The 104,883-nt window shown below is 43.0% G+C and overlaps 2 protein-coding genes across 5 annotated transcripts; one reads left to right on the forward strand and one right to left on the reverse strand.

The window, feature by feature from the left end:
• Positions 1-21,420: 21,420 nt before the first annotated feature.
• On the reverse strand, positions 21,421-62,060 carry FAM149B1 (family with sequence similarity 149 member B1). 4 transcript variants are annotated; one of them, XM_088475737.1, is made up of 16 exons: positions 61,982-62,060; positions 58,745-58,829; positions 57,993-58,100; positions 55,724-55,847; positions 53,529-53,671; positions 49,635-49,754; positions 44,428-44,592; positions 41,787-41,974; positions 39,916-40,049; positions 36,207-36,260; positions 35,712-35,824; positions 33,248-33,463; positions 32,729-32,849; positions 28,216-28,288; positions 27,209-27,328; positions 21,421-22,311 (listed from the first exon to the last, which is right to left on the reverse strand). In XM_088475737.1, exons 2-16 carry the CDS (start codon positions 58,789-58,791, stop codon positions 22,238-22,240), a joined length of 1,800 nt encoding a protein of 599 aa, XP_088331863.1. In that variant the 5' UTR covers positions 58,792-58,829; positions 61,982-62,060; the 3' UTR covers positions 21,421-22,237. The 4 variants fall into 4 exon arrangements, 2 of the variants coding, with proteins under 2 accessions (XP_088331863.1, XP_088331864.1); XR_015878873.1 differs by lacking the exon at positions 21,421-22,311 and adding an exon at positions 28,448-28,559 and having other exon boundaries at positions 27,319-27,328; XM_088475738.1 differs by lacking the exon at positions 36,207-36,260.
• Positions 62,061-62,080: 20 nt separating this feature from the next.
• On the forward strand, positions 62,081-81,708 carry ECD (ecdysoneless cell cycle regulator). The gene is made up of 14 exons (XM_088475736.1): positions 62,081-62,225; positions 62,949-63,167; positions 65,585-65,702; positions 67,217-67,304; positions 69,808-69,983; positions 73,189-73,381; positions 73,538-73,666; positions 74,094-74,219; positions 75,618-75,703; positions 75,903-76,009; positions 77,178-77,364; positions 78,545-78,612; positions 80,559-80,755; positions 80,958-81,708. The coding sequence occupies exons 2-14, from the start codon at positions 62,963-62,965 to the stop codon at positions 81,198-81,200; spliced, it is 1,923 nt and encodes a 640-aa protein (XP_088331862.1). The 5' UTR covers positions 62,081-62,225; positions 62,949-62,962; the 3' UTR covers positions 81,201-81,708.
• The last annotated feature ends 23,175 nt before the right edge of the window (positions 81,709-104,883 follow it).

Here is a 104,883-nt window from a genome sequence, read left to right on the forward strand (position 1 = left end):
ACAGATAGGCATCTTACAATACTACATTTGACATCATTAAAGTTGGAATAAGCCATTTTGGCATGAAGTAGTGCACGAAGAGAGTATGGATAAAACATTGCCTGTTCAATATATATATTAGTATAAATAAATCTACCCAAAAGGCAGACAATAATATACTGCCCATGTAAATGCCAAAATATTTGTAACTGCCAACCCCCCCTTTTGATGCTGTAATTGATAATCAGGGTTTCTTTCCCATCCACATACATTTTTATATATTAAAAAAAAAAAAAAAAAAAAAAAAAACTACATATAGCTATAGAATAATTTGGTTGCATATAACATGGGTCTATGAGCTTTGGAGGGTTGCTAGACTAATCACAATTAATTGTTTAAGGAGACAGGCGGGTCTTGCACTGCCAGTCTAGTGAGGTACCAGGTAGTATTTTTAAAACTATGGTGGATCTGTTGTCTAGTTGTGAGTGGGAGTCTGTTAATGTAAGACTCCCATAATGTAAAGAAGTGTTCCATCTATTTCTCTTTGTGTAAAAGTGTTTCCACCCAATCCATCCTGAACAGAAAGGGGAATTTATTCAGAAACGGGCATTTGGTGTGGGGTGCTGTCCAACCAACCTTGTAGTATTGTTTTCTTGCCTGCGGCACTTAAAGCCAATAAAAGCTTTTTACTTTTCAAAGTCATACGCAAGCTTGGATCAGAGATTCCCAAGATTGCCCATTCTGGATTAAAAGGAATAAAATTTACAAGTTTGGCCTCTGCATACCTGCAGATAAGATGCCAAAAATATTGAACAATGGGACAAGCCCGGAGGCAGTGATATGTATACATCTTGATGACATCTAGGGCAGCGATTGTTATCTAAAGTTCCCATTTGGAATCGTCTAAGTGGTGATAAATATGTGTTATAACAGAGGTTCAGGAAACGTTCCATATATATGCTAGCCGGTACGGTATTCCTGGAAAACAGAAGAGCCTTTTCCAAGACAGGTATAGTTAGAGAAGAAAAATGAGTGAGCAACTTAGACATACCTCCATTAATCTTGGAATGATCCAAGATGTTCCTTAAAAAAGTATAGTGCAGGGGGCGTGGCTTGGAGGTCCTTCGGTATAGTCGCACTCACTGTGAGCTCCAGGTGTTTAGGGGTTGCATACCTGCCCTGTCCCTACACTGGACAATTGTACTCACCCCTGGGGCTCCTAATAACCCCCAGACTCCCGTCGAGGCTCCGGCAGCTTGCTGTGCTTACCAGCTGGCCTCTCCCTCACGAGGCCTACTCGCAGCACCCGATCCCCAGCCTCGATTTAAGGTCTGAGATCTGGCCCGGCTACCAGCGGCCCCCGGTAGTCGCGACTCACCCGATGGAGGCTCCCGCGACTGCATACATCTCCGTGTGGCTCCCCAGACTCCTGGCTGTATCAGCGCCCGGAGCACCTGGTACTGAGCTCCGGCTCTTGCGGCGCATCTGGCGGAGCTCCCGGGCTTTGCCGCGATCACCCACGCCCTGCCACCTCACGTGGTGCCCCGGCAGCTCCTGACATCTGTACTCGGGTGAGCCTTGGGACACCAGTCTCGTAGCGGGCTCCAATAACACTACTGACAGAGCTCCGGAGCCCAATCTTAATAACCTGCTGCCTGCTCCTCCATGTGGCCTGCTCGTGACACCTGACCCCTGGGCTGCAATCAGCAATTGTGCCCTGTCACCCTGCCAGTGCCCCAGCTCACATGCCTATCACTTTACTCTAAACTGCGCAGTGGTCTGCATCCATCCCCGTGGAACTGGGAGATTTGGGGTGCCTGAGAAGGTTGGCTGCTTCACATTACTGCCCTGTGATTGCAGTTTCTCCTATTGCATTCATCCCTAACAGTCGATGTGGAATTTCTACAATCCTGTGCAGAGTGACGATTCACCCTCCAGTTAAATTCAAAAGTTCCTACTGAGGTGTTTTTTGTTACTGATGGGGCATTGACTCCCCCCGTTCCTGATTTTCAAGTTACATATTGGACTTCCTGTTTTAATTATACTAACTGTAATGCGACACACCACCTGCCACAATTCCTATCCCAGAGCTACTAGCATGACCAATTGGGTTTTTTTCTTTATTTTTTGTCGTCTTCCTCTATACTAGTACCTTTTTTTATAGGATATTATGAGCAGAGCGAATACCAGAGCCAACAAAGGTGGCACGCAAGATATTACGCAACACTTCTCTCGACGTGACAGACAACCCTCTTTCACTTCGCCCATTTCTAGTATACCACCTTCAGTGATGGATCCCGGATCAGCTCCTTCCACCAAAGAAGATATTCAGTCTCTCCAAGCTATGATTCTAGACCTTAAATCTTCATTTACCTCTGCCCTTCAATCGGCCATTGGAGAACTCAAATCTGATCTAGCGGCCCTGGACACTCGTACCTCTTCTTTGGAAACTCGTGTGGATAAGCATCAGGAATTTCAAGAGATAGTTGGTCGGGATATGGACTATTTGCATAATGAACTGAACTTCCTTCGTGATAAAACGGAAGATTTAGAGAATCAAGAGAGGCGGAATAATCTGCGCATTCGAAATGCCCCGAATCTATTAATGCATCTGATCTGGACTCATATCTTAAGAGATTGTTTATCTCGCTGGTACCATCGTTGACAGTGGAATCCATCCAGCTAGAAAGGGCCCATCGAGCGCTGCGTCCTAAACCTAAGGACTCTGATCCTCCCTGTGATGTGGTTCTTAAATTTCTGTTTTTTAAGATCAAAAACTGAATTACGATGGCAACCAGAACGACTACCTCGACTCTGTTTGAAGGCTCTCAGTTACAGATCTTTCAGGACCTGGCACCTTCCACCATTGCAAAAAGACGTGACCTTCGTGCGGTTACTACTGCACTTCGGGACAATGGTTATAAGTACAGATGGGGATTCCCCTTCCGCCTATCAGTGGATATTGAAGGTCGTTGTCATACAATCCGTTCTGTGGAAGGGATGCAATTACTTCGGTATCTGATACCTCCTCTCACACCTGATGCATTCCTGACCCAGGTCTGATAAGTAGTCCATGCTTTATATGTTCCTGTTATATTGGTATTATTGTTGTTGCCCTTATGCCATAGGTAAATTTTTTACCGAATTATTATTGTTTTACCATGACTGATGTTTATGGTCATTTCCAGTATTTTCTTATTTAACTGTTTGCATATTATTTTAAACAATGTACCTTAAAGATTACTGATTTTGATTTTTCTTTGTTTTCTGATATTCTTTTATCTCTGTCTCTCTTTATTACTTATTGTTATTTTCCCTTTTGGTCTTTACATTGTTTATTATTTTATATTGTTTGATTTTATTTTGGTATCAGCTCCGGGTGTGTTTAGGTGGGTTTTCCTCCGGCCACCTCACCCCCCAAACGTAGGGATTATTGTAATTTAGCTCTGTAGAGGTCTCATAGTGAGCCCATAGTCAGTTATTTTAGATCCCACCAGTGAGCTTCTCCTCTTGTGGAGCTCTACCTTAGTGGCAGATCTCCCGGTATATTGGGTGATCCTCGCCACTTATTAGTACTCTAAATTCAGTTTATTTTTATATATATATATATGTATATATATATTTTTTTTTTTTCCTTTTTAGGCGACAGGGTTTGTAGTGCTGCTTCACTGTGTAGGAGCCCCAAATTATTTGTTACAATGCCCATCACTTGCCTTTCTATTAATGCCAAGGGCCTGAACACCCCTCAGAAACGTTCACATCTCCACTTGACACTTAAGAAATTGTGTGGAGATGTGATATTTTTGCAAGAAACTCACCTAAAAAAAGATTACCATCCCTCACTATCCTCCAAAATTTTTCCTAATGTTTGGTACTCTAATCATGTCTCTAAACGAAATGGGGTAGCAATTCTCATCCATGGCTCCCTCCCATTCCAGCTGCTAGACACAAAATTTGATACTGACGGTAGATACATTATGATTCGTAGTAAGATTGGACATGAGGAGATCACGCTGGATAACCTGTATGCCCCTAATACCGGCCAATCCCAATTTTTTCGGAATTTTTTCCACTAACTATCTTTAGAGACGAGGAAAGACACTAGTAGGTGGCGATTTTAATTCAGTCATCGCCCCTCAATTGGATAGATCAGGCCTACCCTCATATAATGGTGCGGCATTGAACTCTTTTGCACTTTATAGATGTATGGCAGAGGCTGGTCTGTTTGATGTTTGGCGCTCCCTTAATCCCACCACCCGAGACTATACTTTTTATTCTCACCCTCATGACGTTTACTCTCGAATAGTGTTGTGCCTCCCTATCACAAACAGCTCACTGCACCTCTATTGTCCCGAACACATGGTCAGACCATTCTATTTTAATAGCGTCCTTTAACCTTTTGGAAGTGACAGGGGGTAGACCTTCCTGGAGACTGAATGAAACATTGTTGAAAATTCCTCAGTTCCAGGAAAGTATTAAAACCAATATTCAGGACTACTTCACTCTGATCCCCCCCCTGGCGACTGTAGCATGTCCACGATCTGGGAGGCCCATAAAGCCGGTGTAAGAGGATCTATAATTCAATACGCTTTTCGTTGAAAAAGAGAGCAGGAATACCGTATTAACTCTATGACTACAACTATAGCGAATTTGGATAGGGAACACAAACGCACCCTTTCTAAAAAAGTTCTATCTCGACTCTCTCAGGCCCGTGCCGAGCTACAATCTATTCAGGCTGAGAAAATTGAACGTTCTTTACGTTGGGCCAACCAGAAATTCTTTGATAAAGGTAATAAAGCCCACACCTTATTGGCTAATAAACTCCTTGCTAAACTGGCTTCTCAAGCTATTTCCTCAATCAGAGATCTCTCCGGTAAAACGACTTACGATCTCACACATATTAATGATGCTTTTTTCAAATACTATGAAGCTTTATACAATTTGCCCCCCCCCCTTCTGACCCACTTGCTAATTTAAAGGAGTGTCAGGAGTATTTAGACCCTTGTAACCTGCCAAAAATTGATTTTGCGACTTGCCAAATGCTTAATGAAGATATCTCGCTAGAAGAGTTAGAAATTGCTATTAAATCTCAAAAATCATCTAAAGCCCCGGGCCCGGATGGATTCCCAATGGCATATTATAAATCATTTGCTCCCCAGCTTATGCCCTATATGATTCAATTATTTAACAAAATTATGTGCGGAGCTTCATTTCACTCTGACTCGACGGCCTCCCGCATTATAGTCATCCCAAAACCAGGTAAGGATCCTTCCCTCTGCGCTAATTATAGACCTATTTCCTTACTAAACACCGACCTCAACTATTTGCCAAAATCTTGGCTAACAGTCCTAATGGCATCTTGGCCTCTCTCGTGGATCCTGATCAGGTGGGCTTTGTTCCGTGTCGACAGGCTTCGCACAACACGAGGACGACTATTGACATAATTCACCATATCAACTCTACTAAACTTTCTTCGGTTGTCCTGGCCCTCAATACGGAAAAGGCATTTGATTGCATCTCCTGGCCTTTTTTATTTTCAACGCTGTCCTCTTTCGGTTTTCAGGGTCATTTTTTGTATGCAATTAAGGCTCTATATTCTAACCCCTTGTCAGCGGTTATGACCAATGGCCTTTGCTCCCCACAGTTTACTCTGTCTAATGGCACAAGACAGGGTTGCCCACTCTCACCATTAATCTTTGCCTTATGTATTGAACCACTGGCGGCTCACATTAGGAACAGTTTGAATATTGGAGGGATCATTATAGGACAAAATCAATACAAACTATCATTATTCGCGTATGATGTTCTTTTAACATTGTCTAATCCTTTAGTATCTCTCCCCAATCTCCAGACGGAACTGCTGTTGTACGGATCCCTCTCGGGTTACAAAGTAAATCATTCAAAGTCGGAAGCTCTTGCTTTAAATGTTTCCCCTCGAATTCAGGCAATGCTGACCTCCAAATTTCAATTCCTTTGGAGACCTTTAGCCATTAAATACTTAGGGGTGTCTATCACTAAATCTTACTCCTCCCTTTATAAAGCAAATTATGGCCACATGATTAAGTTACTTACACAAGACCTAGACAGGTGGACTAATCTGTATATTTCGTGGATAGGCAGGATTAATACAATTAAAATTAATTTCCTCCCCCGTTTATTGTACTTATTTCAAACCCTTCCGGTTGCTGTTCCGTGTTCGGCACTCGCTTCCCTGCAGAAACTATGTAACAAGTTCATATGGGCTGGTCATAAGCCCCGCATTCGTAGGGCCATCCTAGCTAAGAGTACAGTGTCGGGTGGCCTGGGTCTCCCTATTTTGCAAAACTACTACTCGGCCTGTCAACTTAACCACATTGTATCATGGCACTCTGCAAATGGGATTAAGAAATGGGTAGATATTGAAAACTCCTTAATTCAGGGTGGATCTGTTAACTCTCTAATATGGCTCCCTGGATCGTGCAGACCAGCTTTGGCCTTTTCCGTTCCAACTGTATATTTTACTATCTGGTTATGGGATAGGCTTTGTAATTCCTGTGATTTAGCTTCTTACCCATCGCCCCTGACCCCGATTTGGAAGCATCCTTTGTTCACCCCGGGATGTGACAGTAAATTTGCTGCTCTGTGGCGTAATTGTGGCATCGAATGTTTCACCCATATTAAAGGTGCATTTGCTCCTTCCACATTTTCAGACCCCCAGGACCACTATGGCCTGCCCTCCTCGTGTCACTTTCAGTATGTTCAAATTCTTAGTTTTATCCGCTCTCAAACCAAGTCCTCTACATTACGCTCGCCTACCCCTTTTGAAAGGTAATGTTTATACTCAACACAGAAAAAAAGAGATTTGCCCCCCAGCACACTGCAGCAAAAACAATACTTAAATCCTACATGATAATAGAGATTTAGAGGTATTAGTTACACACATTTGCAAATATATGAATAAGCGCCAGGCCAATCGTCAAGGCTCCTCTATACTGGCGTCCCTAACATTAAGGGGCTCACGTCCGAGAAGCAAGGCACCCCAAAAAAATTCCAGCAAAGGGCCAACCCCAGGGCATCACACGAAAAAGGGAAAAAGGTGATAGTGAAGTATAAAGAAAAGATGTGTAAATATAAATCAACAAGTGTTAATGAAATGATAAAGAATTAAAATGACATAAATAATGTACAAATAAATAGAGAAGTGATAAAATTATTCTATGTAAATTAAGTGGTGATGCCATGAGAAAGGCCCAGTCAGAACCCCCCCGGGGGCCCCACTCCCAAACGCTGACCCCAGAATAATTATTGCTACATAATAGTAGCACCCACTCTGGGTCATATAATTACAATTGATGTACTGCATAATAACAGTACATATATAAGCTGAGAGCTAACTTACCTTGGAGGTACCCCAAAAAACCTCCACATGGCACTATAAGCATCAGCACCTCCTCCTAATGCTGACTGCCTTCATGCCTCTCCAAACTTGCAAAAAAAAATGGTAGTTGCTCAGATCAGCTTAATTGCATAACACAGGTGCTTGTAAAGGGCGGGGTTTACACTGAACACAGTGCTTCTCGGACGTGAGCCCCTTAATGTTGGGGACGCCAGTATAGAGGAGCCTTGATGATTGGCCTGGCGCTTATTCATATATTTGCAAATGTGTGTAACTAATACCTCTAAATCTCTATTATCCTGTAGGATTTAAGTATTGTTTTTGCTGCAGTGTGCTGGGGGGCAAATCTCTTTTTTTCTGTGTTCAGTGTAAACCCTGCCCTTTACAAGCACCTGTGTTATGCAATTAAGCTGATCTGAGCAACTACCATTTTTTTTGCAATGTTTATACTCAATTGGCTGGAAAGGTAACATTTAATTAATCTATCATTCAATTTTGGCCCCTGATCCCCCAAACCGTGAACCCCACGAATTGGCTTGGGAATCTGACTTGTCCTTAGCTCTGGAGGATGATCAGTGGGATGAGATTAAATTACGTACAGCTAAGGCCTCCATCAGTGTATCAATTAGAGAGACTTGCTACAAAGTTTATTCCCGATGGTATCTAGTACCCACCAAACTCCATGCCATTTTTCCGGCTACCTCCAATTTATGCTGGAGGCTATGTGGAAAACACACCCTACACACCTGGTGGTCCTGTCCATCTATACTTCCTTTTTGGGGCCAGGTTCGTTCATTGATTTGCCATGCTCTTGGGTTTAGGGTAACTTTAGATCCTGTAGCGGCCTTACTGAATGCTCCTGTACCTGGAATTTCAAAGTCTCAAGACAAATTACTTGTACACATATGCAACGCAGCCAAATCCCTAATTGCCAAACATTGGAAAGACCAAAACCCGCCTCCATTGCCTGCTCTTGTAGCAAAGATTAATTTCATAGCTTCCATGGAGTATATTACCAGCTTACAAATTAATGGGGTTGCTAAATTCCAGGTGATTTGGTCTCCTTGGTTCCAATCTCAGTCTCTCATTACTCCAGGTCTCTGCTGACTTTTCTACCTCTCCCCCCCTTGTATATTTTTTATTTGTTAATAGTACTTATTTATTTTTTACTTGTTTATATTTTATTTTTTATTACCCATTACAATACAAATTTTTTGGATATAGGCTACAATGTGTGTTCTAGTATTTGATTTTTTTATTTTTTTTATATTTTATTTATAGATTTTTTTTATTTAATATTATATTATTGTGTTAAGATTTTTGAATGTTTATGTAATTTATTTTTGATATGTATTTTGAATGTTTTTCAGTTATTTTGTGAGCAACACTGTATTTGATATTTGTTTGTTGTATGATTTATTTCAATAAAATTTTGATCTAAAAAAAAAAAAAGTATAGTGCACTGATATGGCCTTGTAATTCGGTGCTTGTTGCATCAAAAGCTCAGCCAATGAATTTTCCCAATCCCCTTCTGAAAAATGCCCAACACATGAGTACCATAGAAATGTACCTGTAGGAACGCCAAGGGATATGGACTTATTACAGCATATTGTGAAGATAGTTTTGTATAAGTTAAAAGACGTTTGTTGTCAGTGCACACTAGTTACTTAATACCATTTATCCGAGCCAATCTCCATATTGTGAATGTTCGAGCAGTCATGCCGTCCAAAAAGTTGGAATTCTGAATAAGTGGAAGGTGTAGGGTGTGGTATGGATTAAGGCAAGCCTTATTACATAGAAAAATTTGGCATATTTTAACTGTCCATAAAAGTGGATTTGTTTTTAAAGAATTTATTATCTCCTGGTCATGTTGGTGGAGGAAGCAAATTAAGTCAACATCACCCAAAAAGACCTGTTCCAAGGAAGTGTTAGTATACGTGCAGCTTCTATGGAGCCAGTCACGAAGATGTCTTAGAAGAGCAGCATGATTATGAGTGACAACATCTGGAAACTTTATGCCCCCAATAGATTTGGGTTTACACAATATCCTTATAGCTATATGAGCACAACCCCCCTTCCAAATCTACGGAATAGGGTATTCATTTGTTGTACATCAGTTTTAGTCAAGATCACCGGAAGTGATGGAAGTGGATATAATAGATGAGGAATTGCTACCATCTTAAGCAGATTAGCCCTGCCTAGATATGATAATAGGAGACTGTCCCATTCCTTAATATTACTAAAGAGAATACGAATAACTCGACAATTTAAAGTCTACATTTAGTAATAGGGTTATATGAAGAAAGTAGACTGGGGTATTTGTCTGGCTTAGTTATAAGGGTCATATACTCTTCATTAAAAGAGGGATAAGGAGATTTAGTCTCATATATCGCTTTGTATAACTTCAACAAGGATGGAGCTATATGAGGCTGCAGCATACGATGATAATCAGCAGAGAGGCCATCAGGCCCTGGAGACTTACCATGGGGAAGACGTGATATCGCCATATCTTCTAGTGTGACTGTGCCTGCTATTGCCTTCCTCTGCTCAATAGTAAGTGATGGTAAAGCGGCCTCATTAAAGAAAGTTTTTTGAACTATTGGGTCAATTTGAGAGGAACAAAATAAGGTTTCAAAGTACGTCTGAAATTGAGCAGCAATATCTCGAGATTTAGTTAAACTCGCCCCAGTGGATGGATGTTTTAAGTTGACAATTACATGGCACTTCCTGGGTGGTTTGGACATAACAGACAGAAGTTTACCAGCCTTATTCCCAGAAACGATAATATTTATTTTTGGTATGCTCGAGATAATGCTTCGCTTGAGTCGCTAGAAAGGTTTCCAGCAGCTGTCTTGCCTGTTTATAGGCAGTCAGCGTGTCCTCTGTCGGATTTGCTGTGTACATTTGAAATGAGTCTAAGGGGTAAATTTACTAAGATTCGAGTTTTGTCGAGATGACAATCTCGGGTGAGTTTGGGCATGTTTTTCATCTTCCAAAGTACAATAGTTTAATACTATTTTACACTTTATTACCCCCCGTACGCATAACCCAAGGCTGCGTGGAAGAGCCCCGGGCTTCAGACCAAGCCTGGGGTTTTGGGAGAGGGGGGACCCCTTCTTGGGGGTCCCCACGTCCCCTGAGATCCCCAGCTTGGCCTGACCGGCTTGGGGTGAGAATGCTTTGGCCATGGAGACCCAGTAATAGGGTCTCCTGGCTGTGGCATTACACCCCGGTCGGTTTGGGTCTGGTGCTGGTTTTAAATATAGGGGGACCCCTACGCAATTTTTCCCTCCCTATATTTAAAACCAGAACTGGCTCTGGTTCCTAAATTACAGGGGGAACCCTACTCGATATTTCTCAGGCTGTTTCACCATCGGAAAACTCACTTTCAGCTATACTCACTTCTTAGTAAATTTTCGAGATGAAAAATGGGAAAATCACCCGAGATTCGGCGATGCAAATCGAGTTTAAAAAAGACTCGACCAAACTTGAATCTTTACCCCTAATAGTGCAGATCTAAGTGCCGTATATTTCACTTTGGCCTCTTTCTTTTGCGGGACACATAACTAATAATGTGGCCTCTCATGAACACTTTAGATGCATCCCAAAAGAGAACCAGGCGATCCCAGTACAGGTTGAGTCTCCCATATCCAAATATTCCGAAATACAGAATAATTTTGGCATGACTGAGATAATGAAACCTTTGATTTTTGTTGGTTCAATGTACACAAACTTTGTCTAAGACACAAATTATTAAAAATATTGTATAACATTACCTTCATTCTGTGTGTATAAGGTGTATATGAAACAAATGAATTTCATTTCTGCACACAAACTTTGCTTGAGCCACAAAATTATTGAAAATATTGTATAAAATTACCTGCAGGCTGGGTGTATAAGGTGTATATAACACATAAATGCATTCTGTGTTTATATTGGGGTCCCATTCCCAAGAGATTTCATTATGATGTGCAAATATTTCAAAATACGGAATATTCCGTTATCCAAAATACCCCTGGTCCCAAGCATTTTGAATATGGGAGACTCAACCTGTATTCCAGATTATCATCGGTATAATTTGTCCAATGATAGCGAAAGTCCTCAGACTGAGCCAGGTAATGAGGAAAACACCAAATGCGATCTGTCTGGCTCATGTGTGTATAAGACAGGACTAAGCTGATAGGAGCATTATCAGATATTATAATATCATGAATATCTGTACGGCGGATATGTGTCACCAAATCATCTGATATCAATAGTTTGTCTATACGTAAGAGAGATCCATGTACCATGGAAAGGTAAGTATACAGGTTCTATGCGTTGGATTTAATAATCTCCAAGTATCCAATAAACTTAAATTTAGTCTGAAAAGAACGACAATGGGAAAGTAAAGAGTGTGCCACCGGCGGCGATTTATCAATCACAGGGTCTTCTACCATGTTGAAATTTCCCCCTATAATTAACGAGTAATTGATCCTACTTTGAAGGATATGTCCTAAATCCTGAACAAATAAGTAAGTGTTTGTATTGGGGGCATAGATGTTTACCAAAGTATATTTGACATGATATAGCTCAGTGGTCTCCAACGTTAACTGATATGTGAGCTACTTTAGAAAAATGAAATCCTGAAGAGCTACTAAGATTGTCCCCCCCCAAAAAAATCTGGCTAATGGGTTGTAGTCAGCAGCCCGGCGTGTGGTATGCCGATGGTCAAAATACCAGCGTCTAGATCCTGGCACCAGAATCCCAACTGCCAGCAACCTGAAGGTAATTGTTGGGCGTTAGGGGGAGGGTTAGGGACTAAGGGGGGAGAGTTAGGTTTAGGGTGCGAGGAGGTTAGGTTTAGGTACTAGGAGGGAAGGTTAGGTTTAGGCATCAGGGAGGGAGGATTAGGGTAAGGATTAGGGTTAGTCTTGCCTTCTTTCCTTCAGGGTGTCGGGATTCTGACCAGCGGCATCCCGACCACCGGGATTTCATACCCAACCCCTGGCTAATAACTGAACAATTAAAGGTAATTTAATGAAAAAAAAAAATGTTTCATAGAAAATAAAAATGCATTTAGTTATTACAGTGATATTGTTGTAGATTGTAAATAACATTTAAGCAGAGACACATTTCACTGTTAATTACCGGCTCCACGGAGGTACGTACAGTAGAGGAGCAAAAGATATAGGCAAGGCTGCTGTGTGATTTGACCGTAGCTTAGACGACGTGGAACCACGGGGAAGCACGTCAGGTGATTGCTGTAGAGGCTGCTGCAATCATACGATATGCTTCCCTGTGCTCCACCCATGGCGTCGATCCCACAGGGGAGCACACATCAGAGGTCACTTCCTCGTAGTTGACTAGTACTGCAGCTAGGTGAGCTACCAAAATTAAGACCGTGAGCTACAGGTTGGAGACCACTGATATAGCTCAATATCCATTATAATATATCTACGTTCAGGACCAATTGTTTGTGTTAAAAAAAGATACTGGAAGATCTTTATGGAAAAGTATAGGCACCCCTCTTGCTTTCCTGAGAGCAGAGGCAGATACACATAAACCTAACCATGTGGCTTTGCAATGAATATTCCTCTGTAGAGATCCAATGGGTCTCCTGAAGGAATATCATATCTAGAGTAAATGTAGTACAGAAGACTAAAATTGTGTTTCCCCCAACCACCAGCTACTGTGATCTGCAATATGCTACTAGTATTTTCTCTTTAGTTCTATAATCTAAGTAGCGTGCAATCACCAGATGGAAATGTTGGTGAAGACCTTCACGTTCAGCCTCAATTCTATCTGCCCTTTCAATAGGGGGCACCTCAATGTCATCTGTAATCCCCAACACTGTAGGCAACTCTGCAGTAAGAAAAGAAACAAGTGTAGCACCAATTAATGATTCAGCTATCCCCACAAACCAAAGGTTGTTTCGTCGGGATCTATTCTCTAATTATCGATCTTCTCTTGAAGTTGTTGTGTTAACCCGTCATGAGCATCCACCATAGTTTGACATGAATGAATTTGATCCTCTGCATCACTTACTCTGGATTCTAGTTCTGTAATGTGTGATGCACGAGACTTTATTCGGGCGAGACCTGCATCTAGAAGCATCTGAAGGTCATTGAACCATTTGTCCATAAGAGGCATTATGAAATCGGAGAATTCTTTAGCAGTTAAGGGGGACATTGATTCGCTCGGAAAATCAGAGGTGCCCAGATCAAAGCATGTTGGGGAGGAAGGAGCAGATTTCTGGGATGAGGCTCTCATCCGTTCTGTTTTCTTTGAAGGGTTTGCATGTTTAGGAGGCATGGTTTTGTCATACCCTAAGACGTTCTAAAGTTTAAATATGATTCACTAATATGATCCAATATACACAAAGTAGTACCTGGGCGGGGAATGTAAATATTATTTTGATCATACATATGAATGATCCCCAGACAGAGTCCCCGTAGGCTGAAAAATTATAGGTTACATCTTTGCAGATGATACCTGACCACGGGTTAAAAAAAAAAAAAAAAAAAAAGAGAAAAAGTGAATTTTGGGACACTGGATAAGTGAGTGTCACAATTTGAGACAATTAGTACCAACCGTAAAACAGTCAGATGAAAAAATGCCAATAATACACCTTAAATGACTATAAACAAGTAGGGATATCAGATATCTCAATATATATTGTGTACTGTAAAACAAAGTATCAGTAGGTGTGAAAAATGTACACAGACTGTGTGGCAGAAAAGTAGTAAAATAGTTGGATAATCAATATAACTGATCAGGTGTGGTTTTAGCCCTTCATGCACATAAAACTGTTAGACTACACATCTTTGCAAAATATTACATTGTTCAAACACGTCTGCAAAATCTTTTAGATATCGCACTGTAAAAATATTTCCCAGACAGAATAATGTCTAAGTTACACATAATTTTTTCAGTTGCAGTATTTTTAGTAAGTCCCCACTAGGTGGTAGCAAGGAGTCATAGACGGAAAAACAGTAGCATGTTGTATATAGTAGTAGATCTCAATATATCAAATTGTTTGTGCGACAGGTTGAACAGAGACATGTTCTATAAGAGAACTATGACTAAAATGAGGCAATACAGTAAATAAGGCACACCTTTATCCAGATTTTGCAATATTATATAGCTGTATTTCGCTCTCTGAGACTTATCAAGTATTTCCAAATATCAGTGGAACAGAAAATATTTTCTAAGATGGAAAAATGACTTGTACACAGCAATCAGATAAACACTAGATGGCAATGAAGCACAACTTATTCAAGCAGACAAACTTTTAAACTGAACAACGTAGTGATATAGGGCACACAATATGATGAGTCCTGATTCCAGACTATGGTCCGTATTCAATTAGTCGTGAAAAATGCCGTCTGGCGAAAAGCGGAATGAATTCGCCTCATTCGTCTGTTTTGCCGCAATGTTTTCTCCGTGCACGTCCCCACTTTTCGCCCTATTCAATTGTAAAACAGACAAAAATGCGGATAGGCGAATGTTCTCTAAAGTGAAACTAGCGAAAAGGACCTCCTTTTTTTTCAGGAAATCAGTCTGTACCCCATAAAAAGCCTCAGTGACCCTGGAAATCAATATAGAATAGTACTAGTAGCCCTAATAAAGGTATTTTGTTTTATCTTTGGGGTGCAAAGGGCTGTTATATGCATTTTTGCATATGTGTGGAAAAACTATAGAAAGCAATGTTTTTTTCTGAAAAATAAGTACCGAGGTTCATGCCATCACAAAAACACCTGCCCAAAAGTACCAGGCCCCCCACCCCTTAATGGCTAATAAGGCAAAAAATTCACCCCAAATAAGACATGTCATTTTAGGGGCGAAAATTAAAATAGTATTGGAAAAAAAAAAGGTGGGGGTCCAAAGGGTTCTGAGACAAGTCCTCACTGAGGTTCTACTATACCAGCGGATGAGATCCATCGTACTGCTGTTATGATTTTATAAATATTGCTTACTGAATGCTCAACACAAATAAATCCTGTCTGGTCTGCATCAATAATAGCTAGGAGTAATAACTTAGGGCCTGATTCAGACCCACTCGCGAGCGGCTGTCCGCTCGCAAGTGGGTCGATGTTATGGACTGAGCATGCGCACGACGGAGGGAGCTCCGTCGTGCGCATGCGCCAGACGCGACGAGCGAAGGAAAGTCCTTCGCTCGTTGTATCCAATCAAAGGGGGCGTGTTGTCAATGTTGATTGACAGCACGCCCCCTTTGGTGGGCGTGCCGGGGGCATGCCTCCCTGACGGGGGCGTTCCCACGGGAACGCCTCCCGTCAGAAGCCGGCCCACTGACATCACTAGTGATGTCAGTGGGAGTGATTTTGGCTCTGATAGAGCCAAAATCACTCCGGAGCTTGCGGTTGAAAACCTCAACCGCAGGCTCCGGCTCGCAAATTCGATGGTCGCGATGGTCTCGACCATCGCGACCATCACAATGCACGCTCGTATAGCCTGTGGGTGGTGACCCACAGCTATACGAGCGTCCAGGAGGACGCTCCATGAAAATGGAGCCCGGCCCTCATTCAGAGCGTACGGCTCTGAATGAGGGCCTTAATTCTATCTGCTAATTTAATAAGAAGTTTGTAATCCATAGTGATATAGGTCTATATGATCCTGGTAACTCTGGATCTTTACCAGCTTTTGGAAGAAGTTTAATAATTGCATAATTAAAATAGTTTGGAAGTGTATGGTTTGCAAAAATATTATTCAAATCTTCCGTTAAGGTATCACAAATTTGTGACAAAAGAAGTTTATAATATTCCCCCGTGAGGCCATGTGAGCTTGGAGCCTTCAGGTTTCAGTCTCTGAATAGCCTTACGAACTTCCTCCAATGTGACTGGTGCGCCCAGCTGTACAAGTTTATCAGGATGTAGCCTCAGCAAGCATATAGTTGCCCAAAGAGATTTAGCATGAGTATCTATAGGAGGCTGTGCATAGATATCCGTATAAATGTTTTGGAATACTTCCACTACTTCTTTACTATTAATTGTATAAAGTATGTGGCTTATAAAGATGTTTAATAATAGAAGCAGTACGTGTTCCATGAAGTAAATTTGAAAGTAACCTATCAACTTTATTTCCATTTTAATAGAACCTACAGGAACCCCGGAAGAAGAACCACTCCCCCAATTTTAATAATAATTAATCAAAATGAAAGTTAGCCTCTAGATATGCTGCTTTTTTATACTTGATGAAGAAGTTTTAAAAGCTTTGATAGGTCATTGTTAGATAAATTTGAGATTGTTTATATAGTGCACAAAGTTCTCATCTTTGACAGACAGTTAATTATACGACCTTGAATTATTATTATTGTTTATTTATATGGCGCCACAAGTGTGCCACAGCACCTTGCAAAGTACATAAACAAAAAAGTGACTTACAGTACAATACAATGCAGGACAAGGACATGTATAACACACATTGCTACATTGGTGACCATAACACCCAAATAAGCAACAGAGCATAAGCAACCAAGTGTTAGGTAGTGGGGAGTAAGAAGTAGATGAAAACAAAGTAAAAAGAAGAACAAGAGGGTAGAGGGCCCTGCTCGCAAGAGCTTACATTCTAAAGGGGAGGGTCAGACAAACAGACATGACACAGATGGGGTAAGACAGGGAGGAAGGAGCATGTAGCAGCAAGTTAGGATGAGAGCTGGAAGGCTTTGATGAAGTAGTGAGTCTTAAGAGCACGTTTGAAGGATTGTAGAAAGGTGGAGAGTCTGATGGGGAGAGGGAGAGAGTTCCAAAGGTGGGGAGCAGCAGGTGCAAAATCTTGGAGTCAGGAGCGGGAGGAAGTAATCAATTGGCATGAGAGGCGGCGTGCAAGAGGACGGGCAGGAGAGTGAAGGGAGATGAGGTCAGAGATTTAAATGGGAGAGGAATGGAGGAGGGCTTTGTAAGCAAATGTAGAGCGTTTGGAGAGAAAGATGAGTCAAACGGCAGCATTGAGGACAGACTGCAGAGGAGAGAGATGGGAGATGGGGAGGCCAGAAAGAAGGAGGTTACAGTAGTCCAATCTGGAGATGACCAGTGAGTGTATTAGGGTCTTAGTAGCATCCTCGGTGAGAAAGGATCTGATCCTGGAAATATTTTTGAGATGGAAACGACAGTACTGTGAGAGGTTCTGGATATGTGGTTTGAAAGGGAGGGAGGAGTCCAGGATAACTCCAAGACAGCACACTTTGGGGCTAGAGGAGATAGTTGTGCCATCAATTGATAAAAAATAGTGGGAAGTGAGTTTATGTGGGGAGGGTGGGAAGATGATCAGCTCAGTCAGAAATTGCTGGGACATCGCAGAGATACAGTTGGAGATACGAGTGAGGAGAGAGGGGGAGAGGTCAGGGGAGAAAAGGTAGATCTGAGTATCATCAGCATAGAGATGATAATGGAGGTCAAAAGAGCTGATGATGTAACCTAGAGACGACGTATAGAGGGAGAATAGTTGTAGTCCAAGAATAAAACCTTGGGGGACACCTACTGTAAGAGGATGTGGTGGGGGAAGAGGAGTCATGAGAGGAGACAGAGAAGGATCGGTCAGAGAGGTAGGAGGACAGCCAGGAGAGGGCAGTGTTACATAGACCAAGGGAGTGAAGGATTTGAAGCAGGAGAGGGTAGTCCACGGTGTTGAAAGCAGCAGAGAGATCAAGGAGAATGAGCAGAGACTAGTGGCCCTTGGATTTGACAGCAAGGAGATCGTTGCTGACTTTCATGAGAGCAGTTTCAGTGGAGTGGAGAGAACGGAAGCCAGACTGAAAAGGGTCAAGGATGGAGTGGGAGGAAAGAAAGGTGGTAAGGTGGTTGTAAACAATACGCTCAAGGAGTTTGGAGGCAAAAGGGAGGAGATTGGTTGGTAGTTGGCGAGAGTGTTAGGATCAAGGGTTGATTTTTAAGAATGGGGGAGACAAGGTATGTTTTAATGCAGAAGGGACAGTGCCAGGTAAGAGGGAGAGATTGAGGAGGTGGGCAAGATGTTGAGCAGGCACAAGGAGGTAGCGGATAAGATGTGCAGGGATAGGGTCAAGGAGGGAGGACCGGATGAGGGCCATGACTTTCTCTCCAGATACAGGGGAGAAGGATGTCAGAGAAGGTAAAATGGAAAGGGAGGGGTGCAGTGCTGGGGGACTGGTGGGATATGATGTCCTGACATATGAAGTCAATTTTAGATGTAAAGTAGGTAGCAAAGTCAAGGGCAGAGAGAAAGGAGTGAAGGCGAGGAGGGAGTGGGCAGAGGAGAGAGTTGAAGGTGGTGAAGAGATGCTGGGGATTTGAGGACTGGGAAGAGATGAGGTGCTTGAAATATGACTGTTTAGAGAGGGAAAGGGCAAGCACTGTAGGATGAGAGCATAAATTTGAAATTGAGAAAATCTGCCTTATTATTGGTGGTTATTGAATAACCACCAATGAAGCTTGCCAGAATGTTAATGGAACTGATTGTGCGTGCTGTGCATTATCTATCCAGGACTTCTCCCAAAATGACTCATTTTTACCCTTAAATTTCACAGATGATAATAAATTTGTTGGAAATCTCCATTTCCTGTAAGATTCCCTATCTGTCGTTGTGATTCTCATCCAGATCAGTCATTGATCAGACAAGCACATAGGTTCTATCCCAGTATCTTAAACATTGGGAAATAAGGAATCAGCCACAAATATGTAATCTATTCTTGATAGAGAGCCATGTGCTGCTGACAAACACGAATATTCCTTATCCAAAGGATGATGAGCTCTCCATACATCTGTCAATAACATTTGTTGTGAAAAATAAGTAAGACCTAGCTTTGGAAGACGCTGCTTAACATCATTAACTTTAGAATTAGTGTCCATATGTTAGGATGTTAAAACATAAAGTCGCCCCCTATGATTAGGGGACAAGACATATGGATATAACTTTTAAAAAAGAGCTTGAATTATTTATTATGATTAATATGCACATCTGCAATCAAATATCAGCCCTTCAGAATCCAATACCTTATGTAGTACATCAAGCTTCAATTGTTTTCTAACCAATACAAGAACACCCTGGGCTTTCAATGTATAAGGAGCAGATGCTAATACAGACATCCCATTATGTTAAGTTTAAGAATCTCTGGGAGGTGATGTGTCTCCTGCATAAATACAATATCTATTTCAACTTGTTCAAATATATAAACAGTTTCCAGTTTCTTTTAACAATTTAACTGGCTAATATTGTCGATTTTGTTTATTAGTAAATTATGTAAATAAGAGCTATTTAAACCTGATTCAATATATTTTTTTGAACAAAAATGTAAAATCACGTTTAAATAGCTAATGCTTAAATAATGTGATAATAAAAAAAATGACCAATTTGGGGATGTTTTTGAAAAAAAATTAGTTGATAGAGGGGCAGGTATGTGTATTTGTATGTATATATACACTTATCTATATAATAAGCAAGATAGCATGTCTGTATTTTATGCACGTCTAGAGTTTTTATTTAAAAAAACATTCAATTCAAAAACTACTCAACACCTAGTGCAGTAATCACTATATGTAAATGTTGTGCTTCCAACCAGGGATCTACCTCTGTGGTCCTAACCAGACCGCAATTACTTGCAGCAGGTTTTGAGTATTAATATTACAGTCACCAACAGCGCCAGGAATTGCAGAAGATTAGTGCTTAGTTTTTTGTAACTAGTGCAGACGCAGCTGTACAGAAGCTGGAAGGAGATAGAGGTGCTGCCGGCTGGACACGGCAGCAGCTGAGGCCAGCTTCCAGGAGGTGCAGTTACTGCTTTCATGGATGTGACAGCTGCACCGGGCGGGGGATGATGCCAGCTTCCCGATTACTGCTGGCCATAGTGTACGGGACACAGCAGCAGTGGTAACCGCAGCTGCTGCAGCTTTTGAATTCACACCGGGAGCGGGGTGTCGCCGGGTACCTGATCACTGTGGCCAGCATTGACAGAGCCACTCTGTATCAATTGCTGTATCTGTTCTTTAATATCTGTTACTGCAAAACCATAGCCTGTTCTTGTGCCTGTAAGTAAGTAGAGAACTTACTGTTTCTTGTATAGCTGGCACCACATCTGCATATGTAAAAGGTAATGTATAGCTGACCAGGTTGCCATGGGTGCCACATGTGGTGCCCCTACAGGACGCAGCTCTGGAGACCCAGCATTTGATACAGCTGCAGCGGCCATCTTAGCATGCGGTTCTGGCATGTCTTCTGTGATTTAGGCATTGGGGGGGGTAAAAACCTCTCCATACACCCCCACGCAGTCACCGCTCTTGGGGGGGATTGTTGCTACACAGTGTGGAGTCGAACATGGCAGCAGCTCAGCAGTATGGCAGGGCTGGCATCAGAGTACAAGGTGGTAGCTGCTCACTATGTTCCAGAAGGAACATAAAGTCAAGTCTGATTCAATTGAATTTAACAATTTAGTAACTGCCAAATTAGTTGCAATAATGTGTGATCTGACCTCAATGTGTTTTTATAGTGTTATTACATATCCAATAAAAGTTCCAATTTTAATCTTGTAAACCTGTAAGTTGATATATAGAGAGTGGTCTTAGAGTACGGTTCTGTTTGTCCCTTGTTTGCACCTCTATTTAATACCAGTGACATTCCCAGAGTGGATGAGTATAATTACTATCATTGATACCTTATTTTAGTACTGTGCATTTTTACATTTCATTGTGAGATTGGCTCCTGTGCCACAACACCCCCCTCCCCCTTACACTACTTTTTGATTAATCAGATCCTCAGAACCTTAGAATACCACATGGCCCATACTTGTGTATTGAAGATTGTGGGGGCTGTGATCCTACAATGTAATTGTTACTCTCCCTTCTCCACCCCTCTTGTTCTCTGTAACCCTACTTTCAATAAATTGATGTTAAAAAACAAACATATAGGGATTGTTGTTCAGTGTGAGTAACAATTAGTGATATTGGGTTTGTATTTGTAGAATCCTCGGAATACCTCCCCTTGGCCTACACTTGCTATCTAGTGTATAGAGGCTCAATTGTTTCATATATCCCCTAAAAAAATAGAATAATTTTTTTTTGTAAACAGTTTCAAATAATATGTACAAAGAATGCTGAAGAATTTTATTTCATCTTAAGGTACAAAAATACATATTTACAGAGATGAGGTTACAAAACAATGTTTTTAAATGGACAATAGGAAGAGGGCTCCCAAAATCATACTGAACAGCTTTTGTGTTGGGTCACTATTGGCATGTTTTGTTAATTTTGCAACATTATTAGGATTTAACCAGAAATCCCATTTGCCTTTGATTTCAGTGCAGTCTGTGACTACAGCTATTTTACTAAAGGACTGAAATGGATGTTAGGAAAAGATGTTAACAATACATTTAATTCTATGCGAACGAGCTCTGTAGAATCTTACATTTACCACATACAGAAAACACAATAAGCAAAATAAATGTATCATATCTTTTTGGTAGTTACCTCTGCTAGTAAATAATTTATCTCAATGCATTTACTTGAGTAAAGAAGTAATTGGGTTTAATATTGAAATTTCATAACGTTACTGTTAAGGTAAATATACAGCTGAATATGATGTTTAATTAAATATAATAAGCTAATTCTAGGTGGGCAGTATTGTTAATGTTTTCTAACTTAGAAAATATACATTCACTTTACCTCATGAACATACAGGCATATCTGAGTATGTGTGTTCTATAAAGCAGCTAGAGGTAGAGGTTTGTGATCAGAAAGGTTTTCTAAAATTGCACTGTTTGAACATATCAGTCACTAATAGACCACATAAAACAGTAACAGACAATGCTGTAGGCCACATAATGGCTGGCACAGGTTTAGAAATTTGAGATCTTGTTTTACAACCTGTACACATTATCCTGTGAATGACTTTCAACACAAAACATACAGAATCATTTTAAAGTCCGTGTCTGCTTCTTGTGAAGGATCCACCTCGACTATGGGATTTTAGTGCTAGATGTAGTGGGATACCTAAACACAAATGCATACAAAAATATGTTACACCACCACCGTATAAAACATTGTGGAACATAGATATTGTCATGGCAAATGGCTTTGAAGGGAAAACTTAAAAAAAACAGTTGGAAGTGGAATATCATGTTGCCATACTACAGAAAAATGGAGGCGTGAAATCTGTATAATGCTAGTAAAGATGGTTGTAGAAAGTACCTTTGAGAGAAACTCAAGAGTTTGTGGAAACTTTGTAACCTGTGGAATTTATTATCCAAAATGGCTGCACCAACCCTGCATTAAGTTCATTGTCCCCGCTATGTTCATTGTTTTTTGGATTGTTTTATTCTCGCTTAATACTATACTATACCTCTGTGTTATGCTTTTGATGCTTGTAAAGCGACGTTGATTTCCGCTAGAGAAAAGCGCTATATAAATAAAATTTATTATTATTCATAACTTAAAATAGTTCTTTATATCTAAAACTGGCTATAACTTTTTAGATTCCATTCACCACTCCACCAAAATGTAAATGGTTTTATTCACAAAAACAAAAAACAACAAAAACAATACTGTTATCAGAGCCGGCCCTAGGCATTATAGGCAAATAGCTAGGGGCATCCCAAGCCTAGGGCCTGTGGTAGATTTTCTTTTCTTTCAGCTGGCCCGAAGCCGATCTCTATCTCAGTGATCTGAGCCAGCCAGGAGAAGATGCGCGGAGGCTGCAGCAGCAGGACACCGAGGCGGTGCTCAGTCTCAGACAGGCAGGAAGTGTGTATACTTTCACTTTCTGCTAGGGATGGGACATTGAAAGAAAACAATGGAAGTACCAATGTTTTTAACACAATTTTTCTGGAACATCTATGTTATCCAATGTTTCTATTTTTTATCAAGTAAACTACCTACTTAAACATATAATACACTAATAAACTTCTGAAATCATACGTATGTTTATTTGATGGAGGCTTACAGTATATACAGCGGTTCAAAAACAAAAAAAACAGCGGCAAAACTCCTTTATAAGATCTGTAAAGACCTGGTACTACTTAGGCAGCATACTACAAGCAGTCCCCCCTGAATCATTGGCATTAAATGGGGTATTTGTGCTGCCAGGACGCAGGCAACTAGCACCACGGCCGTGTCAGTGGTTGCCAGGCAACAGCGCGCTTACCACAGCTGGTGATACTGGGAGACCGTGTGAGCGCCTCACTGTCTGCGCCTTGTGGTCCCAGCGGTCACTCACTGGGTTGGCATCTTCTCTATTTAGAGCGGGGTAAGTAGCATCTATTTGTGGCTGCAGGTTTTTTATTTTGCTACATTATTGTCCTGAGGATGTTCTTTAGATATACCAAAACATTGACTGACACTACTGCCTGAATGTATCAATGGTGGTTTAAATACACTAATTTATTGGAGTGTTGTACCTTTGTGCCTGGATAATATATATATATATATATATATACACACACACACATATATACATACACACACACGTACATACATATATTGCACATGCAGTGAGTGACTGACATTCACTGCTCAATTTCCAATAGCTGCTGATTGGCTGGCCAGAGTGTCTTTCGCTTTCAGCCACTCCCCCCCGCAAGCACGCATGCAGACAGCCCAGCCCTGCAGCCAGTGACTCACCAGTGGCAGTCAGCCAGGGATGTGGCTGTTCTATGTGCTGTTACAGATTGGCTGTCCAGAGGTGTCTTCCACTCTAGTAACCACAGCCCCCAGCAGCATGCACAAACACAGCAGTGTGTGTAAACTGAAATGAAATGTCAGCATCACACACACAGGAGTCTATTCATGAAGCAGTGAAAAGCCATTTATCAATGATAACAGGGCTTTTCACGGCTTTGTCCTATTGACAGAAGGGGTTAACGTGGAGAAATCTCAGATTTCTCCAGCTGTGCCCAAGCTGTGTGTCAGGATCACTTCCCCATATACTAGTATGGGGAGAGCGATTCATAGAAGCACAGAAAGCTCACTTTTCATTTCACTTCTACATTTTTTATTCCTCCATCTCAGGATGGCAGTGACAGCCTCCTGAGAGGGGAAGAGCAGGGAAGACAGCTGCCTCCTTGCCTTCTCCCCACCCCCTTCCCTGACACTGGCCAATTAGCGGTGTTCAGGGAGAAAGTGGAGTGAGAAATACTCTCCTGCTCTGTATGTTACCAGCCGGGAGCCCGGAACACAGAGGTTCCCAGAAACTCTTGAAAGCAGTTTCCAGCGGAGAGTGTATAATAGTGGTCGGATCACCGCACTCTGCTTACAGACCGCTGCCGGCTCGCTCTGCCCCCGCCCCTGCTATATAGTGCAGTGACCCGACCTATGTATAGGTCGGGTCACTGCTGAATGTCCGCTTCCCCCACGGCCGACTGGCTCAGCGCTGCCCCTCCCCCAATCCCCCGTTGTGACCTGCAAAGTAAACTGGCACATGCACAGAAAGGACCGGCCTTCCACTCGGCGGTTACACAGAGAGGACCGCAGAGAACACAGGATCGTCGGAGCCCTCGTTTTCGGATTACTTCACCAAACAGATGCGATATATAGTGAAAAGTAACAATTCTCTTTACACCTTCTTTATGAATAGACCCCACAGTAACTGCAGCTGCCAGCAGCCACACAGGGTTAAAAAAAAAAATCAAATGATTCCTACCCTACTTTCTGCCAGAGGCTGAGCAGCTGCAGAGGAAGCCGGGCACTGTGCACGGAGCTGTAGGACCCTGCCCCAGCCACACAGGATAAAGGTAAGAGCTGGATGTGAGGGTGAAGCAGATACAAATGGGGAGTTGGGTGCTCAGGGGACTGATGATACTGCTATGGGGGGAGGGGGAGGCAGATTCATATGGGGAGTGGGGGCTCAGAGGACTTATGACAAAGTTATGTGGGAGGGGGAGACAGACACATGGAGGTGTGGTAGCTCTGGGCTGATGACACTGCTATTGGGGGGCAGGAGGCAGAGACACATGGGGAGTGTGGGCCCAGAGTGCGAATGACACTGCTTTGGGACGGGAGGGGGAGACATATTGGGAGCAGGGGCCCGGGGGGATATGACACTGCTATGGGCATAGGTGGAGTAAATAATCCACATTGGTAAGAAGGGATCCAGCATGTGGACTAGTGATAAGGATGATGGTCACCAGGATGGTAGGGGGATAGGAAGCAACAACAAGCTGTAACCATTGGCTACTATTCTACTGAGATGTGCTACAACAGCCTACACATGGGTGCCCTGAAACTTATATGCAGCGGGTAGGGTGTGGGGGGCCAACCGTTATTGTGAGTGATGGGTGAGGGGAGCTGTGATCTGTGCTGTGCTGGGTGAAGAGAGCTGTGCTGGGATATGGGGTGCTGTTCTGGTTCAGGTTCTGTAATTTGTGCTTGGAGAGGGGTGCTGTGCTGGGACAGGGGTGTTGTGCTGTGGTCTGTGCTGGGACAGGGGTGCTGGGAGAGGAGAAATCGATGCTGTGATCTGTGCTGTGCTGGGAGAGGGGTGATGGGTGCTGTGCTGTAATCTGTGCTGTGAGGGATGCTGTGCTGGGAGAGGGGTGCTGTGCTAGGTTAGGGGTGCTGCAATCTGTGCTGGATGAAGGGTGCTGTGCAGGGAGAAGGATATTATGTTGAGAGAGGGGTGTTGGGTACTGTGATCTGTGCTGTACTGGGAGAGGGGTGCTGTAATCTGTGCTGTGAGGGATGCTGTGCTGGGAGAGTGATGCTGTGCTAGGTGAGGGGTTCTGGGTGCTGCAATCTGTGCTGGATGAAGGGTGCTGTGCTGGGAGGATACTATGTTGAGAGAGGGTGTTGGGTGAGGGGTGATCTGTGCTGTGATCTGTGCTGTACTGGGTGAGGGATGTTGCTGGGTTAGGGGTGATGGGTGCTGTTCTGTAATTTGTGCTGGGAGAGGGGTGCTGTGCGGGGAGAGCCTAGGGTACTGTGCTGTGAGTGGAGAATGTACCCTATAGAATGCCTTCTGGGGTGGGGGTATAAGGGACTTTCCCATAAAACCTGTCCCTTTTTTCTTTAGTTACAGCAGTGTGCTGTGAGAGTAGAGGGATGCTGTGAGGGGAAAGCCTGGGATTATCTGCTGGGGGCACCAGCTAATATCTTGGCTAGGGCACCAAATTGGTTAGGGCCGGCTCTGACCGTTATGAGATCCATGATGCCATGTATTCTTTGTTGTATTATCACACTTTTTTTTTTTTTTTTTCTTTGAATCATGGTCTTACATTACTTACAGTATGTAATATTTTACTGGCTACTGCTGTATCGCATGCGGTTTCAATAAAAAATGTATTTAAAACAAGTGAAAAGGTTTCCACTATCACACACTTATCAATTCTATAGCTGGCGAAGTCTGCGATCTAGTGCCTGCATTCGCCTCAATTATGGTAGACCCAAGATCACATATTTTAATAAGCAACCTTCTAGATATGCTATCCCTCCAGTCCGGGGCCAGTCACCCTCTCTACCCTCCTCACCGTGATATTCCTATGGCTGGGGACTTGCATTGTTATTTGTAAAGATGCCTATGTAGATGTTGTTTTATTGATTTATACACTGCTGTATTCCCGGGACTCCATCCCTTCATGTTTCTTACTTATTCTGTTTTAGACATTATAAATGTGGGTTATAAATGTCCTTGTCTTCATTTTACCTGAAGCCCAATTTGATTATTTTCATGCATAAAGTGCTTGTGTTGTAATCACACCCTGTCGTACGTATGTCCTGTACATGATGTGCGTTACAGCTTATGTATATCATTTAGGCTTTCTAATATGTCATGTATTCTTTCTTGCTTTCTTTGTTGTTGTCATTATTTGAACATAAATAAAAACTACACATTTTAAACAAAAAATAAAAATATATGTTTTTGGTTTGCTTACAAACCTATGGGGATGTTATTGCTTACCTGAGTGCTGATCTTCCCGGTCTTCTTTCCTTTCAATCAAAGAGTGGCCCAACTGAACCGAACTGGCTGATGAGCTGGCAATACTTAAACCGATGCCAGTCACGCCAATACTAATGGAGTCTGCATGCAGAAGAAGATTCAAAACAACATTTGTATTATTACATGCTATCGTACAATTTGTATGTTACTTGCGTTTACTATTTTGAGATCTCTATGGAAATAATAATTTTCTGCTGTCATGACCAAATTTAAAGTGTAGGCCATGATATTTAAGCAAATTTTAAATAAATCATTATCCACCTAATACCCCCTCATATTGGAGAAATAAGAAGTTGGTACAGTCCCATAACCTAGACACATGGTCAGATTTTGTCAGATCTGAACGATGACGATTTAAAAAATCGTTCATACTTAAAAGAAAATTTGACATGTGAGCCTGCAACGATGAACGATGCGCGTTCCCACTTGTCAGATAATGATATCTGACATCTGATGTGTTTGCAGTCAGATTTGGACTATTCCATTCATTTTAATACAGTCTAAAATCGTTCAAATCGTTGGTAAAATCGTTCATCTGACATATCTGACCATGTGTATGCACCATAAGGCATGTGTTCCCGAACAGTGTTCGGATAATAACATTATGTCTAAGCCAGTGTTTCTCAAACTTGGTCCTCATGGAACCCTAACAGTGCGTGTTTTCAAGGTATCCTCAAGAATAATTAGTAGCCCTAGATTTATTGGGTCAGCCAATTAACACACCTTTGCTCCAGCTAGATGATCTGGAAAACATGCAACGCTAGGGTTCCAGGAGGAACGAGTTTAGGAAACTTTGGTCTAGACCCTGTATTGTGCTGGTACTTTGTGAATAAGGCAGCCCAGACATGTGGGACATTATACTGATGTCCAATGCAATAGATCTGGGTGAGAGATCTGCAATCATTTAGGCATCCTGGGATTCCCTTACTCCAAGGAGTGTTAGTCCTATGTTGTACGATTTACATTACCTATTCCTTCAGACCCTCTTCTATATCGAAGCTGTTCAGAAATTACAAAGGATCTTCCATGGGGGTTATCTGGCTGAAAAATATATAGTGTGTTACTATTTATGGACTGTATAGTGGTTTAAATGCTTGAAATCACAAGAGTGACAGGACATGTAAATCAGATCAAGTACATGCACACGTAAAGAGCACATTCCAAATGATAGTGGGAAAGAAAAGACACACATGCACACACCTTCCTATTGAGGGACTTCCAAACGCAAATATGTTGTGGCCACCAGCTGTGCATGGGGAGGAATCTTCCTCCCAGCCTGTGAAAGCTTCAATAAATCTGCCTATGGATATCCCTGTGTGAACACGTGAGTCAAAGGTTAATTACTTGCAAATGAAGAAGTATCTGCAAAACTTCATGAAATGCCATGAATTTAGGTAGGCCAAAAATAAATCTGTCAATTTAACAGAGTCAATTATGTTCAAGCAGGTATACTCATAACTATACCCGTGTTAGAGCCACCTGAAATAGGCACTATACAGAGCTACAGAAGTGTTCTTTACTGTGTGAATGGCACAAGTTACAATTGTAGACATTAGCTGTTGTGGCATGCCTGGAAAATTTATATCTATACACTATGTAGCAGTGCTCCTCACACTGACTTTAAGAGGAGGGATGCTGTGTGCATGGCACAAGTTACAATTGTAGACATTAGCTGTTGTGGCATGCCTGGATAATTTATATCTATACACTATGTAGCAGTGCTCCTCACACTGACTGTAAGAGGAGGGATGCTGTGTGTATGGCACAAGTTACAATTGTAGACATTAGCTGTTGTGGCGTGCCTGGATAATTTATATCTATACACTATGTAGCAGTGCTCCTCACACTGACTGTAAGAGGAGGGATGCTGTGTGTATGGCACAAGTTACAATTGTAGACATTAGTGTGGCGTGCCTGGATAATTTATATCTATACACTATGTAGCAGTGCTCCTCACACTGACTGTAAGAGGAGGGATGCTGTGTGTATGGCACAAGTTACAATTGTAGACATTAGTGTTGCATGCCTGGATAATTTATATCTATACACTATGTAGCAGTGCTCCTCACACTGACTGTAAGAGGAGGGATGCTGTGTGTATGGTACAAGTTACAATTGTAGACATTAGTGTGGCATGCCTGGATAATTTATATCTATACCCTATGTAGCAGTGCTCCTCACACTGACTGTAAGAGGAGGGATGCTGTGTGTATGGCACAAGTTACAATTGTAGACATTAGTGTGGCATGCCTGGATAATTTATATCTATACACTATGTAGCAGTGCTCCTCACACTGACTGTAAGAGGAGGGATGCTGTGTGCATGGCACAAGTTACAATTGTAGACATTAGCTGTTGTGGCATGCCTGGATAATTTATATCTATACACTATGTAGCAGTGCTCCTCACACTGACTGTAAGAGGAGGGATGCTGTGTGCATGGCACAAGTTACAATTGTAGACATTAGTGTGGCATGCCTGGATAATTTATATCTATACACTATGTAGCAGTGCTCCTCACACTGACTGTAAGAGGAGGGATGCTGTGTGTATGGCACAAGTTACAATTGTAGACATTAGTGTGGCATGCCTGGATAATTTATATCTATACACTATGTAGCAGTGCTCCTCACACTGACTGTAAGAGGAGGGATGCTGTGTGTATGGCACAAGTTACAATTGTAGACATTAGCTGTTGTGGCGTGCCTGGATAATTTATATCTATACACTATGTAGCAGTGCTCCTCACACTGACTGTAAGAGGAGGGATGCTGTGTGTATGGCACAAGTTACAATTGTAGACATTAGTGTGGCGTGCCTGGATAATTTATATCTATACACTATGTAGCAGTGCTCCTCACACTGACTGTAAGAGGAGGGATGCTGTGTGTATGGCACAAGTTACAATTGTAGACATTAGTGTTGCATGCCTGGATAATTTATATCTATACACTATGTAGCAGTGCTCCTCACACTGACTGTAAGAGGAGGGATGCTGTGTGTATGGCACAAGTTACAATTGTAGACATTAGTGTGGCGTGCCTGGATAATTTATATCTATACACTATGTAGCAGTGCTCCTCACACTGACTGTAAGAGGAGGGATGCTGTGTGTATGGCACAAGTTACAATTGTAGACATTAGTGTGGCATGCCTGGATAATTTATATCTATACACTATGTAGCAGTGCTCCTCACACTGACTGTAAGAGGAGGGATGCTGTGTGTATGGCACAAGTTACAATTGTAGACATTAGTGTTGCATGCCTGGATAATTTATATCTATACACTATGTAGCAGTGCTCCTCACACTGACTGTAAGAGGAGGGATGCTGTGTGTATGGCACAAGTTACAATTGTAGACATTAGTGTGGCATGCCAGGATAATTTATATCTATACACTATTTAGCAGTGCTCCTCACACTGACTGTAAGAGGAGGGATGCTGTGTGTATGGCATTATCACATAGCAATTTCTTTGATTCTTTTAAATACTAGATCCTAAAAGTAGAACCAACATCTGTACTCCAATAGGGATGGTCTTCCTAACAGTGAATGTGTTTCTGTATGGAAATGCTCACCCTCAAAATTACATACCAAGGGTCTGATTCAGAATTAGGAGCAAATAAAAAAGGTGCAAATTATGAGCAATTTGCTCCTGGAACAAACCATGCTGCAATGCACGGGCTGCAAAGCAATGGATTATTTTTGCATGTATTGAACAAATACCGGGCAGCTTTGTTTTTACACCGACATTTAGAATTGAGCTAGGACACCATTCCCAACTATAAATCTTTCTGCACATTTTAAATCTATTCCACTTACAGTGCTACACAGCTGTGCCAAGATACCAATTTCTCATTTTCATGTTCCTAATGCCGGGTACACATTAAACGACCTGGCAATCTTGCCGATGGTTGGAGCAATTACCCTTCGCCCCAGACCATGCAAGATTGCCGGTACACACTAGACGATTCAATGAAAAACGGAACGATCACTCGTTCTGTCCTTCTGTCCTTCATTAATATGCACTGTACCCCATGCGATATCGTGTGATTGGCCATGCAGTACGGCCAATCACACGATGTAGCGGATGACACGCGGGAGCGTGCAATAGTGCGTACACACTAGACGATGTGGATGATTTGTCTTTCCAATTCATCTAAAATCAGCAAATCGGCCACTTTATCATCTAGTGTGTACCCAGCTTAACTCTGATCAGTCCCAATGCATGCAAAGCAGAGTATTCGCTTCTCAGTCCTCCTATGAGTTGTTTTTTTTACCCATTGTATTTGTCTTTATATCAATGGAAGTTCTTCTCCTTGGTTATAATAAAGGGCCCAGGAATCCTTTGCATATAAAACAGCTAATTATTGAACTATTGTAATGCAAAAATGAATTTTATTAATCTAAACTTCACAGAACATATTGAAAGATTATATTTGTGGGAATGTGAACTGCAACAGTATTTAGACACCAGAAATCCAAACAATGAATCACAGTTAGGTCCATACAAAATCAGATGTGTAGCTGTGTATATAAACTAACTAAAACGCTAAAGCTTTGGTTATTTGTTAATTACATGGATGCCACAAATGATCAACAGGTGAGACACTGTGTTACAAACACGCAAGGGACACATGACAGCAGCATGTATGCTTGTCCTTCCTGGACTAATACCAAGATTTCACCAACACACTACACAGCGCTGGTGACTTACAGTGCAACCCGTATAAATAACAAGTACCAAGCTTTCATGTGCAACCCGTATAAATAACAAGTACCAAGCTTTCATGTGCAACCCGTATAAATAACACGTACCAAGCTTTCATGTGCATACCGTATAAATAACACGTACCAAGCTTTCATGTGCATACCGTATAAATAACACGTACCAAGCTTTCATGTGCATACCGTATAAATAACAAGTACCAAGCTTTCATGTGCATACCGTATAAATAACAAGTACCAAGCTTTCATGTGCATACCGTATAACTAACAAGTACCAAGCTTTCATGTGCATACCGTCTAAATAACAAGTACCAAGCTTTCATGTGCATACCGTATAAATAACACGTACCAAGCTTTCATGTGCATACCGTATAAATAACACGTACCAAGCTTTCATGTGCATACCGTATAAATAACACGTACCAAGCTTTGACGTGGATGTTTTGGAGTAAATAAGGACGCAAAGGAAGCCATATTGTAGACACACATCAGTATTGCAGGTACCGTCTACACCATGGTCTTTTTAAGAGCTTAACGTCTAAACATTTCTCTTCTATATCCCCAATAATGGGGCATGTAAGAACTAAAACCTGGTGTTTTCTATTTTAAACATTTATATCTATATAAAAGTGCAAATGGAATTATTAGAGATGGCTTTTCCCTGTGAGATAAAGATAGACAACTTTTGACTGAGCCATTTCCAGCGACTTTAGCCAAACAGTGAAAAGTTAAATGACATCTCCATTATTTACCGTTTGTCTCTGTGATGCAGGCAGGTTGTGGTATTCTATGTCTGAGGTAGCAATAGGTGGGAGGAGATTATTGCGGTTGAATGGAACAGGAGAGCAGGACAGCTGGTCATTTGCAGTCTGCCTGTCCTCACCAAAACAGAAAAAAAATCCCCTTTTAGTAACATTAACTACACAACAAATGGACGCACTCACCCAATCAAGTTATAACTGCTAGTTGTTCATTAGTATTGTTGGCACAACAAAACAACCTTCTACCTATAATAAAATGTCTCTGAGAAATTTGTATTTTAAAAGGTACGATTTTGGTAAGTTTTCTAAAGTGGTTGGTAGATCTCATTTACAGAGCGATAGTAACAGAGCCATCATGAGATGAAAGTAAGAAGCCTATTATTGATACTGGATAAAGAAGTTTAATTGAATTCCAAACGGAGGAGCCAAATACTGGTAATTCCTAATAAAAACAACTCATCAGTAACCAAAGCACAATATCAGAATAAAACTGGCAAGGTTCATACGTACAGTCGTGTTCCCCTGATGACTTCTTCCATCTTTGGTGTCCCAGACCGAGAAGGATTGTTATTGATAGGGTGCAGCGTACGCGGGGGGTTACGTCTTCTTGCAGAAGGAACATTATGAGACAATGAAGAGGAACTGTGCTCCAGTGATCGTCCTGGCCATGGTTTCCCAGAGAGTAGAGCAGAAGTAGGTCTCATGGGTGACTTATCGCCAGAATCTCTTCAAGACAGTAAACAGAAAATAACATGTTATATCCAGTGATGTCAAGGAAAACACATAGCAGACAGTGACTTAACCAACTAAGACACCCTTTGCTCTCATTACATTTGTTCTCAATACAAATGTTTACATGCACCTAGCATCGGGAAGTGCCTCGGTGCAAAAATTCCTCCCAAAATCCCCCGCTCACTACTCACAACCTTCATCTTCTACTGAGAGCAGCTATATGGACAGTGTCACTAGCATATAATTGTAAATGTTAGATTATAGATTTTGCTTTAGGCAAGAAGATGCTACAATGAAGCTGCAGTTGATGCAACACAGTTGTTAGCTTATGGTGCATACACACGGTCAGATTTGTTGTCAGATATGAACGATAACGATTTTAAAAATCGGTCAATCGTTCATATCTGAAAGAAAATCTGACATGTGAGCCTGCAACGATTAACGATGCGCGTTCCCGCATGTCAGATAACGATATCTGACATCGTCTGTGTTTGAAGTCAGATTTTGACGATATCATTCATTTTATTACTGTCTGAAATTGCTCAAATCGTTGGTAAAATCGTTCATCTGACAGATTTGACCGTGTGTATGTACCATTAGCTTTCTCAGCACTGGAGTCATGTGACGTAGTTATGTTTCTCATTGAAGCCTTATGGTGCATACACACGGTCAGATGTGTCAGTTGAACGATTTGAACGGTTTTACCAACGATTTGAACTACGAACGATTTCTCACTGCGTTAAAATGAATGGAATCGTCCAAATCTGACTGCAAACACATCAGATGTCAGATATCATTATCTCACAAGCAGGAACGCGCATCGTTCATCATTCATCTGACAAACATGTAAGATATGTCAGATTTTCCTTCAGATATGAACGATTTTTAAAATTGTTATTGTACAGATCTGAAGGAAAATCTGACCGTGTGTATGCACCATTACTAGAACTTAACCACAAAGACTCAACTGACCTATTTCACATGTATGCCTTCTCTTCTTACTACATTCTGTCTCTATTATTTTATCTTTCTAAATCTCTCAACACACTTTTGGTCTTTCCAACAGCCCCCAAACACTTTTGGTCTTTCCAACAGCCCCCAAACACTTTTGGTCTTTCCAACAGCCCCCAAACACTTTTGGTCTTTCCAACAGCACACACACACACAACACACACAACACACACACACACAACACACAACACACACACAACACTTAACTATTTCTTATCCTGTGGAAGGGCTAAATATCCTTGAGAGTCAGTCAGCTGTATAGGCATAAACACAAAAGGTAATCTTCCTACAGAAAACACATTTAAAATGGACCTTCTCCTTGATTTACTAACCATGTCTTTAAATAGGCTTTGGTTTTGAACGCAAACTATGTTAATGCTAAAGAGCTGGCCATGCTCCTTGCAATGTCTATATCCTCTATACTGAAAATGAGTGTCATGAAGAGGATACTTATGTTTAAAAGGTAAGAATAACTTGAGACCCTATAGCCTAGAGAACACATTTACTTAAAACAAGTCAAACTATATTTCTCAATTCCTTTCTTGGAGTGGGTTTGTATCTTTTGAATGGTATTCTTAGTTTAGCTAGCACTGAACCCCCTGAATAAATCATCTTCAGGAACTTCCTTCCTCTTCATACCTTGTACGACAGATAAAGAAAGAGTCCAAGTTTTTTTATTTGACAATACAGAGTACTTTATGTTGATGGGTAGCAATAATTCCTGAATAAATCCATTTAAAGTAATGGGGATGAAGGATGAAGGATCAGTTGGCAGGTAGAACCAATCAGAGGTTGAAGGATCAGTTGGCAGGTAGAACCAATCAGAGGTTGTAGCGTGTGACCGGTCTTCCTGCTCACAGCCAATCTCTGCAGTGTAACACAGAGCCCAGGGAAGAATGACTGCACTGAGCAGCCCCAAGGCTCTGGGCAGGGGAAGGAGCAGGTTGGTAAAATGTAAATACTAGGAGGTAGAGCAGCTCTAAGTGACATTAGATTTGGGACAGTTAAACTATGACTTGGTACTGAAGTCCCCAAGCCATGACATGTTTCTTTCTTTCATATGGAGAAACAATATTATGCATGCATATAAACAGGAATGCAATTAAAAAGAAGTTATTAATTAAAAATGGAGACATGATTTGCTAGACTGAATTATATATGAGTCCCGGCAAAGAAAAGGTTAAAAAAAATACTGCTGTGGAAGAAACCAAACATAACAATTCACACTCACAGAACTTTCTCCATCAGATGCAAATTCCTCTGCTGTAAGGGTATTCCGTGAATCATCATTAAGTCATTCAGATTCCGCTGATTCGCAAGGATTCCCCCTTGAGAACGATTTGCCTGCAAAACCATTCATTTTTACTTTTTTTTTTTTTTTTTAATTATACTCTATCAAGATACCAAGGAGTATTCTATTTGGGCAGGTGGATACAATCTGAAGGGTGAATATTATAGAATATCAGTGTAGGAAAACTGAGTGTATAGGAAATACCAGAAGGTACAGTTATTGTGTAACCAAGTAATAGTTTGTGTCTGGAGACAAGGTATTTTCATATAGGAACCCCAGAGTGACTTCTAACTTCTCCTTTACTTACAATCTACTATAAAGGATATGTTGAAATGATTGCTACTCACCGTAAGAATGGAGGTAAACTGGCACAATGCATAATCTATCATATGGGAACAGTCTCCAATTAATGTAAACACTTTATTTTATACGTACGTGAATGAGTTTTTCTCTCTTTTTATTCTTGAGGATGTGGTTGCATTTTAAGCACTAGCAGATTAAAGAGCCGAAAGTAAAGACAGTAATTAGAAAAAGAATAGATTAGAGTTAAAGAAATTATAGCGGAAGGCAGAATTATGGAAGAAACAGCACCAGATTGCAACAAAAAAAGACCCCCATAACAACAAAGAGATAGAAAAAAAACTAAAGCACATCTGAGGCCATATTAATTACACCCATTCTACTGTTAGCCTATGGAAGAGGTAAATTTCATGAATGACACGTGACTGGCTCTCAATCACACCTCTTAAATAAAACATGCTCCATCTATACGGAAGTATAGTATATATTAAAAGTTCTGGTTCAGATAAAGACAGACCCCCAACAGTTTCTCATACTGGAAAATAATCTACTTAAATGTCCAAGAAGTTTAACAGTATAGATTGTGCGCCTGCATTTAATGGGTTTCCTTATTAAAAGGTAAACAGTTTGGAAAAACTGGGCCAAGCTGGGAACACGCCAGGCTGATGGGTCGGCCGTTTGGCTGACACACGCCAACCTAACGATTGGTAAATGCATACACTCTTACCAACCGTTCAGCCAATGTGTCTGTGCTGACATCACAACTGGGAGGACATTTAAATTTGCCCACCCAGTTGAGATGTCAGTCACCACCAGGTCCCTGCAGTAAATGTATGGGCGATCAGCGCGTCGTGCTGATGTACCTGCAAGATATATTGGCATCAGTTGTGATGAAGGGCAGATGCGATATGTCTGTGAACGAGATTGTTCACAGACATATCGTGGCAGGGGGATGTTGCGATGAGCGGGGGGAAGAGCTGTCACTGTAAATCAACAGGCAGTAAATCCTGAGGCTGTCTGTTGCTAAATGGGGTCCTACAACACAGTGCATTGTGGGAGATCAGACAGTAAGGGCGGACTCAAAAAACTCTCATGATTTAAAATCTCATCCAGGAGTTTTCCCATTTTGAAGATAAAACTCAACCAATGTGAGAGCTTACTGCTAAACTCTCACACTTTCTAAACTCTCACCCTATTACATTTTGCCCGAAGTGTGATTTGACGAGCAATGCTGCAGAACGGTGCTGACGATTTAAGTCTAAATGTAAGTAAGGGGCGTACATGGAAATGGGCAAAGGACTGATATGGAGGTGGCAAGAGGAGAGAGACGGAGGGAGCAAAGAGAGAGAGAGAGAGAGAGAGAGAGACGGAGGGAGCAAAGGGAGAGAGAGAGAGACAGAGGGAGCAAAGGGAGAGAGAGAGAGACAGAGGGAGCAAAGAGAGAGAGAGAGAGAGAGAGAGAGGGAGAGAGAGAGGGAGGGAGAGAGGGAGGGAGAGAGGGAGGGAGAGAGGGAGGGAGAGAGGGAGGGAGAGAGGGAGGGAGAGAGGGAGGGAGAGAGGGAGGGAGAGAGGGAGGGAGGGAGGGAGAGAGGGAGGGAGGGAGAGAGGGAGGGAGGGAGAGAGGGAGGGAGAGAGGGAGAGAGGGAGGGAGCAAAGGGAGAGAGAGAGAGAGAGAGAGAGAGAAAGAGAGAGAGACGGAGGGAGCAAAGGGAGAGAGGGAGGGAGCAAAGGGAGAGAGAGAGAGAGAGAGGGAGCAAAGGGAGAGAGAGAGAGACAGAGGGAGCAAAGGGAGAGAGAGAGAGAGAGACAGAGGGAGCAAAGGGAGAGAGAGAGAGAGACAGAGGGAGCAAAGGGAGAGAGAGAGAGAGAGAGACAGAGGGAGCAGAGAGAGAGAGAGACAGAGGGAGCAAAGGGAGAGAGAGAGAGAGAGAGAGAGAGAGAGAGAGACGGAGGGAGCAAAGGGAGAGAGAGAGAGAGAGAGAGAGAGAGACGGAGGGAGCAAAGGGAGAGAGAGAGAGAGAGAGAGAGAGAGAGAGAGAGACGGAGGGAGCAAAGGGAGAGAGAGAGAGAGAGAGAGAGAGAGACGGAGGGAGCAAAGGGAGAGAGAGAGACGGAGGGAGCAAAGGGAGAGAGAGAGACGGAGGGAGCAAAGGGAGAGAGAGAGACGGAGGGAGCAAAGGGAGAGAGAGAGACGGAGGGAGCAAAGGGAGAGAGAGAGAGACGGAGGGAGCAAAGGGAGAGAGAGAGAGACGGAGGGAGCAAAGGGAGAGAGAGAGAGACGGAGGGAGCAAAGGGAGAGAGAGAGAGACGGAGGGAGCAAAGGGAGAGAGAGAGAGACGGAGGGAGCAAAGGGAGAGAGAGAGACGGAGGGAGCAAAGGGAGAGAGAGAGACGGAGGGAGCAGAGAGAGAGAGAGACGGAGGGAGCAGAGAGAGAGAGACGGAGGGAGCAGAGAGAGAGAGACGAAGGGAGCAGAGAGAGACGGAGGGAGCAAAGGGAGAGAGAGAGACGGAGGGAGCAAAGGGAGAGAGACGGAAGTGGCAATAGGTAAGAATAGCACAGTATTTCTCTTTCTTCTTTAAATACTTATTACGTTATTTTGACACAACTACTTAGAAAAAGGGACTGTGCGGTAATTATTTTGGCATAGGGGTGCCTTGAAAAAATAATGGAGACCGTAAGGGTGCCTCGAACTGAAAACGTTTGGGAACCACTGGACTAGTGAGCTAAGGGCCTGATTCAGAGATGGACTCAATACTGATGTATTCGCAAATGGACGATGTTTTAATCACTTTGCAAGCGTCGGAGTCACTCGGCACATGCGTCTCGATGGATTACGGTTGTTGCTCGCAGTGAGGATTTATCCGCAAACTGATTGACAGGTAGGGACTGTTTCTGTGTGGCAATGGGTGGGGGGTTGTAACTCAAACACATCGCAACAATTTTTGGGGAATGTCCCAGCCTGCATCAGTGATCCCGTACGCAGTTGCTAAGGTTCCGGCGTCTCAGTTCTGACAACCTTCTGCACAACCATAGGGTTACTCAGGTTCAATAATCGACTGATCTGCATTCAATGCTGCATCTCTGTACACAATTGGTTAGCTTAGCTGTGACATTTTGTATATTTTTGCATAGTCGCTGTGTACAAAGACTCAGTTGCGATGGGATTTGCGTCTATCTCTGAATTAGACCCTAAATTTTTAGTACTCTCATATCTTTTGTTAAGTAGGAAATAAAACTACCATAAGCGCTTGGCTTCTGATATTGTGATATTCATTATGTACCTAGGCAGGACACTATAGTGTTCCCAATTTTACAATATATTCGATGAGACAATATGGTAGCGGCAAAGGATTCTATCTCAATGCCAAAACTAGAGGGGGAAGAGGGCAGCCATGGAGTGTGCAATGGCTCATCCTGAGTAATCATAAGGAGAACCATTGGCCATGACCCTCACTGAGGGATGTGAGAACTTCCACATCTGTAAAGATGCACCTGACAACACCAAAGTGCATTACAGTCTGAGAGATATATGGCCACAAGATCCTGTATAAGGCTTCTCGGTGGTATGCAGACTAAGGTCAATGGTTCCGTTTGTTGTTCACTCCGTGACTACCTGGGATGAAACCTACATGGTCATAGTGAAGCAGGGAAGGAAGTACAAAAAGTCTGTTATTTAGGATTTGGCATAGAGCTTACCATCGCAACTGAACTGAAAACTACTTCTAAATAATAAGTTATATAATGAATAATAACCAAGAAATTGGTCTTGAAGGATTAATATTAAGAGGAGTGAACAGGAAAATGTAGTTACTTGAAGGAAACCAGAGGGTCATTAGGCTTACCAGATTAGGCGAGAGGACAGGAATCCTGGAATGCAGAACAGGAGGTAGACCCAATGGAAGACGCTGGAGTGGAGCATATGGATTGAGAGACTCTAATCTAGAGGTTTTAATTGCTATATCCTTTTTGTCATCATCTGCAAATAAATATTAAAAATATATAATGATATATACATATAGAGAGACAACAATTATTACCAACACTAGGAAATAAAAAAGTGAGTCTATACTTTTATAATGTAATATCTTTGCATACATGGCAATCTGGATATCCATTTATGGACGGTGTATCCCTAATATATAAAACCTTTTCTTATATTGTAGTATATTCACTCATTTATTATGCTGCAATAGTCAGTAAAGCGCACTGTAAAAGTGTATACATGTAATGTAACTAAGCAGACTTCCGTGTTACACTTCTGATCATTTGGCCTCAATACCGAGCATTTACCTAATCACTTAAGAATACCATTTCAAGGAACTATGACAAAATACACTCAGTATGTTGTATGAAAGCATGGACAATACTATTATAAATTGCATGCATTTACTAGGTTATTAAATGTGTCCTTTGTTTTATCTTAAAAGCTTACTCAATGGAAGTATAAAATTGGGTGGCTCAGGCTATTTCAGTATTGTGGAAGGCTGATACTGACCCTACAAATAAATGATAAAAGGTCTAATACTCTGTCAATGCTTAAGCTGAGCTCTCTATATATCCTGCATCATTTTTACCATATCAACCCAAGCCAATGTATCTGACGCAGATATGTGCCCTACTCACACCAATGAGCTGGCTGCCATGTCACACTTCAGCTCACACTGTGTACCTTGCCAGGATTAAGCAGTCGGGAAGCCAGCGGTCGTCATTGCAACCGCCGGCTTCCCAACTGCTTCCCCTTCATATAAGTGTATACATACTGTGTATATTACACATTAGGAACTCAGTTGATACACATGATACAGTTCATCTATATCCTGTAGACACCTTCAAAATTTAATAGTATTGAACAATTTTACTATAAATATATAATTATTTTCTGGTATCTGATTTACTATATGAAAAGATGTTAAATCAATATTCCGGTGCTAGAATTGTGACAGGTGTCGGGACTCCGGCCCAGAATTCTAAGCGCCAGCATCCCCTGTGTTGGGATATTGACTGTATCCCCTATTAGGAATTAGTAAATACATTTTTAAATGTATTTTTATTATTCAATAGAATGTGGTATCCATCACTTCCAGTATAGTAAATCGCACACAATACATGCACTAAACCAATGACTGTTATGGTACCAGCTGAAAGCAGTCACTGGAGGTAAAACTACTGTGGTACACTACTAGAAGGAAAATTTAATTTAATTTTAGGTTTCTCCTAGTTATTAGTCACACTCAGATATATAAAAAAATAATCAGTGTAGTCTTGTGCCTTGTGTAGTCACCCAATTGCAACTAAGACGCAATTACGGGTGAAAGACGCTCGGCACGGGACCTGGCTCGCTAAGAAGGGCTGTTTGGTGTGACTGCAGCAACAGTGTATGAGGACACAGCCGCGCCCTTTCTGGAGTCAGGGGTTTACTCCATGAAGACATTTTCCTTGGGACCCTGCAGTTGGTATCACGGCTGAAAACCATGAATTCATGGCTGTAATGATCAGACCAACCAATATCACTTTGTAATTACAGACATCGCAGCACCTGATTGGTCTTCCTCTCAGACCCCCTTCTGCAGCCGGTTTAGCAGGTGTATTATTCCTTGTGCATAGCTCTACATCCATCAATGATACTCATGCAATGCCCGCCACCTCAGTCTATATCTGTAGCTACTGTACAACTGATATATTTTCTATAGTGTTGTAGTTTCACTGCTCTCACCTGTGATTGATTCTTCCCAGTGCCGGCAAATCAGTTCCTCCAAACAGTCAATGACTTCTCTCCACACATCATCAAATACACAAGCCACCACCGCCTCCTTATTGCAACACCGTGGAGAAATTGGGGGATAGCCCATCTTCAGGCTGTCCAAGGACATAGCCCTGGTCCACTGAAAGAATTCATCATCCCTATGCAGACAAAGGTGTAATTGTGGCAAGTGTAACTATGCAAGAGTCAAATCACATTTAAATTGTGTTTTCAATATGTACAGAAGGAGAACATTTACTTCAGTGAGCTGGGCTACAAACTTAATAAATACTGTAGATTAAGAAAAAAAACAGGAAAAGTAAATTGAATTCTTTAGTTATATATGTAATTATATTTAATTACAAAATACATTTAAATGTGAAAAGTAATGATCGCATAGTGCATCTGCAACTCCGTTTTCTGTGTATATTACTTTAAAACCTCAGCATGATGGCACCTTTCATTACTATTACGGTGTGCAGTCTAGCGCCTCTCCCTGAACGTTTCCTCAAACGTGTCTGGGTACTTATCTTTCTTCTAATTCTGAAGTCTTTAATTAGTTCTAAAAAGCAACATTAATCCTACATCTTTTAAGCATAGTGTGTACTAATATATCATACTATCATATGATATATCATATCATACAGTGATGTGAATATACATGTTACAGCTGGTTAAAAGAAAAACAAATATAGAGCAAGCTTTCAGGAGTCAGTGGTTACGTGAATACAACACTCAATCACACGAACACCACTACTGGCTCATTTTATGGAATACATTTTTTTTTTTTTTATAAAGGACATATCACATAAGTAAAACATTAATGGTGGTATTACCTAGTGTAGATTATATTGTTATAATTGGTGATTAGTGATATAAATCCCTTAATTGCTCCTTATTAGCAACACAGCTACGACTAAAGCACACAAAGGGTTATCATAGTTTAGTTCTTCTCAGACTTCCATTGTATCACTAAGCCTGTCATCTTAACCATAAAATGATAAGAGCAATCCTTTGTGACTGTGGCAGGATGAGCTCAATCCCCCACCCTGCTTGTAGCCACCAATTATAAATTGTCGTTTTCATGCTCCCTCATTATCAGTAACCTGCCTTTATGGATATGGGCATTGGAATGGTGGTGGTGGTGGGGGAGGGGGTGACAGGTAGAGGCATGGGGGCAGCTCACCCCCCCAAACATGTTAAAGGAGCAGCGGACAGTCCGGGGCAATGCTTTATAGCAGTAGGCTGCACGGCCTCTGCACCGCACGGAGGAGGTGTGATGTGCGGTCTAAGTTAAAACACCACACATTACATCTCCTCCTCTGTGCAGTGCAGGGGCTGTGCAGCCTATTGCTATAAAGCACAACACCTGACCTTCCCTGGCCGTCGCTCAGATAAGAGAGAGGGAGGAGAGGGCACCAGAACGATGTTATGTTGCCCCCCCCCAACATAAAATCATTCCAACGCCTATGATTGCGGACCACTCCTACAGGTGGTACTCCACCACCAGACACACAATGACTGCAAGTGTCACTGCGCACTAGTTGCATGAGAGTAGTAGCTGCCACTACTAGCTTTTTTTACAAGCATCTGGACCTGCTTATGTCTGGGTGTTTGGCATAGCTGCTGCTACACCTCTTTGCTGGTGACTGTGGCTTATTCTTCCTGACCACTTACTTCTGACCAGGGCTGCAGAGCAGAAGGCAAAGCATGAATCGGGATGTAGAGTTTAACACAAGACCGTTGGGGACAAATTACAGTGCTAGCTCTTATCTGTAGTGATACAATCAGAAAGGAGGTTTATTGTGCAGAAGATATTTCTGTACTGTTACACACCAGTTTGTGGTACTAGCGATAATCCAGGAGGAAAGAGGATACACACTCACATGGGCTCTACTGCACTGGTTTTATACGGTTTTCCCACACAGGTAATCCAGTCCCTACAACAGGCATGGCCAGCATAGGGCTCTCCAGCTGTTGTGAAACTACAAGTCCCAGCATGCTTTACCAGCTGGTCGGTGGGAGGGTATGCTGGTACTTGTAGTTTCACAACACAAATTTATTTTATTGCCCATCTCCTAGAACAGTGGTTCTCAAACTCTGTCCTCAGCACCCCAAACAGTTCACATTTTCCAGGTCACCCAGCAGGTGCGCAGGTGTGTTCATTACTCACTGACACATTTGAAAAGATCCACAAGTGGAGCTAATTATTTCAGCTGTGAGGAGACCTGGAAAAACTGTAAACCTGGTATGACAAGCTTACTTAGAGATCCATGACTCAGGGTTATACTATGGTGTGCCAGCTCGTAAGAATAAACTTTACCAACCTGCCACTGGATCAGTATCTAGCCCTACTAAACCTTTAATAAAACAAAGTGTTAGGTGTGTTCCCATGTGTGGACAGCCAGGAGAATGTACAGCATCTCCTTACTAGTCACATGTTACCATGAAGATTGCTCTCATAGTAGACACCGTATCTACCAATGTCACGAGTGTCACACACTGCTATGGAACGTTATTTACTAAGGAAGATAATAATCTGATTTCTACCGCTTCGTAGTTCATCAATCAGTTGCACGAACATCTTTCTCTATTTTTAAGTATAATTACTCACTTATCCCGGCTGTCAAAAGCCAAATATTCCTCCATGACACCATCTGACAGGATCACACTAACACCATCTTTTTCTTCATCTTCTTCCTCATAGAGGGAAAAGGAGACTGCAGCGCTGGCATTACTCGTTGCAGAGAGGGGAAATCTTGTACCAAAAATGCCCATCCTGTGAAATACATTGCTATTGAGTAAATAAAATATATAAACTCAGATATTCTTGCACTAAGCAAACAAACAATGACATCTCTTATTCCTGGTGCCGTGACTGCCATTACTGTGTTACAATAGCAAGGTGATGATACCCTACTTATTGGTGACCTCATTCACAGTGTGATCTGTAAATACTATGTAGCAGTGTAACAAACTATACAGTCATATTCCTACAGTCTAAATGTACATTAATTCATAGCTAATTTACCCAAAATCCCAAAGGGGGCTATACTACAAGTGTGTGTTAAGATTACTGGAACCATGGAGAGATTGTACTAGATAAACCACTTTTGCTGTGCGGTCCTTAGGCCAGGTAAACTCTAGACGATCCGATAATCTTGGCGATGGTCGGCACAATTTACCTTTGCTCCAGACCATGTAAGATTGCCGGTACACACTAGAAGATTTAATGAACGACGGAACGATTATTAAAAACACACACTACACATCCTTCATTAAACTACACAGCCCGCATGCAATATCGTGTGATTGGTCGTGCAAGCAGGTCTGGAGCTGAACTGGAGACTATGGAGCTCATTCAGAGCCGCTCGCAAGCGGCCCGATATTGCTCCACTGCGCATGCGCCGCGTCCGGTGTGCGAGAGCCCCGCTGAGCGACTGAAGTTCAGTCACTACGGGGCTCGCAACAAGACGGGGCAGCTGTTGATGGGGAGTGACAGCTCGCCCCATTTTGTGGGTGTGTAGGGGGGTGGCTGGATAAACGCAGGCGTTCCCTAAGGAACACCTGACGTTTGTTGGGAGGGCTAACTGACATCACTACTGATGTCAGTAGTGGACTTCCTGCTCTATTAGAGCAGGGAGTCCACTCTGCCTTGCGGAAGCCTAGACCCTACCACAGGGTATGTCGCAAGGCCGTGGGTCGCGATGGTCTCCTGGCCGATCGCACAAGCTGTGGGTGGTCACCCACAGCTTTGCGGGCGGCCGGAGGAAATAAAAAACGCCCACAGACCCAGCAAGCGGCCAGCCGCTGTGAGCGGGTCTGAATCAGGACCTATGTGCAGGAAGCTTGGTGGCTTTATTAGGTTCCTTCGCAAGTGGTAAGAAGAAACTAATACAGGACTGTGGAAACTGAAAGTTCAGGAGATCTACTAGATACGAGTTGCACTGGAAGCTAGCTTGAGTGCAAGGATAGTATGATGAGGAACAGGTTTAGTGGAGATGACCGGGTAGGACTAGAATGCAGGAACCGGATTACTAGACTGGACTTGAACCGCATTACTGAATGGGACTGGAACCGGACTGGAATTGGAATGCAGGCTGCGCTGACAAAACAGGAACAACTGAGTAGGCTGCAAACTAATGTGAACAAGGTTTGCATCTGAAGAATCAACATTGTACTGGCCACTGGCTAGTGCTCCAGGAAGTCTGTTTATAAGGGCTGCTGACTTCTGGTTGGATGCTGCAGTAAGCTGAGCAGGATCAGCACTCTGATTAGCTGAGAGGGAGCAGGTGACTGAGTCCAACATGGAGGTGCATATGCGCCAGTACTGGCAGGAAAGGTATCGTGGAGACAGACTGCAGGGAGGCCTAGGACCAGTGGGGCCTGCGGACTTCAGGGAGAGACAAGAAAGAGAGAAGTAATAGAGCCTGAGAGCATGGTACGTGACATATTATGCAGCAAGTGAACACTCAGTTCTTGAAGTTGATGTTGGAATTAGAAAAATTGGCAAGCATAAGGATCTGCGTGACTTTAACAAGGGCCAAATTATGATGGGTAGACGACTGGGTCAGAGCATCTCCAAAACGGCAGGGTGTGGGGTGGTTATTACCTAGCCCGTCTGGTCTGATCCTACTGTACTGTAGCACAAATTGTTGAAAAGATAATGCTAGCTATGATGGAAAAGTGTCAAAACTAACAGTGCTAAGTATGGGGCTTTGTGGCCACAGTCCGGTCAGAGTGTCCATGCTGACGCCTGTCCATCGCTGAAAGAACCTACAATGGGCATGGGTGCATCAGAACCGGACTATGGAGCAATGGAAGAAGGTGGCCCGGTCTGATGAATCAGATTCTTTTACATCATGTGGACGGTCAGGTGCGTTGTTTACCTGGGAAGGATGGCACCAGGATTCTCTATGGGAAGAAGGCAGCCGGTGGAGGCAGTGTGATGCTCTGGGCAATGTTCTGCTGGGAAACCTTGAGTACTGAAATTCATGTGGATTTTACTTTGACATGTACCTAAACACTGTTGCAGACCAAGTACACCCTTTCATGACACAGGTATTCCCTGATGGCAGTAGCCCTTTCAGCAGGATAATTAAGCACCCTGAAAACATTGTTCAGGAATGTTTTGAGGAACATGACAAATAGAGTTCAAGGTGTTGACTTGGCCTCCAAATTCCCCAGATCTCAATTCGATCAAGCATCTGTGGGATGTGCTGGAAAAACAAATCCAGGCCCCAACTCGCAACTTACAGGACTTAAACTGGGTGCACATTATACTATATATTGGCCAATTTTGAGATCCGCGATGGGTCGCAACGACCATCGTGTGGTTGCATTTTCCCATCTAATGTGCTGCACATCAAATGGGACAGTGCAAAGTACAATGCGGTGCGGTAACATTAATCCTTTAACAATATATTGTGTCATCGTATGGTAAATCGTGTAGTGCAGAGATTCCCGAACTCCGCCATTACAGTCCAGTATTTAAGAATATCCATGCTTGAGCACAGGTGACTTAATTAGCACTTCAGTCAAGTTGATTTAACCAAATGGGCCCAAGCATAGATATCCTTAAAGCCTGGACTGTAATGGCAGAATTTGGGAACCTCTGGTGTAGCATGTACTCGGACACGATATATTATTACATTGTGTAATCATTCACCACATCGGACCATCGCAAAATTGCCAGGACGTTCAAGTGTGTACCCAGCTTAAAAGGATCTTCTGCTAACGTCTTGGTGCCAGATACCACAGGACACCTTCAGAGGTCTTGTGCAGTCCATACCTCAACAGGTCAGAGCTGTTTTGGCAGCACAGGAGATTTTAATGTTATGGGTAGTCATGTATATGCATGTCATTGTGATTTTACTTATAGTTATGAACTGGTTCTAACCGATAATCAGTAATTTGTTACTAGATCTACCCTGCTTATATCATTGCTCTGCATGGCACTGCAGAGCTTCGTAGTGCAATATAGAAAAAATGCTAATAAAAACAACTACCACCACTCAATGCTGGTGACAGCCCCCATTCTAGTAATGTTCCTTAGTCATGCCTAGAATTCCTCGCAAATTCACATGACTCCTTTGTCCGTTACACATAAGAAATACCCTTATAAAATGAAGATACTCTGGCACAAATTCGTAAGGAACTGGGGAAAATGAATGTTGGACACCTACATGTATTGAGTTATCTATGCATTACATACAGTTAGGTCCATATATATTTGGACACTGACACAATTTTCAAAAATTTAGATCTGTACGCCCCCACAATGGACTTGAAATTAAACAATGGAGATACAATTTTAGTGCAGACTTTCAGCTTTAATTCAAACAATTGGAATTGCAAACATTTGTATGCAGTCCCGTTTTCAGGGGCTAAAATGTAATTGGACAAATAACAATCATAAATAAATGTTCATTTTTAATACTCTGTCAAGAATCCTTTGCAGGCACTGACTGGCTGAAGTCTGGAACCCATGGACATCACCAAATGCTGGGTTTCCTCCTTAGTTATGCTTTGCCAGGCCTTTACTGCAGCTGTCTCAAGTTGTTGTTTTTTATGGGACTTTCTGCCTTTAGTTTCGTCTTCAGCAAGTGAAATACATTCTCAATCGGGTGGAGATCAGGCGATTAACTCGGCCATTGCAGAATATGTTTGCCTTAAAAGCTTTTGCAGTGTGTTTTTGGTCATTGTCCATCTGTACTGTGAGCGACGCTGAGTCTGAGCAGACAGTTATACCTATACCACTCAGAATTCATCTGGCTGCTTCTGTCACATCATCAGTAAACACTAGTGACCCAGTGCCATGGAAGCCATGCATGCCCATGCCATCACACTACCTCCACCGTGTTGTACGGATGATGTGGTATGCTTCAGATCATGAGCCATCCTAAGCCTTCCTCATACTTATTTCTTCCCATCATGGTACAAGTTGATCTTAGTTTCATCAGTCCAAAGAATGCTGTTCTAGAACTGGGCTGGCTTTTTTAGATGCTTTTTTAGGAACTAGGGTCAGGGTTAGGCTGCAGGGGGGAGGGAGGGACTGGGTTAGGGTTAGACTGCTGGAGGAGAGCGTTAGTGGTTAGGATACTTACCTAATCCTGTCAGGATTCTGGCTGTTGGGATGGCCGGGATCCTGTACCCAGGCCTGAAGTGCCTACCTCCTGGAGAGTGTTCTTCACTTGTCTGGATGTTGTTAAGGGGTTTTTCTTTACCATGGAAAGGACCTAGCGATCACCCACCACTGTTGTCTTCCGTGGATGTCCTGGCCTTTTTGTGTTGCCGAGCTCACCAGCGAGTCCTTTTTTCTCAGAATGTACCAAACTGTGGATTTGGCCACTCCGAAGGATGGAGTTTTTGTTATTGTAGCCTAAGAGTGGTCTGTGTCACTTGCACTGAGAGCTCCATGACTGCATGTTGTGGGTTCACAGCAACAGCTCCTAACACAAATGACACACTTGGAATTAACTCCAGACCTTTTGCTTGTTTAATTGATAAAGAATAACAAAAGGAAGAGCCCACACCTGCCCATGACACAATTTTTGAGTCAACTGAAAAAGAGGGGGCTACATCCTTGTATGGAACAGCTAATTCCTAAATCCTTCCTCAAATTTGGATGTGAATACCCTTAAATTATAGCTGATAGTCTGCACTTCAAAACCATATTCATTATATAACTAACTTGAATAATTTTTGGTAAACATCTAAAAATAACACAACTGTGTCAGTGTCCAAACATATATGGACCTAACTGTATAGTGTTACCAATGTAAAAGGAAAAAATAAAAACTTTGGCAGCCAAATACTCACTCACTGGGATCCTTTGGGTTGGTAGCATTAACTGGCACCGAAGCAGCAGCTTCAGAAGTCTGGCTGGAATACCACCTGTACCCATCATCTACAGGAGGGACAATCTGTTTGCCTTGGAGTCTGTATAGTTAACAAATGAATGCAATATAACCATACTGATATATTAACTAGTAATCCCCACACCATATTTAATAGTTCCTTCATTTTCTAACAAAGCTACTTCCAATATATATGTCCCCATGTGTCTAACACTTAATTTTATTACAATTCAGTAATCTGAACTGTTACACTTTCTTATACATAAGATCTATACGGTCAGGTGAAAACAAACACCTTGTCTACTTTATAAAGCCTGGGCATCCCAAGGTAACATCTATCATCAAAGATGGGAAGAAATATATACGATCCACATCTTATTGTTATGTCCTCATCATTTGCATGTGGCTTTTTGAAGAATGGTCTCAAGAGTTCTGACACCTCATCACGGTTTTACTTTTAAAGAGACCACAGCATCAATTGTTTTGTGTAGGAAAATAAAGAAATTTATGTTATGTTCTATCTTCAGATAAAGACATTTTTGGTCCTCGTGACCCTTTCTCTTCCCTTGACAAACAAAAGTCTGCATTATGGACATATTAGCACACATATAGGAGGTCAAACCTGAAACGTCATAAAATCAGCCCATACCCTCCTCCCAGAGATAGAGGGTATGCAGTGCTCATATAAGAATACTACACTAATTGATGTAGCCAGCTCCCCACTGCAGTCAGCAGTAATAATAGCAGCAGCAGCTATGTTATTTCTGCACCTTTAGTAATAAATGGCTGCTTGAAAAAACAAAAAGGCAGAAAGGCTATTAGTACATTCTCACCAAAGTAGAGCCCAGCCTGATAACTACGGATAGCCCACTGATATTCCCCTCTGAGATCTTTAGTAAAAAAATTTAACATTAAAATGGCCCAAAAAGAAGCGCCCCAAGATATATTGTATCATATCTGCAAATTTATCAATAAACCCAAAATATGGGGAACTGATGGCTTCACCCCTTACTAGAGTTAGCTGACTGCAGGGACTGACCGAGACAGTGGGGTCAGACACAGTGCAAGATCCTCCACTGTCCTCCCCTCCGGTCCCAACTATTATTTATATGCCCGTGGGCACTGGAGAAGGAGACTACTGCATGACCTGTCTCAAGTCAGTGAGAAAGATGGGGCTGGGGCGTCGTGCTTTGCGGCAGCTAGTGGCCAGCCGTATACACCTGGAGGGAGTGTTGGTTCTAGGGTGGGCAAGCAGGATTACCGCTCGAGGCGTTGCGGCCTGGCGGTGCGACCGCAGTCACCCAGTCGGCAGTCTACCGAGACAATGCCCGCCCGCTGATGCTCGCTGGCGCTGCCATTACAGTTGCAGATTACGGCAGCACCAGGTTACCATACTGTGCTGCTGTTGTTCCCTCCCAGTCTCCCAGAATGCAGGTGCTGCCATCACGCATGGCTTTCTGGGAGCGGCCGCAGTGAGAAGAGGACGGACTAAGAGCAGCAGCAGCAAGAAGGAGGGACCCATATGCCTTCACAAGGTAAGAATAAGGCAAACAGCGCCCCTTCCTGGCAAACACCTCCTCTGTGTAGTGTGCAGTTTTGCTTTTTTTCCGTCCATGGCCACACCCCCCAAATCAGGCCACACCCACTGAGCTCAGAGCACCAAAGGTAACTTTCACCCTGAGCTCCGCAAAGTCTAGAACTGGCCATGCTTGGAGGCGCTATGTCCACCAAAACAGTGGAGACCAGGACGCTTCCCACCGTTTTGGCAAGAGCGCGGGATTTGGTGCGGCCACTTCCCTAGATTGCAGCACGTTCTAACTGCCCCCCTCCAAACAGTTCCATTATGAGGAACTTAGCATAAAAAATGTCCGCCTTTTAAATATAGAATTAAAAAAAAAAAAAAACCTCTATGAAGCTGCTCTAGCAGCAAACGATGATTGTGCCTACTTCCACAGACACATGAAGTCAAGTGGGGCTTATGGGATGTAGAGGGGAGGGCTCAGATAAAAGGGATTTTTGGTTACTTACCGTTGAATCCTTTTCTCTGAATCAGGCTGGGGGGACATTGGACCATGGGGTTGTAGATGGGACTGCAAGGAGCTGGCACTTAACAAAACTCTGTAACTTTAACCCAAGCTCCTCCACTCTGCAACCCCCTGACTTCAGTACAACTTCAAAAGTGCCTGGTAAGGAGAAGCAGTAACTCAGTGACACTGTCATACCGAAAATAACGGTCCCGTAGGGACCAAGTGTGTAAACTATACCACGCAACACGACAGAGCAATGCTGTGTAGGAGCCTTCCTCCTGCAGCCAGAGAGCAGGGGGGGGGGGGGGAAGCAAGCATTACAAGGCTCCGCCCCCCGCTAAGCAGAGATAGCCAGAAGCTTCTCCCATCAAGGGTTACTCCCCTCAATGGGGAAAACACTTGCTCTGCCCATAGAAGCGGGCGGCCTGTATCCGGGGCTCTCCCCGCAAGAGCCGCCGTTACATAGCCCGGCAAGATGGTGCCGCCATCCAGGACAGCGCTGACTCCTTGCGCCCTCTACCAGGGTGCGGGAGCACACTGTCCCCGGGCCCATGCAGCCTCTATGAGACCGGAGTGCTCTGGGGGGATGCTGGTTAGCACACTCCCATCCCCGCCGTGCTCCCGGGAAGATGCGGCTCCCGCAGCAGCTGCACTCCCGCTGTGTGCTGCTGTAGGCAGCGCCCAGCACCTAACCTGAAAAGAAAAAAAAGTTACAAATAAAAAAACAAATAAAAAACAAAAACAAAAACCAGTCCTAAGCTAACAAAGGGCTGCCAAGCAACTCATTAAAACATGCCTTACTCCACAGGCACTTAAACTACACTGAAGTTGTACTGAAGTCAGGGGTTTGCAGAGTGGAGGAGCTTGGGTTAAAGTTACAGAGTTTTGTTAAGTGCCAGCTCCTTGCAGTCCCATCTACAACCCCATGGTCCAGTGTCCCCCAGCCTTGATGAAGGAGAAAACAAGTGTAGTTTGATTTGCCAACTCCTTGCAGCGCAATGTACACCCCATGGTAAACAGTGTCCCGCAAAGTGACAGAAAAATAAGCGCTGTCAATACTGGATGGGAAACGAGACATATACCATTCTAATTATGTCCAGTGTATGGACAGCTGAGTCCAGAATAAAATGCCATTTAATATTACATTCAGTTTTTGTTTAAGCTTGCAGCAATACACTTTACTACAGTCATATTCATAGTCTATCTTGTAATCGGTATCACATGTATAATGCCTTATCTCATAGAGACAGTTCTCAGTACAAGACAGGCAGTATAGAGCAAAGTCTCCTGGTATATATTAATGACATGTGTATAAGTGTGTGGTGCAATGTACAGAAACTGAGCGCAAGAGCTGATCTTGGTCCTTTAAAGAGCAGTTGGTGTCCATTATGTATTGTATGCATTTAATTCACTCTTTGCGATGCCTAGCATATACTCTATTTTCCTGACCTTGAACTTTACCCCGACTGGCTGTATAAACCCTAATTTAGTAAAGGTGTGTGCAAGACATGGTTTTCTTTCATTCCCTGAGTGGATGCATTCTGTGTCTGTAATAGCACATCCTGACAAGCCTTCCCCACAGTATATAATCAGTCTCCTCTACTGAGGTATGTCAGGAACCAGAAAATGGACAAACACATCTGCACACTTTTGTTCTGCCTCCTATTACTGACTATAAATGGCAAAATGCAACTTAGAGTACTATTTGTAACGACGGTCCATGACCTTCTGTGGTGAATGTATTAAGTTAGTAAACCTTTCAACGTAATAGGTTACAGATTGGAGAATTACAAAGCAACCAACTGAAATTTGCAATGAAAGTGAAATACCGCAGATGTGGGAAGGATGACGTCCATTGATGGCACTCTTCCTTTAGTCCCTCTACCAGTGTGCTGGCTTTATGCTCATATAGCAGCTCATCAATCTGCTTGAAAATCTTTTGCACCTGTCGTGTTGCGGCCTGGTCAAACTCCTGGGAGTAACAAGCAAGATTACACATCACATGAATTAAAAGGGTTTGTTTAGGTGGCGTTTAGTAAATTACATAAAGTTGGAAACGTCCACTTACCTTACCTGTGCTTCCCCAATGCAATGGGTCAATCTAATCTCTAAAGGTACAAACAAGAAATCCTCTCTACAGCTCAGGACAGGCTTTTTAAGCTACTTTGGTGCTGTCAAGTACCCAACAGTTTGGGACATGCTCATCTCTAACTTGTAAGAGGATCTCCTGCTCTTACAGACAGTGTGGGAGCAGGTAGGCCAGAGGGGCATAGGTAACTAAGCTTTTCCTATTTTGTTCACTTCACCTAATTCTAGTTATCCTTTTTCTTAAGCCACTGTCACAGGCCATCATAGATAGGTTCCTCATCTCTGCCCACACAAATGAGAGACCCAAAATATGAGCTGTGTATCAGTCATTAGAACCAGTGATCTGCATATAAAGTGGAAAATATTAAATAAAAACAAATTGCAGTACTAAGTGTAATAAAAGCAGTGTAGAACTGAACAATCTCCAATAAATTATTACGTGTCCCAATACAAGACACTGGGCACTATATGCTAGAATATAACTTCAACAGAACTTCATAAGTGTATATATTCCCACTTTTATTCTAAATGAAATAATCCTACATTTTTGCCAGGTTTTTTTTTTTTTGTAAAACATTTATGTGATCAAAAAAAGTCCTTGTTTATTAAGGTTTCAATTCTCTAAAAGTAGAGGCGTTACCAATGGCCGATTAATCTAATTTCTAAATATATCACTTCTGAGTTTTTGGACCGATTAACATTTAAGGTAAACCCTGACTCATAACAGAGTAGGCATATAGAACAGGCAAGAGGGTATCACACTGAGAGGTATTATCACTTTAGATTTAGTATGTTTTTTACCCAAAAGAGCTGGGGTCATTCTCTTACGACAAGGACTCTTACGATTTTAAGAGTATTCGATTCAAAGTTACATTTAAATATGCGCTCCATACTGAACATAAAAGTGTGCCCTACAGTTCTTCTTTTACTACTCTTTTCTAAATATGGACATATTCTACTATTGGCTACATGATCAACACTGACAAACTTATGGCATTTTCAACTTTCCATTAGTTCTTTGTAGTTGGTTTAAACTATTTTTCTTATGAATCATAGATGTTGTGTGGAATCACACCCTTACCTACGACTTTGTGTTCAGACCCAGGAAAGGTCCATAGTCACCAGATAAGTGGTTTTGTTTTTTTTTACACCTTGTGTGTGTTTGAATAAAATTGTGTTGTGTTTACACTATATTATTTTCCAATATACTTTATGGCTGCTGGGTACATCCTTAGAATTATTGACATTAATTGGGAATAAGTCTAAAACTACTGTATATGAAGAATCCTCCAGGATCTCTAGATAAGCCTACCTTATATTATTCATTGGTACAAGGCCATGCATGGATTCTGTTATCTATATATAGAGAATTAAAAAAATGGAAGGGTGTGGATAAAACCATAATGAAACTAAGGGATTCCACACAGTTGTGATAAATGATGCAAATAGCTTACAAACACGGGTAGGATCATTTATTAATGTGCTTTACAGCTCTAGTTGCCTATAAATGTGTCTAGCATGGCTGCAAGAGGAGATCTCGGTGACTTTTAGAGACAGGTGATTGTTGGGGCACGTTTGGAAGGAACTTGCTAATGTTTCAGGAGCAGTGTGCCAAATGTCCATACGAAACGTCAGCAGCAAAAGTCATCGGTAGATGCAAGCGTGCAAGATTATGACATATATGCTTGCCTTATTAAGTCTATTGTGAAGGATTCAGTGATCCTTATTTACTTTCTAACCTATAAGCCATGGAGAGCTATTTGTTACAGTGCCAGCAAGAATGAGTAACCCCTGATTATTGGGCGTCTGGGGCATAGGGCCCTTTCAGGTCTACAAGTTGGGGAAGGGCTGTTAGTGTACAGATGTTAGGTTTATTAATCGTTCGGCACATATTGAAACAAATAGCAAAACAAACGAAGAATAAATACTGGCTTACATCGAAGCCCCAAGATATAACAGAACTGTTGTCAGAGGACAGTCCAGCGCAGCTCTGAAACTCTGAAGACAAAACATCTGCGTCACTTTTTAGGAACCCCGAATTTCCAGAGACATCTGATTTACTGAAACAGAGAGATGTTTTTATTGTTTCACTCTGTACTAAACATGCAGATCTGAAAAGAAAATGCACTATTATAGCTACTATTTTACTCAAATATATATGCCTGCTCCTTTGTTACTGCAGCAGCAAATGGCCATGTACTGCTGCACTTATAGAAGTGATATATGATCTCATTATATGAGTATTCCTCAAAATGTTGAGTTGAATTCAGGAAATTAGGAATTTGTAAAATAACAGACTACAGAATGTCTATTAAATCAATCTGCCATTTACCTCTGGTTGAATAATCTTTTGGCTGAATAGTATAAAAAAACAACTATATAAAATAAGGCACTTTAATATGGATTCCTTAATTTCCTAAATGTCATACTGGTCAAAATATACTTTGTAAACAAACACAACTGCGAATTAAAATGATTTTTAGCACATGCCTACTACCTACCACAACATTAAAAACGTCTCAACATGTTGCATGTGAAAGGCACAGATTGCTGGCAAAAAAATGGACGGCTTTGGCAGTTTTTTTGCTGCCCGGTGAAAACCGGTGTGTGAAATAGCCCCAAGGGGTGCAACTGCTATGTGGCCAAGAGCTTAGGGGGCCCCATCTTCCTTGTCAAAGTTACATGTGTTATAAATATTTTTCACCATTGGGTGGTACATAGGGGCCCTTACAGACTTTTACTATGGGGCCTTCAAATACCTAGTTACGCCCCTGTGCAGAAGCCAACTTCACCTGCGGCATGTCCCTGCATTCTATGCACGGAGGTTTTAGTCTGACATAGGGCCTGATTCAGAGTTGGGGATAGAGTAAGATAGAGCAAATAACTGTGCACCTAGACAAACCATGTTGCAACAATATAAAGGCTAAAAATACACACTTTTTTTTGCATGTAGGGTAAATACTGGATGCTGTTGCATGTAGCCCACAAATCCTGGACAGCTTAATTTTTACACTGCACTTTAGATTTTAGTTTGGACACACCCCTCCCAAATCTAAAGCCGGTCACACACTAGACTATATGTCGTCCGATCCGGTAGATAGAACAACATATCGTCCACATCGGGCAGTGTACACCCGCTATGACACTAACAAAGCACACTCCTGGCGTCATCAGAGACATCGCCCGTCCACCTGCATGCAGGTCCAACGGGTGATATTGTCATCGGGGGCCTTGCTGCCGAATACAGCATGGCCCCAGCTTTAGCGCAGTCACTTGCAGATGCCAGCACCCGCCACACAAGACATCGGCTGGGTACACATCGTTAAGTATGTACCCAGCTTAACTCTCTCTGCACATTTTACATCTGCCCTTCCTGCAGTGCAGCATGGTTTTACCAAAAAGCAGAGTTACTTCCTCTTTCTTACTTTATTCCCAAATCTGAATCAAGCCCACTAACAGAATGGCAGGCTGTGCTCAAGCAAGTTTGATTTTTGCTTATTTACTATGCAAGCATGCCTGTATTCTTTTCACCAAGATAGGCTAACTGTGGCAAAGAGTACCCGCAATTGTACGGGATGTAGTCTGGAAGCCGACGGTCTAAATGCCGACCGCTAGCTCCCAGACTGCTTTATCCCGACTAGGGACGAATGACAGGCGTCTAAATCTAGACATCTGTCATTTGCCCGACTGCGCCCGGCAGATGCGCCGCAGTGGACATCCGTGTGGGGGGGGGGGGGGGGGCTAAGTTTAGGGCTCCCGGGGGGGGACTTAGGGTTAGGCACCCCCCGGGAGGTTAGGGTTAGGCTGGAGGAGGGAGAGTTAGGGTTAGGCACCCCCGGCAGAGGTTAGGTTTAGGCAGTTAGAGGGGGGGGTTAGGCACAGGGGGGAGATTAGGGTTAGGCACTCCTAAGGAGGGTTAGGGTTAGGGGGGGTTAGGTTAGTAAATACTTACCTTTAGGACGATCGGGATTTCCTCCTTTGTCGGGCAGCCGGCGGTAATACATATCACACCCAATTGTACACGTGACAGAAGTACTTGGTTTTATTTTATACTGTACTTCTATCACACAATATTAAAATATACATTTTGGGTGATGATGTAAACATACTTTACATTGTTTCTCTCAATATATTTATTTCTATTCTCGTGTTTCTCATAACTCATTGTACTTTTCATGCAGTCCAGCTCATGGAATCGTCAGTACCTCTCACAATCTGAAGCCACGTCATACTGTTCATCATGAAGAGATGGTGAGAATGTATCTAGTTTGTCTGGCAGCGGAGTTTCTGCAGATTTTGTAACAGTCTGAGCACTGGAAGTAGAAACAAATATTTCATGACAAATTGATGGATTGATCTGATGAAAAAGATTGTATGGATTCTATTATCAAGACATAAAAGCATAGTATAATGAGGAAACAAATAAGAAAGCTGCTTAATAAGCCTAACATTATCCAATAGAGTGAATGTATTAACCAGAGGTTTCCAAACTCTGAAATTACAGTCCATGTTTTAAGGATATCAATGCTTAAGCACAGGTTCCTCAGTCAATTTGATTCCAGCATCTGGACTCAAGCATGGATATCCTTAAAACGTGGACTGTAATGGCAGAGTTTGGGAAATTTAAGCTACAGAGCTAAACAATACAGGAGTAGCAAAATGTAAATAACATACGGTTGTGCCATTTGCATGTACCCTGGGTGGAATTTGCCATGGATACAGCCTGAAACATTGTGAATGAGCATGACCTAAAATAGTTATGTGTACAATTCACAAATTAATGTCCCTTTTACACAAACCCCTCCTCCTATTCTATTACTGTTATTGAGAAAAAAAGAAGTTTTTGTAAAAGCCAAGCAACAATAATAAAAGTATAATTAATTCCCTTAGTGATACTCTTGGGAATGGTGCATGCCTAGCTAGCTTCTATAGCAAACACAGTGTACAACATACTTACATTTGTAGTGTCTGTGATACTGGTTTCCTTTTGTATCTGGAAATCATCCTAGTACACAAGTCACTCTTTCATTTCTGCTGGACACCTGTATTTCACAGAATTTTACAGTTGTAAGTGTATAGCACATATGTTAGCATGTTAGAGCCTAACCAGTACCACTTCAATCCCACTTTACATTCCCTCACACAAACCTACCCCCTCCCTACTAAAAATCTAATTATATATGTGTATGTATAATTACTTTATTAAATTCAGCTCAAAAGGAGCAGGTGACTTTGCATCTGGACAAGCTATGTTGCATTGCAAAGAGTACACAAAGTTTTTTTATTTTTTTGCATGTAGCCAACAAATACTGGACAGCTTTATTTTTACACGGCAGTTTAGCTTTCAGTTTGGACACCACCCTCCCAGACCTAATTCTCTCTGCATATCTTAAATCTGCCCCACCTGCAGTGCAGCAAAGTTATGGTGCGTACACACAGTACAATAATAATGCACGCTATGAACAATAACGATATCAACCATATCGTTAAGATCGTTCACTTTCTGGTGCCTACCAACCCTCAAATGACAAGTGATGCGCGAGCACGTATGGACGATAAGAATATCGACCAGGTTACATAGGGACCCGCGATCGTTGATCGCAGGTTGCTAGCCCGTCATTGGTGGGTTGGTGGTGTGCTGGATGATCGATAATGATTATCCAGCACCCCGGGAAGGTGCAGGATGATCAGTCAGTGATATCGTTATCGCTGACTGATCGTACCTTGTGTACGCACCATTACCTGGGGTTTTTTGTTTAGTTTTATATTTGCTTTACTTCTAACTCAGTATCAGACCAGTATGTTTACACCATACTTTCCAAGAAATCATTCAGTAACTCCCCCTCTTAAGCTGTGGCATTTTGTATTCCACCACTATGGGGCTGACTCTGAGTCACATGCTGTGCGTAGTTCATATGCAACTGTGCATGCAAACATATTTCTGAAAACTCCTATTGCCAATGCTATAGTTACCTCAGAATCAGTTCCACGGTGTCTATCTTTGCAGAGCAGAACAAGATTTCCTTTTGTGGGGTGAGATTATTAAAATGATATAAAGGAGTAGAAAACAAGCAATCTTTAGGGATGTTCTTTGCTGAGGTGTGCATGGCCCTTTACAGTACACTCATTTTAAGCCATCGAGGGTAAATCAATAGTGCAAGGGCTGGTACTTATATTGTAGGAAGTTGGACATGAAAGTGAATTTACACTTACACAGTGGGCCTCTGAGGATAGTTGTGCCTTACTGCACACATCTAGCATGCAGAGATGTGTGTCTTGAGAGTGGAGGGTCTGGGCGGACTATAAAAGTGCATGGGTGCAAAACCAAAGCATTATAGAGTGTACAATGGGTGTACTAGGGAAACTAGCTCCTCTCACGTTTTATTTATATATATATATATATATATATATATATATATATATATATATACACACACACACACACACAGTCAGGTGCATAAATATTGGGACATTGACAGAATTTTCATATTTTGGCCTCTATTCACCACCACGATGGCTTTGAAATGAAACAAACAAGATGTGCTTTAACTGCAGACTTTCAGATTTAATTTGAGGGTAATTACATCCAAATCGGGTGAACGGTGTAGGAATTACAACGGTTTCTATATGTGCCTCCCACTTTTTAAGGGGCCAAAAGTAATGGGACTATCAACTCAAAAGCTATTTCATGGACAGGTGTGGGCTATTCCCTCATTATTTCATTATCAATTAAGCAGGTAAAATGTCTGGACTTGATTCTAGGTGTGACATTTGCATTTGGAATCAGTTGCTGTCGACTCTCAATATGAACAGCCACAGCTTTAGCGAGCGGCCAGGTGATGGTCGCGATGGTCACGACCATCGCGGCTTGCGACGAGACCCTTGTGGTAGGGTCTCGTTCCCGCAAGCCCCAGTGAGCTTTCGGCTCTAATAGAGCCGGAAGCTCACCACTGACATCACGAGTGATGTCAGTGGGGCAGCCCCCAAACGGCAGGCGTTCCTTCGGGAAAGCCTCCGTTTGGCCAGCCACCCATCCTGCCCTCCTCCAAAACGGGGCAAGCTGTCAATCACAATCGACAGCTTCCCCGTTTTGGTGTGAGACCCGTAGCGACGGAGCGCCTGTCACTGGCCGAGTCTCGCGCATGTGCACGCCGGAGCCGGCTCCGGTATGCGCAGTGGGGGACCATCGACCCGCTTGCGAGCACTGTGCGCTCGCGAGCGGGTCTGAATCAGGCCCTGAGCTCGGTCACGTCTGAGGCAGACAGAGAGTGAAAGACAGCCTCAAACTAACCCATGAAGATGCCCTGATACAGACACAGTAGCCAGGAAGGTGTCAGGGGAAGTATAAGTACCCCAACCATCGGAACACCATCAAAGAATTTCCATTTGATGGTGGCAAACATTGAACTGCCACCATCAAATGGTAAAAACACTACCATTGGAACAAAAACATTGGATAGTAAGCATCGGATGTTCGTCCCTACCCTAAACCAGTAGCCGGTCTCCCGCTACCACTTCACCAAGAAGTGCTCCATCTGCAGCGTGATGTTCCCTGGGATGCTTTACCTCTCTGCAGAACTTCAAACAGGCTCTGAAGACCTACTTCTTCCCACCTCTCATCCTAACACTCTGTGCCATGCTCACTATCTTTCCCATCTGTCACCCCTATCTGTCTGCCCCTACCCTTTAGAATGTAAGCTCTCACGACGAGCAGGGCCCTCTTCCACATGTGCTTTTTCTTCCCTATTATTTAAGGCACCTAACCCTGGACTTCTGCCACGTACCACTTATTTATGTGTCATGACGGCTTTTGCAGCAATGTTTATATGCCATGTACTTGTCATGCATTGTCTTGTACTGTCGGTTACTGTTTTCTTGTTCTGCTCAATTGTTTCTGTACTTTGTTAGGCGCTGAATATGTGTATATATATATCTATATATATATAGATATATATTCATATCAACTCCAATTTCAATTAACTTAATATTCTCTATTTTTACTGTCAAAACATAGATTTTGTAAAACCAAACGTCCCAGGATGTACGTCCTACCGGCAGGGCATCCTGGGACTTGTAGTTCCCCAGCAGCATTGCGAAACATGTTGCTCAGCCTATCCTGCGTCGTCACTATGTACAGATAATACAGCCATTGCCCTGCTTCTCCCCAGTCACCCCTAGAACTGTGCCCTGTTACCTCCTGCCATGATCCACAGCTCCCAGCAGGCCGCAGTGCGGACGCCCCATCGTCGTCATGGCTCCCGGACACGTCACACAGGATGCGCCGGCCCCGCTCATGTGCCAGTGACTGAGCCTGAGGCGCTGACTGATGACGCTTCACCATAGATGGAAGCAACTACTATATCCAGCTGTCATCGCCGGGTCTGACTGAGCCACCGCCGGCTGCAGGTTCCCGGTAACGTCTCCGCCTCGCTGTACTGGTGTGTTCTTCTTATTCTTACCGAGATTTTACCATTAGTCCGCTGATTGTTCATGGGACTCCAATGGACACTTTGCTCTTGTATCAGCGCACATAAACCAGTACTCATATATATATATCTAGTATTCAGAGGTTCTGATTTATATTCTCCAAGTACTGTCTCATAGGTAATGAATAGGCTACATGACAGGCATTTCAGTTGAGGCCAAACAACAGCTGCCTCCAATTTCTGCAGGTGACACATCCACTTTATCATTTTCATACCTTCTAAAATAATAATGTACTACTTAGTTATTGCTCCTTTTATACTCTTATGGTTCGTACACATGGGCACTGAAAAACAACACTAATTAAAAGCATACACCAAATGTTTGTCCTGACTTCAGCAGTGCATTGATGTCCCTTTGTCACAGCGTCTCTGCTGCACAGTGTTCTGTATAATCAATGTCCCCATATAACGTCTTTGTGTGTTACTGAGGGTCTCATGTGATTCTTTTAGTTATCGGAAATGTCTAACTTGAATAAAAGCTAAGCGATCACTTGTCAGAAAGTATACAGTATGTGCGCTGCTCCAAGAACGTACATTATTTTTAGACGATCAGCAACAATTGGCTTTAATAAATGCTCTTCCAATGCTTTACATTTACACCCGTGTGTACATTTATTTAAGTGGACTGTTGAGAGAAACCGTGCAATACAAATGCTTTTTGTTTTTACATTTTAGCAACTTTGTACAACATGGACAAGAATAATAAAATGGTTGTTGTGGAAGATTTTGTAGAATATAATCTTTTCCTGGTTCCCGATGATCCAATTGATGATGAGAAGCGCAAACAAATCCTGCAGCAGTACATAGAGGAGATATTGGCTAAGCTCGCTCCTCTACTCGCTGACTATATTTGGCAAAAACAACAGTTTAACCTCATATTTAAATCACAAAAAGGTAATGAAATGCTTTTCTGGTCATTGACACTCTTTTGTTGTGTCTTTTTACTGTAGTGAGTCGTGTATATTCTATAATGTGCAATACTTCTTTCACACCAAGAGGATAACACGGGTTATTGCCAGGGCAAACCGGCGTGACCCGGTACTTGGCTTAGTGTGAATAGTTTGACCGTACTTTCCTACACTCCTGGAACGGCCGGGAGGCTCCAGAATATCGTGTGTTGCTCCCGACAGCCCGGAAGAGTAAGCAAGTCTCCCGGAGCCGGCTGGCACCTTCCTGCACCCCTCGGTGTAGCCCACTTACTGAGCAAAAGTGTGCAGTCTGCGGGGGGAGGGTTGGTTGGCGATGACGCAATTTGTGCTGAATGGTGCCATCGTATCCCCCCCTGAATTACATTGCTTGTAATATCATCTGCATTTTATAACTGGGGGACCCATTCCACCATGCTGTCTCGAGGACTCCGGCCTGGAGTGGGCAGCCAGAAAGTCAGTAAGTATGGGTTTAACCCGTGTTGTGCGTCCTGGGTCCGCTACCCGGGTCGCAACCAGGGATAATCCCATGTCCGACCTTGGTAGGCTTTAGTGTGAACGGGGCGACTTGGGTTATCCGGGTTACAGTAAAAGGATCCCATTGATGGTTCAGGAGCACTGACATATTACAAATAAGTTACAAATCACTTGTATAAATGAGGAAGCCATAGTGTTGGGCATCAAACATTGATCTTTTGGAAAGATTGATTCTCACGCCTGATTCAAACATCGCAATACTAGTGGCAATCTTTCTACATATTCATCAGGGTCTCTTCCTCCTCTGCGCATGTGTGACTTTTTTTTTCTTCTATTGCACATGCGCCACTTTTTCCTCAATCCCCTACTGCGGATGCACACAAATATCTATATAGCAATCCTGGGAAAAAATTATTTTCATGATCCTTCTCTGTATTTACAGAGATGCCTGTCCCATATTTATCGATACAACACCGCCGATTGGCCGTCCCTAACATGGCATTGCTCTGCAAGCTTAAGTGTTTTGATCAAAATATGAACAATTTCTTCATGCCTTCACTCTTCTGAATACACACAGATTTGCAGTGGGGATAAACCCCGACAATAATTGTTGTTCTGTTTTGTATTTATATATGACATTATTGCCATGCAGCTGGTATTGTGTATGATGTAGGTAATACCGAGCGCTGGCATATTTGTTTTATGTTCTTGTTACATATCAGTTGAAGACTGGTACCTGCACAGATAAAAGCGTAAGATACTTACAGAATTTTGAAAAAGGTGGAAAAGCGTTAACTATTAAGATAATGTCTGGAAGCCATGTCTTTTATAATAGAGGGAATCTGTGTTGCAGGAAGGTAACATTCACCAAACAGTGACGTAACCAGGGAAAATACTATTCTAGCTTGTTTGATGTAATTGAATCACTTTCACCAGAAATGTGATGCATACATTTCACCCTTTCGGTCAGATGGAGTACGCATAGTTTGTGCATTCAATACACCTCATATTGGCCGGGATGCACTAAACGGAAAATGCGGTAAAACCCCTGTTTACCGCATTTACCGTATGCATCTTATAGAAGCCTATGGGCTTCTACCTCATCGAGCTGTTATGAGGGATCCGATCGGATCCCCCCCAGCATGCCCCGCGGCCGCCACGTCACACTGCGCATGCGCAGATGGACTCCCGGGTCATAAACCGGACGTCCACAAGGCGGCAGGGATCGCAAAGGACAGCTCTTATTGGAAGAGCTGTCCTTTGCTGTACTGATCGCATATGTTAGTGCATATGCGATCAGTACAGTTGCGGTATCCGGCGGTAAGTGGAGCACTATGTTAGTGCATCTAGCCCATTATGTGGATGTAGTTATGATCCTGGCGGTCGGGATACCGGCGCCGGTATCCCGCTGCCAGAATTCCGACTATACGGCATCCCGATGGTAAGTATGAGGGTTTGGGGGAGGGTTAGGGGTATGGTGTTAGGCACTGGGGGGGGAGTATTAGGCTGAGGCTCGGGGGGGAGAGGCTCGGGGGGGTTAGGTTGCGGTAAAGGTGGGGAATCCCGTACCCAACCCCACATTATGGCAACAAAATATTTCTTGTATATTAAACACAGATTATTATTATTAGTAGTAATATACAATGCATACTATTTTATCTACATGGTTCAGCTTACAATACATTTTCTTTTCTTTTTTTCTTATTTGTGGCTGAGAAACAGGGATACTGGGATTTCATCTGAGATCTCCTTTGCATCACACTTATTTTAGACTATCTGCATAGTTCATTATGTTAGTATGAACGTGTGTGAATGTGTATATATATATATATATATATATATATATATATATATATATATATTTGTAATTTAGCATTTTCTAGAAACCTTTTACTTCCTGCCATTCAGGTGATGTTCCTGCTCATATTGGAGGAGTAACATGTTTTGGTGATAACATAGAGGACGAGTGGTTTATCGTTTACCTTATTCAGCAGATTACCAAGCAATTCCCGGATCTAGCAGCAAGGTACTGTTGTATCTATGTATTATTGCATTCATCATTGGATACCGATCAGCAACAATGTTCTTGAAGTGATGAAATTACACAGAAAAGATGTGAGAGAGTGGAGAAATAAGCAGTTTGATTATTAAATCACTACAATATCCTACAGTGGCCCTGTTTGCATCGCACCTGTTAGTGTAGACTGGTTTAGCTGCTGTGTTCATCTAAACCCAGTGCTTTTCAGTGCAACAAGCATGATAATTAATGGTGGCCCAAAACAAACAAATTGCTCTGTCGGGCGCCCATGAATTATTCGGCATCAAAAAAACAATTGAATCGACCCCAAAGAATCTTTATTGTAAAAATACTGGCAGATGTTTTGTACTGAAGCTTAGTAACATTTATATTACTATTTTACACCTGGTAGCATCTCGTTTCAAGCAGTTACCATTATTTCATTAAAGGAGAACTCAATTTTTATTCCGTTTATTAATCAAATATGCCACGCACATATAGGAAATGGGGGAGTACCTACCTCTGACCCTCTTTATTGTCTGTGTCCTCTGAATTGTGCGTTTGGGGGATATAATGCCATTGTAATGTGCTAAAATGTCTTAGGGGTCTATGGGGGCTATTCATGAAAGCTTGGAAAGAGATAAAATTGTGAAAGTTAAAGAACCAGCCAATCAGCTCCTAACTGTCACTTTTCAAACACAGGGGCCCATTTATCAACGAGTTTTATCATACGCAACGAGTAATAAAACTTGTTGCATATGATAATGGTGCTCCCACCAATCAGCTCCTGTCACCTGTATGAAATATTACAGTTGGAAGCTGATTGGCTGGAGCACCATTTATCATATGCAACAGGTTTTAAAACTTGTTGGGTATGATAAAACTTAATAAATGGGCCCCACAGCCTGTAAAGTGACAGGAGCAGATTGGTTGGTACTTTATATCTCACAATTTTTATCCAAGCGTTCATCAGTCTCTGCCAAGTTTTATTATTTTTCTTTCCTCTAAACTGTAGACCAGCCTGAAACAATAGCTACAATCCTATAAATTGCCAAGAACATTGTATACAATCAGTCAAAACCGTATATTATTATTTTATTTTTTTTCGGTGTTGTATCTGTGAGAACAGGATGTTTTTTCTGTAATCATTATTTAAACCATTTGAATACAACAAAATACCATGTGCTGCTTAAGGACTGCAACAAATTCAGAATGTTGGAAGTTTATTTTAAATCCCACTATGACGTCACTTGAAGTGTCCTATAGAACTTCCACATTGCATGTGAATAAAAAATAAATAAAAACGGTGTGATGCTGTTTGAGCAATTGATAAAGGTGCAAAGATAACCAATGCACTTCAGATGACGTAATCGTGGTGTAATCCATATTTATAATATTATATTACAGAACCTGACTGCTAGATAGTTTGAAAAATAAAAAATAAGATCAAAATTAGAAAGTGAAAACTCACGTAGTTAGTAACTTCCCATGAAGTTCACTTTTGCTGTCCTTATCTAATGCAGGGTCGAGGACAACGATGGAGAATTTTTGTTGATAGAAGCAGCTAATTTTCTGCCCAAGTGGCTGAAGCCAGAAAATAGCTCCAATCGGGTAAGGACATTTCTGTGTGGTCTGGACTGGCAGAACCGGGTCTGAAATCAGTACAATATCACTATATTGCGGCCAGTTGGGAAAGTAAATGCAATGTCTTCCGAGTTTAATTTTTTTTGTAAGGCCGGGAAATAATTTTTTTCTTCACTACTATGGGGCATATTCAATTAGTGGAGAAAAGCGCTGTTCGTCGAAAAGTTTTTGCCGGTGACGTCATTTCGACAGGCGAAAACTTTTCCCCGTATTCAATTCCATAGACTTTTCGCTTGTGCGAAAAGTCTGCGCATAAGAACCAGCGGAAAAGATTTGCAGGTGACAAAAAGTGCAGTTTTGGGGTGCAAAGTTTCGGGAACCCCCCTGCAAAAAATCTTAAAAAAATACTTTAGAACACCCCATAAAAGTACTTTTTGTTTTGGGGGTGTAAGTCCAAAGTTGTGGGACAAACTTAAAAACTAACGAAATAGACTCCAGGGGGTCCCCAAGTATGCCTCAGGTGTTTTTAATTGAATTTTGAATACGGGCCTATAGGTCATTACAGGGCCAGTTCAGCTGTTTTGAATTCATTTGAGATTGTGGTATCACCCCATGTCACACAATTATAAGAGATGTGGATATTTCACATTTAAAGTATAATTACACCCTTCAGTAGTCCTGTTCTGAAGCTTTTCTCTCAAAAGATAATTCCACCCACACTGAAATAGAGACCAAAAGTAATTACACTCCGAAGACTACTCTATGCAGGAGATAAAGTGATGGCTCACACAGAATAATTGGTTATTCCCTTCTTTCAAATCTCAAAGTTAGGACTTGCTAAATCCATCACTGTGTTAAATTTCAATAAGTGAAGTAACAAATGGTTCATCAACCTTCATAACTTGTTTGAAGACCTAAATCTACTGTCCTTTACCCAAGTTCAAACTAAGTTTCAGAGCCCCACTGTCAAATTAAACTCCTCAACCGAAATCAAAGGCGGGTATAACATTCTGGTATAGATTTATATTGACACCCAAACAACTTGACCATGGGAAGCGGACTTACAAACCATGTTTATGCAGAATCGGGAGGACAGATTTAGTGGCTGTTACCATATCTCCAGGAGTGTCAACTACATGTATAGACTGTTCCCCATTTATGTTCCATAGAATTTCTGAATGGTTCCAGATGCTGTTGGTGAAATTATGGCTCTGGCAGGACCTACTCCATATCAATATGGGCAGATGTTTGGATATGTAACTGGCTCTAATCCTGCCCTTAGTGCAGAGACCACAGCCATCCATCACTTTCCTCAGAGCTTCCTCTTACCTGATAGATTAGCTGCAGGCCACATTCTCCTGGCCACCTGAGTAATATAGAACAGCAGTGGAGATGGAGGGACCCTGCATCCCCCTCCCATTGTCAAGACCTTGGCTAAAATACAGAAAACCTCTGGAATGGTAACAACAGGACTCTTACATAAAAAAAACCTGGGTGTTTGGCCTTTCATTAAAAAGCATGTGTGCAGTACTCCCAATGATGACTTTGGGCCTCATTCAGAGGCGGTCGGAGGATGCAAGCGTTCGCTCAGAAACTGGGCGACCGCTTGCATCCTGATCGGCCGCCTCTGTTTCGGTCGTTAGGCTGTGGGTTTACACCCACAGCTCTAACGATCGCTCGGGTGATTGTGGCGATGGTCAGAGACCATCGCGACCATCGGGGCTTACGACGAGACCCTAGGGTAGGGTCTCACTTGTCGTAAGCCCCGGAGAGCTTCTGGCTCTGTCAGAGCCGGAAGCTCTCCACTGACATCACTTGTGGGAACGCCTCCGTTTGGGCTGCCACCCCCCCGGCCTGCCTTCCAAACGGGGCGAGCTGTCAATCAACATCGACAGCTCGCCCCCTTTGGAAAGAGACCCACTACGACTGGCGCTGTCGGTCGTAGCGGGTCTCGCGCATGCGCACGAGGGAGCCGGCTCCCTCGTGCGCATGCGCACTGGCCAAACATCGAGGCGGCCGTGCGGTCGTAGACCGTACGGCCGCCTCTGAATAAGGTCCATTGTCCCAGTAATGCAGGGTATCCATTACTGTAGCCCAGAGTCCGGGAAATAGTGTCCTCTGTTGGGTGAATTTTAGTGCTGTTTAGGTGACTCCTTCCAATTCTTTCATATTGAAGTAGATGACCGGTGAGTAACAGGACGGCAGCGGTTTGATGCAGCCCTCACAGTGGTCACATGATGCTCTTCTTACCATAGAATGTCTTCTTTCTCCTAACCGTACTAGTTATATTGCTGTGAGTATAGTGCATACTACCTGGAAGTTTAATCTGTGTTTGGATGGAGAGGTAACACTAGCCATAGGTTAACCTACAGGTTGGACTGTGTGAATACTTCTACTGCTGCTCTAGTCTCATAATGTGCCCTGATGCTGCTCCATAAAGGCAATGTGCAGCAGCATTTTGGGACCAAAAATTGTTACAATATGTAATGTCAAATAAATAGTGACCAACGTTTTGGTTCTTACTCCCCAGGTATTCTTTTACTGTGGAAACCTGTGCGTCATCCCATTGCAGCAGAAGGAGGAAGACCTGCATGACCAGTCTTCCAGTATAAATATATCCCAAGCTGTGCAGCTGCTCTCTGCGTATCCAGAGAAATGTGCAGCAACAGGATCTGTCTCAAAAGCTATTGAAAGGCGACTTAAGGGGTAGGTTCATTCTCATTCTTCCCTTCAGCCCCTGATTTCATTGTCTCTCCATGCTTTTAACATATCCATCCATGAGTTAAAATTGATTATTTTCAATAAAACCAATTAGAATTAGTTATAAACTAATACATTACTTTATGTATTCTGTTTAATTTCAAATCATTTCAGTCACCACAAAGTGTATTCTTATTATCCTTTAAATACAAAAATAGTATGAACAAAACAAGCAAAAAGTGACTTACAATAGAGAACATTGCAGGACATGGACAAGGCTTATAAACATTGCTGCATCAACAGTCATAATACCCAAATATGACTGCTGACGGCAGAATCCAAAAATGTGGTGCAGTTGTAGGCAGTGGGGAGGAGACAATGGTACAAGTGAGGGAAGGAAAAGCACAAGAGGACCCTCCCTGCTCGTGAGAGCTCACAATCTAAAGAAAGCTTTCAATTTATAGTTATCTCTATTTATCTGTGCTGATCAGCAGCAGTTTGCTAATGAAGGCTTCACTTATGCTGGGTACACACTATACAGATATATCTGCAGATGATGATGGCCGTTCATACACACTGAACGGCCATCATCTGCTTCTGCCCACTTTTTTTTTTCACGCTTCTTCTTGGAGTGTTAATCCTCTGTTTGAGGGGGCCGTCGTAGGAATTTTTATGTATATTTCAACTTTCTACCAGGTGGAAGAACGGTAGTTCTTTCTTCGAAGGTGGGGTTAGCTCGCACTGCTTCTTCACAAGGGCTGTCGCTCGTTTTGAAGGCCTTTCCTGATTCTTCTCTTATGCTAGGTACACACTGGCCGATATATTGGCCGATCAATTGATTGGCCAATATATTGTGCCCCCGTCGCCAAGTCGTTCACAGACATATTGCATTGCAGTACAGTCACAGATATGTCTGCAGACATATCTGTCCATCGGCAAGTGTGTACGGGCAATCAGCCGATTGCCCGTACACAGTTGTGCAGAGGAAGGGGGGAGCCACGAGCGGGTACTACTTACCCGGGTCTGGCACATGTCCCCATCCACAGCAGCCCAGCAAACGCTGTTGTGTGGTGGGCTGCACTGGGAGACTGTCCGAGGCTGCAGCCCGAGCAGTCTCTTATGCCAAAGGGGGGAGCGCTCACGCTGATCGCGTCCCCTTTGGCTGTGCGCCCCTCCCCTGCGCCGCAAATGGGTGTTATTTTTTTTCCTCTTGAAGGGGGCGTGGCCACGCCTTCCACGATTAGGCCACACACCCCCCCGCCCTGGCCGCTGGGACACACTGCAGCATGCAGATGTTGGTCGCTCAGTGTGTATGAACGACCATCATCTGCAGATATATCTGCAGATCACTTGACTGTATATCTGTCAGGTGTCTACCCACCTTTTAGGCTGGACTAGAGATTAGCAACTCTATTATACTAGAATCTGTTGGGGTTATGCTACATTCTGGTCTAAGGTGCCTCATTTTGCTAGTGCACATGTGCTACATCATTTAAGTATGAATGTCCCAGGTTTGCAAGGTTTCCTAGCAGAGGCCTTGCTGCGTTTTACTGTTGATACTTTCATTATACTGATGGACTTGTTTTTCCTTTACTCCCCTTGGTTTTTACTCCCTTTCTTATATTGAGGGACTTTAACGGGTGAATTACTGTTCATCCATGGCTCTACACCTTATCTAAGGTACCTGCATGATGACTGGCACAGGGTGCATGCCTTCAGTTCCCGCCTGGGACGCCGTATACACGGGTTTGAAACCCGCCCCATGCGAAGGCGACCACCGCTTTGGCAGGGTACTGGAAGGACGCCGTCACGCAGCCAGTGGCATTCTCTCTCAATCCTCTGCCTTTTGACCTGTGGGATCTCCACTTGTTCAGATTTCTACTTTCTAGCCCTTCGACTGGTTGCAAACTCCCTATTTCTATGGACCTCATGTATGGTCCTGGACAGCTTTTCTGTCCTTGGTTCTGGCCTTCCTGTATACTCTTTGCTAGAGAAGTCTGTGGACTGGTTCAACTCTGTATTATATGTATTTATAATTATACATATCTCTATATAAACTTTGATGGCCGGCAGTGCTGGGATTCTTCTGTTAGCGGCTTTTGCATCTTCCTATTGTTAGAATCTGGTAGGGTTTTCTCGAGTTTTGTACTCGTGTTGCTTCCCAATTTCCTAGAGATTCTTGTTGGTGTTCTCTGCTACCAACAGTCAAGTTTGGTCTGTTCTGGTGATTCTCGTCTTCTGTTGTCCACTAGGGTCACTGTGCTCCTGTTCCATTGACTTACGCTGTAAGTTCTGGAATTTTCTGTAGATGTCCCGCGAGAAGTTCTGAGTGTCTCCTATGCTCCACGACACTTAGTCCTCAGTTCTTGATTTTCAATTTCCTTTGGTTCTTGGCGGTCCCTGTTTCGGTTTGGCTGTGGGGCTGGCACATTTTCAGCACTTCCCACCTAGAAGGTTAGCTTTGGGACGTCCCCAGTGTCTTGAGCTCCAGTGTCACCTAGTGGATGAAGGAGAAAATAGGATTTTGGTACTTACCGGTAAATCCATTTCTCCAATTCCACAGGGGACACTGGACGCCCGCCCAGCACTGCTTATCTGCTGTCTTGTTTGGTTAGTTTATTTACGTTCTATTGCGATTGTCTGCATTCTCTGGTGGTGTGACTGCATGTGTTCCTTGCAATGGGTTCCTCTGTTCTCCTTCAGTCGGTCTTGTTCCGTTCTGTGGACTTCTCCTTCTCCTCTTATTTCTGTTGTCCTGCTTCTTCTCTCGGGCTCGGTTTTCTTAACTGGGGCTGATGGGGCATAGAGGGTGAGGAGCCAGTCACACTTCTAATTTATTTAAAGTGCCAGGCTCTACTCTACTACCGTCTATACCCCAGTGTCTCGTTTTCACCCCCGCTCCCAACACCACCATTTCATCATAACATGGTTATGACCAGGTGTAAAATAATAACTTCTGGATGGGTTTACTCCTAATTCTAAATGAGTGTTTGTGTTGGGTACACTTACGTTTAATGGGACCCTATGGCATATGAAATCCCTCAGTAATGTTGCAAATGTGCATTATTAAAAATAAAGCTTTATATAATGTTTTATTGAAAAAAATAATATCTTAATATTCTGCTTTATGGTAAAATGTCAGCAGAAGGTAATGATAAAAGATAATATTCCCTTGCTTTGAGTAATTGATGTCCTTTCAAATGTTCTTTAGGTTCCCTGAAAAAGTGAAGGATACTCTCCACCATGCCCACTGCTTTGTTCCTGCTGGAATTGCGGTTGTATTAGAGGAGCGACCACAGTTGGTATCCTCAGCAGTGGACGCATTTTATCTCCGGGATCCTATCGACTTAAAAGCTTGTCGCACTTTTCATCATTTCCTTCCTGAGACCCGTGTTTTCACCTCTGTAAGAACCCTTCATATTATATTGTTATGGTTGTATTTATATTCCCTCAACTAGTCTTTTTTTACTTTACATCCCAGTCTCTGCATTTTATATGTATTTATACTTATGAATGAACTGTACATTTATTTCTTATATACCCCGACCTCTCTTTCTCAGGTGACATTTACAAAATGTTTATATGCTCAACTCAGCCAGCAGACGTTCCATCCTGACAAGCGCAGTGGATACGTCCTTCCTCCTCGATCACATCCTAAGTACAAAGCGCACGAGCTGGGAATGAAGCTGGTAAGTTGTATCCACCCATAGTGTTACTGACATAATTGCTGGACCTGTATAAGGTTTATGGCAGTATAATCAGCATTAGATTATATTGTTGTTATACAGCTGTCTCTGTGTTGTCACAACAGAATTTCTAGGGAATCAATAGCCTGTTTATAGAAATATTGGTTCATTAATGACCGTGGCCAAGACCAGTGGCAGTGAATTGGTAGCCTGCAGTGACATTGTGTGTAGATGCCAGGTACACGTTAATGAAGAGGCAGGATGTGGGTTTCTTTATTTCCCTACATAAAAATAACTTATCTGCTGTTTTAGCTTGGCGGATGTATACCCTTCTTATGCTTCTTGTACAAGATGTTTTAGACCTGTCCCTGATAATACAGTCAGTGGTGTCAGATATAACTTCCTCATGATCTACCCTGTTTTCCATCAGGCACACGGCTTTGAGATACTGTGCTCCAAATGTGTTAGATCTTCCGCAGACGCCACAAAGCGACCCTTACAGTGCCAGCGGTGGGATGGCTTTTTAAACGCCTTGAAAAAAAATGATTTCTTTCAGGTATACTATTTAAATTGGAAGCAAGTTTAGCTAGCATTTTCAGTTTTATTTCTACATTGTTTTTGTTATTGTGTATACTGACAGATGGCCAATTGCAGTAGATCCTGATTTGGCAAAAAGGGCACATTTTCTGCGATTTTTGTGGCGGGGTTTAAAGCTGCAATTTCCATAAATGCAGTTTCACCCTGATTTTGAGTTTAAAAATAACCGCAGCATTAAATCCCGCTGCAAAATCTACACTTTTGCCAATTTAGAAATTATTACAATTAGGCAATAATGGTTTGTAAACCTATATTATTGCAGATAACCAGTGGCGGCTCCAGAGGTGGGGCTGCAGCACAATCCAAAATTCAAATAGGGGCGAGACACCAACTGCCACCCTAAACGCTGCCAAACATCGCTATTATCGTTATTAACATAACAAAGTCCAAAATTTGAAGTGTACACTTAAGTGTTAATTCACCAGGAGTATCAGTAGAGAGCAGCAGGTATTGTGTGTAGCTGACAACCACTTGCTATGGTTCCTGCCCATTACACAGGAACCACTGCTGTCGTTATCACACTGCCCGGATTGCCTGGGGATGTAGTAGTGGCACACAGATGCACAGTGCATCAGGGTATGCATTTATATCCCAGTGCGCTCAGGGTTTCAGAAGCAGAGAACATGGTCTTAGAACCCTATGATGTTGCGACTAAGCCATATGAGGATAAGTTAGGACAGTGGTTCCCAAACTGTGTGTCTAGGCACCCTGGGGTGCCTCGGGACACTTGCATGGATGCCTCAGGTTGGTGGTCTAGTACAAAATCAAATTTATTTATGATCAATGTAATTTAAATATGTGGACAAACATAAGCGCAAACGTGTCCACCACCACATAACTGAGCCTAAAGATGACAGGTAAGCACAAATTACTTTTATTACGTTTTTTTCTGAATTTCTCAATAACAAATATTTGGCTTAGGGGGTGCTGTGAAAACAATGCTGATACTCTAAGGCGCCATGATTCAGAAACGTTTGGGAACCACTGAGTTAGGAGACTGCTGGCGGGAGAATTTGTACATCCTTGTGGCGATTTAATAGGATCTATGCAGTACAGCTGTGCTAATCTCATATTGTAATTAGTGGATGACAGTTTGGGATTTCCAGGGCTTCTTCCCAGTCATTGCTGTCAAGAAAACTGGTGCGCAACTTCTAAATCACTGCATAAGCTCTGTTTATACTTTGGGTATTGTACAAATCTGATATCAGACCTAAAGGGTGGAATGGGGAAGGCCTGGAAGACAAAGGTTTGGTGTGGAGTTGAGTCTCTGTCCCTGCTGTTTAACCATAGTAAAAATGCAAGAAACCTAGTATGTTATCAGTACCGAACAGTAACAGTGACGGACATTCACTTTTAGGGGGAAATGGAGGGATCTGCCCGATATTCTGAACTCCTGAAGAGAGCAGAGATTTACTTCCAGCAGTCAGTATTTAAGCCAGACAGGTAAGCTATGTACAGTAGCTGCAAATGACCAATGTGACCAGTATGTGCAAAGCTATAGTACATTTATATACCTGAGACGTGCCGCGGTACCCCCACCATTAGAAATGAGAGCACTGTAATTCCCCCAATATAACACATTCTATGTAAATAACAGGAGATGCTCTGGCTGTGTTTCACCCAGGATTATCTCTTATCTTAGTTCAGTAACGCTGGGCCCTGGTGAAGAAGTCCTGAGATTGCTGAGCACGCTGCCTGTTAATATGGAGGAGCTAAAGAAAGGGGAGGCTCATCTTCCTGCAGATGAAGGTACTTTATTCTGCACAATTCTATGTTTTGACAGCCTGTTTGCAACAATATTCTAATTATCTTATTGTATGTTTATTAATAAATGAATCGGTCCTACTATTCCTTTTTGATATTTATCGGTCTCCTGATGTCATGCATGGCTCCGTATATCTTATAAACTTGTTTTTTGTCTAACAATTATTTGTAGTATTGCAATTTATACTTTACAGTGCTCTCCAATCGTATATGAGAGGTTAGCAACTTTTCCTCTGTATTTGGGTGAGCTTCTTTTGGTTAATATAACTTTTTTGTGTGTGCATAGGCATTATATATGCGTACTATTGGCGCTGGGCTTCTAAATTTTAAGTTTCCCTGTTGTGCCACATTTTCACCACTTACTGATTATCACAGTTTCGCTGGTACACGTCCACCAGTTATATATATTTTAGCTGTATTGGAAGCTCCTTGCGGACAATGGCTATCTTAGCAGACAAGAAAGCTGCAAGGAGGTCCTGACCTTTATTTTGGGTGAATCGCATTCTTTCATTGCTGATGGGTGTATGCTGATTACTCGTGAACATGATCTTCAATGTGATTATGAAAGGGCGTGTACATTTACGCAACCAGTGTATCTGTATTTCACATCTTTTTTTTCTTTAAAAAAATTGTCCTTTGTGGCTGCATGGTCAAATTAAAGGAGGAAAAAGGGCTGACATGACCGACCTTGATTTCAGGATTTACAAAATCTTGCAGGGGAGGAGACATTTCCGTGTTCCTTGCATGGGAAGGAACACAGGAAATGTCTGTCTGCTGCGGCTGGGCAATACACTGCCTGATGCGGCCGACATTTTAACTCGTATATATCGAATCGGAAGGGGCATGCTGGTCGATCCGGCATGACCGAGCAATATTTAACCCTCGGTCGCCCGCACACACGCTACAATTATCGGGGCGATCCGCCGATATCAGGCGGATCGCCCTGATACTTGTTGCCTATATATGCCCAGCTTAAGTAATGTTGATTAGAGATGTAGAAGTCCAGTAGCCAATGGCAATCGGGGTGTTTTTAAGGATAATCTGTTCTCAGGCCAGCAGTAGTGCACAGTATTGGTATTCATTAATAAGGTTGTTGAGCTATCCTCTCTCCTGTGGTTCCACCATACGCTCTAACATACTTGTTTGTTTGAAGATGACAGCTGGTTGGACATATCAGCAGAAAAGTTGGAGCAGCTCTTACAGGATGCTGCAGGTCCACAGGAGGCCGATCCCCCACTGTCTGCAGAGGGTGAGGAGAAATACAACTTGTCTGAAGTAACTGACAGCATGAAGGCATTTATATCAAAGGTGTCCTCACACGAAGGAGCAGAGGTGCCCTGGTAAGCGTGTAATCACTTTACAATCTCTAATTATGGGACAGAGGGTCATTCTGATCTAGGGTTTTATTTGTCAGTGTGGCCACCATAACTTTGGTCTGAGAACTGTTGTTGCAATAACAGAAGGGAACCTAATTTGTTGGGATGTGGCACAAAACGTCGACATTTAGAATATCGACGCCAGAATGTCAACATGGGCGTTATATCGACATATATGTCAGCATACACAATGTCGACATGGTCATAATGTTGACATTGAGCATGTCGACATAACGGTTTTATACTTTTAGAGCCCTAAGCGCTGCCTAACCCTAAATCTCATAAATAAATGTCAAAATTGTGAGATATCTATGATGACACTCTTAATGTTGACATAATGACTACATTCCAATTTGCTGACATATCTACCATTTATATACAGTACAAGGTATAATATATTTTAATAGCAAAAAGATCAACTGTTTTGTTTTATAGTACAAATAGCCAAAAGCACCGCTGATCAGTTTGACTCAAGATTGTGTCCATAAAAGCCTTTAACCAATGCAAGGCTGTGATTTGCATTGTAATGTACATCCGCATAAATGATGCCAATCCTATACTCTTATCTGTTAAAGTGCACTGTGGTCTGTTGCAACCATGTAAGATATTTGTGAAGGTTTTAGAATAGTTCTTTAGGGTTTACAAGAGAAACACACATATGTAACACTTGGTAAATAACTGGGCGGAATCTGTACTTATTTTAATCTTGGTCATTTGATAACGGCACTGCTTGAACTTGGGCTGCAGTGTTCTCCCCAGAAATGTTTCCAGCCGAGTGGCATCAAGAAGTAGCTGGGTGGGGGCCTTCTCAATAATAAAATGTTTTAAACCTTGACCTTATAATGATTTAAACTTGAAATAACATTTTATATATTAATTCTCCTCCTCTTATTAGAGGCCCAGTCATCTGACTGTGAAAAAGCTGCAAAGTCTGTAGGATCTGGTCCTTTGTATACAGCACCCAGATACTGTCCCCACTTGCAGGTTCCCAAAGTGCCGAGTGTTAGGCTGTTTATTGCCGCCTGGTGTTCCCCCACAAAAAACAGCCTGGGGAGAACACTGGACTAATGTTGGGATTGAGAAGATTATGGATTCAGAATAGTCCCTCTGACCAGCATTACTTGTATATTTATGTTCGGTTCAGGCATCCCCCGGAAGCACCAATCACGTTTGATGTTGAATCTTTCACAAGTGCTTTGGAAAAAATTCTCGGTGAGTCTTTTTTTTTAAATTGTATTTATGTGACTACCTTGGACCCCAATGATGAATATTATTGTAGATGTTACCATTGACACATGACCATCGATCACATGGGTGGGGAGAACCTCCATCGGCCTCTCCTCATCGATTGCAAAACCCCATAGGGGTGCCTCAGGTTAGTGGTCTAGCACCAAATCAAATTAGTTATAGTCAATGAAATATAAATATTTGGACAAACGGAAACACAAACCTTTCCACCACCACATAAATGGATGACAGGTAAGTACAATTTAATCATTTTTGTTTATTTTCTTTCTGAAATTTCTTAACAAATTTTTGGCTTAGGGGTGCTATGAAAACAAAGCTGATACTCTAGGGCACCATGATTCAAAAAAGTTTAGGAACCTCTGTCATAGGGAATCAACCTCAAAACATCAATGTTTACAAAATGTCATTGCCCTATCTCAATATTGTAGTGAAGGACCTGATTCAGACCCGCTCGCTAGGATGTGTTCGCACGCTGCCAGCCGATTGTATGCACTCTGCACATGTGTACGCATCGCAATGCGCCTGCACAAACCAGTGTGAGCAATCGGGAAGCGTTCGCTCGCTGCGTGTAGACTGCCCGGCAGAATGAGTGACAGGAGATGCTGTTTGTGGGTGGTGACAGGGGCTGGCCAATAGAAACGGAGGGAGTGGAGATGCGAACGCAGGCGTGCCTGAGCATCTTAACGCCATTTCAGAGGCGTGCATAATTAAGAGGCAGCGTCATGGTACACGTCACTTGGTTGTACAGGTTGAGTCTCCGATATCCAAAATGCTTGGGACCAGGGGTGTTTTGGATAACGGAATATTCCGTATTTTGGAATAATTGCATACCATAATGAGATATCTTGGGAATGGGACCCCAGTATACACACAGAATGCATTTATGGGTTATATACACCTTATACACACAGCCTGCAGGTCATTTTATACAATATTTTCAATAATTTTGTGGCTCAAGCAAAGTTCGTATAAATACATAAATTTCAGTTATGTTTCATATACACCTTATACACACAGCCTTAAGGCAACTGTATACAATATTTTTAATAATTTGTGCCTTAGACAAAGTTTATGTTCATTGAACTATCAAAAATCAAAGGTTTCATTATCTCAAACAAAAAAAAATTCAGAATTTCGGAATATTCCATCTTTCGGAATATTTGGATATGGGAGACTCAACCTGTATTTCACACTGAATCACTCGCAGTGCTTGCAGTAGGGTATGGTCAGCCACAAGCGCTGCAATCTCATCCGATGGTACTCTATGTACTGATGGCAGCATGCACTCCCTGGAGATGACTAGCGCAAGTGGACATCTTATGAATAGGCTGGTGGGCGTCTGCATACACAATGCGATTGCACGCTAAGACATAGTGGGCGTGCTAATGCCTTGCGATCGCTTGCCTTGCCGAAATTTGCATATGCATCTAGCGTGCGAACACATCTAGCGAGTGGGTCTGAATCAAGTCCTCAGTCCCTTCTGAGAAAGAACCATGGGGTCCCACATTCCAGGCCCTGCATTTCTGGACAAACTCACTAGTCACTGCACCAATAACAGTCTGCCACCAGGGGCACAACAATCATGATATTTAAATGAAGACATTGCTTAGTGCACAGTGTAAATAATGTTGATTGGGCATTTGCAAACAAGGTAGCTGTTCATTCAGTGTGCGTGTAGGGGGCAGGTTCCCCTCCTCTTCAACCCTTCCACCACCTACTGGCTATAAGAAGTTGGAAATTTTCTTGAAGAATGTATAATATTCCCACAGACTACGGCAGCATTATACACAACAGGGAGAGCGGTGTGATTTATACATTGACAGTATCAATAGGAATTATGCTGATAATTTAGGAAGGTAGCTAAGGTTTATCATGTTCTTCACACTTGATATCTGGATTGTATTGTACAGGTCCGAGTCTAGAAGAACTGGATTCAGACGATCTAGACTCTGAAGAAGACTTTGAGTTGTTAGATAGCGATGAAGGTGATCAGGCCACACCGCTGAGTGCAGATGCCCTGGGAAGTCTGCGCTCTTACATGGAAGTTATGGACCTAGAACTGGCTCATACAAACATTGGGAAAAGTTTCACCAAGAAGAAAAATGTGGTAAGATCATACAATATAATAACAAACAAGATGGTTATTGCAGCAGCTAAATTACCTATACAAAGTGATGGTGGAGGATGTAACTGTAAGCTAGGTTTTATCATTATTATATGGATGCATGTTTATCGAGAGAACTTCTGAGGGGAGTTATGGGGAGGTCATCTGTACCAATTATACCAAATGTTCCTTTCTTCCCTTGCAGGGCGGATCAGCCCATCCTGTACCCCCAGAGGCGAATGGCTGTAGCTCTGAAGAAGAGATCAGTGTGGATGAATCAGGCCTGGCCCCTGTGGATGTGGATTTAAATCTAGTGACAAATATCCTTGAATCATACAGTTCTCAGTCTGGACTTGCTGGACCAGCTTCCAATTTATTACAGAGTATGGGGGTACACCTTCCTGACAACACTGACCAGGAGACATTTCATAATACATCACGGCACTGAGGTCTCCGTGTCTCTGCCCGGATATACTTAGAGCTGTGTATGAGATAGATGCACACCGTGATCCATTCTCTTTATGGAAGGAGTGAATCACTAAACATGATTATCTGCCAGTCTCTGCATGACTCACAGATTGTCCAATTTATTTCCAACATTTGTGTCTGCCTTACCTTATAGCACATTCACTATTCATGGATGTTTTATATAAGATGTTTATTTCCTAGTGGCAGCTTTTTTTTAAGACTCTAGTGTAATTACTGCCCCTCAAATCATAGTTTTATTTGGATTTTTTCTACAGTAAAATGCACGGTACACATAAAATGGTCAAGGGCTTTGATGGTATTTCAGGAGCCCTAATTAGATGATGGGAAATCAATATTTATTTAGTTCACTCCATTTGAATATTATTCTATTTTGTCAAAGGCAAAATAAAAAATCTCTAATGGTCTTAATGTACATTTTACATTTTGAAATATTTTTATAACAAACCTAATAAAATCTCCAACTTCATCTAAGAGTACCTGTTTGCAGTATTGTCTAACGCAATAGATAGAAAATACTGTGCTATTTCACCAAAAAGCATACTTCAAGTGATGTGTGTATAGAAAGTACTCTCAGTAATGAACCAAAAACACATCAAGAATGGTAACATGTCCATTGTCTTTCACTGCATAAAAAGTTTTTGTAGGACAGGTTACACAACTTGGGGGTTTACGTTATAGGTTCCAAGATTACAGAACCAGTGTGATTTCGGCGAGTTCACAGTTTAATTTAAAGTACCAATAAATTAGAAGGCAAAACAAACCTTAGAACTGATTGTCACTTTAAATTTAACAGTGAACTCGCCGAAATCACACCGGTTCTGTAATCTTGGAACTTATAATATAACCCTCTAAGACTTTCAGTAGACGCATTGAGTGACTCATTTTGTAATGAATGTGTTAATCTTTCAGTTACCTGTTCCTTTTATTTTTTTTTGTTTCCTTGCTACAGCAAAAATCTTTTCATATTCTCACCTGCCCCAACCCTTTCCTTATTAACTAAAGCAGTGATCTCTATCATGCTGTCATTGGAGTCCTCTCATTTGCCAAGAATAGGAGGAACTGCAGCACATACATACTCTAGAAAACATAAGATTTAGTAATGCTTAGAGAATTATATGCATACATGTATATTCCTACATACAGTAGCTGGGAGTCAGAAACCAGCACTGCCTGCTATTTATGTATAATGGACAGGTGCAACCCTGGGCGTAACTACCATAGGTGCAAGGGGTGTAGCTACTATGGGGCTCAGAACTTAGGTAGGGGGGGGGCGCATATTCCTATTCAAAGTTACATGTGTTCTATACATTTTTCACCATTGGGTGGTACATAGGGGCTTTTACAAACTTTTGCTATGGGGCCTCCAAATACTTAGTTACGTCCCTGTTGATATTAAGATAATCACTGACTTTACTTAGCCTGCTTAAAGCTAGCACTACTAGGGGAATGCCTTAGTAACATCACTACACCATATTAATTTTGAATGCACTGTGAAGCAACTTTTGGGCCAAGAACCAAATTAAACATTTCCTATTTTTGAGACTTGACCCCCAGACATTAACATTCTCCAGTTATACAGTGATCGCGCTGCGCAAAACAATCTGTGGGTCCCAGGGACCCCTCACTCTAAAAATAAATATTGGGGTCCATTGTTACTGGGTCCTATCACATATTATAGGGGGTGGGGGCAGGTAGCAGTTGGGGTCGAGGGGGGTTAAGGGCAAACAGCCATTGAGGTAGAGCTGGGGGTAAGGGCAGGCAGTGAAGGAAGAGGGTAGGTGCAGACAGCAGTTGGGAGCCTGCTGGGGGACAAGGAGGGGGCTGGGGTCAGACAGTGCTGGGGGTAAGGGTGGATAGCAGCATTGGGGCAAGGAGGAGGTCATGGGCAGGCAGTACTGGGGACAGTGCTGTTGAGGTAGGGAGGTGGTAGGGATAGATAACAGCTGGGGCAGTACTGAGGGCAATGGTAGATAGAAGATGGGTCAAGGAGGGGGTTAGGGGCAGACGGTACTTGTTGAATGGGTAGGGGAAGATTGCAGCTGGCTAGTACTGGGGGGCAAGGATGGGGTTAGGAGCAAGCTGTACTGGGGCTAGTGAGGGGTAAGGGTAGATAGCAGCTGGGGCAGGCAATACTGGGGGTAGAGAGCAGGGGAGGGTAGATAGCACCTTGGGCAGTACTGGGGGCAAGGAGGGGGTAAGGGTAGATAGCAGCTATGGCACGGAGGGGGTTAAGCACAAGCAATACTATGGGCAGTGCTACAATAATAACTAGATGAAGTCACCAGCGTTGCCAGGGTTTAAATCTTAACGGTATTAAGTTTTATTATGTGATGTCGTCCAAATCAATCAAGTGGAAGGCACAGAGCAGGCTCCCTGGGTCAAAGTTCTGCCTGGCGCACTCTGCTGTGAGGTCCAACCGGGATCCCAACCACTCCATTAGGCATCCTAGACCAATTGCCACCCCTCTGTGAAGTTTTCATCCAATGTAAGGTCCAGAACAGGCTCCCAGGATCAAAGTTCTGCCCAGCGAACACCAAAAGGAGGGCCGACCAGGCCCCTAACCCCCCACTAAAACCTGGCCAGGATTTAACTGGACCACCTCGCGTTGATTTCATCCCAATTGGTGCAGGGGTGTCCAAATGCATAACTGGACAAACAAACAGACCAATTAATTTTATATACAAGATCCTGCAGACTGATCCTCCCAGGCTATAGAAAGCCAGTGCACCCTGCAGAGGAACCGCTGGATACTGACCTGGAGGATTCATAGCATAGTGGCGCACTGCACTGGAGGTAGGGAGAGAGACACCGCAGGCTGCGATTGGCTGGAGAGACTAAAGGCGGTGATTGGCTGGGGAAACACTACAGGCAGCGAGCAATTGACTAGGGTGCTGGCACACAGCCATATTATTATTATTATCCTTTATTTATATGGCGCCACAAAGGTTCCGCAGCGCCTTACACAGTACATAAATGAGCACACAAGAAAAACTGTTATTAGCTGTACAATACAATTGGAGTCCCCTCATTTGCCTAAAATAGCAGGACAAAGGACATGGTTTATAGACCTAGCTGCATAACACAAGCAGCAGGACATAAGCAACCAATAGGTATTCAATATGGGTGCGATAACATCGTTTTTTGCGTTAATAACGCACTTTTTTGCGTTAATATCACTGGTTTTAGTTTTACACCGTATTCAATTTCAAAGACTTATCGCAGTTTTGAAAAGTTTTTGATAAAAAACGGTGATAACTTTTCACCATTGAATAGGTGTCGAAAAAAAGTGCAGAATTGGGGTTTAGGGGTGCAGGCTTAAAAAAAATAGCCTGCACCCCTGAGATTGACATTTAAAAAAGAACTGTGTCAAAAAAAGTAAAAAAAAAAAAATAGGGACACCCCAAAAAATGTATTTAAAAATTGGGGTGCAAAAGAAAAAAAATGGGAAAAAATTGTTAAACAATAGGGAAATAGGTTCAGGGCTATTCTGCAAGTATGCGGCAGGTGTTTTCTAGAATAGAATTATAGCGGCAGGTGCACAAATGCAGAATTTTTAAAAACTGACTTTAGGGACTTAAAAATATGCTAGTACCCATTTTCATGTACCCCAAATTTGATGGGACCACTTAAAAAAATGAAAAAAATAACCTAAGTGCTCTTCTGCATCACTTCTTCAATGTCGGATAAAAAACACCTGCTGCGGCTATTTAAATCCCCGACTTTCAATTAAAGGCTAAAACGGGGGTACCCATAGTGTTCCCCCATGTTTTTACAACTTTAGGGGGGTCTTACAATTATTTTAAGAAAAAATTCGTAACTTTACGCAAATCCAACTTCGGAGTTTCCCGTTTTCGTTAATTTTATTTTGAATACGGGGAAAAGCTGGAGCGCGCACCATACCTTTACGCAGAAAAAAACTCCGATATGAAACGTTAACTTCGCCAGGGAAGTTAACCTTTCATATTGAATACCCCTCCAAGTGTTAGGTGCTGTTGTGGGGAGTTAGGAGTAAATGATACTATATGTAGGGGGAGGAGAAGCACATGAGTGACGAGGGCCTTGCTCGTGAGAGCTTACATTCTAAAGGGGAGGGGTAGACAGACAGGGGCGACACCGATGGGGTAGATAGTGAGGAAGGAGCATGGAGCAGTGGGTTAGGATATGTGCTGCGGAATGTGTGTTTAAGATGACCTGATATGTCAAAATTAAGTCCTTCATTCATCTGTCTCTATGTCAAAAAATAGATTTTGATTATGTGTTATTTACATGAGAGATGTACAAAAAAGTTGTAGCACCTTAATTATTGTGTTACATTGTAGCATTTAAATACAGTACATCCAGATAAAAATGCATATATTATGGGACTGTCCTGCCATCCTTATACAGTAGTCACTACTTTAATCCCAGCTGCTGGGTGCTATGCCATGCTCCTGTGAGTAGGTGCATCTCACATGCAAGACCCACCCACAAATGGGTGCAGCCAAGCCCAACATGATGTGGTCCCACAGGTTGTTGTAACGTATCGCATCCTGTGGGACCTGCTCGTCTTCTAAAACTGGGTCTTGTTTTAGGGTAAAATACACGTTATAGCATGTATTTGTGATCAGTGGTGATGAGCCAATCCAGTAAGCATAGACGCCATCTTTAATGGTCATAAATAAAAGGTCATGTTGATGCATCTATACCATTCTTGGCAAAAGAGCTAGCAGTTGTCAGTAGAGAACTGACCCAATGGAAGTACGAGCCCCAGTTGTCCTGTAATAACAAAATGGAAGCAATACCTAGGTACTGAGACCCAGGGCCTCTGCAGAAAGGAATATACTCCCATAGCAGACCTGGAAACCATAGCTTAAAACATGGTGTGTAATAAGTTTCCGGATGTGCAGTGCATAGGTGGAGTAGACACAATCTGACTGTCTGTTTGGAACTTTAATCTCTGACTAAAGTTCTTTTTAAATATTCAGGGCACATAACTGTATATAAGCAGCACTGCACACCAAAGTCAGCTTGTTCACTTCCTTCAAGAAACTCATTATGGAGCTCAACAGAGGTCACTGGAGAGCCATGATCTATGACTACAAGTGTGGTCTGCGACAGCAGGAGGGTTTTGACTGACTGAGCTGCTTTTGGGGAGGAAGCACCGTCCCCAACCACTCTGTTTAAGTGGTTTGCCCCCTTTTAATAATTATGTTTCCCCTTCTGTAAAATAAAAATATATATGCCACTTTTATATATATATATATATATATATATATATATAGTCATCCATATTTTCTGTAGTGTAGTGGATGTAATGTTGGGTAGTGTAGTACTTTAGGGCTCTTCCTTGCAGCCTGTTTCAGAGATGGACGGTATTGCACAGCCACACAGAAGCGACTGTGCAATACCGTCCAACAAAATGTAAATGCAGCAGGTGGTGTCTGGAGGAAATGGACACTTTCTTGCTGCATCTGAGAGATCCGTACGTAGAGGACGCCTTGGATTACTATTCGGTTGCCCCTTTGGCCAGGCTATGTAAGCTGAAGCTAGTGTTCACTCTAGGTCTGACGTTGGACCTAGAAAGGGCTCGCACGTGCCCGAAGAGGGGGCGTGGCCACAATAAAGGGGCATGTCTTTAAGATGCGCCCCTTTTTCATCACTCTTGGAGGCGTGCCTGGCACTTAAAGACATGCCGGGCTGCCCCCAAGCTCTCTGTGAATAGATGTTGTGTTGCATGCGGTGATTGCTGCACCGATATTTTTCCCACCCGCGGAAACAATAGAAGCTTACCTCAGCCTTGCCTGTGCCTGGTCACTTACAAGGCATGGAAATCTCAGTCCACCGACGCAGATCCTAGGCTTATCACTCCCAGCATACAGGCCAGGAATGCCTCCGCTCCACCCCCCCAAATGCCGCAGCCTGTCAATCAGGCTGCGGCTGGGAGACAATGCGAGCGGACTCGCAGATTGAGAGTTGCACTTGCTCAGTACGCATCATTTCCAGGGGGTCGGTATATTTTGTCTCAACGCTGATGAAATATTGACATGGTCAGACTGTTGCTGCCAATCCCTAATGCTAACTGTAACATTAACGCTAACCTATAAGCCTAATGGTAATGTCGATATTTTGTCAGTCGACATTTCATATGTTGACATTCTGTCCATGTCAACATTGTCCTGATGTCGACATGACTGGCAACATTTTTGTGTCAACAAACTGACTGCATACCCATTCCAAAACTGTGCATACATCTGCTTGTGTGCTATATAATTGATGTAGGTTCTCAATCAGTAGTAACCACCATATATGGTAGGGCAGTTGTGTGTGTCAGGAATTCCCAGTATAGTAAGAGTTATACAGGAGGTGCAGAGGAAGGGAGCATTCTACATGGAACACTTCTATAAGAGCACAACATCAGATACCTGCTGTGAAGTTCCTGCTACCTTCCATCCCCAGCACCTTAATAATGCACTGCATGGACCCTGCCAGGGTGCGGTTAATATCCTGACAACCGGGATGCCAGTTGCCGAAATCCCGGTGCCGGGATGCAGACCACTGAGACAAGAACGGCGCCGGAATCCCAACATGACTGGGGATACCGATGCCGGAATCCCGATTGTAAGGACACAGTGGCAAGGTAAGTATCAGCCGTGGGGGGAAAAGGGTTAGGTTTAGACACGCTGGGGGGACTTAAGTTAGGCACCACCGGGGGGAGATTAGGGAAAGGCACCCCCCCAGGGGAGGATTAGGGTGAGGGAGGTTAGGGTTAGGCACCACTTAGAGGGGGAGAGGGATAGGGTTACTATACTTACCTGCCACTATCGGGATCTCTTAATCGGGCTTCCGGTGTCGGTATTTCACCTGGCGACTATTCAGCCGTCGGGATCTCATACCAAACCCGGCGCTGCCTAAAGAACTGTTTCGCACACATGCATCCTGATCTGCTTTAGAAAGTATTCAAACAATTACATCTCACTCTCTGACACCATCTCCCAGCTGCACAGTTTCTGTTTTTTCACAATAGATTACTAAAACACTTCACATTTCCTAGTGAATGTTAGCAGTGACTTCTGAAAACAAGTCTCACAAGCACAAGCAGTCCACACTCTCATGCCAGTCTCAAGCTCTTACATTTCTTTGTCTGGTCATACTGAATCAAACACTGCTCCTTCTCTATCAACATAACACTATTCCACAACCTATAAGTTTAAACCCCTTAAAGGGCTGCCTGTTGTCCATGTAAATATTTGTAGTCAAAAAGCTTGGTGTTTTCTGCATTGCCCAATGCCATTTTAGTAATAGAAAGTAGTTAAGCCCCATAATTGCTGATTCATCTATAGCTATTCCTGGGTCTCCAAATAGAGACAGATGGATCTTGTACTTGTAACTAAACCCATTCATTTATCTATGTTTGAAAAGTTAGGGCCTGATTAGTGTGGTCTTTTATTCCTTGCATTATAAAAACAAAACAAAAACTACTGTACATTTATCACTATGTTTATAATATGGGGTTGGTAGCTTTTTATTATGTTTAAATTGAAAGTTAATATGTGGTAAATAATTCTTATTTCATAATTATTACAATACTACCCATTAGATTGTAAGATGTAATGACTAGTGCCCTCCCTATCCTTTGTTTTCATGTCTGCATTTATTGTGTGCCCTCATTAGGAGCTATGGTGCACTGTGCTGCCTTACAAAGCTATGACAATAATAATTATAAAATGCTGCATAGATCGTGGCCCAAATTGCTGTATTTATTGCTGTCATGATCCATCCAGAGTTCAGTATAAATGGCCGGCACATGGGAAAGGAATCCATTACTAGATTTCATACAATCAATGTGTTACCCAGAGGGTTTCAAGTTGCCCAGACTCCCAACCACCATTTGCCCAACGCTGCCAGCAGCTCCAACCATAACCAGTGGCAGCAAATTCTACCAAGGGCCATGTTCAATTCTAGGCGAAGCGTGCCGCACTTTGCTTACTTCGCATGTTTTAGCCGCGATAAGTTTTCGTGCACGCCCCCGCTATTTGCCGTATTTAAATCCAAAAGACGTGAAAATCCCCTGGAGCTATTTGGGGTACTTAAGTGCTTTCAATTGCCTCTATATAACGTCTTTGCACAAGTGGAGAAGAATAGCATTTAGCAGGTTTTTTTGGAGAAAATAAGTAGTCCCATCAAATTTGGGGTACATGAAAATGGGTGCAAGCATGGTTAAAAAAATCGCTAAAGTGAAGTTGTAAAAACGCGCCTTCAGGAAGCACCTGAAATTAAAAAAAAACACATTCCCCATACTTGCAGACCCCCCAAAAGCTTATTTCGCTAGTTTTTAAGTTTGTACCCCAACTATGAACTTTTTCATCCCCTTTTTAAAAGTCATTTTTTGGGGTGTTCCTAATTTTTTTCCACATTTTTTTGACGCAGTTAACCTTTAGGGGGTTGTTCCAAGGGTGCAGGGTGGTTTCCCCACCTTTGCACCCCAAAACCGCAATTCTGCACTTTTTTTCGACACCTATTCATAGGCAAATTTATTCCGCCTATTACATTGCATTTTCGAGCCGGTGAAAACTCCTTGGAATTGAATACGGAGGGAACTGTCACGCTGGCGAAAAGTCGCAATCAGCAATACTTTTTCGCAGATTCTGACTTATCGCAGTTAATTGAATATGGCTCCAAGTCTGCTGTATGTGTGGATCTGAGCACTAAATTAGACCTAAGAGCAGCTGCCAGCAAGAACAGGCTTGAAAGCGAATTTCTGTGTCCAGCTGGTTATATGTTACTGTATGTACATTTATTATGAGATGTTTAACAGTTTCCTGACCACTTATGAATTTATTATAGGAGATATATATTTTTGTTGCAGAAAGCTTGTTTTTATACTATAGACCAGTGTTTCCCAAACTTGGGTAAACACTAGTATCAGCCCAGTGGAATGAGTGACAGGAAAGTTGTAGGTGGTAACAGGGGCAGGCCACTGGAAACGGGGGAGTGGAGGTGCGAACGCAGGCGTGTCTGAGAATCTTAATGCTGTTTCAGAGGCGTGCATAATTAAAGGCAGCGTCATAGTACACGTCACCTGGTTGTATTTCACATTGAAGTGCTTGCGGCAAGGTATAATCAACCACAAGTGCTGCGAGCACATCCGATGGTGCTCGATGTACCAATGTTTTCATGTTCTTTCTGGAGATTCCATGTGCAAGTGGGCGTCTTATGAATGGCTGGTGGGCGTCTGCATATACAAAGTGATCACTAGCCAAGACATAGTGGGCGTGCTAATGCCTTGCCGTGCGATCGCCTGCCTTGCTCGGCGTGCGCTAGATTTGCTTACGCTGGGAGTGAGCGGCCGCATCTAGTGAGCAGCTCTGAATCAGGGACTATATGCAATCCTCCAAAAGAAGGCACAATATATTGTATAGTTGGATGGCATATGGATAATCATTGCTCCTGTATACACTATACAACCATCTTGAGGTTGAGCACAAACACTTCATGATTTGCTCAAAATCATAAAAGCTATTTCTCATAAGACGTGCAGTACAGCAGATGCGAGGAACGATGCACGGGAGCACGCAAAATGCGTACACACTAGACGATGAGGGCGATATATCCTTTCAATTCGGCTCAAAGCGACAAATTGTTAAACATATCATCTAGTACACAGGTTCTCAAACTCGGTCCTCAGGACCCCAAACAGTGCATGTTTTCCAGGTCTCCTCACAGAATCACAAGTGAAATAATTAGCTCCACCTGTGGATCTTTTAAAATGTGTCAGTGAGTAATCTATACACCTGTGCACCTGCTGGGTGACCTGCGGGTCCTGAGGACCGAGTTTGAGATCCACTGATAGTGTGTACCCGGCCTAAGGTGCATACACACAGTACGATCTGTACCACCAACGACTTGAAAGATATCTTTCAAAGATATCGTTCATAGATATCTTTCAGTGAGTCATCCTGCCACATCTCTGAACAGGGAAAATTGACGATATCATCCAAGTTGGCCTGCATGCATGGACGATGAAAGATATTATCAATTCCTGCCTGTTTATACCTTCTAAAATCCTGCCTATACCTTCTAATAATTGTTGCTATTTAGCGTAATGAGTCGCACAAGAAATAAATGCTTTCAGACTGAGTGCGGTTCCAAAGCACAAAAAGTTATTATTCAATATAAAAACAGATGGTTACACGCTGTGATCTAAATACAAATAGCGCAAATAAATCATACTGAGCCAAGGTACAGTTGTTACATACGCGCGCGCTCTGGACCCAGATACCGGCATCAGTATAGAAACCTCCGTCAACAGCACAGCAAGAAGATTGGCTTCCGAGTTTAGAGAGCCCACATAAATACTCTTTACAGGGACAGGCAATACAATAGAACAGTTTGGCATGATTCCATGGTTTCTTCTTCCTGGTTCTTCTGTTACAGTATAGTTCATGGGTCAATTCGAATGGACACAAACCAGCCTCCAACAGCCCTTTGTGTCCTTCTACCCGCTGCATGCTAATCTAAGCTGATAACATTACAGAGTACATTTTAATGTTTTAACTCTCTATAGTCCATAGTTTGCAGACGAATGTTGCGATCTTCTCACCCATGATACCGGAAATCTGTTGACACAGTGGATCAGTACAACACCAAACACGGTCTGCTTACCATGTACTAAACCTTAGATATCAAATAACCTTTATTTCACAACATTAATAATTACTGAATATACCTTGAATATTACACTTTAATGCTAGGGAACCTTTAATGTAAGTGTGCAGTGTGTAAGTACTGGGGAATTAAGAAAAGACGCTAGTTAGCGCTGTGCGACTGTGTTTATGGAGTACACCATGGTATGTGTTTTGCAGGGTTAATCATTTTATGTTTTAGTGACTGTCTGTATTTATATGATGAGGACTTTTAACTTCTTTCTATTGCGTGGGAATCGCACGACGCTAAATAATAGCATTGCCATATGTACTTCTAATGAGCGAGATTCACTAAAATGGCGCTGGGCGGCCAGTCGCAAAATGGCGTCGTGCAGATTTAATTTTAAACCGATCCTGTCTCAGCCAATTATCCGGCTTCGACAGTCCACCCTTTGATAGCAAACATGCTATCATACTCTGATTTTAAAATTAATTTAGGCTTACATTATGACATATTTAATGTTAATTTATGGGATGGTACAAGGTGGTTCTTAATCCATCAATAATGTGTCTCTAGGAGGGGACATAAAACTACCCTTATACGCACACTGCGGATCTTGGAAGATCATGGGAAAGATGTGGGGATGCGGCAATCCAACAAAGGAAGTCTTGAGGGGGAATAGGGACTTACATTATTTAAGATGTTTTAAAATAACATTTTATTAACACATTTTTATGCATGTCTAAATCTTATACATTATATGATGGTACCTTCTAGTTCAGGGTAGTAATGCAGTCCTACATTTACCTCAGTATTCATATTGTTACTACTGACCACCATCATAATTTCATTCCTTTGATTCACTTTATCTTTACATTTTCCACATTTCAACACAGTAGGAACGGACCTGACACATAAGCCAATTACTATGATGACAACCAGTATGAGGATCAGGAGTTTACCTATACTCGCAATCATTTCCTGGACCCACTCTCCTAGACCTGAGAACCATTTCACTGGGTTCAACCAAGAAACCCATTCCTCTACCTTCTCCTCTACTTCAGCCACTGAAGCATTATGGTTCTTTCGAAATTCCCATTTTAACTGCAGAATTTCCTCCATCTTCCGGTCACCTCCTTGGGAACGCTGGTATCGTTTGTAATGTAAGTGCAACATTTTACTCCAAATTGGGTGGCCAAAGTTACGCAATACCCCCCAGTGACAACTGTTAAATAATTTAACACTAGTCTATGTTGCACGAGTTCTTTCTTGTAAGCTTGCAACTCCCTACCTGTATACCTGAATGTGTCATCATACATCTCAGTGATATTACCTATTAATTTAGCAAGATCTTGGATATATCTAAAATTTAGCTTACCCCAAGCGATCCTGGTGGGATCCAATGCTACCAAAACTTAAAAACTAGTTGTCTCACTAATTAACTGTGTGGCTTTATGCACGTCACCAGGTATCATATTTCTTTTGTCTCTGTGTTCATACTGTGTGTGAAGATATGGTGATGGTGTGTTTTTATGAATACCAAGCATTTCACCATGTGTAAGGTCATAACTTCTGGAATTACTCTTCCGAAATAACACAAACCTTCAGAACTCGGAGAGAGCCACTTAAACGCTTTCCTTCCACCTATCAAATATACATCATCGGGGAGAACATAAGGAATAATAAACATCATTATCGTCGCACACATTTCCCTGGCAAGTGATCCTACTTCAGGTTCTCCCATTTGACTCATACAAGTTTCTCGCTGCAATATCTTGGCACAATACCCTTCTGGTACCCTACCAATCATTTCTTTGGTGGAACCTAGTGTATATTTATACCGGAAGTGTCTTCCACCTGACCTAATTGTGCGTAACAGTTCATAATTCATAGGCTCACGATCAGCTCTTTGTGAAAAGCTCATCGTCTGATTATTCTCAGTCACCTCCCAACTTCCTGGTTCATTGGAGTTGGTGATGTTTAAACATAAAAGTGATTTATCTACTTGGTACTGGTGGAGTTTAAAATGGGGTTGTTTGGACTTAAGAAATTTTCCATCCAGTGCATGCCCTCTCTGTAATTCTAAAATTTCAGAGACATTTAATGGGAATGGCACTAATCCTACATTATGCTGTCCTTGGGGCACGTGAGAGCACACCCAACAGTCGGTTTGGTTTAAAATTTTGCCCACCATGGTGTGATAATTCTCTAAAGGATACCCACCCCAATACTGGTTATACTTAGGTTGACACCGTTGGATGCATTTTTCATCAATTACGGACCCACAGAACTCACACTAATAATCCTCAGACGATAAACCTTCACACTTTCTCTGAGTTTCCAGAATAACAGATCTCTTAACAATTACTACACTAAGATTGGTCAGACACTCCCCTGATTGGCATAGCACTCCTCCTCTCGACTCCACTCCATCAATACTGCCATTAGCTTCCATCTCCTCTATCGGTCCCCCGTCACAGAAACCAGAAATCCCCGAACACACCAAGATGATGAAAACTCTGGAAGAGAATACAAAAATGAACACAGCAGACTGTGCATGTGCAGCACCCCCTGCACTGGCCGGCAGCTCTCCGGAGATATCGCAGGGATGGGTACCTTTCGGAGCCCATGTCCTGGATGATACATCCAGCCGCTATGAACGCATTTTGCAATGCGATCATGGGCGTTACTGGCATGCCCTGATCTCATTGCAAAAGCGATCATTGATAAATGAGGGCCTATATAAGCTATCCAGGGTATAAGGAGAACAATGTATACATATATGTCCAGGGCTGGTGCTTGGTTCTTCTGCTGCTCCTCCAGACTCTAATTCTCCGCAGAGCAGGGGATTTAGATTGTGGAATGATACCCCCATCCAGAAAACAAATTCTATATATATATATATATATATATATATATATATCTGTTAATATATGATAAAAGAAAATCAGCCACATAGATTTCATGATTAGAATTTTAATTATTTATATAAGCTTTTTATTTTTATCATTATTGTTATTGAGATGTATGTACTGTATGAAATATTCATGCTTTGCCTATGTATAATCCGACACACGTGTCATCTACACTATATTAGCATTTGATGCCTAGAAATCAGCACTTAAATTGTTTTACGTCTGTGCTGTAAAAACACAAACTTTGTATGAATCGGACTTGCATATGCAACTTATGATGCGCTTCCTGCCAGTGGACATACGGGTGGGAGTCACACCCCCACTGTGATTGGATTGTTCAGCCTTTGTATAGAGTGCGCCACGTCATGAAGCCCAACCCTCTGACGAAGTCTGTGACGAAACGAGTTAGTGTGGGGCTTCCTGACGTGCACTACACGAACTCCCGGTGTCTCCTGCTTCCCACTGGGGACGGATGCGGTCCGACCAGCTGCCACCTGTGATCAGTGTTGAGCGGCAGGGTGTGAGAACCTGGCGATTTCCCAGGATGGCAGTTAGAGTTCATGTCCGGTGAACATAACATATTATACCACGTGGCAACCAGCCCACACTGTTACCAATAAGGTACGAGCGGTACTGCTCTTATGTATGTTTTTACCATCATCATGTTATATTAAAAACCAACGTTTATTTTGCACCATGGAGCGCTCTTCTTTTATCATATATTAACAGATATCTAAAGACCAGAACTCCAGTCATTTAAAAGGAAGAGTTTTATAAAGACCCAGGACCTAGTGTTCAACAATACATGACTTTAGCAACTGGATTTATTTCAGGTGTCTTGTAGCTGGACTCAAGTGAGACTTAATATCTTGCAAACAGTGCATGCTTTGAAAATAAGCGCAGCCTCTGATATAATGGTTTTATACATATAAAAGTCTAGCAGAAAAACAGCGGCACTCCAGGACTTCTAATATTTCCAATTCAAATCTTTGTTGTGTGCCCAATGACGCCAACGTTTCAGGATCGCACAGGACCCTTTTCTCAAGGCTGGCACAACAGATAAATCAATTCACACAATGAAACAGACATGAAAATTCTCTTACCTCAAATAGCATCCTTCCTTGATGCTGGAGCAGGCCAGGACTTATGTATATTCAGTTCAGATGGGCAGCTTCTAATAGCTTACAAAGACCACTGGCCTGCATATCTGAAGTATTACATATATTGCACTTTCAAGCATTTGTAAACTCCCGTTTAGAAATCCTGTGTTTGCCCCTGTTCCACAATATGTGGCTATAAGCACTTTCAGCTAAACAAAGTACCATGGATAACCAGCCTTGCTGGAAAAAAATTAAATAAAACATCTCTCTATTCTATGGTGTGTTTGATTAATTCTTTAAACCTTAAACCGTCTACATTACAGATAAAAAAGCTGCAGGGTTAGATAGATGTTGATGAGTTATCTGGTTTTCTTCCAACAATAAATACCCTCTGACAGATCATTGTTCAGATCCTGCCACATTGCATTACAGTAAACTGCCAACTATGCTGTATACGTATCAGATTCAATACATCAGCTCAATTTTTTTTGCATCATTGAGGATCTATTAAAGGACACATGGGGCTACATTAACTAAAAGGGTGAACTGTCAGATTTACTAAAAGGTCAAACTGTAGAAAACTGCACATATTACACTGAGACCACCTCAGCACAGGGCAGAGGTATATATTAACTAACACTTGAATGTGTAGATGGTCTGTGATGCTAACGTGTATATTTGTTAAAAATGGCTGTGGAATAATGCCAGAGGGATGGCTCCTGGGTATGTTAAAAGAAACATAGCTTATGATATCATGCATGTTTCATATGCGTCACATGTGAGCAGCACATTTGGTGTAATGGTTAGCACTACTGTCTGACAACACTGAGGTCTTGGGTTTGATTCCTACCACAGCCCTGTGTGGAATTTGGATATTCTCTCCATGCTTGCATGGGGTTTTCACCGGGTACTGCGGTTTCCCCCCACAATCCAAAAATATACTGGTAGGTTAATTGGCTCCTGGCAAAAAAAAAACTACTGTGTTGGAAATATGTGTATACAGGTTTGTAGGTGTAGCAGTGTTTCAGTACACACCAGTGGATGCCCTGAGACAATGAACAGCCCAACCAGTGGAGTGGTTTTAGTGTTATAGGAGATACAGCCGTAGTCACTGTAAAAAACACTAGTTTGATGAGGCGGAGCAAAATAATATACAACTCACCAACCGGTGAGTGTAACTGGTGACCAGGAAGTGGTACAGGGATGCTGGAAGACATTGTGGGTGGCGGCAATACCGGAGTCTCTCTGAAGCTAAGTGGGACAGTACTGTCTCCGGCTGTGGCACTCAACAGTGACAAGATGGCGCTGCGCATGGGCAGTTGGTAAGTCTGGCAACCATTTTGGAAAAGGGAATTACATTTTCCTGGAGGAAGGAGTATGCACGGTAGTACTCCCCACTTTTAACCCCCGCCCCCCCACTTCCCCTTGCTACAAGCTTCCCCATGTTACACAAACATTTGGTGGATTTGCATATACAGGGTGCGAGCGAACGCATCTAGCAAGCGGGTCTGAATGAGCTCCTCAGTTCCTATGATGTATGGTCTTGGGCCAAAATGTATTTTAAGTTAAGTTTTATTTTATAATGACTTTTGAATGACTTATTTTCAAAATACTAATATATATATATATATATATATATATATATATATATATATAAAATTGTATTTCCATAGCTCCACTCCCAGTTCCTGAACCTATTTTTCCAGAAAAAAAACAAATATATATATATATATATATATATATATATATATATATTTATTACACACACATACATACATACATACATACACACACACACAGGCCTGTATTCAATTTGAGGAGAAAAGCCGGAATCCGCGGAAAATTTTAGCCGTTTTCAATTTGAAAGACTTTCCGCCTAGGTGGAAAGTCTTTCAAATTGAAAACGGCGAAAATGCAATGTAATAGGCGGAAAAGTTTTGCCTATAAAAAGCAGGCGGAAAATAGTGCAGAATTGGGGTTTTGGGGTGCAGCGTTGCGGGAACCCCCGTGCAGCCTTCAGACAGTCCCCCAAAGGTAAACTGCATTAAAATTTAAAAAAAAACAAACACACTTAAGAACACCCAAAAAATCACTTTGAATTTGGGGGCGACAGTTAAAAACTAGCGAACTTTACTCTGGGGGGGTCCCCAAGTATTTATATCATTACAGGGGCTTGCGGCAGGTGGATTTTTCAAGATTTTTTTAAACTTAACTTTAGCAACTTTAAAATATGCTGACCCCCATTTTCAAGTACCCCAAATTTGCTGAGATAAGTTATTTTCTGCAAAAAAATCTCCTGAATACTATTCTGCACCACTTATAGAAAAACACTATTTAGCAGTTATTGAGCCCATTTAAAAACACCAAATACCTTCAGCAAGCCAAATCGGGGGGTACCATAGCTAACCCCCATGTCAGAGCATCTTTTGGGGGGTGTCAGGCTGATTTCCCCAAATCTGACAGTACTTTCCGCTTGTTTAAGTTTCACCGAGTCTTGTTTTCGCGTACTTTAAAATTGAATACGGGGATACGCAGGCACGGCCGTGATACTTTTCCACCTACAAAACACGCAATGTAGGCGAAAATTCTGGGAGGCGGAAAAGTATCGCGGGTCCGCTCAAATTGAATACGGGCCAAAGTGTTGAGTATCAAACAAAATGTAATAATGAAATCTACTTGTCTTTTGTCTTCCTAGAGACAATTACTTCTGTTCTTGGTAGTATTTGTCTTCCGCCACGGCCACGGCCGATGCAGCTGGACTTGCAGATACACTGTCCATACATGTGTCATTCCTGGATGTGGATGGTGCTGGTGACTATTTCATGCTCTATTTATACAGCTATAGCTAATTGGAGTTAGACTTCCACACGGAGCCAGTGAGACCATTGATTGAGACAGTCATCTGTACCGAGTTATTTCCTATTTGTTATCCTATTGTGAGCACTGCTGGAAATGGGCTGATACAGTATATTAAGCCTACTTTTGGGATGTAGTCAGCTTCCCGGCGTGTGGGATGCCAACGGTCTAAATACCAGCGTCGGGATCCTGGCTCCAGTATCCTGACCGCCGGCATCCTGAAGGTAAGTATTGGGGGTTAGGGGAGGGTTAGATTTAGGGTTAGGCACTAGGGGGGAGGTTAGGTCCAGGCACCGGGGAGGGAGGGATAGGGGAGGGGTACAGGTTAGCGCTAGGTGTACCTACCTAAGGGTGTCTGACTGTCGGGATGCCGCTGTCGGTATTCTGACCGGCAGCATCCGGATCGCCGGGAACCCATACCCAACCCCCATAATTTCATGTGGTGAACTATTTGGCCCATCTGGCATGTTTGTGTTTCCATAAATTGTGTCTGGATTGTCTGAAAATCAGTAGTAAATGCTGCCATGTGCACTGCAGGCGACACTTACCAACTTTGCTGCCATGTCCGGGAGAGTCAAGAATTTCAGGGGGCTCTCATGGAGAGTGGGTCAGTTTTCAGTATGGTGCCGACTTCTCGAGTAAAGTGGGCAGTACAGGGGTTGATGATGTGATTTGCATAATCATGACCTTGTCCAAACTGTACAATGCAGCAAGTGGGGCCACAATGACACTATAGGGGTGGTATATATTACTATTTAAAAATGGTTTATAAAATGTACATTAATCCTATACTGTATGTACTCAATAGCCTGGTGCTGTGAGGCAGCCTATAGGTGTCCTGCGCGTTATTTCAGTTATTTTCCAAAGCAGGATTTGTACATCCCCTTGTACATGGTTTATTTCGTGGTGAGTAAGAGAGTGAATAAGAGCCACTGGCTTCAGCACACCCAGAAAATGGGGCCGAAGCACCCCCTCCCCCCCAAACGTCTCGTAGGAGATCTGCACATGCGTAGAAGAGATCCACTTGCGTACAACTCTGAATCAGGCCCAATGGTGCTACATTATCGTAGTGAACTGCTAAAGGTACTGCAAGGGTCAAACAAACACATCATGCTCAGATCTTAATAATGATGCAGAATACCCCATGGCTTGAGTCTTCCGCCAAGCTATTTTACAGTCAAAGCCCTGGCGATAAGTGAGGGCAGAGAGGGAGTTGTTAAGAAATTAAGAGCGTTATGCTGGGTACACACGTGGCAATATCGCTCACAGACATATCAGGTCGGCTCTGCAACACAGCCCAGGGCCGGCTCTAGGGGTGTTCGACCTGAGCGGTCAAACAGGGGTGCCACCCATAGAGGATGCACCCTTCCCCAGCATCCCGATTTCAGCGGAAGTGACCCACGGGTGGTCAAACTGCCGCAGCCATGAAAGGGCTGGGGGAAGCCCAGCTAGTGAGGCTACCCCCAGCCTGACGTTATTTGGAGGCGTGCCATTTGAGCACGCCCCTCAGATAGCGTCACGTAAGGAGGCGTGGCCTATGTTAATTAGATCACCCCCCCCAATTGAGTGGGAAAATTGAAATGCCTGCCCAGTTGTGATGTCAGCCCAGACACATTGAGCGTCTGATTGGTAAGTGTGTATAGGTTACCAATTGGCCGCTAGGATGTCGGATTGGTCTGCTGACAGATCCATCGTCCTAGTGTGTACCCAGCCAGAGGGGGACAATTCAATTGTTTAGCCGGCAACTATTTTTTTTTTTTTAAGATGCTCAACGGAGTAATTCCTTTGTTGCTCAAACTGAGCGCGATAGCATCAGGAGGGTGTGAGCAAAAATGTGCAAGAAACCAGTGGTTAGGGTGCCCTAACCAGGACTTTAGACAAGTTTAGCCGTTTTACACGGCTAAACCTGGTCTAATAGGGCGTTAAGAGGTAATTAATGAGAGTCCAGAACAATTGGATTGCAAAACTGGGCGCTCATTAATTATATCCGCCCACGCAATAACTGAATCACCCCGAGAGAGAATGTAGATCAAGCAGAGAGGCTGTAAAAGGAACAGAAACAGAAAGTGAAGGTAAATAATAAAATGATAGGCAAGAGAAGCTATACAAAGGTAGGATCTCAGAAAGAGCGGCTAAATTGGGAATACAGAGCGCATGTGCGAGACAAGAATGGAAAGTGAAATGACAGAAAGAAAGGAATGGGACGAGAGACACGCTGAGAAGATGGGCACTGAATAAATATTAAGCAAAGAAGAGACTGGCTGAAGGGGGAAACGGGGGCTATAATACAAACAGACTGGTTGAGGAAACAGAATAGACAAGCTTTACGGTGCGTATCCACTAGACGATTAAAATGAGCGATTGAACGATTACGACACAGTTAACGATTAGTTCATAAATCGGGCATGAAAATGTCGAAAACAACCAGCAATGCAGTCGTTTTCGACATCAATCATCGCCTGAACATGCTGGTCTATCTGCCGATATCGACAGGTTGTGCATGCTCGGGGATGAGGGAGGATGCCTGCGCTGAATGACATATCGTTCAGTGTGGGTACATTATCCACTGCACAGGATGGAGAACGATTGCATGATTACAATGTTGTAATCGTACAGTCATTCCACTCTCGTGTATTGGATATGCACCTTAAGACAGTGGAAGACAATAAAGAAGAGAGAGGTTTTATTAAAAAATGGTGTGGGGCATTAGTTGTGCAGGACAGAAGAAAGCATGGAAAGCCTGGCAGGACATGAAGCACTGTATTTGTTTAGATAGAAAAAATAAGTAAAAAAATCTAATATTTCTATCACTAAGTGAATGATAAAATAGTAAATTACATATGAATTTAGTAGTAATATAGTTAGGGAGGGAAAAGCAGTGTTGGTAGAGGGGATTACCATCAAAAATTAGCTCTAGTGTGTATGTGTGTGTGTGCATGTGATAGGGAACATAGGGGGTCATTCAGACCCGCTTGACGCTCGCAAGCGGGTCGATGGTGCCGACTTGCGCACGACGGAGGGAGCTCCGTTGTGCGCATGCGCGAGACCCGAATAACGACGACCAAGCCGTCGTTATGGGTCTCGCACCAAAGGGGGCGTACTGTCGATGGTGAGTGACAGCACGCCCCCTTTGGTGGGCGTGCCGGGGGCATGGCTGCCAGACGGAGGCGTTCCCATGGGAACGCCTACCATCTGAGTCCGGCCCCACTGACATCACTAGTGATGTCAGTGGGAGTGATTTTGGCTCTGATAGAGCCAAAATCACTCCAGGGCTTGCGGTCACCGAGACCCTACCGCAGGGTCTCGTCGCAAGCCCGATGATCGCGATGGTCTTGACCATCGCGACCATCATCATGGACGCTCGCTATAGCTGTGGGTGGTAACCCACAGCTATGCGAGCGTCCATGAGGCCGCTCCAAGTTGAGGGAGGAGGGCCCTAATTCAGAGCGAGCGCTGTGGTCAGAGCGTCCGGCTCTGAATCAGGCCCATAGATTGTTAGCTCCACTGGGGCAGGGACTGATGTGAATGGCCAACTATGCTCTGTAAAGCGCTGCGGAATATGTGTGTACTATATAAATAACTGGTAATAAGTAATAATTAATAGAATACAACCAGGGCCAGATTTACGTCCCAAGGAGCCAGTGACCGGGCCACCCGAAATCCGTCCCTGGAGAGAACTGCTGCTGCTGCTAGACACACAGGTACTATTGCAGCAGCAACAGCACTGCAGCGTGGCTCCATTTCCTGCTTTTCACCTCAATCAGTTCCAGCCCCGTGATGTGTGCAGTGTGAGCTACTGCAGTCACAGCGAGTGCAGCCACCTCCGCGCCCTACCCCTGCAGTGTAGCCAGCTGCCAGCCCCCTACCCGCAGCTTGTGCTTATCAAGCCAGCCCATTCCAACCAACCTGCCCCGTAGCCTGAGCTGCTGTAGTCAACCAACCTTCCCCCCCCTAGTCACAGTGATAGCCCCCCGCAGTGAGATTAGAATGCGCTGATCTAGGCAGCCCAGTCCAACCAACCTCCCCCCTAGTAACAGTGATAGCAGCCCCCATCTCCCCCGGCAGCATGTGCTGATCTAGGCAGCCCCATCCAATCCCATACACTGCTATGGCCAGTGCCCCCGAGCAGTCACAATGTGTGCAGCCCTCTCCTCAGTGTACATTGCAGCCAGCCTCCAACTCTACTCGGAACTGCATGAAACTTCCACTTCCGTGAATGATTTCACCCCCCAAATGAGCTCCATTGCGTAATTGCACTGGACAATGGTCTTCTGCTTATGAAAAAGACATAACCCAGCATAGACAGAAAGATGGCACTCTATAAGAATTTTTTTTTCAGTTAAACTTACCTAGAGTTAAATAACAGCTCTCTACCTCTTCCTGTTATTCCCTCTTTCTATCAGTGGCATAACTAGGGTATTTGGAGCCCAGGGCAAATTTGAAAAGGGAGCCCGAGCCCCCCCAACATCCGAGGATGTGCGCGCGCCGAAGGCGCGTGTGGAGAAAAAAAATGGGCGTGGTCACTTAAAAATGGGGCGTGTCAACATGACACACCCCTTTATTTTCACGCTGAACATTCCTATCCGTATGCACCTTAACCCCAGTAGTACCCCTTATACAGTACCCCCAGTATGCAGTTGTGGTCCCTCTTATGCAAGCCCCCAATTAGTTCCCCTTACTCAGTACCCCCAGTAGTGGTCCCCCTTATACAGCCCCCAATTAGTTCCCCTTACTCAGTACCCCCAGTAGTGGCCCCCCCAAATGCAGTGCCCCCAGTAGCAGTCCCCACAATGCAGTGCGCCCAGTAGCGGTATCCCCTTATGCAGTGCCCTTTATATGGTGCCCCCAGTAGTAGTCCCCCCCCCCTCCTATGCAGTGCCCTTTATATAGTGCCCCCAGCAGTAGTCCCCCCCCCCCATGCAGTTTTCCCAGTAGTGGTCCCCTTATGCAGGCACCCTGTAGTTAGTGATCCCCCCTATCCAGTGCCCCCTGTAGTGGCCCTTCCTATTATTGCTCCCAGTAGTGGTCCCCCGAGTGCAGTGCCTCTAGTAGTAGGCCCCTTTTATAATGCCCCAAGTGGTAGTTCCCCCCCCAAGTAGTAGTCCCCAGTAGAGTAGGTCCTCCCAATGGCGCCCCCAGTAGTAGCCACCCCTCCCCCAGTAGAGGTCCCCCCAGTAGTAGCCACCCCTCCCCCAGTAGAGGTCCCCCCAGTAGTAGCCACCCCTCCCCCAGTAGAGGTCCCCCCAGTAGTAGCCACCCCCCTCCCCCGTTGTGCAGATAGGTTAAAAAAAATAATATATTATATATTATATCTATATCTATATATAAAAATATACTTACCTGAATCTCTGCTCCTGGTCCTGCTCGCGACGCAGCTCCCGCCCGGGCTGGGCCGCTCAGCATTATGGGACAGACGTCATGACGTCAGTCCCATTACCCACTGCAGGAGCCGGACGGAAGTCCGGCTCTTGCAGTGGGTGCTGCAGCAGTCAATGAGAGTCTATCTGACGCTCATTGGCTGCTGTTTAACACACGCATCACCGCCAGCGCTGGCGGCGATGCGTGTGTTATGCACAGCCTGAGCCCGCCTCCTGGCGCTATTGGGCAAGTGCTCAGGGGGAGGGAACGGGCTCAGGCGTGCAGCACAGGACCGGCGCTGGAAGCCTAGCGCCGGTCCTGTGTAAATGTGTAGCCCTGACCGCACTCATTGCGGTCAGCGCTACACTGGCTAACTAGGGCGGGCGGGCCGGTACCGGGGCCGGTGGCGCCCCCCCGGTCCAACAGCGCCCAGGGCACGCACCCTGCCCGACCCCCCCTAGTTACGCCACTGCTTTCCATCTCTCTCACCATGTTCTTCCCCTTTTCATTCCATCTCCCTCTGTCCGTCCCCATTTCCTCCCATCTCCCTCTGTCCGTCCCCATTTCCTCCCATCTCCCTCTGTCCATCCCCATTTCCTCCCATCTCCCTCTGGCCATCCCCATTTCCTCCCATCTCCCTCTGGCCATCCCCATTTCCTCCCATCCACCTCATATGGATGTGTGTATCTTGCTCCGGCGAAACCTACTGTAATATATGTACAGTATTGTTTAAGGGAGGGGGCCCCAAACCTTGCCTAGGGCATCGTGAGATCTGTCTGTCTGGCTCTGA

This window comes from Taudactylus pleione, unplaced genomic scaffold (genome assembly GCF_031769625.1).
Source record: "Taudactylus pleione unplaced genomic scaffold, aTauple2 ptg000016l, whole genome shotgun sequence".
NCBI classification, from domain to species: domain Eukaryota; kingdom Metazoa; phylum Chordata; class Amphibia; order Anura; family Myobatrachidae; genus Taudactylus; species Taudactylus pleione.

Excerpts from the sequence above, each read along its gene's own strand:
- FAM149B1 (XM_088475737.1), bottom strand. The coding sequence starts at position 58,791 with ATGATTTCCAGATACAAAAGGAAACCAGTATCACAGACACTACAAAT. Across the intron at positions 58,101-58,744 it reads GTATCACAGACACTACAAAT|TGCTCAGACTGTTACAAAAT; the intron begins GTAAGTATGTTG and ends TTCTACTTCCAG. Across the intron at positions 33,464-35,711 it reads CATCTGATGGAGAAAGTTCT|AGATTCTGGCGATAAGTCAC; the intron begins GTGAGTGTGAAT and ends ACTGTCTTGAAG.
- ECD (XM_088475736.1), top strand. The coding sequence starts at position 62,963 with ATGGACAAGAATAATAAAATGGTTGTTGTGGAAGATTTTGTAGAATAT. Across the intron at positions 74,220-75,617 it reads AAAAAAATGATTTCTTTCAG|GGGGAAATGGAGGGATCTGC; the intron begins GTATACTATTTA and ends ATTCACTTTTAG. Across the intron at positions 75,704-75,902 it reads TCAGTATTTAAGCCAGACAG|TTCAGTAACGCTGGGCCCTG; the intron begins GTAAGCTATGTA and ends CTCTTATCTTAG.